General features: G+C 42.0%; 5 protein-coding genes and 1 pseudogene across 9 annotated transcripts; all 6 read right to left on the reverse strand.

The window, feature by feature from the left end:
• Positions 1 to 22,712: 22,712 nt before the first annotated feature.
• Positions 22,713 to 41,971, reverse strand: LOC109890855 (ras-related protein Rap-1A). 2 transcript variants are annotated; one of them, XM_020482927.2, is made up of 8 exons: positions 41,576 to 41,971; positions 34,050 to 34,138; positions 33,639 to 33,707; positions 33,460 to 33,516; positions 32,712 to 32,852; positions 28,276 to 28,419; positions 28,019 to 28,151; positions 22,713 to 23,557 (listed from the first exon to the last, which is right to left on the reverse strand). In XM_020482927.2, the coding sequence occupies exons 2-7, from the start codon at positions 34,104 to 34,106 to the stop codon at positions 28,062 to 28,064; spliced, it is 558 nt and encodes a 185-aa protein (XP_020338516.1). In that variant the 5' UTR covers positions 34,107 to 34,138; positions 41,576 to 41,971; the 3' UTR covers positions 22,713 to 23,557; positions 28,019 to 28,061. The 2 variants fall into 2 exon arrangements, with proteins under 2 accessions (XP_020338516.1, XP_020338518.1); XM_020482929.2 differs by lacking the exon at positions 41,576 to 41,971 and adding an exon at positions 36,200 to 36,324.
• Positions 41,972 to 45,626: 3,655 nt separating this feature from the next.
• Positions 45,627 to 59,281, reverse strand: LOC109890856 (mitochondrial import inner membrane translocase subunit Tim17-A). Its single transcript, XM_020482930.1, has 6 exons — positions 59,130 to 59,281; positions 53,388 to 53,487; positions 51,096 to 51,159; positions 50,858 to 50,986; positions 50,406 to 50,516; positions 45,627 to 46,420 (listed from the first exon to the last, which is right to left on the reverse strand). The coding sequence occupies exons 1-6, from the start codon at positions 59,153 to 59,155 to the stop codon at positions 46,347 to 46,349; spliced, it is 504 nt and encodes a 167-aa protein (XP_020338519.1). The 5' UTR covers positions 59,156 to 59,281; the 3' UTR covers positions 45,627 to 46,346.
• Positions 59,282 to 60,876: 1,595 nt separating this feature from the next.
• On the reverse strand, positions 60,877 to 67,932 carry LOC109890857 (leiomodin-1-like). Its single transcript, XM_020482931.2, has 3 exons — positions 67,408 to 67,932; positions 64,033 to 65,961; positions 60,877 to 62,300 (listed from the first exon to the last, which is right to left on the reverse strand). The coding sequence occupies exons 1-3, from the start codon at positions 67,666 to 67,668 to the stop codon at positions 62,274 to 62,276; spliced, it is 2,217 nt and encodes a 738-aa protein (XP_020338520.1). The 5' UTR covers positions 67,669 to 67,932; the 3' UTR covers positions 60,877 to 62,273.
• A 730-nt stretch (positions 67,933 to 68,662) lies between these two features.
• On the reverse strand, positions 68,663 to 78,993 carry LOC109890858 (protein shisa-4-like). Its single transcript, XM_020482932.2, has 5 exons — positions 78,730 to 78,993; positions 76,529 to 76,706; positions 71,749 to 71,885; positions 71,266 to 71,469; positions 68,663 to 71,094 (listed from the first exon to the last, which is right to left on the reverse strand). The coding sequence occupies exons 1-5, from the start codon at positions 78,803 to 78,805 to the stop codon at positions 71,045 to 71,047; spliced, it is 645 nt and encodes a 214-aa protein (XP_020338521.1). The 5' UTR covers positions 78,806 to 78,993; the 3' UTR covers positions 68,663 to 71,044.
• A 761-nt stretch (positions 78,994 to 79,754) lies between these two features.
• Positions 79,755 to 96,313, reverse strand: LOC109890859 (importin-9). Of its 4 annotated transcripts, none has more exons than XM_031824802.1 (22): positions 95,636 to 96,313; positions 94,143 to 94,204; positions 93,947 to 94,033; positions 93,609 to 93,810; positions 93,211 to 93,506; positions 92,974 to 93,074; positions 92,130 to 92,188; positions 91,811 to 91,962; positions 91,592 to 91,690; positions 91,250 to 91,356; positions 90,784 to 90,923; positions 88,657 to 88,819; positions 87,925 to 88,151; positions 87,624 to 87,772; positions 84,411 to 84,539; positions 84,021 to 84,296; positions 83,636 to 83,832; positions 83,334 to 83,410; positions 82,882 to 83,001; positions 80,974 to 81,075; positions 80,762 to 80,838; positions 79,755 to 80,556 (listed from the first exon to the last, which is right to left on the reverse strand). In XM_031824802.1, exons 1-22 carry the CDS (start codon positions 95,796 to 95,798, stop codon positions 80,446 to 80,448), a joined length of 3,096 nt encoding a protein of 1,031 aa, XP_031680662.1. In that variant the 5' UTR covers positions 95,799 to 96,313; the 3' UTR covers positions 79,755 to 80,445. The 4 variants fall into 4 exon arrangements, with proteins under 4 accessions (XP_031680662.1, XP_031680661.1, XP_020338523.1 ...); XM_031824801.1 differs by having other exon boundaries at positions 83,277 to 83,410; positions 95,636 to 96,310; XM_020482934.2 differs by having other exon boundaries at positions 83,636 to 83,802; positions 95,636 to 96,308.
• Positions 96,314 to 101,876: 5,563 nt separating this feature from the next.
• The window catches only part of LOC109890860 (guanine nucleotide-binding protein G(s) subunit alpha-like), a 47,472-nt pseudogene continuing 5,169 nt past the window's right edge, over positions 101,877 to 144,179 (reverse strand).

Consider the following 144,179-nt stretch of genomic DNA (forward strand, 5'->3'; position numbering starts at 1 on the left):
ACCTTTGGCGGCGATTACAGCTTTGAGTCGTCTTGGGTATGTCTGTATCAGCTTTGCACATCTGGAGTTGGGGATTTTCTCTCATTCTTCCTTGCAGATTTCTCAAGCTCTGTTAAGTTAGATGGGGATTGTGGTGAACAGCAATCTTCAAGTTCTTCCATCGATTTTCAATAGGATTAAAGTCTAGGCTTTGGCTGAGCCACTCAAGGACTTTCACATTCTTGTTCTGGAGCCATTTTAGCATTGCTTTGGCTGTATGCTTGGGTCATTGTCCTGTTGGAATATAAATCTTTGCCCCAGTCTAAGGTCGTTTGCACTCTGAAGCAGGTTCTCATAAATAATAATTGATTGTATTTATATCGCGCTTTTCTACCAACGGAGATACTCAAAGCTCTTTACATAGCAATGGGAAAACTAACCTCATCCTTCACCAATGTGCAGCACCCCTTTTTGTGCCAGAACGCTCACCGCACATCAACTATCAGGTGGAGTGGTGTAGAGTGATATATGCCAATTAGGAATGAGGATAGAGGGATCAATAAACGGAGCCTAATACATCAATGATTTGGCCATATTTGACTCCATTCATTGTTCCCTCTATTCTTACCAGTCTCCCAGTACCTGCTGCTGAAAAGCATCCTCATAGCCACCACCATGTTATATTGGTATGGATGGTGTTAGACGGGTGACGAGCTGTAACTCGAGACATAATTAGTGCTTTGCATTCAGGCCAAAGAGTAAACATTTTGTTTTATCCTTTATTTAACTGGGCAAGTCAGTTAAAAACAAATGCTTATTTACAATGACACCTTAAAGGGTGTCACCCCAAGTGGGTTAACTGCCTTGTTCAGAACTACATTTTTTTTTTTACCTTGTCAGCTCAGGGATTCGATCCAGCAACCTTTCAGTTACTGGCCCAACACTCTAACCACTAGGCTACCTTCTGCAAACAACAGACTAACATAGTAGAGTTATTAGCTCTATTAAGCTACCCAATAGCACAGTTGTTCACAGTCCTGAGGAAATTAATCTAGTCTTTAGGGAGTTTTATGAAACATTGCACAAATCTGAAGGGGATGCCCCTGCTACAATGCATGAGTTTTTGAACAAACTCAATTTACAAACTTTAGCTGATGTGGATAGAGAGCACTTGGAGAAAGAGATTACATCTGAGGAAATCAAGGAATTCATTTTCACCACTGCTGGAGGAAAATCACCAGGGTTGGACGGATTCCCTATTGAATTCTATCGATCCTTTTAACCCAAATTCATTGAACCTCTTTGCAGTATGTTTAATTATGCCATAGTGACAGAAAAGCTCTCAGACACACTTGAACAAGTACTGATCACAGTTTTATTAAAACCTGGGAAAGATCCTCTGCTTTGTGGGTCGTATAGACCAATATCTTTATTGAACACTTCATATAAGATTATTGCAAAACTCATAGCTCTTAGACTAGATAAGGTTCTTCCAGACTTGGTTGATATGGACCAAACAGGCTTGGTAAGAAAACGCTCAGATCCTGACTAATGGAAACGTTTCCTCACAGTTCTCCCTATCACGTGGCACAAGACAGGGTTGTCCCGCTAGTCCTCTCCTTTTTGATTTGGCTATAGAGCCACTAGATCTCATCTCATCCATCCACGGTGTTCGTATAGGAGGGCGTGAACATCTGGTCTCGCTATATGCTGATGACATTTTACTTTACCTCACTAAACCAGAAGTTTCACTCCGAACATTAGTTGACATCCTGAAAGAATATGGGACTTTTTCAGGATATAAAATAAACCTATCGAATAGTATAATTATGCCTTTTAACAGGGCAGCTATGCAGAACCCAATCTTAGACCAGCCGTTTTCTTGGAAACCTCCAAAATTCCATCTGAAATGATTAAGACATATCAACTGAACTTATACTCCTCTTCTCAAAAAGGTTGGGGAAGAATTGGATAGATGGCGGGATTTACCAATTTCTCTTATGGGGCGGATCAAATGTGTAAAGATGAATATATTACCAAAATTCTTGTACCTTTTTCAAACCTTGCCCTTTCCTATTCCCATTTTTGTTCCAAACAACTTAACAGGAAGGTTTCTTAATAAATGTGGAAAGGGAAACCCCCCAGAGTGAAACTTGTAACGTTATGCAAACCATACTCAGAAGGAGGGCTTACTCTATCAGACTTCCAGTTGTATTACTGGGCATCTCAGTTAGAGGCTGTGTGGGTATGACAAGTTCACCCTCTTGGAGACAGATAGAGGAAGAGTGTCTGACCCCTGCTACATTGGCATCTATACCTAAAGCTGTGCTAGGTCTCATAAACAACCCTTTCATTAAAAACACTTTAAATATATGGATTGAAGTCTGTAAACAAACAGAGGGGCTTAGATCTATATATGAACAAACACCTTTCTATAACAACCCCATTTTACCGAAAGCCCTTAGAGATGGTATTACATTTTATTGGTTCAACAATGGAATTAAAACATTTGGTAATCTGTATAGAGAAGGTGAACTAGTATCCTTTCAACAACTGGCATCTCATTTTCAGTTACCTCAAACTAGTTTCTTCAAGTACCTACAGGTTAAGCATTATATCGCCACTCAGCAGGGAGGTAAGACAGGGGAGGGGGGGGTGTTCATGTGTTTGGGAGGGAAGGGTTTTGCACGATGTGCCCACATGTAGCATGGTGTTTTGTGTAGGTGGAAGGAATAACGGGGCATTATCTGTGTAATATTATGCTGATTGTTAGATTGTAAAAAAAAAGAGAGAGTGGTCATTGGATTCTTGGTCACCTCCCTGACCAAGGTGCTTCTTGCCCGGTTGCTCAGTTTGGTCGGACGGCCAGCTCTAGGCAGTCTGGGTAGTTCCATATTTTTTCAATTTCCCAATGATGGAGACCACTGTGCTCCACATCACAATTCTATCTCGGAGATCTACGGACAGTTCATTGGACTTCATGGCATAGTTACTGCTCTAACATGCACTGTCAACTGTGGGACCTTATATAGACAGTTGTGTTTCTTTCTAAATCATGTCCAAACAATTGAATTGGCCAGAGGTGGACTCTACTTAAGTTGTAGTGACATCTCAAAGATTACCAAAATAAATTGGATACACCTGAGCTCAACTTTGTCATAGCAAAGGGATGTGAATACGTACAGTGCCTTGCGAAAGTATTCGGCCCCCTTGAACTTTGCGACCTTTTGCCACATTTCAGGCCTCAAACATAAACATATAAAACTGTATTTTTTTGTGAAGAATCAACAACAAGTGGGACACAATCATGAAGTGGAACGACATTTATTGGATATTTCAAACTTTTTTAACAAATCAAAAACTGAAAAATTGGGCGTGCAAAATTATTCAGCCCCTTTACTTTCAGTGCAGCAAACTCTCTCCAGAAGTTCAGTGAGGATCTCTGAATGATCCAATGTTGACCTAAATGACAAATGATGATAAATACAATCCACCTGTGTGTAATCAAGTCTCCGTATAAATGCACCTGCACTGTGATAGTCTCAGAGGTCCGTTAAAAACGCAGAGAGCATCATGAAGAACAAGGAACACACCAGGCAGGTCCGAGATACTGTTGTGAAGAAGTTTAAAGCCGGATTTGGATACAAAAAGATTTCCCAAGCTTTAAACATCCCAAGGAGCACTGTGCAAGCGATAATATTGAAATGGAAGGAGTATCAGACCACTGCAAATCTACCAAGACTTGGCCGTCCCTCTAAACTTTCAGCTCATACAAGGAGAAGACTGATCAGAGATGCAGCCAAGAGGCCCATGATCACTCTGGATGAACTGCAGAGATCTACAGCTGAGGTGGGAGACTCTGTCCATAGAACAACAATCAGTCGTATATTGCACAAATCTGGCCTTTATGGAAGAGTGGCAAGAAGAAAGCCATTTCTTAAAGATATCCATGAAAAGTGTTGTTTAAAGTTTGCCACAAGCCACCTGGGAGACACACCAAACATGTGGAAGAAGGTGCTCTGGTCAGATGAAACCAAAATTGAACTTTTTGGCAACAATGCAAAACGTTATGTTTGGTGTAAAAGCAACACAGCTATCACCCTGAACACACCATCCCCACTGTCAAACATGGTGGTGGCAGCATCATGGTTTGGGCCTGCTTTTCTTCAGCAGGGACAGGGAAGATGGTTCAAATTGATGGGAAGATGGATGGAGCCAAATCCAGGACCATTCTGGAAGAAAACCTGATGGAGTCTGCAAAAGACCTGAGAGTGGGACGGAGATTTGTCTTCCAACAAGACAATGATCCAAAACATAAAGCAAAATCTACAATGGAATGGTTCAAAAATAAACATATCCAGGTGTTAGAATGGCCAAGTCAAAGTCCAGACCTGAATCCAATCGAGAATCTGTGGAAAGAACTGAAAACTGCTGTTCACAAATGCTCTCCATCCAACCTCACTGAGCTCGAGCTGTTTTGCAAGGAGGAATGGGAAAAAATTTCAGTCTCTCGATGTGCAAAACTGATAGAGACATACCCCAAGCGACTTACAGCTGTAATCGCAGCAAAAGGTGGCGCTACAAAGTATTAACTTAAGGGGGCTGAATAATTTTGCACGCCCAATTTTTCAGTTTTTGATTTGTTAAAAAAGTTTGAAATATCCAATAAATGTCATTCCACTTCATGATTGTGTCCCACTTGTTGTTGATTCTTCACAAAAAAATACAGTTTTATATCTTTATGTTTGAAGCCTGAAATGTGGCAAAAGGTCGCAAAGTTCAAGGGGTCCGAATACTTTGGCAAGGCACTGTATGTACATTAGACATTTCTGTATTTCATTATCAATACAATTTCTAAAAACATTTTTTTACTCAGTCATTATGGGATTTTGTGTGGACACAAAGTGAAAAGGAGGGCGAGAAAAAAAATCTATTTAATGCATTTTGAATTCATGCTGTAACACAACAAAATGTGGAATAAGTCAAGTGGTATGAATACTTTACGAAGGCACTGTAGCTAACAATTGTTTTTGCAAAATTATCATTGATATGAAATCAGTCAAAACACCATAAAACAAGACTTGGTATCAAAATCAAGACAAACTAGCTGAAACGAACCACCTTCAATTCCCCACATGGCAGCTTCTTGTCATTGTTGCTAGTTATCTGACTGTTCAGAATCATAATGCGCAGCTTCCGGCCACATCGATGGGCGTGCATCATTTTTGTGACATTGTCAGCCAATCCGTGTATACACCAGCATACTGGCATTTACTAGAAATAACACCTTCAAGTTGTATATATTTACTATATTTTTATTGCAACCTTGGACAAAGTGCAGAAATCTATTCTTGGCAATACAAATATAGTTCCCCCATGGGCAAAGAAACTCAAGAGTGGTGATGATATTAATTAACAATAATTTTGATCGGAATGTGTACATTTTTCAAACAGATCCGTAAGGTAGATTCTTTTAAATAAACCCATTTGGATCATTAATCTATACGATCCAAATAACGAGGATCCATGCTTCTTTGAAAATATGTATAATAGTTTATCAAGCCTACAAGCAATACAATACTCTATTATTATGGTGGTAGATTATAATATGGTTTTACATACCTCAATGGACCATAAAGGAAATCACACTACAAACTATCATCCTCATGCACATAAGGAAATCACAAATATCATGGATATATTGCAACTAGTGGATATATGGAGGCTTAAATATCCTGACCTAGTGAGATATACATGGTGGAGGCTCAATCAAGCTAGTCGTCTTGACTACTTTCTTATATCATTCTTGCTGGCACCCAAAGTGTTGATAGGGGACAGAATGCGGGCAGACCATCAAATAATTGGCATATATATTGCTCTTCCAGAATTTCCACGTGGCCAAGGATATTGGAAATTTAATCAAAGCCTATTGAATGACAACTTGTTTTTAACCAGGACATAATCATTTTTAACTGATTTTTTCTGACAAAACATACAGCAGATCCCCTTATTGTATGGGACAGTTTTAATGTGCAATTCAATACTCATCTTTAAAACAAAAGCAATTTAGGTCAAAAGAGTTCATGTTAACAAAGGAACTAGAGGGACTAACACTACAGATAGATAGCAATAAAAACTGTACCATAGAGGCAACAGAATATGTTAGAGGAAAAACAAAAAGATATGGAGGAACTTATTCAAGAAAGATCAAGTGTAATATATTATAAAAAAATATAGTGAACTGGATGGAGTATGGAAGAAAATGCAGCAAATAATTTTTTAAGTCTTCAACATAGAAATGCTAGCAAAAATAATTAGCTGACACGTGTTACAAATGACGGAGTCACCCAGTATTCACCAAATAATATTTTGAAAGAGGAAGCAAAGCATATGCTTTCGTTTGTCTCCTCCATCTCCACTAACTGAAGTTAATTGTCAGGATTTTTTTCTATCAATAATGTAAAATTAATAACTGTACAGAAAGACTCATGTGAAGGCCAAATTACAGAGGAGGAACTTCTTGATGCAATTAAAGCCTTTAAGTCCGGGAAAACTCCTGGACTGTACCAGTAGAGAAATACCAAACCTTTTTTGATGTACTCAGAGGACCATTATTAGCATGTTTAACCACTCCTATAACAATGGTAAGATACTCAACAAGAAGGTCTGATTTCATTATTACTGAAACAGGACCCAAGTGTTAAATATAAATATCCGGTCCATTTAAAAAATTGGAGGCCCCTTACACTTCAGTGATGTGATGCAAAAATTCTAGTAAAATGCATAGCGCATAGAATTTAAAAGGTATTGTCAGATATTATTCATCCTAATTACACAGTTTTATTTTTACATCGACTATACATTGGAGATAATATAAGACAAGTACTGGAAACAATAGAACACTATGGTAAATCTGGGAAACCAGGCCTGGTATTCATAGCTGACTTTGGAAAGGCTTTTGATAAGTATGACTGGAATGTATATATAAAGGCCTGGAATATTAACATTTTGGAGAATGTCTTATACAAAGTGTTGAAGTTATGTATAGTAAGTTTAGGTGTAAAATAGTAAATAATGGCTACATCTCAGAAAGTATTAAACTGTCAAGAGGAGTAAAATAAGGTTGTCCACTATCTACATACAGTGGGGCAAAAAAGTATTTAGTCAGCCACCAATTGTGCAAGTTCTCCCACTTAAAAAGATGAGAGAGGCCTGTACTTTTCATTATAGGTACACTTCAACTATGACAGACAAAATGAGAAAAAAAATCCAGAAAATCACATTGAAGGATTTTTAATGAATTTATTTGCAAATTATGGTGGAAAATAAGTATTTGGTAAATAACAAAAGTACTTTGTTATATACCCTTTGTTGGCAATGACAGAGGTCAAACGTTTTCTGTAATTTGACTCTCGTCCGGTAGAACTCACATGTGTAATTATGAGGCGCTTTGACAGGCTGGTCATGACACACATAAACACCATCATCACTACACTGACACTTCAACACAAACCCACATACACACGCACATACATATACCCTTTGCCACACATACATACATTCATCATATGCTGGTGTTTATTTTATTATTTATTTTACTGGTCACTTCACCCTTACCTTTACGTACATATCCACCTCAAATACTTTGTACCCCTGCACAGTGATATGGTACTGGTACTCCATGTATATATCTTTATTCTTGTGTATTTTATTCATCGTGTTACTGTTTATTTTTTATTTTTTTTATCTGCATCGTTGGGAAGGGCTCGTAAGCAAGCATTTCACAGTAAAGTCTACACCCATTTTATTCAGTGCAAATGCACAAATAATATGTTATTTGATTAATTTGAGGTGTCATGTTACCTCAGTGTGTATCAACAATGGTTTCATCTGATTCGAACAACGTGTGAAGCATATCATTGGACAGGAAGGGGTTTGGGGTGAATGTACCATGTCTTGTTGAGCCCCAGAGGAGAGAAGTGCTGGCTTTCTGCAGGAGATGTGTTCGTGTGAGAAGGGTGCTCTCGACTCCTCACCCCACCCCCAACCTAGCTCCTTAAACATCCTCTCTTTTTTTCACTCTCTCGTTCTCCTTCCTTCCATCATTCTATCCCAGCTGCCTTACCATCCATGGCTGGATTAGAGAGGCCACAGTCTTCCTCCTCACAACTGCAGCAGAACCGAACTGTAGCTTCAGTACAGAGGGCGTTGGTCTAACCCCTCCCCCTTTAACCTCAATCCCCCAGATTCCCTCCCTCCTTCCCCTCTATGCTCATGCTGTGTTCCCTTCAGTGGGGAGACCAGAGCAGAGGTAGGGGGCCAAGTGTCTCGCTGTTTGTTTACACAGCTCTAGAAAAGGCCATCAACTTGGACCCTGCGGCTTCCGGGAGTTAAATGAGGGGGGCTGTGTTATGTTGTATTGGAGCGTTGTTGTTTATGAGAGGTGCTTTCATGTGACTTTTTATTTGTGTTGACAAAGCAACCAAAACGAGAGCAGCATGCGGGCAGGGTAGGCAGTCATTAGGGTTAAAATGGATTTTTTTAACAGGGGGGGAATAATGTGGCCAAAGCCCATGCAGTGAGTTGAGCTCAAAGGCTCAGAGGGAGGTTGGTTATCCCTGGGGCGTACGCACTGACTATGAGCTCTGATGGCTGTGCCAGATGACTCAGTCAGCCTCTGCTCCTTCTCAGATACAGCCGAAAACACAACAGTACCAATTGCTTTATGTGTTTCTGACCATCTAGGACAGAAACAGGACACAGTAGAATTGTATTGTGTGATCAAAATAAGGGTTCACCTAATATGATTAAAATACTATACTGAACAAAAATAAACACAACGTGCAACAATTTCAAAGATTTTACTGAGTTACAGTTCATATAAGAAAATCAGGTGGATGGATTATCTTGGCAAAGGAGAAATTCTCACTAACATTGATGTAATCAAATATATTGCCAAGTTTGTGAGACATAAGCTTTTGTGAGTATGAAACATTTCTATATTTTATATAGCTCATAAAACATGGGACCAACACTTTTTTTGTGTGCATTTAAAAAAAAAATGCATTTATCTTTTTGTTCACTGTATATACCAATCCCTCTGTTTTACAAAAAAGCTGTTGTGGAGCGGGTCGAGAGCTTCAAGTTCCTTAGTGTCCACATCACTAAGAACTTAACATGGTCCACACACACCCACACAGTCGTGAAGAGGGCGCGGCAGCACCTCTTCCCCCTCAGGAGGCTGAAAAGATTTGGCACGGGACTCGGATCCTCAAAAAGTTCTACAGCTGCACGATCAAGAGAATCTTGACTGGCTGCATCACCGCTTGGTATCGCAAAGGCACTGCCCTTGACCGCAATGCGCTACAGAGGGTGATGTGGACAGGCCAATACATCACTGGGGCCGAGCTCACTGCCATCCAGGACCTCTATATCTTGCATTTTCAGGGGAAGGCCTGACAAATTGCCAAAGACTCCAGCCACCCAAGCCATAGACTGCTACTGTCCGGCAAATTGTTCCAGAGCATCGGCTTTCGAACCAACAGGGTCCAAGATAGCTTGTACTCCCAACCCATAAGACTGCTAAATAGCCAAACTACTAAATAGTAATAATAGTAATAATAAGTAATAAATAGTAATAATAATAAATATTAATAAATAATTAATGGTACTCAAAATATCTTGAACTAACCCTACGCACATTCACTACCCTATATATACACACATACAGACATACACACACTCACTCACACCCACTACATTGACACTCCCACACACATTCACATGCACACATACATACGCATACCGACACAATACAAATAAACATACATACGCATTACACACACACACATCATATGCTGCTGCTACTCATCCTCCTCAAATACCTTGTACTTCTGCACATTGATCTGGTACTGGTATTCCCTCTGTATAGCTCCATTGTTGTGTATTTTATTGTATGCCTTGTGTTACTGTTTAATTTTTAAACTCTGCATCATTAGGAAGGGCTTGTAAGCAAGCATTTCACGATAAAGTCTACACCAGTTGTATTCGGTGCAGGTTCCCTTCAGAATAACTAGAGGTAGCAGGCAAGGTGATCCCATCTCACCTCCGCTATTTTTATTGTCTATGGAACCCATGGCCCAGAAAATTTGACAATTGAAAGAAATTACACCAATATCTCTCAATTCTACAGATCACGTCATCTCACTATACGCTGACAATATATCTCAATCCCTCCAAAAAGTTTTTAATATCATAGACAAAATCAGCTTATCTCTAGTTATAAAACAAATCAAACCAAAATGGCCCGACTGTCGCTCAAGACCTCGATGGAGGATTTACATCTGTAATTATAGAATCCCGATCGTTTCCCATTTTAAATATTTGGGAATCGATATTTTTTTCTTCCTTACATAAAACCATTGTGAGAAACTTTAACAGAATGCTCAAATTAATTCAATCCAACCTTAGTAGATGGACTAATAAATATCCTAGTTGTTTAACCAGCGGAATATCTATTGTCAAAATGTATATATTGCCACGGCTGAATTTCTGTAGTTCAATGCTTCCCTTTCTCCTCCTTCTGGCTATTGGGATAAAATCCATAGTGCGGTTTTGAAATGCAGCCAACAAGTGCTCAGCATATGTGTGAACTCCTTCAAGACTGCATTCCTCATGAAGCTGGTTGGGAGAATACCAAGAGTGTGCAAAGCTGTCATCAAGGCAAAGGGTGGCTACTTTGAAGAATCTAACATATATTTTGATTTGTTTAACACTTTTTTGGCTGCTACATGATTCCATGTGTTCTTTCATAGTTTTGATGTCTTCACTATTATTCTACAATGTAGACAATAGTAAAAATAAAGAAAAACCCTGGAATGAGTAGGTGTGTCAAAACTTTTGACTGGTACTGTGTGTGTGTATATATATACTCTGCAAGAGAGTATGTGTGTGTATATATATACTCGGATCCTCAAAAAGTTCTACTCCCAACCCATAAGACTGCTAAATAGCCAAACTACTAAATAGTAATAATAGTAATAATAAGTAATAAATAGTAATAATAATAAATATTAATAAATAATTAATGGTACTCAAAATATATACCTATATACCCCTTCTCTTTCATCACATTGTTATTGTTATTAAATTCATTTTCCCACTCATCAATCTACACAAAATACCCCATAATGACAAAGCAAACACAGGTTTAGAAATTTTTGCTAATGTGTTACAAATAAAAAACAAAAACAAAAAGTATTCAGACCCTTTGTTATGACACTCGAAATTTAGCTCAGGTGCATCCTGTTTCCTTTGATCATCCTTTTGATGTTTCTACAACTTGATTGGAGTCCACCTGTTGTAAATTCAATTGATTGGACAGGATTTGGAAAGACAAACACCTGTCTATATAAGGTCCCACAGTTGACAGTGCATGTCAGAGCAAAAACCAAGCCATGAGGTCGAAGGAATTGTCCGTAGAGCAATTGTGTTGAGGCACAGATCTGTGTGGGGGGGGGGGGGGTAGCCAAAAATATTCTGCAGCACTGAAGGTCCCCAAGAACACAGTGGCCTTCATCATTCTTAAATGGAAAAAGTTTGAAACCACCAAGACTCTTCCTAGAGCTGGCCGCCCGGCCAAACTGAGCAATCGGGGGGAGAATGGCGTTGGTCAGAGAGGTGACCAAGGTCCCGATGGTCACTCTGACAGAGCTCTAGAGTTCATCTGTGGGGATGGAAGAACCTTCCAGAAGGACAACCATATCTGCAGCCCTCCATCAATCAGGCCTTTATGGTCGAGTGGCCAGATGGAATCTACCCAATAAAATGCGCATGACAGCCCATAGAGTTTGTCAAAAGGCACCTAAAGGACTCTACCATGAGAAACAAGATTCTCTTGTCTGATGACAAGATTGAACTCTTTGGCCTGAATGCCAAGCGTCACGTCTGGAGGAAACCTGCCACCATCCCCACGGTGAAGCATGGCTGTGGGGATGTTTTTCAATGGCAGTGACTGGAACAATGGTCAGGATCGAGGGAAAGATGAACGGCGCAAAATACATAGAGATCCTTTATGAAAACCTGCTCCAGAGCGCTCAGGACCTCAGACTGGGGCGAAGGTTCACCTTCAAACAGGACAACGACCCTAAGCACACAGCCAAGACAACGTAGTAGTGGCTTTGGGACAAGCCTCTGAAAGTCCTTGAATTGCCCAGCCAGAGCCCGGACTTGAACCCGTTCTAACATCTCCGGAGAGACCTGAAGAGACCTGCAGCAAAGAATGGGAGAAACTCCCCAAATCCAGGTGTGCCTAGCTTGTAGCGTCATACCCAAGAAGATTCAAGGCTGTGATCGCTGCCAAAGGTGCTTCAACAAAGTACTGAGTAAAGGGTCTCAATACTTATGTAAATACTTATGTAAAAAGAAAAAAAGTATTTAGTCAGCCACCAATTGTGCAAGTTCTCCCACTTAAAACGATGAGAGAGGCCTGTAATTTTCATCATAGGTACACTTCAACTATGACAGACCCCCCCCACAAAATAAATCATTTTTGTCTCTGTTTCAATGCACCCCCCTCTCCTCCTTCTATGCCTGACCAGAGAGAAGAGGGTGACAGAGGCAGGGGGGGTGTGTCTGTGGGACAGCGTAGCTGGAGTCCATTCATTATTCCCAGAGACCTGACTGCAACTCGACAGAACAGGAAAACAGATGAGCACAACAGGGAACCAGAGCAGAGACTTCCAAAAGGACTCGGAAAGACTTGAATTTCACGCTTCAAGCTGCATTTCCCTCATTTCAGGAAACGTTCCCCAGCCCCCATCCTGTTTTCCCATTGTCCCCTCCCCTGTCCTAGTCTCAACCCACAAACACAACTCTGCAAAGGGCATGCCTCTCTAGCATAGGCAGACAAACCAATACCAGAGGGATAGGGTTTCCATAGAAAGGAGGGTGGGTGTGAGTATTGAGTTTTATTCTGTGTCTGGTAAGACACCAGTATTTAAGTGCAGCTCTGCAGCAGATATATATATATATATGTAGCCTTTGTTGAGGGTTTAAATCAAGGCTCAAGTCTGCAGCCCTGAGTCAAGTTCTGATCATTTATCACTCCAGTGTTAATCTGTAAAATTGTAATTATTCGCCTACCTCCTCATGCCTTTTGCACACAATGTATATAGACTCCCCTTTTTTTTCTACTGTGTTATTGACTTGTTAATTGTTTACTCCATGTGTAACTCTGTGTTGTCTGTTCACACTGCTATGCTTTATCTTGGCCAGGTCGCAGTTGAAAATGAGAACTTGTTCTCAACTAGCCTACCTGGTTAAATAAAGGTGAAATAAAATAAAAATAAAAAAGTTCAGGGAGAGGGAGGACAGTGAAAGGTAGGAGGGAGAGAGGGAGGTATGGAAAGGAAGGAGGGATAAAGTGGAGGGATAAAGTATAGGGAGAAGGTAGAGAAGGAGCGAGAGAGGGACGAGGGAGAGTAGTAAAGCCAATCTGCACTTCCAACAGCAGAGCGTGTCAATCACTAGAGGACCGTAACACTCCAAAGATCAGCCCAGGGTCAGCTCTCAGCCGTAGGTGGCTGTTAGCTGGTGTAGCTGGTGGCTGTTAGCTGGTGTAGCTGGTGGCTGTTAGCTGGTGTAGCTGGTGGCTGTTGGCTGGTGTAGCTGGTGGCTGTTAGCTGGTGGCTGTTAGCTGGTGTAGCTGGTGGCTGTTGGCTGGTGTAGCTGGTGGCTGTTAGCTGGTGTAGCTGGTGGCTGTTAGCTGATGGCTGTTAGCTGGTGGCTGTTAGCTGGTGGCTGTTAGCTGGTTGGCTGTTAGCTGGTGGCTGTTAGCTGGCAAACAGAGTGAACACCACATCACGTTTCCCTGTGGAACCCAGAGACAATATACCATTTAGTATTTGTAATGTGTCATCGTCGTTGAGCTACTGCCATGATCAGTGATTAAAAGTCTTGGAACGGTCTGTACAGGCTATTGCCTGAGCCATACATCACAGTGGAAAGGACACGGTTAGATTGGCCTCTGAGGGAGGGCAGACATTATTGAGGCAGGCAGGCATTGGGAGCAATTGATATGGCCACCCCCCTCCATCCTCCCCCACGGATAGACAAGGGGAGCAACTATGGGAGGATAAGGTAATCATGGAATGGGTTCACAGCAGATGAAGAGTGCGCCTCTCTTAATGAGGTATTGACATTTAGAGATGAACCAATTAACCAATTAATCACTGCTGACTGCTGTGTTCTATTGCTTTTGCTGATTTCAAAACCCCAAAAAGAGAGAGCTTGAGAGAGAGCTTGAGAGGACGAAAGAGAGAGAGAAAGAACACAAGACAGTGCTGTGTGGAGAAAGAGAAAAAGGGGATCATATATCAAAATTGGAGATGAAAAAAAAAAAAAAGGTCAATGAATGACGCATTCTAATGGCTCTCAGGATAGAAGGGATTCATCAGAATGTAACAGGACCCCCTGCACCCGCATCATCGGACCAGCTGTCTGATGCCTGTCTGGCACATCTGGTCTAAAAACCTCTACTGGGGTGAAATGAGGTAATCAAACACATTACACAGAGGAACTGTAATTACTGTATTTACAGTGATTCCCATGCATGTGAATTAATCAAATCATTCTAACACCTCACAACTAATTAGTACCATTGAGGGCTAAAGGAAACTTTGATTAGTTTAATCTATAATATAGGCTACAGTAGTTGTGTGCGTAACTCAGTGGAGGGTAAACTGACTGGAACAAGAGGTGGCCTTCTAATGAACTACGGTCTCACCCATTTCTGAGGACATCATTGATTTACAATGTACAAACCCCCCCCCCCCCCTTACATCACAGTATGACTTTGTTCCAGGTGGCTGGTTTACAGCAGGGCTGCCTAACCCTCTTCCTGGAGATGGTTTGCCTCTTCGATTTCTCTACGCACTTCGAGTGGAATATCCTGCTTTGCACACATTAGAACAATATCTATGACCACTTTAACATGTGCAAGGTTTCTTTCTATAAAATCCATGTTTGCAACACCATGTACTTGGTTAAACACAGTGCCACGACTTCTAGGCCCATGGGGGGCCTAGTGCAAGGGCACTAGCATGTCATTTGCTATTATCGTGTTTGCAGCAAGCATTTCTTGTGAGTTTCCAGTTTTTAAATCCATCTCTTATAAATCTGAATTCGACATTTGCTCTAGGAAAGTGCCTACAAAAACGTACAATAAATGGCATCTTTTGCTTTACTGTACTCAATCCACACGAACTGGTCATACCACCTTGAAGAGAAGCAGCGTGACTTGCCATTTATCATACTTGAAGGGAACTTTGCTAGCTTTGATTGACAGGCTGGTTCATCAACGCCAGACAAATCTGTCGGTGGACCTACTGCAGGTTCACCCAGCCCGCAGCATCAAGAACGAGAGGAGACGGTGGGGTAGGCAATTTGGCATTGGCGGTTGTGATGGCGATTGCGGTTGTTTCTATCCTATCCTGTCTATCCTTGTTTCTATCCTTCTATCCTGATTGATCCAAATAATTTTCTGGCACACACTCCTTTTCCTCCAGATGTCTTTAAAAAAAAAAATTTTTTACCTAGCGATCTACATTTTGTTTGCCATTGCTAGAACTACTAAATTACTTTATCTGGTGAGTCAATTCGAGTAAGCTAGTGTGGTAGAGCTCGCTAGCTTTATGCGCTACAAAGTTTAGCCACGTGACGTTGTTCAGGTGAAACGTATGATTTTTTAAATTTTATGTAACCAATAGTCGGAAGCCAACTTGATTGTCACGGACTATTCCTTTGTTACATTATATTAAAATGACCTGTCGAAAATAAATCTCACATGTGTTTCTTTTAAAAATGTAATAAAATAAATACAATGTTGGATGTTGGATGTTTTGGGGGGGGGGGGGGGGGGGGGGGGTAGGCCTGAGATCGAACTGGGTAGGCCGTGGCTACGCCGCTGCGCGGAAACAACTTTGGAGACAACCACCACATGTAAAATCCTCAAGTCACTGCGAGAATACTGAGCTCTGTGCTAATTATTGAATGTATTAGAATACGAAAAACAACTTTTTCATATGTTAATATTAGAGAAAGAACCCACTGAAGAATTTAGAACACGAAGAATCATATTTGTCTTGGTAAAATGCATTTTACAACATAAGGAACTGAAATGTCAGCACCAAAGTGTGTTTTCACCCACTCTGGACACCCTAGAGCAGGGGTACTCAACTCTTACCCTATAGGTCCGGAGCCTACTGGTTCTGTCATACCTGATAATTAATAGCACACATCTGGTGTCCCAGGTCTTAACCAGGCCCTGATAAGAGGGGAACAATTAAAAAATGCAGTGGTACTGGCTTCAAGGTACAGAGTTGAGGCCCTATAGGGCCCTACAGTGCATTTTGACCTTGCAGTCATAATACGCAAGCAGAAGAAATGTCTGAAGACATCCCTGTTCAATTACTCCCCACAGTTGATGAGCATCTCTGCTTACAGTGGCAGGAAAGTGAGCGAGAGGTTTCCTAAGGACAACAGTAGGTCATATTGCAGAGATAATGTTCCAGTAAATTTACCCAAAACAATATGCAAAAGTTTAGCAACAGCCATAAGATGGCAGCATAACAATAAAAATATCTACAAAATCCTGGTTCACACCTACCAAGCTATCCAAAACTCTGGACCCAAGTACCTGTCTGACCTCAATCTACCCTCCTGCCCCACATGCACTCTTTGCTTCTCCAGGTCAGTGTCCCTTCAACAGACTATAAACTATGGGTGACGGGGCTTTCAGTTGCACAGCTCTGCGGCTGTGGAACACACTTCCAAACACTATGAGGGCTGCAGTCTGTCCTCATTTAAGGCACAGCTGTAGACCTTGCTGTTCAGAAAAGCTTTCAAGGACAACTGCTATTTATTGCTTTTTTAATAATGAGAAAAGCGCTTTACAACAACACAAAAGAAACCATCTTCTGCCACAATCCTCACTAGGACACGGCGTTGCACGTGTGGATTGAATTTGGAGGACATTTCTGAGAGCAAGACAGCGAGAGCGTATGATGGTGTGTGGGAGACAAAAAGAAAGCCCCCCGTGGCTCACCTAATACTCCACTTCCAACTGTCTTTATCTGCCTACAGTCAGGATCATATTCACCTTCCCTTCGGAAAGTGGCATTAGACACACCGAACATCTCTATCCCTGCCCAGGCTCCCCAAGCCATAGTTCACAGTCACTAATCTGTTAATTGATCTAGCCATGAAAATGGGAGGCATTATTACATATAATCTTATAATGGGCTGGGGAACCTTGAGAGGGGTGCTTAGTAATCACTGTAGATGTTCCTCTTTAAAATTGAGAATTCATCTGGCCAAACTGTTTGGCTGTTGGGCACGGTCTTCACTTATTCCCAGTCAAGGAGGGATTGCCGTGCAAACAGAAAGAGGGGAATACAATACCGTACAGTAGTCTGAGAAAATGTTCAAATGTGCCGTTCTGTAAAACAAGATGCATTTGTTCCTTTTCAACAAAAGGTCACATTTTTAACATACCCTAAGCATCCAGAGAGAAAGGACCGAAGAGCGCTTGCAAATCAGGTTTCACTACTTCACGTGTGCTAGCTAGAGCATACATAATCCATATATATATTTGTGACGCACTTTTAATATACAGTGCATTCAGAAAGTATGCAGACCCCTTGACATGTTCCACATTTTGTTACGTTACAGCGTTATTTTAAAATTGATTAAATAAGTTTCTCATCAATCTACACACAATATCCCATAATGATAAAGCAAAAAAACAGTTCCGAAATTTGTGCAAACTTAATAAAAAACCAGAAATACCTTATTTACGTAAGTATTCAGCCCATTTACTATGAGACTTGAATTGAGCTCATGTGTGTCCTGTTTCCATTGATCATCCTTGAAATGTTTCTACAACTTGGAGTCCACCTGTGGTAAATTCTATTGATTGGACATGATTCGGAAAGGCATACCTGTCTATATAAGGTCCCACAGCCGACAGCGCAGTGCAAAAACCAAGCAATGCGGTCGAAGGAATTGTCCATAGAGCTCCGAGACAGGATTGCGTCGAGGCACAGATCTGGGGAAGGTTACCAAAACATTTATGCAGCATTGAAGGTCCCCAAGAACCCAGTGGCCTCCATCATTCTTAAATGGAAGAAGTTTGGAACCACCAAGACTCTACCTAGAGATGACCACCTGGCCAAACTGAGCAATCGGGGGCAGAAGGGACTTGGTCAGGGAGGTGACCAAGAACCCTGACTAGGAAACAGATACAGCAGACTGGGACGTCAGCAAGCGCTGGGTCTGGCTGATGTCTTTGTTTTTTCATACTTCAAAATACAAGTAAACAAATATTTCTGTATTAATCGCTCTATATGAAGAGCAAAGGATTATCAGGAAGCTGTTTCATACGGCTGAGTTCCACAAAAACACTTGAGCATAGTGTTAGTTTTATGTTGCATTGCTTTACCAACAACCATAGACTGCAGTCCTGTACTTAGACTTGTAAGTCATGTAAACGAGAGTGCAATTTCAAACCATGTGGAATTGGAAATGACTTGCAGTGCAACAGGGAAGATGTGCGTCCCATTCAAAGGAATGTAGTTCATATACAGCGCATTCAGAAAGTGTTCAGACCACTTGACTTTTTCCACATTTTGTTATGTTACAGCCATATTCTAAAATGTATTAAATTGTCCCCCCTCATCAAGCTACACACAATACGCCATAATGACAAAGCAAAAACTGGTGAAAATATTTAGCACAAAAAAATACATACAATACAAAATTAAATATATTGACATAAATATTCGGACCCTGTACTCTGTACCGGAGTGCCAAGTCTAGGTCCAAAAGGCTCCTTAACAGGTTCTACCCCCAAGCTATAAGACTGCTGAACAATTAATCAAATGGCCACCCGGACTATTTACATCGACAACCCCCCCCCCTCACTGTTTATTATCTATGCATAGTCACTTTACCCCAACCTAAATGTACAAACTACCTCAACTAACTTGTACCCCCGAACTGGTACCTCCAGTATATAGCCTTGTTATTGTTATGTCATTTCATGGTGTTACTTTTTAATTTTACTTTCTTACTTTTTAATTACTTCAGTTTATTTAGTAAATATGTTCTTAACTCCATTTATTGAACTGCATTGTTGGTTAAAGGCTTGTATAAGTAAGCATTTCACAGTAAGGTCTACACCTGCTGTATTCGGCACGTGACAAATAACATTTGATTTGGGGAGTTTCTCCCATTCTTCTCTGCAGATCCTCAATCTCTGTCAGGATGAATGGGGAGCGCCGCTGCACAGCTATTGTCAGGTCTCTCCAGAGATGTTCGATCGGGTTCAAGTCTGGGCCCTGGCTGGGCAACTCAAGAACATTCAGAGACTTGTCCCGAAGCCACTCCTGCCTTGTCTTGGGAGTGCTTAGGGCTGTTGTCTTGTTGGAAGGTGAACCTTTGCCCTAGTCTGAGGTCCTTAGCGCTCTGGAGCAGATTTTCATCAAGGATCTCGCTGAACTTAGCTCTGTTCACCTCTCTCTCGATCCTGACCAGTCTCTCAGCCACTGCCACTGAAAAACATCCCCACAGCATGATGCTGCCACCAACATGCTTCACCATAGAGATGGTGCCAGGTTTCCTCCAGATGTGACGCTTGGCATTAAGGCCAAAGAGTTCAATCTTGGTTTTATTAGACCAAAGAATCTTGCTTCTCATGGTCTTAGATTCCTTTAGGTGCCTTTTGGCAAACTCCAAGCTGGCTGTCATGTGCCTTTTACTGAGGAGTGGATTCCGTCTGGCCACTCTACCATAAAGGCCTGATTGGTGGAGTACTGCAGAGATGATTGTCCTTCTGGAAGGTTCTCCCATCTCCCCAGAAGAGCTCTAGAGCTCTGTCAGAGTGACCATCGGGTTCTTGGTCACCTCCCTGACCAACGCCATTCTCCCCCCGATTGCTGTTTGGCTGGGCAGCCAGCTCTAGGAAGAGTCTTGGTGGTTCCAAACTTCTTGCATTTAAGAATGTAGGCCACTGTGTTCTTGGGGGACCTTCAATGCTGCATAAATGCTTTGGTACCCTTCCCCAGATCTGTGCATCGACACAATCCTGTCTTTGAGCTCTACGGACAATTCCTTCGACCTCATGGCTTAATTTTTGCTCTGACATGCACGGTCAACAGTGAGACCTTACATGGACAGGTGTCAGCCTTTCCAAATCATGTCCAATCAATAGAATTTACCACAGGTGGACTCCAATCAAGTTGTAGAAATTTCAAGGATGATCAATGGAAACAGGATGCACCGGAGGCAAATTGAGTCTCAAAGGGTCTGAAGAACTTATGTTCGTAAGGTATTTCTGTTCTGTAATACATATTCACCCATTTAAAAAAACTGGTTTTCACTTTGCCATTATGGTGTGTAGATTGATGAATTTATTTAATCCATTTTAGAATGCTGTAATGTAACAAAATGTGGTAAAAAGGGGTGCGAATCCTTCCCGAATGCACTGTACATGTACGCTCACAATCTGTTTGTTTCATGAATAAATTACACACAAATATCCTCCTTCAGGTCTACTAATCCAGACCCTCTTGGTAAATGGGTGTGAGGGGGATGGTCAGACGGCTATAAACCTTTTACCAGAGACACTGTATATAGATCGGCCTATTAGGCACGGACCTTTTTAAGCTCAGAGTACCCCCTGGTGGCCAACCATGGTAAGTGACAAAGCCATTTACCGTTTGTTTAAGGCACAGGGTTGAACAAGCAGTCAGGATAGCAATTAAAGTGACATTAAGCTACAGTACATGATCAGAAGTATGTGAAAACCTGCTCGATGAACATCTCATTCAAAAATCTAAGGTATTAATTTTTGGAAGTTGGTCACGCCTTTGCTATAACAGCCTCTACCCCTCTGGGTAGCCTTTCCACTAGCTGTTGGAACATTGCGGCAGGGACTTGAACTTCCAAGCTTCCATTCAGCCACAAGAGCATTAGTAAGGTCGGGCACTGACTTTGGGCGATAAGGCCTGGCTCGCAGCATGTGTTCCAATTAATCCCAAAGGTGTTTGATGGGGTTGACATCAAAGCTCCATTCAGGTCAGACAAATTCTTCCACACCGATCTCGACAAACCATTTCGGTATGGACCTCACTTTGTGCACAGGGGCATTGTCATGCTGAAACAGGAAAGGGCCTTCCCCAAACTGCTGTTACAAACTTGTAAACACAGAATCGTGCAGAATGTCATTGTATGAAAGATTTCCCTTCACTGGAACTTAGGGGCCTAGCCCGAACCATGAAAAACAGCCCTAGACTATTACCCCTTCTCCACCAAACATTACACTATGCATTGGGAGAGGTAGCATTCTACTGGTATCCGTCAAACCCAGATTCGTCCATCGGACTGACAGATGGTAAATCGTGATTCCTCACTCGAGAGAACACGTTTTCCCTGCTCCAGAGTCCAATGGCGGCGAGGTTTACACCACTCCAGCCAACGCTTGGTATTGCGCATGGTGATCTTGGATTTCCATGACCGAGCAGCCGCACAGAAGCCTATTTCATGAAGCACCTGATGAACAGTTCTTGTGCTGATGTTGCTTCCATGGGCAGTTTGGAACTCGGTAGTGAGTGCTGCAACCGAGGACAGACAACTTGTACACGCTACGCACATCAGCGGTCCCGTTCTGTGAGCTTGTGGCCTACCACATCATGGATGAGCTGTTGCTGCTCCTAGACATTTCTAACTTCACAATAATAGCACTTACAGTTCACCGGTGCAGCTCTAGCAGGGCAGGAATTTGACAAACTGACTTGTTGGAAAGTATGCATTCTATGACTGTGCCACGTTGAAAGTCACTGAGCTCTTCAGTCAGAGCTCAGTGTTCAAATTCGGCTAATTTGAAGTGCTCTTGCTCAGTTGTGCACCAGAGCCCCTCACTCTTTCTATTCTGGTTAGAGACGGTTTGTGCTGTTCTGTGGAGGGAGTAGTACACAGCGCTGTAAGAGATCTTCAGTTTCTTGGCAATTTCTCACATGGAATAGCCTTAATTTCTCAGAACAAGAATAGACTGACGCGTTTCAGAAGAAAGGTCTTTGTTTCTGGCCATTTTGAGCCTATTTGAACCCACAAATGCTGATGCTCCAGATACTCATCTAGTCTGAAGACCAGTTTTATTGCTTCTTTAAATCAGAACAGTTTTCAGCTGTGCCAACATAACTGCAAAAGGGTTTTCTAATGATCATTTATTTAGCCTTTTAAAATGCTAAACTTGGATTAGCTAACACAACTTGCCATTGGAACACAGGAGTGATGGTTGCTGATAATTGGCCTCTGTATGCCTACGTAGATATTACATTAAAAAAAAATTGCCGTTTCCAGCTACAATAGTCCTTTACAACACTAACAATGTCTACACTGTATTTCTGATCAATTTTACATAATTTAATGGACCAAAAATGTAATTTTCTTTATAAAATAAGGACATTTCTAAGTAACCCCAAACTTTTGAACGGTAGTGTATAGCTTTGTATTAAATTGCCACCGTGCGTCGGTTTCCTCCTACTTGGTGGTGGAACGACATTCCACTGGGTACCCATCCAATTTTAGCTCGGATTATCATAGGGTTAGTTGTACATGATACTGTACGATTATGAAGTCAGACGAGTTAAATCCACAAAATACAATGACCAAAATACTGAAAATGTACTAAAATTTAATCCATAAAAGCTGGAACATCATTTGACAGAAAAACACAAGAAGCATTATTAGAGTTGGTTTAGTATATATTTCAGCTTCAAGAGACAGAAATCAATCCTTATTTCCCCGCATATTTCTTCTATAAAATACCCATTTTTCTGAAGCATTATTATGCAAAAAAATGGCATTTGAATATATTATGGGAACTATGATATCCCAGTGACTGAGTATAAAATTAAGTCACATCAGAGATATTTGCAGAAGAGAAAGTCCATGGATGTAGGGGAAACCAAAATACATATACGGACCTTGATCTACCACCATTGACATGACTGGCATGGAGAAATAGGTGTATGGCTATAAAAAAATTCACACTTGAAAACATTTACACTTAATAACAGATGTGGTCATGCTGTCTGAAGATATTTATAATCATACAACTGAAGTCAACTTCCATGTCTCCAAATACACTATATTGCAAAGATGTAAAATACTGAAGTGAAGTTATCTTTCTTAGTAGGTAATCGCTTTTACACTCTCAAAAGGAGGAGTGGGGCTTTCGGTCGACCGGACCATGGACACGTTCCCATTTCAGAGACTTTCAGAGTTCATGGTGGTTCAGGATGTGGGGAATGAAGATTGTCCTTCAGGGTTCACCGATGTCGGATCAGAGAGGAGTCTGAGTGAGATAGAAACAAGTCGTCTCTCTCATTGTGTCCTGCTTTGATACTAGCGAATCAGCGGTCAGCTGTTTGTGTCCTCACCGTTTATGGCTGATGGGGAGGGGGCGGGGGAATGCTGGCACGGTCCAATCTGGGCAACAGTTCTTCATTACAGCATTCTATAGGTGGAGAGAGGGGAGAGGAAGGGGGGCAAAGATTAACGGAAGGTATAAAACGTGATTTCATTCAAAGGACTGTCCTATAATATATCAATGAACAAGTGCTGCCCTCTGTTGGCCAGTTGGAGTGCATTTTTCTGCCCTCCATCAGTGTGTATATTTGTATTTATTATGGATCCCCATTTGCTGCAGCTACTCTTCCTGGGGTCCAGCAGAATTAAGGCAGTTTATACAATGTTAAAAACATTACAATACATTCACAACACACTGTGCGCCCTCAGGCCCCTACTCCACCAAAAATCTACAGTAGTAAATCAAAGTGCATGTATAGTGGGTATGTTATTGTGTGTGTGTATGCAAATATGTGTTACTTCACAGTCCCCGCTGTTCCATAAGGTGTTTATTATCTGTTTTTTCCCCCTCAAATCTAAATTTTACTGTTTGCGTCAGTTACTTGTTGTGGAATAGAGTTCCATGTAATCATGGCTCTATGTAGTAGTGTGCCTCCCATAGTCTGTTCTGGACTTGGGGACTGATGAGACCCCTTGTGGCATGTCTTGCATTCAACATGTCAATATTGCTCATAAATAAAATGAGTGATGAAGTCACTCTCCTCCACTTTGAGCCAGGAGAGATTGACATGCATATTATTAATATTAGCCCTGTGTGTACATCCAAGGCCCAGCCGCGCTGCCCTGTTGTGGCACCTGACCACACAACTGAACAGTAGTCAAGGTGCAACAAAACCAGGGCCTGTAGGACCTGCCTTGTTGACAGTGTTAAGGCAGAGCATCGCTTTATTATGGACAGACCTCTCCCCATCTTAGCTACTACTGCATCAATATGTTTTGACCATGAAAGTTTACAATCCAGTTAGTAACTGGAATAAGTTTCATAAACACGTCAAGTTCAGCATCTGGTTGCTCCACATTACACCCCAGAGACCAGCAAATATTCTTTACATCATCGACATATGAAATCACTACAAAACTTCTTGTAGGACCTCCTACACACTATATTAGGCCCAGCCTTTGGAACTTTGGTTTTCCAAGATATGGCTACTATATTATGATCACTACACATCCTATGGATTTGGATACTGCTTTTAAGCACATTTCTGCAGCATTTGTAAAGATGTGATCGATACATGTTGATGATTTAATTCCTGTGTAGGCAAGGCAAGCTTGGGAAAGAAGCTTGGCCATGTAATACAGTGAGTAGAGGGGCATGGGGACAACCGCCCTAACCATTCAGAATTGAAGGGACGACAGGTATAGGAAAAGTGGCAGAAGGGCTATGTGGAGTCAGGAGAAGACCTCGCCATATAGAGTACCACAGTAGGAGTCATAATACCCAATAAATGTAGAGATCAAACAGGGAAATAGTTCCAATCATTTCCCCACCATTCATTTTTCCCATAGGGGATTTTAGAAAGCGTTAAAATAAGGGCGGTGTTCCGTGTAGGCTTACCCTGGCGCGATGTTTTGACAGCAGTGTAAATCCCTCTAGGACAATGTAACTTATCAATATATTCCCCTGTATTCACCCACCAAAAATGAAATGCTAATTAGCTGCTAATGCAGCTAACAACTACAAATGCCACGATCTGGACAAGACTGCCGAGTAGAGGCAAAGGTAAGAATCTCTGGAATAAATATCAAAATGTTAGCTAAATGTAGTAATTATTAACTTGGTAAAACTTTAAAATTGACAATTGTGAGCCATCTTGTGCAAGTTTTAAATTGACAGTAACTGTGAGCAAAGGTGTCAGCTACAGATGACGGAGGAGATGCAGGGATTTGTAGCCTTGCATGATGCCTACTTTTATGTTAATAGAATTTTCTAATCTGAGTGTAAATAGAGCTGAATATATTGATAATAAAGTTACCTTGTCCTAGAGAGATTGACATGGTTATCAAAATGTCACGCCAGGGTAAGCCTACACAAAACACAGCCCTAACTTGAAGTGTTTCTAAAATCCACTATGGGAAAAATGAAGGGTGGAAAAACAATTGGAACCATTTCCCTGTTTGACCCCTAGGTTATGACACCTCCGCCTGACCCCACCCCTGCTGTTCCCCCGTCCATCCTAGTCTGGCTGCTCCACTAGTCTAAAACGGTGGGTCTGTAATCCCGTTAGTGACAGCCCAGTGCTCTTGGTGGCGTAGCCGACCGGAGACAGACTGCCTGGGGGCTGCTGGACTTAGGCCCCTCACTGTAGGACTCTATTGAGCAACAGATTAACTACCCTATAAACCTGGTGAAGAATGAGATAGTCTGGTGTAACTGTCCACATGCACATGACTATCAGCTAGGGATGTAACGATTCACTGATATGCATGGGTCCCCGATTCAAATGCGTAAGTAGTGAGTGCGTCGGTCCGCAGACCTCAAACCGATCCAAATGTATGCATGGGTCAGAAATTTCAACGGTTCACTAATATTTCTCAAATTATATTCTTTATACCTTCCGAAAATACCGGATGCATCCACTCCTTTAGTGTCACTGTTCATAATCATTGATCTACATGCCGAACAATCTCAGGCAATATCAGTAGCCTGGAAAAACTGTGCACCGTGACCAGCTTCATGCACTGATCAACACAAGGTAGGCAGCCTGTTCCTGATCTTGCACATCTGCACGGGATGTTCAGCATTCAAATGCAAAAATGGCTTGAGCGAATTTAGGTTGTCACTCAACTAATAAAGCCTATGTCATTTTCTAGGTTATTGTTATCATGCACTGTTATTTTACCAGAATTAAAGTAAGAAATCTGGGACAACGTATCTTGCTATACCTGCTGTACAATAGATTTTTGTTCAGGTTCATCATCAGAAATAGTTTTGGTAGTTTTGTTTTGTTATAAACAATCAGTGTTTGTGGTCATTTTTATATGACAGAAAATAAACTCACTCCGTAAATAGTCCAAACCCATTCAATTTTGAGATGAGGGGGGGGAAAACCAAAGCTATGCTCATATATACACTACATGATCAAAAGTCTTAAATCTCATTCCAAAATCATGGGCATTAATATGGATTTGGTCCCCCCCCTTTGCTGCTATAACAGCCTCCATTCTTCTGGGAAGCCTTTCCACTAGATGTTGGAACATTGCTGCGGGGACTTGCTTCCATTCATCCACAAAAGCATTAGTGAGGTCAGGCACTAATGTTGGGCAATTAGGCCTGGCTCGCAGTCAGCGTTCCAATTCATCCCAAAGGTGTTTGATGGGGTTGAGGTCAGGGCTCTGTGCAGGCCAGTCATGTTCTCCCACATTGATCTCGACAAACCATTTCTCTATGGATCTCGCTTTGTGCACGGGGGCATTGTCATGCTGAAACAGGAAAGGGCCTAACCCCAAACTGTTGCTACTAAGTAGGAAGCACAGCATCAAGAATTGAACTAATGAAACCAAGGGACCTAGCCCAAACCATGAAACAGCCCCAAACCCTTATTCCTCCACCAGACTTTACAGCGGCACTACGCAGCTGGGCAGGTAGCATCTGCTGGCATCCACCAAACCCAGATTTGTCCATCAGACTGCCAGATGGGGAAGCGTGATGCATCAGAACGCATTTCCACTGGTCCTGAATTCGATGGGGGGGGGGGGGGGGGGGGCGAGCTTTACACCACTCCAGCCGACGTTTGGCATTGCGCATGGTGATCTTAGGCTTGTGTGCGGCTGCTCTGCCGAGGACAGGCGCTTTTTTACGTTCTTCAGCACATGACGGTCCCGTTCTGTGAGCTTGTGTAGCCTACCAATTTCTCAGTTGAGCTATTCTACTGCCAATGTTTGTCTATGGAGATCGCATGGCTGTGTGCTCGATTTTATACACAGGTGTAGTTGAAATAGCAGAATCAACTCATTTGATAGTGGTGGTGGGGTGGTAGATGCATCCCTTATGGCTCAGCTCAGGTGCCTACATTTGGCTCAGAGAGGCCCAGCTCATGAGCGCCATCAGCAAAAGATTTGAACTTAAAATGGAAAGTAGTGTTTATGCAACAAATGTTAGTCCATTAAATCATATTGCATTGATTCGTTGCTTAATCAAAACAAATCACACAGAACCGTTTCAAACTTAAAAAGGAATCATTCCTGTATTGTGTCGCCTTAAAAAGGGAAATATGCACATCCCCACTACCAGCAGATGGCACAGTCTACTGTCCAGGGAGCAGTCTACCCTAAGTTAATGACAGTGAGCAGTCAACGTTCCATGAATGCTCTCAGGCCCTATCGATTCCATCAAATGACGAGAAAAATCAACTGACAGAATAGTAGTCGTGGCCATTAAAAAAATAAAAAATAAAGCATGTATTAATAACTATAAATTAAATCCCAAGTTGCAGGGGCATATTGTGAGTTGAGAAGAATGTTGTGCTCCTCGTAGGTCCAGTAATAAAGGTTAAGGTGTACCAGTCAGGTAATTAGAGTCTACCCGTGTCGTTAGTCACCTACTCACCTGGCTCAGAGCTGCTGCAGGGTGGGGTGGAGGGGAGGGGCCTTTAGAGCAAGACACAGTTTGATTTCTTTTTCGCTTTCTTCTTTTCCACAGGCGTTTTCCTATTTATCTGTCTGACCAAGTCATAGAAGATCTGCAAACACAAAACCATTGCTAAGTGCTTTGACACATAAAAAGGCATAGTTAACCATATAAATCCAAACTGTTAAGTGTCATAATTCATATCACTAGTCAGCAGTTTGATTGTCAGTACTCACGTCGAGGACGTTGATCTTTGACTTTGCGGAGGACTCTAAAAAGGCACAGTGGTTCCACTGTCTGGCCAGGTTCTGACCCTGCTCCTTGCCCACCACCCGCTCATCCTCCAGGTCACACTTATTCCCCACCAGGATCATCGGCACCTGGGAGAGAAGAGAACAGGACATGGATGAGGGATAACATCAAAAATGTTAAAACATTTCACCGGGACCAAAGAAAAAAATTATGGTTGAAAAATCTAGTTACACAATTCAATATTAGGAAATCGATACTTTGACTCCATCCGGACACGGATGTGCAGTTCTGCCCCTGGAGAAGGCAGTTAACCCACTGTTCCTAGGCCATCATTGTAAATAAGAATTTGTTCTTATTAACTGACTTGCCTAGTTAAATAAAGGTTAAATAAAAAAATTAAAGTGGGGGCAGCACCAAAACTCCAGTATTTCTCATCCTTTTGCTTGATTAAAAATAGTGAGCCAAACACTATTTCCATGACGGAACAAAACAAATGTTCTCATGCTCCATCTTGTCTCTCTGACGGACATATAGTGAACAATATGTTTGGAACATCAAATCGCAATACATATAGAAGTCAGGTTTACACACACACGTTGGAGTCATTAAAACTTGTTTTTCAACCACTCCACAAATTTCTTGTTAACAAACTATAGCTTTGGCAAGTCGGTTAGGACATCTACTTTGTGCATGACACAAGTAATTTTTCCAACAGTTGTTTACAGACAGATTATTTCACTGTATCACAATTCCGGTGGGTCAGAAGTTTACATACACTAAATTGACTGTGCCTTTAAACAGCTTGGACAACTCCAGAAAATGATGTCATGGCTTTAGAAGCTTCTGATAGGCTAATTGACATAATTTGGGTCAATTGGAGGTGTACCTCTTTGCTTGACATCATGGGAAAATCTAAAGACATCAGCAAAGACCTCAGAATTTTTTTTTTGAAGACCTCCACAAGTCTGGTTCATCCTTGGGAGCAATTTCCAAATGCCTGAAGTTACCACGTTCATCTGTACAAACAATAGTACGCAAGTATAAACACCATGGGACCATGCATCCGTCATACCGCTCAGGAAGGAGACGCCTTCTGTCTCCTAGAGATGAACATACCCTGGTGCGAAATGTGCAAATCAATCCAAAGCACCTGCAAAGGACCTTGTGAAGGTGCTGGAGGAAACAGGTACAAAAGTATCTATATTCACAGTAAAACAAGTCCTATATCAACATAACCTGAAAGGCCGCTCAGCAAGGAAGAAGCCACTGCTCCAAAACCGCCATAAAAAAAGAGCCAGACTACGGTCTGCAACTGCACATGGGGACAAAGATCATACTTTTTGGAGAAATGTCCTCTGGTCTGATGAAACAAAAATAGAACTGTTTGGCCATAATGACCATGGTTATGTTTGGAGGAAAAGGGGGGAGGCTTGCAAGCCGAAGAACACCATCCCAACAGTGAATCACGGGTGTTGCAGCATCATGTTGTGGGGGTGATTTGCTGCAGGAGGGACTGCTGCACTTCACAAAATAGATGCCATCATGAGGGGGGAAAATGTGGGTATATTGAAGCAACATCTCAAGACATCAGTCAGGAAGTTAAAGCTTGGTTGCAAATGGGTCTTCCAAATGGACAATGACCCCAAGCATTCTTACAAAGTTGTGGCAAAATGGCTTAAGGACAACAAAGTCAAGGTATTGGAGTGGCCATCACAAAGCCCTAACCTCAATCCTATAGAACATGTGTGGGCAGAACTGAAAAAGCGTGTGCGAGCAAGGAGGCCTTCAAACCTGACTCAGTTACACAAGCTCTGTCAGGAGGAATGGGCCAACTTACTGTGGGAAGCTTGTGGAAGGGTACCTGAAACATTTGACCCAAGTTAAACAATTTAAAGGCAATGCTACTAAATACTAATTGAGTGTATGTAAACTTCTGACCCACTGGGAATGTAATGAAAGAAATAAAAGCTGAAATAATTATCTACTATTATTCTGACATTTTACATTATTAAACTAAAGTGTTGACCTAACTGACCTAAGACAGGGAATTTTTACTAGGATTAAATGTCAGGAATTGTGAAAAACTGAGTTTAAATGTATTTGGCTAAGGTGTATGTAAACTTCCGACTTCAACTAGAAGTATGGTAATAATATGGTAATAATATCACCGGGACCAAACGTGAGCTACCTGGCAATTCCCATCCCTAATCAATACAAGGTGTATGTGTGTGGGTCTGTCACACCCATCCTGACAGTGTGTTCTGGCTGTTTAGGGAGTTAGTAGAAACAATGGCAGCCCCGCCCACGCAGGATAGAAATCGGCTTCCTGCCTGCTTCCCTCTGTTTGCATTGCATTCCATGCTCCAGCTGCTCCATGGAATGAAACCATGGCAGACTGCGTGTGTGTCCGGGGAGCAGTACATAATACCAAGGTGAGATCAGAGAGAGAATAAAGGATGCTGGGTTGAGTTCCCTAATCTCTCCCTACTTTGATGCCTTACTGAAAAGTCTATAAACAGCAGCTCTGTGTAAAAGTTGCCCAAAAACACAGATCTGGGATCAACTTCTCCTCCGCAGAGCTTAACTTTAACCATTAGGGGGGGCAGATGATGCGGGAAAGTAAAACTGACCTCAGAACAGTGTCTGGGGGCAACTTCACCATATTCGGGGCAAGTGCACTCTCTCACAGGGCTGTAAGGGCAGACGACAGGAAGCAGTTTGGCCTAGCTCCATGGCAGTAGCTCCGTGAAGTGTCAAATCCAAACAAACCCTTAGGACAGGGCCGTTGAACGACGGTTGCCCTAAAGTCAGAGTAGAACCGGAGGTATGCATTTCCAGGCTAGCTAACACGAGATAGGGAAGAAAGTAGCTGTAGAACATCCCCAGTCAGCAACATGGAGGAACGCAGGGAGGGGAAGTTAAGCCTGTGTCCATGAGCCACACCGAGACGTACACATGGCGAAATCACAAGTCAGGCATTAACCTACTACTCCAGCTGAACAGACGAGGACTTAGACAGCAGGAGTCACAAGACCTCTTGTGTAAGCTAGTCGTGTGATGGAAGGGGAAAAAAAAATGTTACATGAGAAAAGCCGATACTAGTCCCATCACTTCATTCACCACCTTATGGGTCTCCTGGTTGCCATTCAAGGAAATGGGCTTTGGTGTCCAGGTTCTCTCTGGTAAAATTGTCTACGGAGTTAAACACTTGCATTTGCACAATCTGAAATGTTACATTGTAACACATTGTAGCTTGAAAGGAATCCTACCAAAAACCCTCAAAGTGTATTATATAGTGGGACTAATATTCTGAGCACCTATTCAGAGCCTTGCCGTGTGGGTTCTGTTTTGTAGCCTGTGTGTTCCGTATGGACATAGTGTCTTTAAAAATCGAGCCTGGCTAGACCATGAGCCCTCTCCGCCGTCTCCACATTCTTCAACACTGTAGTAGTAAATGGTGTGTGGCATTCCCATCAAGCACTTGGAATGGAAATGGCTGAGCAGCACTGGCCTGCCCAAATTCAAGCCATCCCTTCTTTTGGGGGGGGGGAACACACAAAGCATTTCCGTTGGTCATGCATTCCTACAAGGGGCAATGAAAGAAACAGGGCGAAAAGCTTAAATCGTCAGTAGAATGATAGCTACCACAGAGAGCTGCAGTACGGTAGTTGGCAGATATGCACAAGTGTTGAGTCTTGGGAGTATTTCGAGAGAAAACACTGAGCAAAGGGATGGAACGGGCCTTCTTCCCTGTTGACAGCCAGTGATCCTACAATCGATCCCTAACCTCCATCATGCAATGGCTTTCTAATCTGAACTGCCTTAAAAATAAAATTTAAAAAACGGTCTCCCCGGCCCATCCAGTGTTTCTGATGACTAGGGACTTTCGGTAGAAATCATCCCTGTCGGAAATCACCCACCTCGGGCCAGACCACACGGACCACAAGCCAGCTGGGAAACAACGAGTAACCGACAAGTGCCTAATTTTTTTTGCCAGTCATAACAAAGTACAGGGGATTTATTGGCACCCGGAGACATTAGCCCCACCCACACAGAAAGGGAGAGTACAGGAAAGAGAAAGCTTGAGAGGAAAGGGTGTTACACAGATCACCAAAAAAGGGCATCATCCTGCTGAGTGAGTATCTGTTGAGGCCAGGGGACTATGAAGTGTCACTCCGATACTCCAAACACAAGGAGGGAGTGCCAAGAAATGGGACCGTGGTTAATGTGGAGGGGTTGTAATAATATTTCCTTCTCTCATTCTTGCTGCATGAGCTCAGTTGTCATCACACCGCAAAGACTAGCTCATGATCATGGGTAAATGTTATATAGTGCTGTGGCAAATAATGGTTGGTTTTAACTAGGGCCAGGAGTTTTCCCTGATCATGTGGTCTAGTTATAATCCAAGGTAGCTACTCACATCTTCGGTGTCCTTCACTCTCAGGATCTGTTCCCTAAGGTCCTGCAGGTCATTGAACGTGGACTGTGCTGTGATGGAGTACACCAGGGCAAAGCCCTGACCGTTCTTCATGTACAGATCTCTCATTGCAGTGAACTGCTCCTGTAAGACAGGCAGGGGAAAGAAGTATCATGAGTTCTGATGTCATAGTTAATAAGACCTCTATTCCCCTGATCAATTTCATGATCCACCCCCCAAAAGAGTTCTACTTAATACATGCATTATGTTGCTGCTAGACATCACAGCTCAATTGACTTGTCAGTGGAGGCCCAAGGCACTTCAATATTAGCCTTGGAAGCCCAGCAAATAATTTAAAGAGATTCTGGTACTTTTAAATACTTTTTAGCCAGTAGTTCTGAAAGTAGCACTCATGGGCAAAAAGGGTCCCTGAAATTGTCGTACATAGGTGCAGATATTTGCACAACGTCATTGCTTTCACTCCCTCTCTCTGCGGTGCCCATTGAGCCGTTGGAGTCCGCCCTGCAACCTTATTGGATAATGCTGGGCAGGCCTCTTGCTAGCTGTCACTCAAATGTGAGGGGCTAAAGCTCATTGACTGCTCATAGATTATGCATATATGAACTACATGGGGGGGGGGTTAAAAAATATTTTCTTAGTCACCAAAGTACTGGAGCATGTCTTTAAAGAAATATACACTCAGGGTTTAGCCTGGATAACAGAGTTGTGGAGCTGAGCAACATTAACTTACTGTGCCGGCTGTGTCGAGGATTTCAAGCATGCATTGCTGTCCATCTACCTCCACTTGCTGCAGTGGAGAAAAAAAAACAAGAGGGTGAGAAAGAAAGAGCACAACAGGTTGTTGACCCACAGACCAGCTGAAAGCAATCAGCTTATTCCCTGGCAATTCCCCCCTTACGGGACACGTACCTTTCTGTAGGAGTCTTCTATTGTTGGGTCATATTTTTCCACAAAGATTCCCTGTACAAACTGGACTGTCTGTAAGAGAGAACATGGGCCACAAAAACAAGTCAGATCAACAACTCACAACACAGGAATATTCAAGGATGGTGCTGTGGATCTTGAGGCCTGCATTTGCATAACCCTGGCTTGTGCTAGTTGGTACATAAGACAGGCATCTGGACTAAGCCGAGATGGTCACGTGCGGCTCAGCTGGTAGAGCATGGCGCTTGCGACGCCAGGGTTGTCGGTTCAATTCCCACCAGGGGACAGCACGAAAAATTATGAAGATTTATGCAAGCACTACTGTCAGTCACTCTGGATAAGAGCATCTGCTAAATTACAAAAATGTAGATGGCCCACCTCCAGTGAAATACTCACCAGAGCGGATTTGCCCACGCCTCCCGAGCCTAGCACCACTAGCTTGTATTCACGCATGGCAGGATCTCTTCACGGGACAGCCCAACAGTCTGCACAGGCAGGAGAAAAAGAGAGAATTGTAAAAACAGAAATATCAGTTCTCTCCCAATAAGATCGTAGTATGGTTGGGACAAGTCGCGGCATAACAATGGCAACACCCATAAGCAGAGCTCCAGTGGAACAGGTCAGGAGGAGTTTATGACCCCATCCTCTAGCTAACACAAACCAGCTGTGGGTGTGAAGGGAGAAGTTTGGGTTTGGCCGCCTGCTCCTAGGACAACCATCTGGCTGTCATGCATGCAGCACACCATGTCAGACTCAGTCTATGAATACAGAAACTGAAATCCATTGGCATGCAGCACATGGGCTTGCCCAATGGGTCAACCTGTAGGCCCAGCTTTCTGCTGCGGTATACAAAAAAGGGCTAAAGACAGACCATTTAGTCGCATTTAGCGACTGACATGGCTGCGCGAGGGAAATGTTTAATTGGTTGGGTCGGTACGAGTTGCACATTCTACATGGTCAGCTAACTCAGTCACTTTTTTTTTTTTTTGAAGGCTAAACCATTATTTGCTCAAACCGTAAAGTACATTATCCTCATGAAAGTGTCTGCCCGCCCCTGTTTCGCTGGGGCCTGCTGCTTTGTTGAGTGAGCCGCTCTCCTTTGCCGGGGGAGAAAAAAACACAGCTAACACATTGTCACAGTTGAAGAAAGGAGGTTCTCAGCTTTCGGTAAGTATAGTTTAGATTTTTTTTCAACTCTCAATTTTGTGCTCAATAGCAAACATTTTACAACCAAGATATTTGATATGGCTTTGAGATACGTAGTGCGCAAAATAATTAGGCACATTACATAGGCCTCATTGTGTGGTAGTCTACAACTGCAACCTTTTTTGGGACATTACATTTATCAGAACATTCTGGAGCCCTATTAAACAATAAAATATATCAGTATAACAGTTGAATCACAACATGAAAATAAAATAATAAAGCTACCATGTCATCGGCTGGTGCCAACAACTGAAAAACTTTGTGGCACCACTGTCACCGGGGGGGAAAATGTTAGTCTGGGGCCCTGCCATCTTGTTGTTAACGCAAGACAATTAAGAAACAACCACAATGCCGTCCATTTGGGATTTGTGGTGTCCTTCCATTGACAACATGCCCTCTAGGGCTAAATACTCAGGAACACCTCCTACAGAGACCGTTAGCTCCTGACTAAAGTCACAAGAGACAGACAGCCTCATGGGATATGAGACCAATGAATAATTTATGGTGAAGAGACTAATCCTCATCATACAGGAGTTATTTATTTATTTTTAGAAGCAAGGGAAAGTACACACTCCCACTTGTCTATGCACTTTGAGAAGAAAGTCTACCTGTCAGTGGAACTTTTGTTCCACAAGTCATGAGCTGTGAAAACTGTAATCCATGACAAGTGAAAACTGCAAAGGTAGAGGAGGACAGTAAAGTCCAGAGACTTAGGTATTAGTATTATAAGTGTTGATGCATGCTGGTGCGGATTTAATGTCACTGGTAGCGTAATACACTTTTCACTTCAAATGATGTATGAAAAACAACTTTAAAAAGTGTGATGTAAACTACAACTACTTTTGAATTGATGTGACTATCCTGAGAAAGCCTGCTCCAGTAATGATGCATTCTCTGACTGAGCCCCTTACAACTCAGAAACGTTCACAGTGCTCTCTACGGCAGTCCATTAACTGCGTTACGTGCACGGCACGCTTTCAAGCACAAGGCCATGTAAGGAAATTATTTAACTGAACCTCAACCCCCCCCAGTCGTTCCTCAATATCTCTCCCCACAAAACAAATAGCTTAAGTATTTTCCCCCGTAGTAACTAACAAATAAGGAGAGTGAGCCACGCACCACAAACACACTGAAACCATGACATCAGCGCCATATAACTCACTCTCTATGGACAGAGGTATGTTTCCATGTAAGGCTTAAACTGGGAAGAAGAGTTGCTGAGAAAGAGCGAGAGACTTCAGTGTGCTCCCCTCTTAGCCGAGTCACAAATTAGACAAAAATCTAAACACTATATGGATTATGAATGGACACAACAGTTGACATTTAGTAAATATTCATACCTTAGTAGCAGATCAGTGCTCTGACATTTAGCAAGCTTCAGACTTCAGCAGGCTATTTGGAGTATTGTGAGGAGAATTTACTAATCAGTTGACAATGATAGTGAGCAGTCACTGCGCCTGGCCCTGACTCAGCACCACATTTGATAGGCAGGTTCCTATATCTCTCCAGACCAGTGTTGCCAGTGGAAACCACACTCCCATCATGCAAGGCCTCACTTTGCACTTGCATATTAATTATAGAAATTGTCATTATGCTGCCCTCATCCTCTGCTGGCAAAGCAGGCACTGAATACAGTTTGAGTCAACCACTTGTGGTTCAGGATTTAAGAGTGCGCGAAAAGGTGCTTAATGTACTCAAAGTAATACTTTTCAAATTGGTGAGATTATGTTTCATGTCTTCCGTTATTACGCAAACAACTTCACCTCAGAAATCCCCCAACTAAGATATCAGGAAATGACAGGGGGGAAAAACACAAAATCATAAGGTCAGAAGAACAGAATCTAAATTATCCTTTTATGAGCTACAGTTTATTTGCATAATTCCAAACGGGCCCTTCAATTAGATTTTTTATTAAGAAGAGCCCCATTGAAATCCATAAATGAAAATCTGCCATCAGAACATAGAAACATATGTCCTCCATCTAGGCTACTAACTAATGTGGTGACTTTTCTGGCTCATAGCAGGCCTAGAGGTTTTAGGGTTGATGTTGAGGCTAAGGGCCACCTCCACTCTAAACTTTGGGCAAGTAAGTCATTGTATTTAACCAAGGCTGTAGCAACTGGTGGATGTAAACGTCATGACTTGACAGTTGAATCAGAGGCAGCCCAAGCGGGGGGGAAAAAAACGAAGAACTGCTGATACGGATTTGAGAACACCACATGTGGCGTTAAATTAACGGTGAGCTGTGACACCACACATCCGGTTTCCTGGGCTACCAGTAGTACTCATAATCATGAGCCCATTCGTTTCTCACTTTCTCATTCCAATTTAGTCATGTGGATGGTCATTCATTCCAATGCTAAAAATTAGGTGTGGCGTTAATTAGGAAAGTTACGGCATCAGCCCTGTCTTTTGCCTCATCAATTGGAGTAGGCCTATTCTCGAGCGTTGAGTCGACTAGTCAGCAACACTAATCCTACAAAATCCCTAAAATCCACATCTCTCTTCGTTGACTTCCCTTCACACAGTAGTCATTCAAATTATGTTCACAACCACATTGTTTAGGACTGGAAACAAGTCAATTCAAATTTGTGTAGATGTTAATAGAGAAAAAAACAGAAGTGAAATTGGGTTACGGTCTGAGAAGTCAGAACGGAAAGAAACATCAAAATAGCTTTTCACTCTCTGTTCCTGTTCAGGACAAACTGCAATGTTGACTTGGAAACTTCTGAGGAGAGGGAAGTAAGCCGGTTAAGTTAAGTTAAAGCCTAGATCTTATCCTAATGTTTGCAGATTCAGGCCACAGGATGACAGTGATGCATGCTTTATCTCCCAGGGGCAAAAACCTTTTGGTGTATGGTGCATACCAGTATAGTACTGCATACCAGGCCTAGTACTGTAAAAAAATAAAGCATTTAATGGTTCATGTTCAATTTATGTGAAATGTAAGAGAGGCTGGCTTAGTTGAGGGGACTAGTCTGAAAGCTGTCAAACACATGGATGCCTAGCTAGCAACTGAATGTTTGAAATGAGCAACTAATATTTAATCACACATCCAGTCAGTGCTATAATGTTAATTCCTGCCAGTGCCACGCTCCTAACATTAGAGTCTTAAGTGACCATTTCTCCTTTGCCAAGAGAATCCATTGACCTGATGTGTGGCATACCAAAATGCTGATTAAATAGCATGAGCATTACACAGTTGCACCTTGTGCTGAGGGCAATTAAAGGCCACTAACATGTGCAGTGGTCAAACAATGCCACAGCTGTTACGATTTAATTTAATGTTAATGTCTACCATAGTTTTAGAGAATTTGGCAGCAAGTCCAACCGGCCTCACAACCGCAAACCACATATAGCGTTGTGTAGGCTAGCGTTGTAAACGTTGTAACAGAGTGCCTCATGGTGGAGGTGAGGTTATGGTATAAAATAATTCACATCCAATCACATTAACTGTTACTCTCTCTCTGGAATTCCACTAAAGGTCCGTATGTAGTCAAACGTAGCTGCTGCTCATCCGTTCAAATGGTTTTAAAAAAGTAAGGCCCGCATCCATAGACACGCATACCAGCTCTACTGGTAGTACTGCTATGACCAGCAGTGCTACACCTGCACTGTTTCACGACACATCAGTGACATGGCAGGAGATGTTTTGAAACAATTATTGCTTCATATACAAGCCAGTGAATTCTATGCGTTAACAGCCGAATGAGTCAACAGACGTGGCGGGCCTGGCACAGCTCCTGTTATATGTCTGTTAGGTTCATGGGGGGTCAATTAAGGAAGACATCCTCTTCTGCAAACCACTGGAAACCAGGACAGGATATTTTTTAAGTACTGGACAGCTTTGTGATATCAAATGGACTTGTGGTCAAGATGTGTTGGTATCTGTATTTATGGCGCAAAAGCCATGACAGGGAGACATATTGGAATGGTATGCAAGCGGTTGCTCCTGACGCCACTTGGGTACACTAGTAGCGACCATGTAACGCTATTACAACATACAGAATTGCACTGGTTATCTATGGACAAAATATTGACAAGTTTTTAAATTGAGAGACAAGCTTAAAGTTCTTTACCGACCATAATTTTCACTTGTCTGACCGCTGGCATGTTGACGAATTTCTCATGACTGGCCTATTTGGGTGATGTTTTTTCCTCGCCTGAATGATCTGAATCTAGGATTACAGAGACTCTCTGCAACTACATTCAACATGTGGGACAAAATTGAGGCTAAGTTGGGGCTCTTCTCTGTCTGCATTAACAAGGACAACACACAGGTCTTTCCATCATTGTATGATTTTGTGTGTGCAAATGAACTCATGCTTACGGACAATGTCAAATGTGATATAGCGAAGCACCTGAGCAAGCTGGGTGCGCAATTACACAAGTACTTTCCCGGAACGACAACAAAAACAACTGGATTCGTTATCCCTTTCATGCCCTGCCTCCAGTCCACTTAACGATATCTGAACAAGAGAGCCTCATCGAAATTGAAACAAGCAGTTCTGTGAAAATTTTATTTTATTTAATCCACCTCCACTACCAGATTTCTGGATTGGGCTCAGAGTATCCTGCCTTGGCAAATTGCGTGGTTAAGACACGGATGCCCTTTGCAACCACATACCAACGTGAGAGTGGATTCTCGGCCCTCACTAGCATGAAAACTAAATACAGGCACAGACTGTGTGGAAAATGATTTAAGACAGACTCTCTCCAATACAACATTGCAGAGTTATGCACATCCTTTCAAGCACACCCTTCTCATTAACCTGTGGAGTTTGTTATTCAAAAATTGTGAATAATAAGGTTTTATATGTAAGATTACTAAATAAAGAACATGTATTATTATTTGTGCCCTGGTCCTATAAGAGTTCTGTCAGTTCCCACTAGCCAGGTTGTGACAACAACTCATTCATTCTTAAGTATAATAAAAGTGTTGTATAGTGTGTGTGGCAGGCTTACAATGATGGCAAAAAAACAACATTTGAGAGTGTGCTGACCCTGGTGCTAGAGGGGTTAAGCAGCTGCAGGTTGAATGTTGGAAGGGGTACGGGACTATAAAACGTTTAAGAACCACTGCACTAGGCATGCCAGAGGAAGGCCCCAAAAAATAGTTATAGACCCCAGTCACAGCCTGTTCTCTCTGCTACCGCATGGCAAGAAATACCGGAGTGCCAAGTCCAGGTCCAAAAGGCTCGTTAACAGCTTCTACCCACAAGCCATAAGACTGCTGAACAATTAATCAAATGGCCACCCGGACTATTTACATTGACCCCCCTTGTTTTTACACTGCTGCGACACGCTGCTTATTATCTATGCATTGTCCCCTTACCCCGACCTACATGTACAAATGACCTCAACTAACCCATACCCCCGCACATTGACTCGGTATATTGCCTCGTTATTGTTATCAATTTCTCGTGTTACTTTTTACTTGTGTTTATTTAGTTAATATTTTCTTAACTATTTATTGAACTGCATGTTTGGTTAAGGGCTTGTACGTAAGCACTTCACGGTAAGGTCTTACACCTGTTTTATTCCACGCATGTGACAAATAACATTTGATATCCAGCAATTTAGCACAGCCATTTGAAGAGGAGTGGGACAACATTCCACAGGCCACAATCAACAGCCTGATCAACTCTGTGAAGATGTTTCACGCCCCATGAGGCAAACAGTGGTCACACCAGATACTGACAGGTTATCTGTGACCAACAGATGTTTATCTGTACTCCCAGTCATGTGAAATCGATAGATTCATTAGGTCCTAATCTATTTCAATTGACTGATTTCCTTCTGTGAACCGTAACTCAGTAAAATCTTTGAAATTGTAGCATGCTGCGGTCATATTTTTGTTCGGTATTCATCAGAAGAACAGACATCCACCATGTCAACCTAAATATTATTGTGACTGTACTATGATTTGGTAGCCTAGTTGCCAAATGACATGAGTGGCATGTTAGCTAAGGAGACTGGTATCCAGTCCCAGACTAATGATTTGGCGCACTACTGTTAACTAGCTAACGTTACACCTTGCACCCTGTCCAGCTAGCTAACAAACCCCGAGCATACAAACACCGCTAGCTAAATCATCACCGCTAACAACCGACAGCTAGCTCAATTCTCTTGCTAACTATCAGTTGACCCAGGTCAACTAGCTAACAACCGAGCTTGATTAGCTCAACTGAATAACGTTACAGCTAAATAGAGTAACGACTACACTTGTGTAGTAGCACATTCAAGTAGATTTAAAACTAATAAAAAATGCCCATGCCAGTTCACTAGCTAGCTTGTTAGGTACCACGCTAATAGTTAGCAAACTAGCACGCGACTGATTGGTCGACTTCACGAACTAACGTAGCTAGCTAACTGCATGCATTCCTGAGCCTCCACACACAATACAAAACATAAACCAGCATGCACATATTTGGGATAGTTATATTAAAATACATTCTAAGTTTGTTATCTACCCTATCCAACAAAATGTAGACTGTTTTTAGCTAGCTAACGTTACCTGCCCTTCCGCCTGGCCTTGACTTAAAAATGGGAGTGCAGTTTTTAGTGAGTGCAAATTCCTAATCTCAGTTGCTAAATGCAACATATTCACCGTGCCACGCATTCCTCTCTAATTTATCTCAGATTGTTTGGCCAAACATGTGGTGGCTTTTTGACAGCCCTGTTAGCAAAAATAAAGTTAGCCTTTTTACACTCACCGTTTCTCGCTCGCTCCACTCCGCCACGGTCTGTGTCCCCGGCCTCAGTGCGCAGTAGACGTCATTCCAAACTATTTCTCGGTTTTCTTAAAAGGACAATGTCAAATTTTGCACTGGTTCCTTTTGTGGTGGTAGAGGACAATACAACAACAAAAATACATTGGGTAATTCACAGCTCATAATTGCAATGACTTATTTATGGATATATGTTCCATGCAGGATTTATTTTTAATCAACATCATGGCCCTATGACCCCTGACAAACCCAATCAGTTAACTCAGCCAAAGCATTTATGCAAATATGTCAATCTTATTATCAAAATCAGGTAGCCTTGCTAGCGGTTAGAGTGTTGGGTTGCTTTAGTTCGAATCCCGAGCAGACGAGGTGAAACATCTGTCGATATGAACTCGAGCAACCCTTATTGCTCCAGGGTCGCCGTTGGTAATGGCAGACCCTGGCTGTGGTCCCACTCTCCGATATTATCTCAGGGAAAGTTGGGATATGCTAAATATATATTTCCAATTCACATGCATATTAATACACACTTGTGCATGTGTTGAAATGGGACTAATATAAGCACCCAGCAAATGAATATACATGAGGATGTGGCATACAGGAGGTAAAGCATAGGTTTGCAGTGTTGTGTTTTGGCCCCTGTACTCCAGCACTTTGGATTTGAAATGATACAATGGCTATGAGGTTAAAGTGCAGACTGTCAGCTTTAAATTGAGGGTATTTTCATCCATATCGGGTGTACATAGTCCGTGAGAAAGTTACAGACGCACAAATATCCCCAAGACATGCTAACCTCTCACCATTACAATAACAGGGGTGGTTAGCATTTTTGGGGGGATATGATACTTATGCCTCTGTAACTTTCTCACTCATTATTACTACAATTAATTCAGCCTTATCCGTAGTCATAGTAGTATAGTAACAAGTCTTCAAGTCCCAGACAACTTAGTTACTGCAGAAAGAGTTAGAGGCACAACAGCACATTGATGGATGGATGTTCAGATTGCCTAAAGAGAATGAAGATGGTGTGTGACAGCAGTGACAGGCAACTTTTTATCATGCTCCTCTACAAACAGATCATTTTTTTATCCAACTGCATTCCAAATTGCCTGTAGCTGAGGACAGGTGTGCATTACAGGTAAATAAAGAATGAAAAATTCTCACAAGTTATAGGGCAACTCCACCACTTTTCAACCTCATATGCATTTTCAGCACCAAACCAGTGTCTACATATGTGAAAACGGTGCATTTCTACAGAAATATAGTGTTAAAAGGTTCTACCAGACACTGTGATGTCACAGAGAAGCATTTTTTAGGATCTTATATTTTTTATGACAAATCACAGATATGCGCCATTTTCACAGTTTGGTGCTGGAAATAAGGATTATGAGGATGAAAAGTGGTGGTAGCCCATTAACCGCGAACAACTCCTGGTAGTCCATTCCACTGAAAAGAAGCTATAAAATATCTCAAATTCACCATGCAGACTGATGAGAGAAAAATAAACTATGGATCATCAAAGAGAATGGTGCTTTATACATACAGACTTATACACAAAGCCCACAGACCGCAATACCCTGCTACGTGCGGATAGTATGCATCCCCTTCCCCCCAAGAATGGTTGACCATATAGCCAGTTATGCAGGGTTAAACAAATCTGTAGCCACCAATCATATTTTGACAGCAATGCTAAGAAAATGACAGATAAATGAAAATGAGAGGCAAAAAAGGACAAAACTCTTGATGCTGCAATTCTGAAAATATCTCAAAAACCAAGAGAGGAATTGCTCAAAACTAAACCAAAGGATAAAAACATCCAGTGGTGTAAAGTACTTAAGTAAAAATACTTGAAAGTACTACTTAAATATTTTGGGGGGTATCTGAACTTTACTTTTTATATTTTTGGCAACTTTTACTTCACTACATTCTGAAAGAAAATAATGTATTTTTTACTCCATGCTTTTTCCCTGACACCCAAAAGTACTCGTTACATTTTGACAGGAAAATTGTCCAATTCACACTTATCAAGAGAACATCCCTGGCCATCCCTATTGCATCTGATTTGGCACTCACTAAACACAAATGCTTCATTTGTAAATTATGTCTGAGTGTGCCCCTAAGTGTGCCGTCTGGTTTGCTTAATATAAGGAATTTGAAATGATTTATACTTTGACTTTGACATTTGATACTTAAGTAGATTTTAGCAATTCCATTTACTTTTGATATTTAAGTACTTTTAAAAAACAAATACTTTGACTTTTACTCTAGTAATATTTTGCTGGGTGACTTTTACTTGAGTCTTTTTATACTAAGGTATTTTTACTTTTACTAAAGTATACAATTTAGTACTTTAACCAACACTGAAAACAACGCAACAATCTTCTGCACTAATTACACCAAGTGTTCGGAGAAAATGAAAGCAATCCTGAAAAAGCACTGGCGTACTCTGCAATCTGACAGAAAAAAACTGCACACCTCTTCAAGGAACCCTCACTGGTGGTCTATAAGCGTGGTCGCAATATTGGGGATAGCTTGGTGAGGTCTGACATGCCCCCTGAGCCCACTCAGACACTTGACATCCATTCCAAAAGGGAGCTACAAATATGGCTCATGCACAGTGCAATTGCACTACAAAAACATCCTTTTTCAGACATCCACGTACAGGTCGAAAAATCCCTGTTAGGGGTCTCATCTCATGCAAGACAAAGGGAGTAATCTATCTCATCACCTGTTCATGTGGGAAAGCCCACATAGGACAAATTAAAAACAATTAAAACGCATAGCTGAACACCGCAGCTCAATCAGGTGTAAGGACACTGACTATCCAGTAGCAGCTTACTTTGTTGAAGCTAACCATCCTATCTCCTCCCTCAAATATACAGGCATTGAGCATATTACTCTACCAAAGAGAGCAGGTTAACGTCGAGATCCTACTACTAGAGGGAGTCCTACTGGATATCCTGTCTAAAAACATTGACCCCTAGTGGTCTGAATATTGACTTTGATCTCAGGTCCTTCTTATGAACAATTCTTCTTTATTCTCTTTTTTTTAACAAAGTCTTATAAATTAATATATTATTTCTACAGCTTATCAGCATATACCCAATATGTTCCCCCTGTTGATAATGCTTACTATGCATTATGGTTGAACCAAAATATTACATGTAACAAATATTAAATTGGAAACAATTAAATGTATGTCAAATGAAATTAAACAATAATGTATGTTGATGCTAATATTATGTACAATATCTAATTATGTTCCATATGAGAACAATAGCCTAACATACTCTATATGCTGTAAACGATTCTTTTAACAGTTTCACTCAATTCATTCTAATCAACCTAATAATTATGACACACCCTTCACTATTGTCATTGGTTGCACTAAATTGCACTGTTTGTCGACATAACCTGGTTCAAGCATTCATGACATTAACCTGTAGAAGGCACAGTGATGCCGAAACGTTGGTGTTTTACCCAATAAATTACTGGGAGTTTATATATAGAGTGTGCGACTCTATTTTTATAGCTTACAGTTTATTCGCTGTTAGTCAGCACCTCTACACTAAATAATTATCTCTGGGTGTGTGCCACCTCGCTTTTTACTGAAAAGAAAACTGATATGGACAAATCTTTCAGTATATCTTGTGTATACTACCCTCTATTTGTGACACCTTTGGTTTTTCTGGTTTTAGTCCTTGAGACAAGAGCTCTCCAGGCCGAGATGCCAGTAGCTTCTGAATAACGTCAGCCACTCAACACCATAGCAAATGGTGTGAAAAGATGTGAGGTTATATTAATCAAGTGGCATGATTTATGGCAGGGGTGGCTATCCCTCATCCAGGAGATGTACTGGGTGTGCAGGCTTTGCTCCAGCCCTGCTGAAACACAATCCTAAAATATATGTTTAAGAGCACACTCAATAACCATACATCAACAAAGACCATTTCAAATATTTTCAGTGTGAAAAAAGTTTAAGGGGAAATAAAGTAGCACTTTGTGATAATTTGAAAGTTAAACAAAAGCTACAAAATGACATTTTATTTGACAACTTTTATTCTTCTGTCATTCAGACAAGTTGTATCAACCCCTTTCATGAGGACCACTGAGCAATTGGTGAGGTTTGAGGTCATCCTTTGCCAGCAGTAATTTTCTTCTAAACTATAAAGCATTTAATTATCAACTACCCAAAAAATAAATAAGTCATTATAAAACCTAAGATTTCAGGAACAGCATAATGAATATTAGCCTTTTATACCGTTCAATGAAATACCAGCCTAGTTATTTCATTTACAAAACGACAAGCACAGGATACGATGAACAATAAGGCAAATAAGCAATACATGCCAAATACATGCAGGAAAGCCTTTATACACACATGAAAGACATGATACAAGTTTGATAGAATCAATCTTTGACTGCACATTGACAGCCATGGCCCTGAGCTTGACTCAACACCAGCTCTAGTTTATCTGTCACACTTGCAGGGTATACATGCATGTATGATTGCACAAACCCACAAGCTTTTCCCTCGTTCAGATATTTTAACCGATTTAGGGTGAACTAAACACAACTGACAAGGCTGAGGATGGTAAAAAGGCAAATCTGTACATCGGCTCTGGAAAAAAAGTGTGAATTTGCCCTTCAGTTCTCTGACCCAGTCCATAATGTTAGGTGCAATTGTAATTGCGTAAAAATTTCCTCAATTTCCTAATTGTAACTTCAAAAAGGCCTAGAGGGTGAGAGGAACCTCTCACTGGTACTGTCTGTAGTCTCCTCCATAGGAGGGGGCAGGCATGGGGGCTGGCTCCTCAGCAAACTGGGGACCTATAGAAAGGGAAGAGTTGAGAGATGACATCAGAGATAATACATTAATAAGACGCCTTGGCAGTAAGCAGTCATTCGTCCATGTTCAATATAAATAACACTATCCAATTCAAGATGGCGGCAGGGCAGTTTTGCTGGAAGTGTTGTGTCACACTGTTTCTTTCAAGTGTTACAAGCTTTTATTACTTAGCAAAACTATTATAGGCTGCGAGACTTGTCATTAAACAACAGACAAAATCTAAAATCCTACAGGATCAAAGCGTTAAATTGACATCTGCTGGTTTCTACAGGAGATCAAGCAGGTGTGGTGCCCTTCCTGAAAGTCGAGAGAGGATACATCTGTGCTGTGACTGACGGTCCAGACACTTGGATGCTCTTCGATGGTCAGTTTAAAAAAATAAAAAATAAAAATTGAATCTGTGTTTCGCCATTCTACCGGAGTCTTCTGACTCCACTCCTGTCTTGCTGTGCGGTGGAAACTGGAGGTCGGTATCTGCGCTGTGACATAACGTCTAGATGCGCTGGGCTTCCTAGCCCAGGATACCCCTGCTGGGTGGACTAGCCACTGTGCCCGCTCTGCCTCACTGTGCTGTAGCCTACTGCAAGGCGACTGGGTGCATTGACCAGACCCAAACATTGGGCGAAATACATGTCAGTACATTCCTGCAGCGGCTGTTGAACGCGCTGACCGTTTTAAAGGCAAGAACGCTCGGGCACACACTTGCTTTCTAACTCTACTAGACCTGTAGGAAACAGCTTAACATTTTTAGGGAATTTAAGGTTTCAAAAGATTGACTCAGAATATATTTATTTGTGTTTTTGTGAATTGTTGGATTCAGTGGTAAAAAAATACGTATTTTTGTACAAATGGTTTTAATTGCTGCTTTACATGGGTTATGGCTCATTGCAAAGTCTAAATGATCAAAAACAAATCTCCCTAACCCAGAAATACCGCTACACCCTACTTTAAATGATGGTATAGCAGCTGTAGTCTTTCAGAGGGATCACATTGTGTTACCATTTGACTCCTACTGTGACATGCTCAAAACACTCTCATCTACAGGGTTTGGTCTGGCTAAAAACTTTGCTGTATCAGACGACTGTAGATTGGATTGCACGCTCAAGGTCCTAAACGAGATCATAACCGCCATCGATAAAAGACAATACTGTGCAGCCGTATTCATCGACCTGGCCAATACTTTCGACTGTCAATCACCTCATTCTTATCGGCAAACTCTCAACAGCCTTGGTTTCTCAAATGACTGCTTCGCCTGGTTCACCAACTACTTCTCTGATAGAGTTCAGTGTGTCAAATCGGCGGGCCTGTTGTCCGGACCTCTGGCAGTCTCTATGAGGGCGCCATAGGGTTCAATTCTCAGGCTGACTCTTTTCTCTGTATACATCAATGATGTCGCTCTTGCTGCTGGTGATTCTCTGATCCACCTCTACGCAGACGACACCATTCTGTATACCTCTGGCCCCTCTTTGGACACTGTGTTAACAAACCTTCAGAAGAGCTTCAATGCCATACAACTCTCCTTCTGTGGCCTCCAACTGCTCTTAAATGCAAGTAAAACTTAATGCATGCTCTTCAACCGATCGCTGCCCACACCTGCCCGCCCGTCTAGCATCATTACTCTGGACGTGCCCTCTCGGTTCATAGTCAAATAAAATTTTAGGCAGTTCAGTGAGCAGGCATTCCTGCATGAACTTTATGCATGCAACTGGGATATGATTGCACTTATTCCAGATATCGAAGAGGTATTCTCCTATTTTCATTCTATAAACACACCCCTCTCAAAAAGTACCAGGTAAGAGGTAGAGACAATCTTGTTTACAGGTTAATTATCTGATTTGATCCAAAAAACGAAATACACAATGGGCCAAAGCCAGAAAGGGTAATTCCCAGACTGAATGGCAGTTATTCAGGGCACTGAGAAATAAGTGCACCGTGCTAATACGGAAATACAAATCTACCAAGGCAAACCTCAATAATCCGACGAAATTATGGAAAACCATTAAATCCATGAATGCTAACACAAACTCCTCTGGTCTTGCACTGAAATTGACCTCAAATTCATTGGATGTGACTGAGAAGAATAAACTTGACATGTTTAATGAGCATTATGCTAAAGCTGGGCATTTATTTGATAATGAACTCCTTCCTAACATCTCAAATGAGGCGGTGAATGAAACAGCCACATGTTGGCCTATGGTTCATCTATTTCATTTTACTGAGACTGAGCTTTCAGAAGTTGTAAAGGAACTCAAATCTATTAATATTAAGAAAGCAGCTGGCCCGTGTGAATTAAACCCGTATTTTGTCAAAATTGGTGCAGAGATCATTGCTGCCCCTCTCACTCATATTTTAAATATTTTATTGGCGAGTAATACCATTCCAAAAGTCTGGAAAGCAGCCTATGTCACGCCTTTACATAAAGGTGGAGATCCAGTTGGATAACTATCGTCCCATATCTAAACTGTCTGCTTTGGCAAAAGTTTTAGAAAACCTTGTGAACTCACAGTTGAAAGACTTTCTTCACAATTACTCAGTTTTATCTCAATTTCCTTCGCCTCCAACCCGTTTCCATGTGTGGAACGGATGTGGGTGGGGCTAGGTCTACATAAGGGTGCAAATTTTTTTTAAATCACAAAAGCTCTGACAAAGGCCGTGAGGCCGATACGTAAGCTTATTAAAGATCAGTGATACTATCAAGAGCAGTGTGTGGTTTCCTTTTTCATTCATCTTGTTCAACTGTTGCCATGCACCTGCAAAAGGTTTGCTCAGATGTGCGAGTGCCTTTTGAATTTTGAGAGCCAAGCACAGTACAATTACTGCTGTTAGTAAGGTTGTAGGTGATATTCTAGATGCTCAGGACATCACTTTTTATTAACTTATCGAAGGCCTTCGACACTGTTGCCATGCCCAGCTGTTGAAGACTAAAAAAGGTTGGTTTAAGTGTTGATGCAAAGGCAGCTTTTCCAATTGAAACTTGTGCTCAATGAAAGGAAAACAAAGTTTATGGTTTTCTCTTTCCTTAAAGGAAACAGATGGACTCACTTGCAAATTTGAACTATAACAGGCCAGCAAATTGATAGGTTTTCCTCCTATAAGTATCTTGGGATGTGGTTAGATGAAAAGTTGAATTTTAAACAGCACATTGATAACTTGACTACGAAACTGAAGTTGAAATTGAGTTTCTATTTCATGAACAAATCTTGCTTTTCAATGTAAGTCAGAAAATAACTTGTTCAAAGCACTTTAAAAAAAATCAGTGCTTGGTTATGGTGATATTGTCTATATGAAGGCCTCAGCAAGTACCTTAAACTCTGGACAGTTAATCATGGTGCTTTAAGATATATTACAAATGCAAGTTCACTTTACCCATCACTGTGATTTGTATGCTATGGTGCAATGGACCTCTCTCTCCACCAGGAGGCTAAAGCACTCCTACACTTTTGTCAACAAAAAATTGATGGGACAACTCCCATTGTATATCTGTTCCTTACTGACCAGATCAGTCACTCAATATAGTCTTCGTTCACAGTTGCCACTGTCCTTGTATGTTCCTAAGGCTAGAACTGAGATGGGACTTTTTCCCATAATGCCCTGTCATCCTGGAACATGCTTCAGAAGGTTGTAAAGTTAGGGGAGTTAGTGTCCTTGCCTGTTTTTAAGACTCTGATCGACAACACCGTTTGTGATAACTGCAAGTGGTTTCTAATCTTCATTTGTATCTTTAACTTGTGACACTTTGTGTTTTGTGTATACTCTGTAATGTTTTATGGACACGCTGCTATTTCCCTGTTTTGCTTTCTTGCCAGGTCATCCTCACAAAATAGGTTTTTAACCTCAAATGGGTTTTACCTGGTTAAATAAAAGGTTCAATAAATTAAATAAAACAGTTGCACTCCCTATAACCCTTCATTGTAGCCCTGTAAATCAACTACAGAATAAGACAGCATTCCTCAGAGGCACACTGACCAGTTGGGAACTGTGACGAAGCAAATCTAGTGAGCAGGATTCCAGCTCCCTCTATCAATGCCAGTAGTATACCTCCCATTGCAGCAGAGCCTACCATGGCCACTGGTCCATCTGAGGACAAACAATAAAGGAATCAGTACAACATAGACTAGCAATTAGTCTTTACAGTAAATCAACAAAAAAACTACATTTACATTGAACAAACACTGGGTCTACGTGAATGCCCTGAATTTACAAGCCCATGTTGTATGTTAAGCATGCGGAAATACATTAAGTGTGTTCAACAAGGAACCAATGGTGAACTTTGTGCAAAAGTTATTGTAAGATAGCTGTATAATGGCAATTTTGTTTGTATGAGTATGTGTGTGAAAGTGTGACAGAAAAACAGCGCGAGGGCCCCTTCTTCACAGCAATGCCTGTCTTAAAATGTGAATTATTAAACTATCACTCACTTCTTGCTGCAAGGATGGCTCCAGTCATGGCCCCGCTTGTGATGGAGTTCCAGGGGTCCTCTTTCCCCCGTACCTTTACCAACCCACAGTCAATCATGGAGAAGAGGCCTCCCCATACTGCAAAGCTACCTACAATACAACATAACATAATTCACGCGGTTTCAGACAGAGCAAGGAACAATGACTTGCAGTCTGAGAACAAAAGAGACAAATAAGCTTGAACTTGACGTGTACTTACCCCCCAACTGTGGGGCTCTGGTCTTGATGGCTGTCATGCTACCTTTCAATCTGTGGCTCATCCCCTGAGAACAAAAAGAAGATGGCATCAAAACTCCTCATTCTTCACACCTCACTATGCCCAACCCATTCAGCACAGTACAAAATTCAGTCAAACAGTTCTCTAATTGACTTAACTGTTCCTTCATATCCCATAGGCTAGCTAAATATAAAACACAACAATTTCATTTTTTTTACAGAGTTACAGTTCATATAAGGAAACAGTCAATTTAAATAAATTCATTAGGCCCTAATATATGGAGTTCACATGACTGGGAATACAGATATGCATCTGTTGGTCACAGATATCTTAAAAAAGGTATGGGCGTGGGTCAGAAAACTAGTCAGTATCTGGTGTGACCACCATTTGCCTCATGCATGGGCGACATCTCCTTCGCATAGGCCTGTAGAATGTTGTCCCACTCCGCTTCAATGGCTGTGCAATGTTGTTGTATATTGGCAGGAACTGGAACACACTGTCGTACACGTCGATCCAGAGCATCCCAAACAGGCTCAATTTGTGACATTTCTGGTGAGTATACATGCTGTCATGTAAACATCTTCCTAGCGTGAATTAGTTTCCAACCGTTCCGATTGTGACGGCATGCTATGAAATTTCTCCCAGTATGAAAAAGATCCCAGTTCAATAAATGCATGCCATTGCTTTATGTGGATGGCTGAGCACATGCAGATGTTTCCCTCACACCCTCCCTCAAACGCGAAAATCTTGTGTGTGAAGCAAATCCGCGTGCCCACATCTGCCAATCAATGGTGGCCAGGAGTATTGACTTTGACCAATCACAAGCTTGTTGAGGTGTGAGGTCAGCATGTAAATACACGGAATCGCATGTCAAAGTGCTGAGGGTTATGTAAGGAGAGATTTTTTGCCATTGCAAAGACTTGGGCGACTACGTTTTCGATTGACAGTGCATACATTTCTTAGTTAGCTAGCTATGCAAACAAGTTAAGACTGCACACCTCTAAGAACAAGCCAACCAGCTAATTATGCTTGTTACCTAGCCAAATCCAGGGTGAGGGGGTGTGAGAGAAACAGCTCCACAAGCTCAGTAATCCAGTAATCCAGTGAAAATGTTTCCAGTCAATAATTGAACGCGTCTGTACGCGTTCAATTATTGACTGGAAACATTTTCACGCCGTCTAGATTTTTACATGACACAGGCCATGGAATAAATGGGACATTTTCAGCTTCCAGGAATTATGTACAGATCCTTGTGACATGGGGGGGTGGTGGCAGATGAGTGGCACGACAACTGGCCTCGGGATCTCATCACAGTATCTCTGTGCATTCAAATTGCCAACGATAAAAAGCAATTGTGTTCGATGTCCGTAGCTTATGCCTGCCCAACCCATAACCCCACCATGGGGCACTCTGTTCCCAACGTTGACATCAGCAAAACGCTCGCCCACAAAACGCCATCCAAGCTTTCTGCCACCTGCCCGGTACAGTTGAAACCGGGATTCATCTATTAAGAGCACACTTCTACAGCGTCCCAGTGGCCACCGAAGGTGATCATTTACCCACTGAAGTTGGTTATGACACTGAACTGCAATCAGGTCAAGATACTAGTGTGGATGACGAGCACACAGATGAGCTTCCCCGAGATGGTTTCTGACAGTTGGTTCAAGAATTCTTTGATTGTGCAAACCCACAGCAGTTTCATCAGCCGTCCGGGTGGCTGGGACGACAACAAGGTGAAGAAGCCGGATGTAGAGGTCCTGGGCTGTCATGGTTACACGTGGTTGTGAGGCCAGTTGTACGTACTGCCAAATTCTCCAAAACGAAGTTGGAGGCGGCTTGTAGTGGAGAAATGAACATTCAATTCTCTGGCAACAGCTCTGGTGTACATTCCTGCAGTCAACATGCCAATTGCACGCTCCCTTAAAACTTGAGACATCTGTGGCATTGTGTTGTGCGACAAAGCTGCACCTTTTAGAGTGGCCTTTCAATGTCCCCAGCACAAGGTGCACATGCGTAATGATCATGCTGTTTAATCAGTTTGTTGAAATGCCACACCTGTCAGGAGAATGGATTATCTTGGGAAATGCTCACTAACAAGGATGTTAACAAATTTGTGCACAAAATTTGAGAGTAAAGCTTTTTGTGCGTACGGAACATTTCTGGAGTCTTTTGTTTCAGCTCACGAAACATGGGACCAACACTTTATATTGTGTTTATACTTTTGTTCAGTGTCATTTTGCACATGGGGGAATTGATTGGCATGGCTGAACTTACTGCAGGTGAATTTCTAAAGCCCTTGACAGCCTGGAAGATCCCTCCTCCAATGGCCCCCATGGTGAAAGCACCCCCACAGTCGTCCACGATTCTCCACGGACTGAAAAAACACAGTATGGTCAATGAACACACACAGGCAGATAAACACACAGGTCTTTACCAGTTTGCTTCAGGGTCATAGGTGCATTTAAATGCATGATACATAGCTAGCTAGTGTAAAGTAGCCTGAAGGCTTGTGTCAACTGGCTATTAAAAGTGTGTGATTGCCACCTAGTAATGTTAGATAACGATAGGCTAGTGTTGCAATGTACACCGGTACCACAGTAATATCACGGTACCAAAACGTCATGATACTTAAAACAACATTTTAGAATTCCATAGTACCATTTTATATGACACTACCACACTTTTCGGCCCTACCGATCCAAAGATTTAGCTGTCGCCTGTGATAAAAATTTGTTAAGCAACTAGTCTCTTGAATGCATCAGTCCAAAAATGCCCACATCACTTTCAGGCGCAGCTCACGTGTGGCAGCTGTGATCAGCCAGACTCATCCCCTACCAGTCTTCACTCAAAGGTTATCTCTGTCCATTCTTCCTGCGCATCTACAGTGCATTCGGAAATTATTCAGTCCCCTTGACTTTTTCCACATTATTGTTGTTATTCGAAAATGTATACAATTGTTTCTGATCCTCATCAATCTACACACAATACCCCATAATGACAAAGCAAAAAAAAAAAATATTTTAGCAAACTGTAATATCACATTTACATAAGAATTCCAACCTTTTACTCAGAACTTTGTTTATTAATTTTATTTTTTAAGTACCACTTTCCCCCCCCAATTTCGTGGTATCCAGTTGGTAATTACAGTCTTGTCTCATCGCTGCAACTCCCGTACGGACTCGGGAGAGGTGAAGGTCGAGAGCCATGCAACCTCTGAAACACAGCCCAGCCAAGCCGCACTGCTTCTTCACACAATGCGCACTTAACCCGGAAGCCAGTCACACCAATGTGTCAGAGGAAACACTGTACACCTGGCGACCGTGTCAGTGTGCATTGCGCCCAGCTCGCCACAGTTGTTCTTGTCGCGCTCTAGCAACATCCCTGCCAGCCAAACCCTCCCCTAACCCGAACAACGCTGGGACAATTGTGCTCCGCCCCATGGGACCTCCGGTCTCGGGCGGCATCATTGCACTGCTATTTTCAGGTCTCTCCAGAGATGTTAGATCAACTGGGTTCAAGTCCAGGCTCTGGCTGGGCCACTCAAGGACATTCAGAGACTTGTCCCGAAACCACTCAGTTGTCTTGGCTGTGTGCGTAGGGTCGTTGTCCTGTTGGAAGGTGAACAGTCACCACAATCTGAGGTCCTGAGCGCTCTGGAGCAGATTTTCATCAAGGATCTCCCTGTACTTTGCTCAGTTCATCTTTCCCTCGATCCTGACTAGTCTGCCAGTCCCTGAAGCTGAAAAACATCCCCACAGCCTGATGCTGCCACCACCATGCTTCACCATAGGGATGGCGCCAGACGTGACGATTGGCATTCAGGCCAAAGAGTTCAATCTTGGTTTCATCAGACCAGAGAATCTTGTTTCTCATGGTCAGAGTCCTTTAGGTGCCTTTTGGCAAACTCAAAGTGGGCTGTCATGTGCATTTTACTGAGGAGTGGCTTCCATCTGGCCACTAACACAAAGGCCTGATTGGTGGAGTGCTGCAGAGATGGTTGTCCTTCTGGAAGGTTCTCCCATCTCCTCAGAAGAACTCTAGAGCTCTGTCAGAGAGACCATCAGGTTCTTGGTCACCTCCCTGACCAACGCCATTCTCCCCCGATTGCTCAGTTTGGCTGGGCGGACAGCTCTAGGAAGAGTGTTGGTGGTTCAAAACTTCTTCCATTTAAGAATGATGGAGGCCACAGTGTTCTTGGGGACCTTCAGTGCTGCAGAAATGTTTTGGTACTCTTCCCCAGATCTGTACCTCGACACAATCTTCTCGGAGCTCTACGGACAATTCCTTCAACCTCATGGCTTGGTTTTTGCTCTGGCATGCACTGTCAACTGTGGGACCTTAAACAGACTAGAGGTCAACCTATTAAATCGGAATGGCTGATTAATTAGGGCCGATTTCAAGTTTTCATAACAAATGGAAATCGGTATTTTTGGTCACCGATTTGGCCCCCAGATTTTTTTTTACACCTTTACATCTTTATTTAACTAGGCAAGTCAGTTAAGAACACATTCTTATTTTCAATGACGGCCTAGGAATGGTGGGTTAACTGCCTTGTTCAGGGGCAGAACGACAGATTTTTACCTTGTCAGCTTGGGGATTCAATCTTGCAACCTTACAGTTAACTAGGCCAACACTCTACCCACCTGCCTCTCATTGCACCCCACGAGGAGCATGCCTGTTACGTGAATGCAGTAAGCCAAGGTAAGTTGCAAGCTAGCAATAAACTTATCTTGTAAAAAACAATCAATCATAATCACTAGTTAACTACACATGGTTGATGATTTTACTAGTTTATCTAGCGTGTCCTGCGTTGCATATAATCGATGCGGTGCGTATTGTCCTTGCTCCAATGCGTACTGTCCTTGCTCCAATGTGTACCTAACCATAAACATCAATGCCTTTCTTAAAATCAATACACAGAAGTATATATTTTTAAACCTGCATATTTAGCTAAAAGAAATCCAGGTTAGCAGGCAATATTAACCAGGTGAAATTGTGTCACTTCTCTTGCGTTCATTGCACACAGAGTCAGGATATATGCAACAGTTTGGGCTGCCTAATTTGCCAGAATTTTACATAATTATGACATAACATTGAAGGTTGTGCAATGTAACAGGAATATTTAGACTTATGGATGCCACCCGTTAGATAAAATACGAACGGTTCCGTATTTCACTGAAAGAACGTCTTGTTTTCAAGATGATAGTTTCCGGATTTGACCATATTAATGACCTAAGGCTCGTATTTCTGTGTGTTATTATGTTATAATTAAGTCTATGATTTGATAGAGCAGTCTGACTGAGCGATGGTAGGCACCAGCAGGCCCGTAAGCATTCATTCAAACGGCACTTTTGTGCGTTTTGCCAGCAGCTCTTTGCTGTGCTTCAAGCATTGCGCTGTTTATGACTTCAAGCCCATCAACTCCCGAGATCAGGCTGGTGTAACCGATGTGAAATGGCTAGCTAGTTAGCGGGGTGCGCACTAATAGCATTTCAAACGTCACTTGCTCTGAGACTTGGAGTAGTTATTCCCCTTGCTCTGCATGGGTAACGCTGCTTCGAGGGTGGCTGTTGTCGATGTGTTCCTGGTTCATGCCCAGGTAGGGGCGAGGAGAGAGACGGAAGCTATACTGTTACACTGGCAATACTAAAGTGCCAATAAGAACATCCAAAAGTCAAAGGTAATATGAAATCAAATGGTATAGAGAGAAATAGTCCTATAATAACTACAACCTAAAACTTCTTATCTGGGAATATTGAAGACTCATGTTAAAAGGAGCCACCAGCTTTCATATGTTCTCATGTTCTGAGCAAAGAACTTAAGCGTTAGATTTCTTACATGGCACATATTGCACTTTTACTTTCTTCTCCAACACTTTGTTTTTGCATTATTTAAACCAAATTGAACATGTTTCATTATTTATTTGAGACTAAATTGATTTTGTATTATATTAAGTTCAAATAAGTGTTCATTCAGTATAGTTGTAATTGTCATTATTACAAATAATAATAACAAAAAAATAAAAATAAAATAAGTCTGCCGATTAATCGGCATCTGCTTTTTTGGGCCTCCAATAATCGGTATCGGCGTTGAAAAATCATAATCGGTCGACCTCTAATACAGACGGGTGTCTGCCTTTCCAAATCATGTCCAATCAATTGAATTTACCACATGTGGACTCCAATCAAGTTGTAGAAACATCTCAAGGATGAACAATGGAAAAAGGATGCACCTGAGCTCAATTCCAAGTCTCATAGCAAAGAGTCTAAATACTTATGTAAAGGTATTTCTAAAAACATGTTCTTGCTTTATCATTATGGGGTATCGTTTGTAGATTAATTTTTAAGTTGGGAGTAGTGTGTGTATGTTTGTGGGTGAGAGAGTGGTGTGTGTGCTTTTGAGAGAGGGAGACAGAGTGGCTAAATCCCAAATCCCCCTCTGCCCTCACCTCTTTCATTTGCAGAAGTGTCCCAAAGCGGAGGGAATGAAAATTATCGAGGGTGTAGGGGCTAATTAGCCCCTCCGGTAGGCACTTCGACTGAGCCTGCAGCGCTGCCGGCTTCATAGCGAGGTGGAATCCCATAAGACACGGCGTCATTTTTTGGTTTGCACAATTTCACACAAAATAATGGAGTGGCGTGCCTATTTATACAACACGTGCATTTGTTTATGTATGATGTCGAGACTTGACACGTTTAACAAATTAAATGTTTAACGGTTACTGAGGTTTATATTTCGTAAAACGACGTTCATTTGAATTTCTTGCTCTTTTTATTACTGAAATGGAGAATATGAATTGCATCACTCAAGTCCCGAAGTTGATCGGTTTATTGATCTCCTCACCACTCTCTGGAAGTCCCCCACGATTTCGTCAGCAACACGTGACTTCAGACACGTGACCTCCGACCGTGTTGGTAGGGCGAAGGCGGTGGTACCATCAAGTGTGTGAGGGAAAGTGTGTGTGTGTTAACTGAAGAGTAAAGAAGGTTTCATACTGTGTTTTCCTCTTACTGCCACAAGGACATGCATAATTATTTGTATGTATCTTCCTTCCCCAATACATGTCAGACATGCTTTTAAGTTATGTACCCAGTAGGTCCCTCAGTTCCTCTGGCACTGGCGTTTTAACTTTCACAATGCCCAAGAGGCATGGAGGCAGCCTTTAGTTATTATGTCCCCAGCCTCTGGAATAGCCTGACGCAGAACCTGAGGGGGGCTAAAACTGTGGACATATTTAAACGATATCTTAAAACATATTTTTAGCTTTGCTTTTCCTTAGGGTGCTTTTAGTTATTTCTTGTAGTAAATATTTCTGCTTTTATTTTACTTGTTTTTTTTCTTCCTGTAAAGCACATTGCGTTGCGTTCCATGTCTGAAATATGCCCCCTTCCCAATTGTATCGCGATACTTGGCCTGGTATCGTGACAACACTAGTAGAAAAGTTGTGCTAGTAGGTTAGTCACCTAGCTAACTTGCTACTGTAGAATCTTGAAAGGTAGCTAGTAACACAGCACATTATCTGAGCAACTTTAGCCCTTGCAATTGCTAGCATATCACATTAGCGAGTGGACTAACGGTTATCATTAACTTCTGATAATTACTTCATATATATGCTTTCGTATGAGGGAGCATGCCGTCGTGTCGTTACATCATACATTGTAAATTGATTGAGCTAGCAGCAGGGCTAACTACATGGGAATTAGCTAGTTATTAAGCAAATGTGGGAATTATTCATATTAATTTGTGGTAAATGATGTGTATCACACAATGTACACGTGAAATTACAGCTAAACGTTTGACATATCAAACTGCAGCGTCTGAACGCTCAACAAGGTCACTGAAGTGGGCTAGCAACTCAGCTAGCTAGCATCTTCGGAGTCGGACGGTTTAGGGGTTTAAAATATTCGTTTGGTTAAAATATATATTTCATGTATATTTTAACAGATTATATGACTGTGCTGTTACGACACAATCAACACTGTGTTGCAATTTAGTTCACTAGATGCTTTCACTCACCATGGCTCCCGTGCGTATTCCTCCATTTTGTTCTTTCACTGTTCCCTTCTGACGTAAATGCCGCGTTCAAAACAACTGGGAACTCGATCATCTCTGACTTCAGTGCATTCAATGCCACATTCAAAACAACTTGGAACTGGGAAATCTCCGACTTCAGTGCGTTCAGGACTGGGAATTTCAAATCAAAAGCTCGGGCCTCTTTCTAGAGCTCTGACTTTCCAACCTGAGATCACTGACGTCATTATTTGACCTCGTTTTTTTTAGAGAGTTCCCAGTTATCTTGAAAGCACCAAACAACCGAAGGAAGATGAGATGTTTTATTTTTTAAATGTTTAAATGTAACCTTTATTTAACTAGGCAAGTGGGTTAACTGCCTTGTTCAGAGGCAGAATGACACATTTTTACCTTGTCATGGTATTTATATTTAAAAAAAGGAACTATTAACTAATTCTTTACATATATGACGATAATGCACAAAATCATCTGCATTGCTCTTCTCCTCATGAACCATACGTCAGCTTCACTCCAGATTTTGTATTTATACTGGATTGCACATAAAGGAAGATATTTCTTACATTATAGAGTGCTTGCTTCGTTATTCAGTTGATCTTGTGTCCTTTCTGTCATCCTGTGAACCCCATTCATTGCTGCTCACAGCTATATTTTTTATTTCTATTGTTTTATCTTCACGGATAACTTGTCACTAAAATAGAAATAAGCCAAGAAAAAACTTGGGGCCCTATGGCCAGAAAACAACTTGTGTCCCTTTTAGATTTGAATTGATATTCTAGTTTTCCAGCCAGTTCTCTAAGTACTTTTTGGTTAAATGCTCTCCAAAAACCAAACTCTTTCTTTATTCTCTCATTTAAATGATTCAGGCCAGAGCTTTTCCTAACCACGTGATCTTACCAGAAACAATTATCAGACTACAGGCCTGATTTTCTCCACCTCTCTGGTCATATGGTTAGGAAAAGCTCTTATGAAGTGTAATTACAAAAGGCAATAATTTCTTAGGAGATTCAGGAATAGCCCACTGTTTGCATTTAATCCCCCCCCCCTCTCTCCTCCATTCCCTCTCCCCATCAGACCAGTGTTCATGGGGAGAGCCAGACAGACCGCTGGCCCACCTCCCATTATTAAGAACAAGTAAGGAATGAATCACTGTACAAGTCTTCATTGAGAAATGACCAAATATAGGCATTTCGTGGATGCCGAGGCAGTCAAGATGTAAACTGGCCTGTCGCTATCCCTCTCAACCCCCAGTGTCAGATGTCAAAACATGATAACACATATTCACTACTAGAAGTAGACAGTTAAGTTCCCTCTCTTTTGTCAGTTGTGTGAAGGACATGATCTTGTAGGTGTGAATCTGTTGGAAACAGTGTATACTCTCTCTCACTAAAGGTCACATTCCATTTAGTGTTGTCAGCCAGACGTGTGCAGAAATGGAAATCAGATTGAAATACACACACACACAACAGTGCATTAGATCATTAGCTTTGCTAAGGTAACTTCATTGCTCTGTGTGTGTGCACACAAACCTTTCATTATAATCTATTTGACATCTTATACTTGGCGTGGCACACAGAATTGTCCATTTGGTCACAAAATGTCCTCTCACATCAGTTTCAATATCTTTGCAGGTTACAGGGCTCAACTGAGACAACATATCTTATATAGATATTGGAAATCATTTCTGATTCCGTCAACCAACCAATCAATAGACAGACTGACATAGACAACTTAATATTTCTCAAGCAGTATAAATTGTATTATTAAGATATATTACATTGAAAACCGGGGAAATGTCCACCTGAAAGGAAAATATTGTATGTACAGGTTAAACATTCAAACAAAATACAGTAAATGTATCAGTTGCCTACTGTACTGTATTAGACTACCATCAAATAATGGACAGATGTGTCTCCATCCTGTATGTTAATTTTGTTTGAAGATGTACTTGATTGTGAAGTTATTATAATAAAGTGTATTATATTACACTTTTAATTGCAAACATACCAGTACATTTTTTATAGGCTCTGTAACATATTAATGAAGTCCAAAATGAAACAGAAACCACATTATGCATACAATAGTCAATAGTCACTTTTAGAGTGGCAAACCGCTCTGTACAATATCATCACACTGAAAGAGACATTCATTTTGCTCTGCCATGGTAATAAAATAAACTGTTTTAAAATCTTTAGTCGTAAGACTTGACTTGTAGTAAGACATCTAGCCTGGAATATGTTTGCATTGTTGTCGCTGTAAATAGTATTCTGTGATTTGTTTTCTTTGCTTTTGACATTCTCATTTCTTTCTATGTTAGAATCATTATTTTGAGCAAAATGTATGAAAATGTATTTATAAATAACATTGTTATTACTAAACGCTGTTGTATAACTTTGTTAGTACTTAAAGGTTGACCATACTTAAATCCCCTCAAAACTTTACTTCCTTCCTGAGTCTTTCTAAGAAGACTGGGATTCTAGGTTGCTTTTTATGTGTAAAACTTTGCCTGAGATGTCAGTCTTGAGATTTGGCAATGACACACATTACAAACCACCCTTTCTCCCCCTGTGAATTGCTGAAATCGAACCCCATTTGAATTCCCTGATAATATGCCATGGAGAATCAGCAGTTTGGGCAAAATTCCAAGTGATTCCCTCCACAAACAAATAAAATGTCAAATTACCATCCAATATTTCAATGAATGTTAAAGTAGTTTTGTATATATATTTTTTTTATAGAATTTTACACGCCCCCACATCTTACATATCATATGCTTTTGTCACCGTATGAACTGCTTCATAATCTAGTGCAAATGACAGGCAAAGCATCGACACAGACAAAGGCAGACAACTAGGACCCCAGGGCACGTCCTGCTGCAAAACTCTGCCCTCTTCTCCCTCCACGGGGTCCCTGCGGTCCAGTGTTAAGTTTGAGGAGAGAACTCGTGGCACAGTGAAGGCTGTACATCCAATAGAAATCTCCATTTTCACTCTCTGCTTGCCTGCCTTAACCATCCCGCAGCACAGTGGTAAGACGGGGTGTCAGTCTGTGCGTGGGATGTGTTGGAGTTTCAATCCCCCGTGAGATCTGTGTCCTTCCTCTTCCTTGGCTTTCACTCTCCATTCCAGGGGATTACTGCAACAGTTTTGGTACCGCAACCTGTAGGAAGAGAGGGGAGAGTGTATGGATACTGTATGCATATACAGTGCCTTCAGAAAGTATTCGTACTCCTTGATTTATTCCACATTTTGTTGTGTTACAGCCAGAATTCAAAATGGATTAAACATATTTCTTTCTCACCCATCTACACACAATATCCCATACTGACAAAGGGAAAACATGTTTTCAGATATTTTAGCACATTTATTGAAAATGGAAGTAATGTACATAAGTATTTACACCCCTGAGTCAATTGTTTGTAGAAGCACCTTTGGCGGCGATTACACCAGTGAGTCTTTTTTCGGTAAGTCTAAGAGCTTTGCACACCTGGATTGTACAATATTTGACATTTATTATTTTAAAAATTCTTCAAGCTCTGTCAAATTGTTTGTTGATCATTAATTGACAGCCATTGTCAAGTCTTGCCATAGATTTTCAAAGCAAATTTAAGTCAAAACTGTAACTAGACCACTCAAGAACATTCAATGTCGTCTTGGTAAGCAACGCCAGTGTAGCTTTGGCCTTGTGTTTTAGGTTATTGTTCTGCTGAAGTATGTATTATTCTCCCAGTGTCTGTTGGAAAGCAGACTGAACCAGGATTTTCTCTAAGATTTTGCATGTGCTTATAGCTGTATTCTGTTTATTTTTCCCCCACAACTCCCAAGTCCTTGCCGATGGTAAGCATACCCATAACATGATGCAGCCACCACCATGCTTGACAATATTAAGAGTCGTACTCAGTGATGTGTTGTGTTGGATTCGCCCCAAACATAACACGTTGTAATCAGGACAAAAATGTATCTTCTTTGCCATATTTTTTGCAGAATTACTTAAGTGCTTTGTTGCAAACAGGATGCATGTTTTGGAATATTTTTATCCTGTACAGGCTTCCTTCTTTTCACTCTGTCATTTAGGTTAGTATTGTGGAGTAACTACATTGTTGTTGATCCATCCTCAGTTTTCTCATTACACAACCATTCAACTCTGTAACTGTTTTAAAATCACCATTGGCCTCATGGTGAAATCCTTGAGCAGTTATCTTCCTAAACGGCAACTGAGTCGGGAAGGATGCCTGTATATTTGTAGTGACTGAATGTATTGATGCCCCATCCAAATCCTAATTAATAACTTTGCTCAAAGAGATATTCAGCATCTGCTTTAGAATTATTTACACATCTACCAATCAGCGCCCTTATTCGTGAGGCATTGAAAAAAACTCCCTAGTCTTTGTGGTTGAATCTGTGCTTGAACATCACTACTCGATTGAGGGATCTTACAGATAATTGTATGTGTGGGATACAGAGATGGGGTAGTTATTCAAAAATCATGTTAAACACTATTATTGAACACGGAATGAGTCCATGCAACTTATTATGCGATTTGTTAAGCACATCTTTACTCCTAAATGTATTTAGGCATGCCATAACAGAGGGGTTGAACACTTATTGACTCAAGACATTTCAGCTTTACATTTTTTATTCATTTCTAAAACATTTCTACAAACAAAATTCCACTTTGACATTATGGGGTATTGTGTGTAGATCAGTGACACAAAATCTAAATGTAATCCATTTTAAATTCAGGCTGTAACACAACAAAATGTGGAAAAAGTCAAGGTTGTGTGAATACTTTCTGAAGTTACGTATAAATGTGTTACAATCTGTGACTGAGCATCCCTGCCAACCCTAACTCTTTCAATGTCTATCAGCAATGGATCTTTGCCCCATCTTACCTTCTTCAGTTTCTTCATATTGGTATTCCTAATGGAGTCCAGGAGTTGGTCCCTAGAGTTCGTACCACCGGCTTTGTTGGCCTTATCATCCATCTTCCTCTGTGATGCGGGCGTCAGGGAGTTTCGCAGGGAGTCTATGTCCAGCATGGGGGGCGGAGGTGGGGGTGGGCCCCCAGGAGGAGGAGGTGGAGGAGGGCCCCCTCCTGGTCCTCTTTTTTGAGTCAACTTTGGGGAGGGCATTGGTGAGGGGTGTGGGGAGGGTTTAGGGGAAGCCTTGGGGGAAACCCTGAGGAATCCCCCAGCAGTCTTGGGCACCTCCAGCATCCCTTTCTTCTCACCGTTGGCCTGGGCCAGCTTCTGCTCCTGTAGGCGCCGCTGTCGCTGCTTGTCCATGTTGCGGCTCAGGATGTTGGTCATGGTCATGCGTGGGCCGGCCAGCTCAAAGCCGTAGCCCAGCTTCAGGAGGGTGGTGTTGTCTTTCAGTATCTTGGTCATCTCCATCTCTGTCTTGCCTCCGCAGATGTGTCTCTGGTTGTGGAAGCGCAGCTCGGTGAGTGTAGTGTTTTTCTGCAAGGCCTGGATCAGGGCCATTATACCCTTGGGGGTGAGAAGGTTGGAATCCAGGTTGATGCTTGTGATAGACGTATTGGTGCGTAAGGTGCCCGCAATGGCGTAGGCCACGTGGTCATCAGCACGGCAGTTGGCCAGGGCAAAAGTCTTAATGTGGGTGTTTTTATTCAAGGCCTCTGCAAACTGGATGAGTGTTTTAGCTTTGATGACCTCCGAGTTGTTCACGTTGAGCTCTGTCATGGTGGGGTCGTTGCTGCAAACTTGCTCGATGAGGTCACTGAACATGCTGGAGTCCTCGTCTTCTTCCTCCTCTACTTTGGTCTTGCTCGGTGTGCTCTTGTTCGTCACACAGTTCCCACGCTGTTCCTCAATCTTGCTGGATTTTAGTCCTTCGTTTGCATCTTTTCCCCTTTTCTCCTCGGTTTCCCTTTTCTCTTCTCTTTCCTTGTCTCTAATACTCCTCCTGTCTTTCTCTTTTATACTTTCCTTGCGCTTTAACCCCACATCTTTCTTATTCTCCTTACTGTCTTCTTTCGCTTTCTCCTTAGGATCTTCCTTCTCCTCTTGCTTCTCACTTCCGCTCTCCTTCTCGGCTGGCGACTGTTGTATCTCAAGTTTCGAGTCAGACTTGTCCTTCCCTGGCTTGTCCTTCTCTTCCACTCTGTTTTTTTTATCTTCTGTTTGACTCGCTGCAACCCGACTTTGCTTCTCCACAAACTTTGACACAAGTCCCCTTGTCTTGTTCTCATCTCTTTTTTTCATATCCTCTTTTCTTTCTTTCCCCTTGATCGCCTCGTTTTCTTTCTTCTCTTGTAACTTGGAGATCATTTCCTTTGTCTTATTACTGGTGCTCAACCTCTTGTCTCTTTTCTCCATAAGCTTGTTGTCCTCGTTCCTCTCCCTTTCCTTGGCATCCCCTTTCTCTAAACTGTCTCGACTCTCCTGTCTCCCGAATCTGTCTCTAGACGTTTCTTTAACATCACTGTCCCTCTTCTCCCCTCTCCTGTATTTTTCTCGAGTTGTATCCTTTACATCGCTGTCGTGACTTTCCTCTCTCCTGGATCTGTCTCCAGTTGTGTCGTTCACTTCAGCGTCCTTCCTCTCTTCTCTCCTGAATCTTTCTCTAGAGGTCTCTTTCACTTCTTTGTCTTTGCTCTCCTCTGTCCTATATCTATTGGACAGGCTGACCCTGTCCTCTTTAGTGCGGTCTGGTCTTTTGTCATTTCTCTCCTCCATCTTGTTCACTCGTTCTGTTGTGATACTTGATTGCCTTCTGATCCCCCTTCCTTCTTTCCCCTCCTGACTCAGGCCCATCTTCCTCAGGTACTCTTGTTTCCGGCTCTCCTTCTTGGGTTCCCCCTGCAGGAGAAGAAACATGACATAGGGACGTTTCCACATGAAGTGAATCGGAAAAGCATACACTTACATGACTTTCAATAATCTACACAAGAATCTAATCGTTTTCTACTGTCAAATCCAATTAGAGTGATGTGTTCTCAGTCGTAATGTGCCTTGCCTGTTATGGTCATCACTGCATGACCACCAACAGCCCTATCAACATGACTAATCATACGCCTGTCCACCAGCTACAAATCAGTTTGTGTCCATGATGACCTAACCCTGCCATTGCTGTTTCTAACGATTTACACAAAAACATGCATTAGTTCATTCATGTTCTCGAGAAATATCAGGTATTCAAACAAGTCTTTGTTTGTGCTCAACTTGTCTATGTGTGAAGCGTAACTTGTTGGCATGGAGAGCACAGTACGACATAAGCCATGACATAAGACCACAGCGTGTAATGTAAACTTGACGTTAGACACCGCGTGTTTACAGTGTGCACGGGGGGAGTCTGTTAGTAGTGCAGAAATGCATTTGCGGAGCAGCTACTCTGAGTGTGTGAGTTGTGAGCCTTGCTCCATCTGTTTGGTTTGCTCGAGGCTGCAGCCCTGGCAGATGTTTCCTTAAAAGGCATTGAGCAGCACAGGAGCAATCAACCAAGGAATTCCATCATGCCGGGATTAAGGAGCTCCACAGGGCCCCGGATCCATCATTTGAAGTGCTCTTCTCTATACACGTCCAACAGTTATCCCCTGGCTCTGTTTTTCCCTACCCGGCGGGGGCCTGCGTCAAAAAAGCTGTCCACTAAAAACAAACTCAAACTCATCGTTGACCTATAAACTACAAAGCGATATCAAAATCAGGCGACACTATGCACAAGATTTGATGGCTGCATCTTTAAGCATTTTCTCTGTTTACCAAAGGGGACTTGTGTGAAGAATGTGAAAGGTATACATGAGTGTTTTCTTTCCTGCCATAGGAACAAACAGCAGCGGAGCACCGTTTATGAACTGCTGGAACATCCAGTTGGCAGGGGAATATTTCAGAAGTATCATTAAAATACCCGCTTAAGGAACAGGAACGTAAAGGAACTATCTTTCAGACATTTTTGAATTGTAATTTGTTTATCTGGTTTCCAACAGCCAGTCCTATTGAACAGAATGAGGCTTGTTACCGTATAAGAGTAAATAAGTGAAACGGGTGGAGCGGATGTCTGTCTGAGAGGATGTGATTAACTTCCACCACTATCAGTTTTGTCAGTATCCCTGAAATGAAACATAACCGTAGCAAAAGAGGCAGGTAAGGGATCAACCGGGTAGAAAAACTTAGGATAAACAATTAAGGTGACAGATTGTGTCAGTAAAACATCTCAAAAGGTGGACTTCAGGCCAACTCTGTCTCACACATAATAAACATGAACTGTGGGGGAGTTCCACTGTATGACTCAACGTTTAGTAATCATACCTCAATAGACTGTTCCTTTTGGCTGAGCTTCCCTGGACACTCCCGGCTGTCCAGCTTAGCATCCCGGTCCCGGACAGTGTTAGTGGCAGGCTGCTCTATGGCTCTTTCTTCATTGGGATCCAGGTTGGGGGCCACCAATACCTCCTTCTCCAGCTCCTCAATCTGCTCAGGGGACAGGTTGGACAAAAGGACATCCAGGTCAGGGTCCTCGCTCACCTGCCGCCCTGTCCGCGTCAGTCCCCTCACCTTCCTCCTGGACATGGTCGCCTCTGGCTGGAGAAGAAAACACCCTCACAGCAGAACAGATGAAAAGAGTTCGTAGCCTACAAGCTGTACGGTGTCTCCTTTAGAAAAGTGTGCTTTCCTAGTGTAGGAGCCTGCAGAATCTCCCCATGGGCCGAAGGTGGTGTCCGTCTCACTGAGAAGCCACCAGAGGCCTCAATCCTGGTGCTAAGAGGGAGGACTTGAGACTGGGCTTGCAGTCAGGGTACCAGTATGGAGTGTGTTAGTCTATCATGAAAGTTGGTCTGAAAGGCTGGGACATTCTTTGAAATCCTTTGAAACTGCATGTCCATATTTAGTGCAGGGTACATAGTCCTTTAAAGGCAATGGGAAGGGCTGAGTTTATGAGAAATGCCAAAGCATGGTATAACACAGCGCTACTTCCTCTTTCATGATTACAGCATTAGTTCCAAGAGGGTTTGGTGTTCAATGAACACAGACAATTATATATTTTTTTAAACAATGAAAGTTGAATTTGTCATCTTTGAAGAGGTGTCTATTCTATTGAGGTGTTTTATGACATAGTTGAATGAGCTAATAACTAATAACAAGCTAATGACTACAAAATATGTGAGAAAATTGTTGCAACAAAGTGCAACGTCGTGTTCATAGGACATAGTTCACAAATATATTTTTTTATGTAAAACAGATTTTTCACTTGGCTGCAAAGTATCAATTTTAAGGACATCTAGTGGTCAAAATGCTGTAGTAAAATTGCATTACTGTCATAGCCTCCGCAATTTGATTCATTCAGTTATAAATTGACTGGGTTTGAAAGCCAATACTTACTTTTCTGCCGTCAGAATTCAGAATCCACCTCTAAGAGGGCGTCATCACCCAAACTTCTCCTAATAAACTAAAGTTCCACACACTCACAGTAATGATATCATTGATTTCAAGGCGACACATCAAAAGGGTTGTTGGTTTGTTAAATATTTGAAAGCGCACCATGCAATACACGACAGTAGTCTGCTGGATTTTACATTTCAAAGTTATAATTTATGTTATTCGAAAGAAAAAAAACATAGCACTTATTGTATTACAATGTCTTACCATCCCATTAAACAACAGGCAACCAACAAGTAAGAGCTGGGAACTGTTCTACTAGTAACAGATGTGATTTACACTCTGGTAAAATGTACACAAAAAAATAAATTGCATTCAAAATTTAGAACCTTTTTTTCAAAAAGTTGATTCAAAAAATGGATTCAATTTCTTTGTTAGGAAAAGTATGTGAACCTCTAGATTAATCATCTGCATTAAGTGTATTAAAGTAGTCAAAAGTATAGTATTTGGTCCCCCTATTCCTAGCATGTAATGACTACATCAAGCTTGTGACTCTACAAAAACTCTGGATGCATTTGCAGTTTGTTTTTGTCGGGTTTTGGATGCTGTTCTTCCCAATAGTAACCGAATGGGGGATGATGACTGGAGTAATTGTATTTTTAATTGAGTAGATAAGACGTTTGTAACCTTCTCACTTAACATCATTCATGATCTATTCCTGATTATCCATCATGGCGGTAGCGTCCACATTAATGTGGAAACGTTCAAAAACATGCTCTATTCTTACCTAAAAATAAAAGTGACTCCAAAAAGACAAGCCGTCACGTTTCTGTTGGGCAAAACATAAACCAAAACACTTTCAAAACAAACTGCAAATGCATCCCAGGAGTTTATAAAGTTACAAACTTGATGTAGTCACTGCATGCTAGGAATATGGGACCGAATACTACACTTTTGACTACTTTAATACACTTAATTCAGATGATTAATCGAAGAGGTTCACATACTTTTTCCAACGAAGAAATGTAATGTTGGATCAATTTTCTCAATAAAGAAATGAAATGGTACAATTGATTTTGTGTTATTTGTTTAAAATCAGGGTCAACTTGATCTATTAGTAAGACTCACACTCTAGGTCAAATGTATGCAGAAATTCTAAACAGTTCAAAAATTCTCAACCCACAACACGTACACTTTACATGTTGACAATAAACATTACAGTAATCCAATTCAAATAATAAAATATCAATAGGGTTTATGAATAAGAGTATGTCACTGTTTTACATTGACACGTTTAAACACGGGCTGGCCAAGAAGAATCTGTATATCTATTGCACGATTGCTTCATCATTCCTCTCTGAACAAATATGCTAAAACTCTCAAAATGATTCCATAGAAAAATCTGTTAAGAATCTCAGGGTGGGTAAAATAGAATGTCACCTGATCCGACACATTTGACCTGGGACGAGCCCTTCAGTGGTTACTAATAGTAAACTGTACAACATGCTCAACACGTCAGGCTCTACTGTACAGTTCCAACATCCTACAAGGGGCACAACAATGGCTCAGAGAAAAAGATCATAGCCAAAAATAAGACAGAGTGAGGAAATGCTCGGAAGCATTTCATGGTCAAACATTTCTAAAAAAAAGTTGTGTCTGTTACAACAATAATAAGACATGTTCAAATATTGTCGACAAAATATGTCTTGAAACAGTTCCTTGAATTCACGATGACACGAGGCTCAGATGTGTTATTTAAGTTAAATATTGGCTGGATATATTACTGAAAATTAACATTCACATAGATTCCACTAATAAATAAACGTATTTCTGACAACTTGAATACCATGAAAAATTGGTATGTAGCAGAATATGTACTGTCTAACTGACGTTCTAATATACATAAAGTAAATGTTAATCTATTACAGAAGACAAGCTGAGCATGAGTTAACAAAGAAATCCCCACAGAGAGCTGACTAAAAGGGGTCCGACAGAGCGAGAGGAGCCGTCAACTCTTCTGAGCATTCTGACTTTAATACAACAGATAAGAGTCAACCAGCTCTCATGCACACCCTGTTATCTGCAGGTATGACCCTCGCTCTGTCCACTACCGGATTAAAGCCAAGCAAACATGTGAGAAACAGGCGTTCACCATTCCTCAAGTCAAATGTCTTAAGCAGAGAATTCATGTCAAACAAAGCATGTGACCTTGAAAAACGCCATCTTGGGTTACGCTAATTGCGAGGGATAGATGTCAGAGTAAGTGCACGGATGAAGGATGCAGGTGGGTTAACCTCACTTTGGAATGGTGTGACATTTTCCACATTAGACTGTCAGTAGGAATCAAGTTCAGTGCCAGGACAGACAGGAGAACCCCCAACTCAGCATATGCTCCTGTTCTTTTAAAGGACATAGAAAATAAAGGACAATAAAGTGCCTCTGGTTATCTTTCACGAGGCAACCGCTAGGAGAGCCGGAGCCATGGTTGCCTTCTTGTGGTCGCCTTCTCTTCTTGACGCAGTGCTTAGTTTGTTTCTCCTCTCCATGTACAGTACTTGCTTTCATCCCATCAGTGACCGGGGTGGGGAGTGTACTGTGGCGGGGAGTAAGGAGGGGGTGCTGCAACACACAACAGTAAAAGCTTCAACTGTGACATAGAATACAATTATCTGTCTTTTTCCAAAAATGTGCTTCAGGATTGTGTTTACTCTTCAGACACTGATATGGCATTCGTCTACAAATCACATCACTCAGTAGTGATCATAAAGGTGTTTCAGGTTGTCCTCTTACCTCCCTGAGGGTAGCCAGGGTCTGCCATGGGGTACGGGGGGAACGGCCCGGGTTGCATCATGGGGTATGGCTGAGGCATGCCAGAATACTGAGGTGCCATTGGGTAACCAGGGTGCTGATAATCAGGATGTCCCATCACCAGCGGCTTGCCGTAAGCGTCATACATGGGCTCCACAGGGTAGCTGGCCATTGGGATGTGCTGGGCTGAGGTTGAAGCATATCATTGAGTCAATATAGGAATACGGTATACTGTGATGATCGCACTAATTCAATGAACCCCCCCACCCCAATTTTCGCCTTGTATAAGTCCCAAATTCTTTTGACATTATAACTCCGTCTGACATAATAACATTCAAAAGCAGGCAGACTTCAAACCCTTTCCAACTGCAATTCCAAATGACAATTTTGCAAAAAACATCACATTGTATACACACATCATCTGTCATATTAACACATTCTGTTAGCAATTATCCATCATGCTACCGTCATAGGGAGTCCTGCCACGCTGCTGTCGTTGCTGGTAAAGGTAACAGCAGGAACACATGAAGCAGCACACCATGGTAGCAATGATAGCCACGAAGAGCAGGATGGACGAAGCAATACCAGCGATGGTGGTAGGGCTAGGAGAGGAAAGGAGGGGAAACCACCTCAGACTCTTTCTAAAAGCTTCCACCGAGTAATATCAACACATTATCTACTTCATTCTAACATTAAATGCAAAAGTATCAATACAGCAATTACCAACTGTTTCATCCACAGAGTTACCCTGTGACCCCATAGTTCCAAGGTTCATAAACTGCTATCCAGTCCCATCTCTGCCTCAGCTCAGCTATTCACAAAGCGTCTCATAGTATAGGGGTGCTGTCCTAGGATCAGTTTGACCTTTTAGATCATAATGAATACGACGACATGGTCAGAGGTGACTGATCCTATATCAGCACTCTTAAACTGAGAAGCGTTATGAATTGTATTTGTCACATGATTCGTAAAAAACAGGTGTAGGCTAACAGTGAAATGCTTACATAAGGTCCCGTTCCAACAATGGAGAAAGAAAATAGAGAAATAATAGAAAAGTAATAACAGGTAATAATACAATTAATAAATACACAATCTGTAATGATAACTTGTTACGGTGTACCAGTACCGAGATGATGTGCAGGGGTATGAGGTAATTGAGGTAGATATGTACAGTTGAAGTCGGGAGTTTACATACACCTTAGCCAAATACATTTAAACTCAGTTTTTCACAATTCCTGACATTTAATCCTAGTAAAAATTCCCTGTCTTAGGTCAGTCAGGATCACCACTTTATTTTAAGAATGTGAAATGTCAGAATAATAGAAGAGAATGATTTATTTTAGCTTTTATTTCTTTCATCACATTCCCAGTGGGTCAGAAGTTTACATACACTCAATTAGTATTTGGTACCATTGCCTTTAAATTGTTTAGCTTGGGTCAAACGTTTCAGGTAGCCTTCCACAAGCTTCCCACAATAAGTTAGGTGAATTTTGGCCCATTCCTTCTGACAGAGCTTGTGTAACTGAGTCAGGTTTGTAGGCCTCCTTGCTCGCACACACTTTTTCAGTTCTGCCCACACATGTTCTATAGGATTGAGGTCATGGCTTTGTGATGGCCACGCCAATACCTTGATGTTGTTGTCCTTAAACCATTTTGCCACAACTTTGGAAGTATGCTTGGGATCATTGTCCATTTGGAAGGCCCATTTGCGACCAAGCCTTAACTTCCTGATTGATGTCTTGAGATGTTGCTTCAATATATCCACATAATCTTCCTTCTTCATGATGCCGTCTATTTTGTGAAGTGCACCAGTCCCTCCTGCAGCAAAGCACCCCAACAACATGATTCTGCCACCCCCGTGATTCACGGTTGGGATGGTGTTCTTCGGCTTGCAAGCTTCCCCCTTTTTCCTCCAAACATAACGATGATCATTATGGCCAAACAGTTCTATTTTTGTTTCATCAGACCATTTCTCCAAAAAGTATGATCTTTGTCCCCATGTGCAGTTGCAAACCGTAGTCTGGCTTTTTTATGGCGGTTTGGAGCAGTGGCTTCTTCCTTGCTGAGCGGCCTTTCAGGTTGTCGATATAGGACTCGTTTTACTGTGGATATAGATACTTTTGTAGCCGTTTCCTCCAGCATCTTCACAAGGTCCTTTGCTGTTGTTCTGGGATTGATTTGCACTTTTCACACCAAAGTACGTTCATCTCTAGGAGACAGAACGTGTCTCCTTCCTGAGCGATATGGTGGCTGCGTGGTCCCATGGTGTTTATACTTGCATACTATTGTTTGTACAGATGAACGTGGTACCTTCAGGTGTTTGGAAACTGCTCCCTTGTGGAGGTCTACACTTTTTTTCTGAGGTCTTGGGCTGATTTCTTTAGATTTTCCCATGATGTCAAGCAAAGATGCACTGAGTTTGAAGGTAGTCCTTGAAATACATCCACAGGTACACCTCCAATTGAACCAAATGATGTAAATTAGCCTATCAAAAGCTTCTAAATCCATGACGTCATTTTCTGGAATTTTCCAAACTGTTTTAAGGCACAGTCAACTTAGTGTATGTAAACTTCTGACCCACTGGAATTGTGATACAGTGAATTATAAATTAAATAATCTGTCTGTAAACAATTGTTGGAAAAATGACTTGTGTCATGCACAAAGTAGATGTCCTCACCGACTTGCCAAAATTATAGTTTGTTAACAAGAAATTTGTGGAGTGGTTGAAAAACGAGTTTTAATGACTCCAACCTAAGTGTTGGACTTCCGACTTCAACTGTACATATAACTAGGAATAGAGTGACTAGGTAACAGGGTAGATAATAAACCGTAGCAGCAGCATATGTGATGAGTCAAAAATGTTAGTGCAACAAGGGTCAATGCAAATAGTAAAATAGTTAACCAATGGATGCTGGATGTTAATTTCTCTACCATAAGCCGACATTGTTTTACTAAATTTGGCAGTACGTCCAACCGGTCTCACAACAGCACACCGCATGTATGGCATCATGTGGGCGAGCGGTTTGCTGATGTCATCGTTGTGAACAGAGTGCCCCATTGTGGCGGTGGGGTTATGGTATGGGCAGGCATAAGCTACGGACAATGAACACAATTGCATTTTATCAATGGCAATTTGAATACCTTGACAAGATCCTGATGCCCATTGTTGTGCCATTCATCCACCACCTCATGCTTTAGCATGATAATGCACGGCCCCATGTCACAAGGATATGTACATAATTCCTGGAAGCTAGTTATTCCATGGCCTGCATACTCACTAGACATGTCACCCATTGAGCATGTTTGGGATGCTCTGGATAGACATGTACGACAGCGTGTTCCAGTTCCCGAGAATATCAAACAACTTAGCACAGCCAATGAAGAGGAGTGGGACAACATTCCACAGGCCACAACCAACAGCCAGATCAACTCTATGCGAAGGAGATGTGTCGCGCCGCATGAGGCAAATGGTGGTCACACCAGATACTGACTGGTTTTCTGATCCATGCCTTGTCTATCTGTATCTGTGACCAACAGATGCATATCCTTATTCCCAGTCATGCGAAAACCATAGAATAGGGCCTCATGATTTTTTTTCAAATGACTGAATTTCTTATATGAACTGTAACTTAGCAAAATCGTAGAAATTGTTGCATGTTGCGTTTATATTTATGTTCAGTATAGTAGTAGGTGCAGAGGACTCTTCTGCTTCACCTTAACGGTGTTTTCAAACTGGGTCATGCTCATTAGGACAAACAGAAAGCAAAAACAATTAGTCAAAGACAAGTTAAAGAACTCCCGAGTGGCACAGTGGTCTAAGGCACTGCATCACAATTGCTAGCTGTGCCACTAGAGATCCTGGTTCGAGTCCGGGCTCGCCTCTCCCGAGTCTGTACGGGAGTTGCTGTGATGAGACAAGACTGTAACTACCATTTGGATATCACGAAAAAGGGGTAAAAGTTTTTTTAAAGTACCCCCGTTTCACTCCAAGGTGAAATAAATGTTAAAAATCACATCTTCTCCCTACTGGAAACCACCCTGATCTCCAGTTGGGTGTTACTGCACCCAGTGTGCTCAGTGGTGTTAAGTGATGATGAAAGCTTTTTATGGTGTGAAAAAAATCTGTAGTGTTGTGTCCTCTCAGATGCAAGGTCACTTACCTCAACATTATACCAATCTCCGAGAGGGAATACAGAGTGACCACTAAACTGTATTGATACATGCCCAGCTAGCACACTGGATCGAGCTTCAGACTCAGCCGACGTCATGTGGCCCGAGCCTGGGCCACCTTCGGCAGTATTACTTATGGCTAGGATGCGGGGATTGAGCTCGGGCCGATTCCGGTGTGAGTTATCTGGCCCAAATGTATTACTTGAGGCTCGGGGCGACTCTCTGTCGGATAATTACATGGGTTGCTTTATCTAATTAACATTTCATAATTTCACAATGCTCATTGTTTCTGTGATCAGAAAATACAATTAACATTTTAAAGACATTCTTTAAGAGTCCTGTGTAGTATTGTAGTATTTTGATACTTTGTGCAAGGCAATTGATAAGCATTAAAAACTTTGTGGATGGAACCTCCCGAGTGGCGCAGCGGTCTAAGACACTGCATCGCAGTACAAAACTGCGTTTCTACAGATGCTCGTTTGAGGTCCGTGCCGGCTGCGCCCGGGAGACCCATGAGGCGACGCACAATTGGCCCAGCGTTGTCCGAGTTAGTGGAGGGTTTGGCCAGCCGGGATGTCCTTGTCCAATCACGCTGTAGAGACTCCTGTGGCGAGCTAGGCGCATGCACGCTGACACGGTCACCAGGTGTATGGTGTTTCCTCCGGCACAAAATGGTTTTTTTTGTGGATGGGTTTATTTTTATGTATAAAATGTTTAGTAGTAATATTTAAAATTACTAAAATCGGGTAATTTTATATACATTTATTTAAATTTGCATCTGGACACTTCTGGGGGGATTCTGGTAAGATGCTGGCAAAGTCAGCTGAATTCTGTTAGACAGAAACGATGTACTTGGGCCGATTCTGGGCAGTCGTTCATTTTGACTCCAGGCCCGAGACCAACACACGATTCAGGGCCGATTCAATCAGTTCCGGCCCCCCGGAAGAGGGCCGCTTCTGGGCGGTTTCTCAGAGAGAAATATAGTGCTGAGGGTAGCAATGTAATCAATTAGCAAAATATGACCCATGTGTACTCTGACATTTAGTGAGCCAGTCACACAAACACACACACATACCTGAACTGGAAGAGCACGCAACGCTTCTGCTCCCTCTCCGTGATCCTCTTGAGGCCGTCCAGGCAACAGTAGCGCTTGTGGCAATTCCCACAACAGAAGGTCATCAAGGGACAGGGGATACCGTTGTGCCATGTACCATTCTTATCCACGTACCACAAGCAGTCATCAGTGGCACCCACTGCAGATACCGACAAGGAGAAACAGACAGAGCCAGACAAGACAGATTCAGAAGGGTGGACTGACGGAGGCAAAAGAAAGCTGATTACACTTGAGACTACTCAGTGGACTTAAAATATTTAGTAAGACACCAAACAGCCCATCGGCTCCATCTCAACACATAATTACTCTGTAATTACACTTGGAGGTTGAAGAATGACACAGTAAAAATGTTTAGTGGTTATGTGCGTTAGGCTGTCCTGTAGGCCCCGATGCTATACATAGGTCAGGTGCATTCAACTCTGACCCTACGAGATACGGAGCCTGCTGGGTTTCTGTTCTACCTGATAATTAATTGCACACACCTGGTGTACCAGGTCTAAATCAGTCCCTGATTGGAGGGGAACAAATAAAAAAATGCAGTGGAACTGGCTTCAAGGTCCAGAGTTGAGTTTGAGGGTAGAACAGAAACCGAGCAGGCTCCGGATATCGTAGGGTCAGAGTTGAATGCACATGACGGACATATAGCGTCAGGCCCTACAGGACAGCCTAATGCATGTAACCACTGAACATTTTTACTGTGTCATTCTTCAACCTCCAAGTGTAATTACACAGTAATTATGTGTTGAGATGTAGCCAATGGGCTATTTGGTGTCTCACTAAATATATTAAGTCCACTGAGTAGTCTCAAGTGTAATCAGCCAGGTCACAGTTGTAAATGAGAACTTGTTCTCAACTGGCCTACCTGGTTAAATAAAGGTGAAATAAAAATAAATAAAAGGGTTATAGGTAATTATGCCACTTGCATAGGTGCCCCACTACCTCCCAACCCATACTAAGGAGTTCCTGCTTCATTAATGTAATTTCCTTCTGGTCTAAGGTACTACAGATTAATCAACTAGGGGTGTGTTGGTTCGCGAACTAACAGCTCTTTTTTGAACGTCGGGAACCGAATAGCATCGGTGAAAGAGCCGTTCGTTTGGCTCCCTCATTTTACATAGTTACTACTGCTTTGAGCTCAAAACAACGATTACCTGTAGATAAATTACAATGATCTAAAGAGGGTGAGTCCTCACTACAGAAACTGTAAATAGTGGGGAGAGCGAATCATTCTGGTACACGCTCATTTTTGCAGATCCTTAAAAATTTAAAATAAATTATCCAGGTGATCTAATCATTTCTCAGGACAAAAATAATACGTGAACGTGCATTTCACGATCTGACATAATGGTAGCCTACTTTTGGGGCTTTACTTTAGAGAGCTGCAATTTTTTTCTTTGGTCCTAGATCGATTTTGAACGAAAAGCCCTTCGGGAGCCAAATGAGACGGCTCTTTTACATGAAAGGAGCCAAATAGGCCGGCTCACCGAAAATACTCGGAATGCCCATTACTAGAACCAACTACAAAGGAATCTGAGCCCATGTCATATGAAAGTATGTTCATTTCAATTAGGTCAGTCCCCATTTAGTGCAATATACTGTAAATATAATTAAATGAATAATGTAACAGTCGATGGATTGATCAATTGATTTCGTGTATCTAATCAAATTCAAATTTGATGTTCCCCTGATCACTTCTGACAATTATTCATTGCTTTGACATCACTGGGTTCGAATACGGGTTATACTATTTTGTGATTAATAAACATTATGTATACTTAATGAACGGCACATCTATTCGAGATAAAATGACCAAATATAGGCCAGAATAACAGTTGTCTATGTAGGCGTGAGACTATTTGGCTATCGTGCGTTTCGCATTTCATTCGAGACAAGCACTGGAAATTCTTGAATAAATAAAAACACAAAACATACATTAAGGTCTATAATAAATATAGGTGACACATCCGAAAAAAATGCATCATGTCTGGACACCCCTTAGTACGTCGAGGCATTATCTGGATACATTAGCCCCATGTCTCTAGTGGATTCGTCTACCGCTACAATTTATGGATACATTCTTGCAACACGTGTAAACTGTATCCAGAAATGTAGCGTAGTGCCGCGGCCTGTTCGAAAAACCAACCACCATCGTCAAGACTTACCCTGCCAGGAGGAGAGGAGGACGGTCATCACTGGCAGAGCCATAGCGATAAGGGACATTTTGCCTACTGTGAACATACTGTCCAAAATGATGAAAAAGTCGATTTTTGAGCAAAACCACTGGCAGCTTTAACAGCTATTTTGCTCCATACGCCGCAGCAAATGATAATCTCTCTATAATCATGCTCTAGTTGTGGAATTGCATGACAGACGGGAGGGAATGAGGTTAGTGATCAACAAGATCTGGGTAGAATGACACATCGCCCGTGACGCTGTTCACCCAGGGGTCAGATGAGACCAATGAGATTCCTTAGCGCCTCCCCGGCCTCCTGGTGGAAATAATGCACTGCACATAATTCCAACTGGCATTTTTAGAAGATAGCATTCTGTTCACAGCACACAGGATGAGAACCCTCGTTGGCTTCAGTGACAGCTAAGCTGACGATTACTCATTTGAATACAGCATACCACCAAAAAGTAAGTTATCCTAGGCCAGTAGTTTGCAGAACAAAATCAGTATTTCCAGTACAATGGTTGTTTTATATCCAATCCTCAAAATTTTGTTCTTCCAATTCTTTCAGGTGTTGCATATTTCTATTATTGATGCAAATTATTAATAAATGCAATCACAAAAGAACACCAAAAATAGTAATAACTGTCCTGCATTTTCCATTCTCTTTCACAAAAGCCCCCCATTTACAAGCAGGGTCAACTAAGAACTAACAATTATATTTATAATTGTGTATGGCAACTTTCCATTCATTGTAAATCACATTTCAGAAGAGGCATTCACCGAGTGACTGCCAACACTTATGAAAGCACAATTCTGTGGAAGAAACATGCCAAATGCTTCTGGTAAGAGATTACAATGAATTGTCAAAAACTTCAAGACCCTAAGTGAAAGGTCAAACAAACTAGCAACTTGAAATGACAACTTTGACAAACATTTGGATTTTGTAACATACAGACTATGTACTCACATTTTCACTACCTGGGAAAGTGACCAAATAACAATGGAAACTTAAAATGCTGTCCTGTTGGGACTTTTATTTAGACTTTCATTCCAACTCCAGTGGGTACAATGAAATTACATGGCTTTGAGTCACCATGGGAACAGTGTGAATCCCTCATACCCACCCAGACCCTAGTTGGGACCGGAAGACCTCAAGGTTTTCATCCCAATCAGAAGTCAATAAGGCCGCCAATGTTCATTTTGTCTTTCCGTCATGATTAAGTCTCTTTTGCCTCTTGGAAGGTTACATAATATATTTGTTTACAGACACACAAAAATAAGTGGGTTGAGTTACAAATGGGACACAGTAAAGACAGTTCATATATCATAGTTGCCCTGCCTGCTTCTCCCGTTGTAAAACATCAACCCCTCTCAAATCCCAACAAGTCCAATAGGGCAGAGGAGCGAGGAGACACTAAGGAGGTCACTCCACAACTGTCTCCCAGTCCTCTCTCGGAACAAACCTGGTTGTCCCTCACTCCCCTAAATCTAACCTCAACCTTCACAAATCTGCAGTCTTTTCCTGGCCATCCTTTCAGTCAGAAGACTCTCATGGGTAAGTGCAAGTCTGTCCGTTCATGTTCCTCTGTTGGAGATGGAGGTAAAGCATCAACAACCACCTGGCCAATCAGAGCCTTTCCCCCACTCAGGGGTTGGTAATTGGCTGGTGAGCGAGAGGGATTGGACAAGAGAGTTATGGTAGGGTTTAGATGCTGATAGACTGCAGGACTCTCCTCTCAGCATCGTTGAGGTGGCCAGAGAACATGCTGTAGCACGGAGAGTGGGCAAACTGGGTCAGGAAATCTGTCAGGTAGGCCTAAAAAACACAAAGCACAAGAACGTTTATTTAAAAAGTGAAGTTAAGACATTAAAATACAACCCCAAAACATCAGAGACCATTGAAATCTGTTCAATTTAACTTGATCAATCTCCTCAAGGACAAATAAAAAAAGCACAACCACATTTGCCCTAACTAGTCATGTTTGTGAGATCTAAATTTAAAATGAGCAGATTAGCATTACCTGGAGGTCTATCTGATATATGGGGTCCTTCAAGGCATCTGGATCCTCCTCATCATCCTCCTCATAGTAGTTTTCATCTGGGGGGGGGGGGGGGGGGGGGGGGCAAAAAAACTGTTTGATACCTGTGAAACATGGCAGATAGAGCTACAAAACATCTGCCTGCCTAGTGCACTGATTGAGTAGACATCTGGAAGAGTCAGAGAGAAGTTCACCATATTTGTTGGAAGCGATGAGGTCAGAGAGAAGCTGCCCGGCCAGCCCTTCATCCTCCTCATCCTCTTCTTCCTCCTCCTCCTCCCACATTCCTACTGAATCTGCAGTAACAAAAAAACACTTTGGGATCAGATACAAATGGGGCCCAATTGATTTCATAATACTAAAAAACACATACAGTTATCAGAGACCACATTTTCAACAGACAACACCAAGGTCATACGATTAAGAGACAGGAGGGTATTTTCCGGACAAATAAAGACATGAGTCTGACACAGCTTTCAAAACTGCTTTCAACTCTAGGTAAGGGAATAAATACACTGAACAAAAATATATTTAAAAAAACACAACATGCAACAATTTCAAAGATTTTACTGAGTTACAGTTCATAAGGAAATCAGTCAAATTAAATAAATTCATTAGGCCCTAATCTATGGAATTCCCATGACTGGGAATACAGATATTAATGCTGGTCATAGATAGGTAGGGGCGTGGATCAGAAAACCAGTCAGTATCTGGTGTGACCACCATTTGCCTCATGCAGCGCAACACATCTCCTTCGCATAGAGTTGATCAGGCTGTTGGTTGTGGCCTGTGGAATGTTGTCCCACTCCTCTTCAATGGCTGTGCGAAGTTCCTGGATATTGGCGGGAACTGGAACACGCTGTCATACACGTTGATCCAGCGTATGCTAAACATGCTCAACATGTCTGGTGAGTATGCAGGCCGTGGAATAAGTGGGACATTTTTTGCTTTCAGGAATTGTGTACAGATCCTTGCGCCATGGGGCCGTGCATTATCATGCTGAAACATGAGGTGATGGCGGCGGATGAATGGCACGACAATGGGCCTCGGGATCTCTTCACGGTATCTCTGTGCATTCAAATTGCCATCGATAAAATGCTATTGTGATCGTTGTCCGTAGCTTATGCCTGCCCATACCATAACCCCACAGCCACCATGGGGCACTCTGTTCCCAACATTGACATCAGCAAACAGCTTGTCCACACGACGCCATACGTACCGGGCAGATGACGTCTGTCATCTGCCAGGTACATTTGAAAACGGGATTAATCAGTGAAGTGCGCACTTCTCCAGCGTGCCAGTGGCCATCGAAGGTGAGCATTTCACCACTTAAGTCGGTTACGACGCCAAACTGCAGTCAGGTCAAGACACCGGTGAGGACGACGAGCACGCAGATGAGCTTCCCTGACACTGTTTCTGACAGTTTGCACAGAAATTCTTCAGTTGTGTTAAACCCACAGTTTCATCAGCTGTCGGGGAAGCTGGTCTCAGACGATCCCGCAAGTGAAGAAGCCGGATGTAGCGATCCTGGGCTGGCGTGGTTTAAACGTGGTCTTCGGTTGTGAGGCTAGTTGGACGTACTGGCAAATTCTCCAAAACAACATTGGAGGCATCTTAAGGTAGAGAAATTAACATTGAAATCTCTGGGGGACATTCCTGCAGTCAGCATGCCAATTGCACGCTCCCTCAAAACCTGAGAGATCTGTGGCATTGTGATTAAACGGCACATTTTAGAGTGACCCTTTATTTCCCCCAGCACGAGGTGCACCTGCGTAATGAGCATGCCGTAAAAAAAAAAAAAATCTGCTTCTTGATGTGCCACAACAGTCAGGTGGATGGATTATCTTGGCAAATGAGAAATGCTCCCTAACAGGGATGTAAATACATTTGTGCACAGCATTTGAGAGAAATACGCTTTTTGTGCATATGGAACATTTCTGGGATCTTTAATTTCAGCTCATGAAACAAGGTACCAACACTTTATATGTTGCGTTTATATTTTTGTTCAGTGTATATCATTTTGTAAATTTGTCTGAACTATCCCCTCAATGCCAAAGAGAGAAATTGACATGCGCGGCTGTTACATAGCTACAACGCATCACCTGGACTCCAGTCTGCTGCGGCAGCTCTGATTGCGTTGGCCTCCACCACTGATGACAGCTCATTGACAATCAACTTAAAGACCTTCACTAGCAACGGAACGTTGGTCCACTTCTCTGGATCTGGAGAAAGTGAGACCGAGACCTTATAGCAACACGAAGATGTGCATACCATCAACGTGTAGACCACCAACAAAAACATTAACAATGAAGCAAATACATTCCTTATCATACACTAGGCCAGAGAATGGTGTGCTTATATGGAGCATTCATTCATATAGGCAATGTCATTTTCTTGGGCAAATGTATAGAATTTTTGTTGTCGTTGATTCTCTTATATTTGACTAAATGCTTAGATAAACAGCTGATGACAAAGAGGAGATCTGTATTGGTCTTACTCCTGGAAGATTTGGAGCGTGTGCGGATGCCCTCGTCAGGGCCCAAGAGCTCCTCACCCTTTACGACGATGTCCTGGAGACGCTTGTCGTTTGTGTTGAGGCCGTGCTGCAGAAGCTTACACAGGGCTACCGTACTAAAACAGGGACAACACAGGAGAAGGGGAAACAAACGTCATAATCAAACAAAATAATGAATAGATTCTTAGCGTTTAACAGTTCAAATCCCTAGTAATAAAAGGTGGAAAGGAGAGTACAGAGAGGAACACACATTTGCTTCAACAGGTGGACAACAGTCATATTCTACTTTTTCATCCATCTTGGGGAGAGTGGATGCTCCAGGGCCAACCCTAAGCCCTCACCTGACTTTGCCCTCATACTGTCCATAGAAGAGGTGCTGTCGGCTCATCCACTCGGCCATGACAAACTCCAGGGCCGGTTTCCCCGTGGGGCCCGGCAGACTGCACAGGAACTCCAACAAAGGCTCCAGCTGAGAGTGGACCAGGTGGGCAAACACCATGATCAGAGACTGGGGAGAGGAGTCCAATGTTAGCAGAGTCTATATGGGTGGCAAAAGAGCAATCACTGAATAACCATGATGCAAGGCGCTATACAACAGATAAAAATCAATTGAATGCTGGAAGCTTGACATTTTGACACCTCAACATCCCAGAACCCACTGAATTCCACCGATGGATTTAGAGGGGTCAGTTCCAGAGAGTGACAGACGGAGAGGTTTCGTTCTACCTGCATGACACTGAGTGTCTCGGCCTGCTGCATCTTGCTGAGGATGGCTCTGAGGATCTGGTCCAGCTGCTCTCCCAGCTCGGTGCTGGCGCGGGCGATCAGCGTAGACACCAGGCGGCCCACGAAGGCGGCAGTGAACTCTGATGTCCTAGGGTCAAGTAGCTGGCTGACCACCTGCATCACGTACCACAGACCACTGTGGCCCTCCATGTCCCTCCATTGGCCCACCTGCTCCAGGGCCACCGACACGTACGCCCGCAGACACTCGCCACCGTTCTGAAAAGGATGGGGTTTGAGTTAATTTCCATGAATTGATATATACATTTTTTTTTAAATGTATACAAAATAGAGTTGGGATTAACATATTTGGGCCCTTCTCAGTCTGTGTACCTGCATGGTGGTGTTGTCATCTGTGCGGAGGGTACACTGGGCCACCACAGGGAAGGCCTGGCAGACCAGCATCTCAGAGAGCGGGGGTTTGGTGTATCTGACCACTGTGGTCAAGATGTCTATGGCTGTCTGTCAGGGAGGTTGGGGGGGGGGGGGGGGGGGGGGGGGGGCGTGGGCACAGGAGACAACTGTCAAAATATGACTGACTGGGACCCTAAAAGTTGACAGTCAATAATAGGGATGTAACCATTCACGATAAATCAGACCCCAATTCAAAAGGTTTAAAGATACAAGTGTATTGGTCCATTGCCTGGCTACCCAGACTCCTTGCTCCGGCCAAACGCTACGCCATGCCACAGACATTAGTATACTCTCTGCAATGAGTATGAATCGGAGTACCACCCCGATCAGTCACTCAATGCAAACACATTCCGGCCGGGCCGTCTGATTCGTCCAGAAACCGATGGGTTGGGCCAGAGTCCGAACATACATAGGTAAAGCGGCGGTTAGAAAATGTGATTATCTGATTGGTTTAGAGAATATCCAATCGCTGAGGACTTTGTCTTGTACAACGTCCCTTGTCACCACAAACGACTTCAATGGTTGTAGTCTCAGACTATTTATGTAGCGAACGACATGCTAAATTGTGTGAGTCGTCAAGCTAAGTTGGTCCGGGGACAACAAACTGATCCAAATGTAGCATACTTCGGTCAGAAAATCAATTTTAAAATAAATAAATAAATAAAAAATAAATAATTTTTAATTAAATAAAATGTATTAAAAAAATTCGCCGGAACACCACTATTTTTTTTATTTTTACATTCTTTCTACCTTCTGAAAATACCTTCAGTTTCGAACTACATGTAACTGTGTTGATAGTCATTGATCTACAAGTCATTTTGGATGCCGAACAACCCCAGGTAATATCAGCAGCCTAGTCACACTGCGCAATCTGTCCAGCTTCGTGCACTGATCAACGCAAGGTAGGCGGCCTGTTCCTGGTCTTGCACATCTGCGCGGCACCTTCAGCAATCAAATCCTAAAACGGCTTGCACGATACTAGGAATTATTATTTGAGTGACAACCGGTGTCATTTTCTAGGTTATTGTTATCTATGTTGAAAATTGTGTTTTACCGGAATAAAAGTAAGCTACCTGAGACAACGCATCTGGCTATACCTGCTGAACAGGACTTACAATATATTTTACTTTAAATTGTTCAGGAGTTTTGCTTTAAACTTGTTTAAATGGTTCCGTTTTGCTTTAAAACAATCAATGTATATGGTCCTGCACTCTGCGGTCCAACTCATCCCAAACCATCTCATTTGGATGACTGTGGCGGCCAGGTCATCTGATGAAGCACTCCATCACTCTCCTTCTTAGTCAAATAGCCTTTGCACAGCCTGGAGGTGTGTTGGGTCATTGTCCTGTTGAAAAACAAATGATAGTCCCACTAAGCGCAAACCAGATGGGATGGTGTATCGCTGCAGAATGCTGGTTAAGTGTGCCTTGAATTGGAAATAAATCACTGACAGTGTCACCAGCAAAGCACCATCACATCTATTCCCCCATTGCTTGACGGTGGGAACTACACATGCGGAGATCATCCATTCACATACTCTGCGTCTCACAAAGACACAGCGGTTGGAAACAAATCTACAATTTGGACTCATCAGACCAAAAGGACAGATTTCCACCGGTCTAATGTCCATTGCTTGTGTTTGTTGGCCCAAGCAAGTCCCTTCCTCTTATTGGTGTCCTTTAGTAGTGGTTTCTTTGCAGCAATTCGACCATGAAGACCTGATTCACTCAGTCTCCTCTGAACAGTTGATGTTGAGATGTGTCTGTTACTTGAACTCTGTGAAGCATTTATTTGGGCTGCAATTTCTGGAGGCTCCTAACTCTAATGAATTTATCATCTGCAGCAGAGGTAACTCCGGGTCTTCCTTTCCTGTGGCGGTCCTCATGAGAGCCAGATTCATGATAGCGCTTGATGGTTTTTGCAACTGCAATTGAAGAAACTTTCAAAATTCTTGAAATACTCCAGATTGACTGACCTTCATGTCTTAATGTAATGGACTGTCATTTCTCTTTGCTTATTTGAGCTGTTCTTACCATAATATAGACTTTGGTATTTTACCAAATAGGGCTATCTTCTGTATATACCACCCCTATCTTGTCAAAACACAACTGACTGGCACAAATGCATTAAGAAGGAAAGAAATTCCACAAATTAACTTAACAAGTCACACCTTTTAATTGAAATGCATTCCAGGTAGCTACCTTATGAAGCTGGTTGAGAGAATGCCAAGAGTGTGCAAAGCTGTCGTCAAGGCAAAGGGTGGCTACTTTGAAGAATCTAAAAATACATGTTGATTTATATAACACTTATTATTTGGGTTACAACATGATTCCATGTCTGTTATTTCATAGTTTTGATGTCTTAGCTATTGTTCTACACTGTAGAAATAAATTAGAACCCTTGAATGAGTAGGTGTCCAAACATTTGACTGGTACGTACACATACCTCGTCCTAATATTTATATATTTCTTAATTCCATTCCTTCACTCAGATGTGTGTGTATTGTTTGATATTACTGCACTGTTGGAGCTAGGAACAAGCATTCCACTACACACGCAGTAACATCCGCTAAATAGGTGTATGCAACCAATCAAATTTGATTTTGGATTGAATATAAGTTTCAAATGGAAGGCAAACAGATCGTCGTCGGTAGCACCATAGACTCCACTGATCAGCCAGAACAAGCTCAATAACTCAATACGTGGACACACTCCTACTGAATATGCAGTCACCTGGATAGTGAGTAGGCTTATACAATCTTAAACTTGACCCTGTTCATCAAATGCAACTTTTACCATTATGTTATGCAGTTAGATTTTTTTAATTTATTACCAAAGTCATATATATTGTTTGATTTAAAAATGTATGCATACATGGCCATCTCTGGGAAATGTTACACAAAATGTCACATTTGATAATATTGAATATCAGCCATCGGCCCTAGAAAATCCATATCGGTTGGTGCCAAGCAGAGATGCAGTGGGCCCCATTTTAACAGTCTTTGGTATGACTTAGCCAGGGATCGAACTCCCCACCTTCCAATCTCAGAGCGGACACTCAACACAAGGCTACTGAGTTGGTCTTGACGCATAATGCTGATGTAAAGTAAGGACTTCCACACAGTGGACTTACTGCACACAGGCCAAAGGGGATGTTGTCAGGGGGGGCCTGCATAATGCTGATCAGGGTGGGGATGAGGCGCATCTGCATGGGTCCCTGGCAAGCCTCGATTTGGGCCAGCTCCTTAAAGATGTCCTGGGCCAGAGACCCCACCACTGAGTCTAGGGAGAGGACAGGAGAGTTAGATATGGTGGCACAAGTTTTCATTTGAAAGGTTGGGATAGATGTAAGCCATACGGTAATACCTCAAAATCAGTCTATCGGACTCAATTAGGAACTAAATGAGTGCCAACTGCCATGGTTAGTTACCTACCGTTACTATACTTGAGGAAGATGGCAATGGTGAGGGGGCAGATCTTGTTCTCTGCGCTGGTGGTGAAGGCTGGGTCCACGGTGGAGACGATACACAGGGTCTCCATGACCAGGGTGAGAACCTCAGAGCTGAACTGGGCTGCCAGCTGCACCAGCCCGTCCAGAACAGCAGGCAGGAACGGCTGCAGCACGTGGGTACTCTTTGACAGCTTCAGCTGGTCACAGTACCTGAGAAGAGCACACGTACGCACACATTTACCACCTGCATACATACACACTTACTGTGATGGTGTTGTTGTTTTTGTTGTAAGGCTAGTTGGATGACAAACTCGAGAGGCATGTATCCATCCATCTATGCCATCACTGCTTTTACTTGATCTAGCTTATTGTTATTATGACTGGAGGGAAAGACGCTCTAGCTGCTCTGTACAGCATGTGTGAACTACAGAAGTTGAAGCTTTCTTAAACTCCACTCAAAAACAAAACTGTTGGTATCCCCCCCCCCCCCATTAGTCCACTGTTGATACAGTCACTGGCCACATCATGACGCAAGTGACACTACTTCTCGAATGTCCAATATCTTGAAAACTTCAATGCTGACATGGAAAACATTTTGGGAATGTATCAATTGTGGAATGATTTTTTTTAATAAAAAAAAAATATATATATATATATATATATTTTTTTTTGCGTTTTTGGTGGATTTTCCCTTTAAGGTGTTGATCTCACTCACCCCCAGATGGCGCTTACAGCTGAGATGCGGACCGAGGGGGGTTGGCTGTCGTGCAGGCCGCTGACGGTGGCTTGGAGGAACTGCTGGATGAGCTCAGGGGTCATGGCTGCTGTGAAGCGGCTGGCTGCCCAAAGGGCACGGCCCAGCAGGAACGGAGAGGCCGCTGAGGGGGGAACGAGTTAAGGGACAGGGGGTTATTATGTAGGTAGCTACATTTCAATTTTAGTCATTTAGCTCTTATCCAGAGCGACTTAGAGTTAACTAAGCCATACGGTAATACCTAGCTTAACTGTAAGTCGCACATACTATACCGTGAGCCACGTTCAAAACTCAAGAGTCCACGGCTGCAATGTATGCAGGTTATAGTTTCTCCACTTCATTGATATCTTTAAAAAAATGTTTACCCCGTTTTCTCCCCAATTTCGTGGTATCCAATTGTTTAGTAGCTACTATCTTGTCTCATCGCTACAACTCCCGTACGGGCTCGGGAGAGACGAAGGTTGAAAGTCATGCGTCCTCCGATACACAACCCAACCAAGCCGCACTGCTTCTTAACACAGCACGCATCCAACCTGGAAGCCAGCCGCACCAATGTGTCGGAGAAAACACTGTGCACCTGGCAACCTTGGTTAGCGCGCACTGGTGGTGCTGGTGCACGATGAGACAAGGACATCCCTACCGGCCAAGCCCTCCCTAACCAGATGACGCTAGGCCAATTGTGCATCGCCCCACGGACCCCCCTGGTCGCAGCCGGTTACGACAGAGCCTGGGCGCGAACCCAGAGTCTGGTGTCACAGCTGGCGCTGCAGTACAGCACCCTTAATCACTGCGCCACCCGGGAGGCTCTCCACTTCATTGATATCTTGACCACTGTCAGACAATAACATACAGTGCCTTCCCGAAAGTACTCAGACCCCTTGACTTTTTCCACAATGTTACATTACAGCCTTGTACTAAAGATTATAGATTTTGTTTTAAATCCTCAGCCATCTACACACAGTACCCCATAATGACAAAGCAAAAACAATTTATAAGAAAAAACAGAAATACCTTATTTACATAAGTATTCAGACCCTTTGCTATGAGACTCGAAATTCACCTCAGGTGCGTCCTGTTTCCTTTGACTATCCTTGAGATATTTCTATAACTTGATTGGAGTCCACCTGTGGTAAATTCAATTGATTGGACATGATTTGGAAAGGCACACACCTGTCTGCATAAGGTCCAACAGTTGACAGTGCATGTCAGAGCAGAAACCAAGCCATCAAGTCAAAGGAATTGTCTGTAGAGACAGGATTGTGTTGAGGCAAAGATCTGCAGCATTGAAGGTCCACAAGAACACAGTGGCCTCAATCATTCTTAAATGGAAGAAGTTTGGAACCACCTAAACTGAGCAAACAGGGGAGAAGGGCCTTGGTCCGGGAGGTGACCAAGAACCCGATGCTCACTCTGACAGAGCTTTAGAGTTCCTTTGTGGAGATGGGAGAACCTTCCAGAAGATCGAGGTAAAGATGAACGAAGCAAAGTACAGAGCGATCCTTGGTGAAAACCTGCTCCAGAGCGCTCAGGGCCTCAGACAGAGCCAAAGGTTCACCTTCCAACAGGACAACGACCCTAAACACACAGTCAAGACAATGCAGGAGTGGCTTCGGGACAAGTCCAGACAGAGCCTGGACTTGAACCCGATCGAACATCTCTGGAGAGACCTGAAAATAGCTGTGCAGCATCGCTCCCCATCCAACCTGACAGAGCTTGAGAAGAATTGGAGAAACTCCCCAAATACAGGTGTGCCAATCTTGTAGCGTCATACCAAAGACTCGATGCTGTAATCGCTGCCAAAGGTGCTTCAAAGTACTGAGTAAAGGGTCTGATTACCTATGTAAAATGATATAAGTAGTGATATAAGTTATTTATTTTTAATAAATTAGCAAAAATTGATAACCTGTTTTTGCTTTGTCATTATGGGGTATTGTATGTAGATTAATGAGGGAAAAAAACATCAATTTTAGAATCAGGCTGTAACCTAACAAAATGTTGAAAAAGTAAAAGGGCCTGAATACTTCCCGAAGGCACTGTAACCAAACACTGCTGCCCAGGAGCTGAGCAAGAGATCCCAGACGGACTAACCTGCGAGGTTGAGGTCAGCCAGGATGACGTTAGCCAGGAAGCCGTGCATATCAAATTGAATCCGGCCGTTCTTCACGTTCTCTGTGATGATGGTCTTCACTGAGCCCAGAGCTAACAAACACGCCTCATGGACCTTCCACCTGCAGGACGGGATAACACAGGGGTGAGGAGAGAGCAGACCTCGAGTCTGACTGAATGGTGATTGTTTAGCTATGGGGTGCATCTCAATAGTCAAGTGGTCTCCTCCTTGTCTCCTTTTCCTCAGTCTGCACGGACATAAAACATTTTTTTTACCTGGACAGATGAAAGCAAATTCCTGAAAGGCATCCATTCTGATTGCACCTAGCCTGTGTTTTCAGGTCAGTGCATAGGACAAACAGGAGACAAGAAGAGGAAGCCACTAATGACTTCTGAGAGACAACCGCTGTCTATTGTCATGCAGCCGGTGTGTATGTGTGGTCCTTGCCAGTGTTCGTTGCCACTGTTCTTGGCCTGCTCCGCTTCCTGCAGGTGTCTTGTCGCTGCCGCCGCCAACGCTGCCGCACTCTCGTTCTGGAACTCTGTCGCCACAGCCTGTTGGAAGAGGAGGACAGTTGAATTGAGGGGGGAAAAAAAGTTTTTATTGTGACGTCTCCAAAAAGGTCACATCGACCAGAACCTACACATGGAATGGTAGCAGTCTGCATGTGGGGGTATTATTTTATGAGGGGTTAAAACTTAGAGCCACAGAAAGGAGTGCATCATATGGGGAAATAAGGTATCATTTCAGATTTGCCCAAACTATTAGTGTCCCACGTGAAGTTCTCACCAGCAGCAGGTCCTGTGCTGAGATCCTGACGGAGTAGGAGAAGGTATCGTCATCCTCGTCCTCTACAAACTGCTGGGGGTTGGCCGTCCACACATTGATCTACAGAGAAATTACTACGAATGAAGAACACATACACGATACCAAATGATGTCTTTTTTTTTTGTTGACAAAAACTGATTATCTTAAAAATGTCACACACACGGGTGAAGTTGTTTGTACCTGATCCTCAGTGATCTGCATGTAGACAATGATGTAGTAGATCAGTTCAGGCAGAGCCCTCTTCACTGTGCTCTTGAACTTGCTGTTCTCCAGCAGCGTGTGGATGAACTCAAAGACACTAAACACCAGGTTCTCAAAGCCCAGAACCTCACCTGGGAGAAAAACGCACACAGATAAATAACTCGAATCTCAACCAAGACGACTCATATCGAGATCAGCCCGTGTCACGTAGGTTGATTTCATTTATTCGACAATTGGAGAGAAAACAAAAGTACATATACAGCCAGTAAAGATGTGAATGGGATAAGGACGTACTCACCGTCAGAGTCAATGGGGTCGTCTACTTCCTCTGTGTAGTTGACTTCTGTTCTGACATAAGTGCACACACGGTTAAGGAAACCCCCATTCTCAGGACATCGACCATTCTCTACAGCTAGGTGGGCTCGCTAGCTCCCATTTAAAAAAAAAAAATTTTTAAAGGTAGAGTGGAGATAATAGCTCATTATGGACAGATGTGAACCAAAAGGGAATGAAGACAACGAGCTACAATAAGATGAAAGTAGAGGTCGACCAATTAATCGGAATGGCCGACTTCAAGTTTTCATAACAATCGGAAATTGGTATTTTTGGACACCGTTTTTTTTTTTACACCGTTATTTAATATTTATTTAACTAGGCAAGTCAGTTAAGAACACATTCTTATTTTCAATGACGGCCTAGGAATGGTGAGTTAACTGCCTCATTCAGGGGCACAACGATAGATTTTCACCTTGTCAGCTCAGGGGATCCAATCTTACAGGTAACTAGTCCAAGGCAATAACGACCTGCCTCTCATTGCACACCACAAGGAGACTGCCTGTTAGGCGAATGCAGTAAGCCAAGGTAAGTTGCTGGTAAAACTGTGCTAACTTAAACCAAATTGAACATGTTTCATTATTTATTTGAGGCTAAATTGAATTTATTGATGTATTATATGAAGTTAAAATAAGTGTTCATTCAGTATTGTTGTAATTGTCATTATTACAAATTAAAAATAAAATGTTTAAAAAAATCGTCCGATCTGCTTTTTTGGTCCTCCAATAATCGGTATCGGCGTTGAAAAATCATAATCGGTCGACCTCTAGATGAAAGAGCAGAGGACATAGTTGCATTGTGAAGGATATACAGCAGCGCTCTCTGTCAGGGTGTTCCAGACGATGGGCAGGATCTGCTGCATGGACAAAACCATGGGTTTGGGGAAGTTCTTCACTAGAGCAGTCACAGCCTGGGGACGAGGTAAAAAGGTGGAGAGGAGGATGGATCAGGACAACTGATAAGATTTGGCCTCCGGATCCCAAAACTACAACATCTGGCTGTATAGGTCCATGGGAGTATAAATCCTTCTGTGGTCATCTTCTCACCTTGAGGACCTCCATCTTGAGGCCGCTGTCTGAGGAGGGTCCATCAGGCATCTGCAGGGCCTGAATGAATGCCTCAGTGAACTGCTGCACTACGGGGAAGATCAGGGCCTTGGCCGCACCCTTCTCCAGCTCCTCTATTGCACAGATAAGGTAGGCACAGGTGGTGAAGATCTCCACGGCTCTGGAGCGGGTACGGATGCTGTAGATCTCCATCATGGTGAAGATCTTGTACATCTCAGGCAGAATTACTGGGGCCACCAGAGGCATCTGAGTATCTGTCACCTCACGGGTAAACTCTTTGAGAAAAGGCCAGAGGGATGAAGTGAATACACGGAGCAAATAGAAACGGAGCACAAAAAGAGAGGTCAATTTGGAATTGGGGATGCGTGTGTCCTTACCTGTGAGGACCCTCATGGCCCCGTGCACTGCGCTGACTTCGCCACTGACCAACAAGTCCATGAGAAGGGTGAAGAGCTGAGGCCAGGCTTCGGGCCAGTCCCAGTGGGCGATGGCCGACACAGCATAGGCCACGCTGGACCGCACCTTACTGATGGCCTCCCTGAGACCCCCAGGCAAAAGCTCCCTGATGGCTGCCTTGGCCTGGGGAGAGCGAGAGGGTAATTTAGGCATCATTGGCTGTTTATTAAATCCTCCTCACTGTTTTGAAATAGCTAGCCATTGACAATGATCCATTTCAACTAGGCTAGTTGAAATAATGACATGTCGCTTTGCTTACCCGGTCTGTGGTCTCTGGGGGCCTGAACTTCTCAGACATGGAACACCAGTGAGTCTCCACATACTGCTTCAGGATGACTGAGGCCAACTGAACACATACAGTATAATGAATTAATTGAATGATAGATATAGCAGTGTGAAAGAGATGCTGAGAAGTAGTCATACACCATATAACTAAAAATGTTCTGCTAACTAACCTGACGAATGGCCAGAGCTCCCTGAGGATCCACAGTTAGCTCTGAAAGGTGGACTCCAAACTCTACAACACAAATTGAGCAACATCAACACAGTGGACAGATCATCAGGCATACAGACACTCTTGGAAGCACACTAGCCATGTCATAGGGGGGGGGGGACATGTATGCATGGATGGAACGGGAAGGGACAAAATGTCAATATGATTTGACTCATGACCGACTCATCGACAATTCTAAGCACCTTTGAACATTTACAACAAGCACTGGAGAACTCTTCCAAAGGGTTTTATGCTCGTCAGTCAGACTCATCCCCTCTTCCCTGCAACGACCCATCACTCTGTCCCCAGCTTTAACTGAGTGACATCAAGGTCCAGGAGACAATGTTCCATACATAGAGCAGCTCCCACAGAAAGAGGCCTGCTGGGCCCATTCTTGCTGCTGTGACACTGCAGTGGATCCTGACAGACAGCCTGCACAATCAGCCTTTTTAGCCATGTCAGAGAGGAACGCCACAGACAAAGGCACTGTACACACTGTCCCTATATTCACCCCCACCCTATTTTGGATTAATTGGCAAACTGGTTTAGGGTAGCTACTGTACTTTATTATATAGCTAAATAAGAATATGGTAGCTAGTCATTCAACACGCATAGGATGGGGGGGGGGGGGGGGGGGGGGGGTATTAAAACATGAAAAAAGCATAGTTGTCAAAACGACTGATGCCGTCAGTTTTCAAAGGCCGGAGTCCGCAAGGCATCATATTCTCGGGAAACTTTCCAGATCGAATGGTTGCAAAAGCGACCCTAAAACGATTTCAAAGCCTTGATAATCGATTCATCCTATCACCGGTGACCCTTCTAGAATTCTAAGTGGCAAGCAGGGCTCTGAGTTCGAAATAAGATCTTACGAATGAAAATTACTAGCTAGCTATCAAGTCTTACCAGCTGCTTATAGTCAGTTCCACCTAGCTAACTATTAGTTGCACGTATTAGTTAACTTGCCATTTTAATTGGAGGCAGTTTAAATAGATTATCCCTGGTTGAATTGATCCGCCATCATGTGTGTGGATGCTAGTTACAACAACAGAGTGGAATCAAATTGCTGCTAAATTAGCTAGCAATCAAGAATGCTGGAGGCAGACACACACTCTCTCTCTCTCTCTCTCTCTCTCTCTCTCTCTCACACACACACACACACACACACACACACAGAGAGAGAGCTAACTAACTTGTTAGCCGCTAACTTAGGTAGCTAGTTGGGAATAGGCTAACTACACTAATTTGCGCCACTTGCTAGCCATTTGGAGAGAATCGAACATCTTATATTGTTTTATCAGAACAAGCCATCATGACAGTAATGTTTTGTCTGCTGTACAGTAGCTAGCATTTATCTTTCAATACAGACCCATCATATGCATGGAATTTATCGATCATGTCATTTCACTCTCTTGACATCAGCTGGTCTAGCAATACTAGAGTCCATGCTTAACTTACCCTCTGTCACTTCCAACACTTTTATTTGCTCCTCAGCGGCTGCTCGCACTTCTTGAACCGGGGACAGGATAGCCGTTAACGTATCAATCAGGGCTTCTTTAAGTCCTTGTTGAACCAGTCCGGCAGAGGCCGACCGAGGACCCGCCGCACTCATGCCTGCCATGTTTTCACCCGCAAAGCCTGGAAGCCTGGGCAGCCCACTACAGCCGTCGTCACTAGTTAACACAGCTACCAAGGCAAAAAACCCGCATATTTCTACAATTTATTTTCTTACAATCAGATTTTTTTTAAAAACATAACCACACTGCCATATAACTACATTAACACCCCCAAAGGCGTTTTTTTTTTACGATATAGGCAATTTTGACTTTGTGATTGTGGCTGTGTCTATTGGAAACACGCTAGTCTTAATTTAAATGTAGGGGTAGCAATGCGGTTAGGGTGAAGGTTAGGTTTAAAATCAGATTTTAATTAGATACATTTTAGAAAGGGGCGGTGTTTAGTCATAATTATGACATAGTGGCTGTGTTAACTAGTGACGACCAGTCGAGGGACCAGTGGGCGGGACTTCGAAATAACTTTTTTTTCTTCCAAGATGATGCTTGGGCTTGTGATTAGCTCCATCTTTTGGCTAGGATGTGAGACAACCAGTAAAAAGTCAATCGGGTGTCCTCTGCCTTCAAAATAATTGTTGTTCCGAGGATCTTTGGTTTTAACTTGAGAAAGTCAACGTTAGGCAAAATAGCCAGACTGAGTATAATGAAGATTGTTGTATAATGATGACCCTATAGTGACTATTGTGATTGTGCCATATGTTTAGCTTTCACTCAATTAAACTGGCTTCTTTACACATCACATGGGATGAATGTAAATCGTTTTAAATCCTTCATCTACTTCATCTTAACAGAGGTGAATGTATTGTGTTGGATACCTGCCTAGTGCCTACTGGGCATTTGCTATGAGCGCTCCAATGTTTTGAAATCAGTACAGATGAAGAAAAGGTGATCAGGGAATGAAAGTCGCTTTAGTTGCACTCTTGTCCTCATAATACAATAATAATCAGCTGATCAAATATCTGTTTCGTTCTTTGTTCAAGTAATTGCCAGACGAGCAACAAGACTAGTTTCATCCTCCACACTTACGTTTTAAAGTTATAATAGTTCAGGCTACTGAAGAAGAGACCCGTTCCTAAATGTTGCATCTTATGTGCCTGTGGCAACATGCAACAGAGACTGTTATCTACCATGAAGGCCATTTTGAAGGTTTGCTGATCTTGTTTGTCAAGCTGACAGTTGACTGGACAAACATATTATAACTGCCTCACAGCATTGATGATCATCTATACACCATCAATTCAGGACACCATAGAGCTATAGAGAGCCTTTGTCTTTGAGACTCTGTCCAAAAACAACCCCTCACCCCTCTAGTCTTGCAGTTATGAAATGAGTGGATAGACGTAAGCGACATAACCCGGAAGCTCCCCTAGACCAATCGGAAGACTAGTTGAGAATCACAGTATAATAACCTAGTTTTACACCTATCCAGTCCCTTCAGATCTGCAAACCCCAAAGAGGTTAAGGACCTGGGGTTGTTTTTGGAAGAAGCCATTCTATAGCCGACCACTGGTTATAGTCAACATCTTTATATTGTCCTTTCATTTTTCATTCACCTAACACCAGCACATATGGTAAGTGAATTTACAGCTTCGATGGGGTGAACTCATTATCTACCCCGCAAACCCTCCCATCCCATTTACTCAGACAGTGTAACACTCTGCTTTTACAGCTGTAATTGAAGTCTTTGTACAAAATGTACAGGAAGTACTAGACACATGGAAAAGCAACATACATTGAAAACACTCCATGTAAAAATAGAAAAAGCCAGGTGGTTTTTGGTGCTAAAATTACACTCACTTGCTGCTGCAGTGAGTTAGGCTAGGAAAACAGAGGAGACATCAAGGTAAACATACTAAATGAACGTAATAGCTGAAACCTGGTTTCCCACCACTGTCACAGTGCCACTATTTGAAAAGGGCAAGGCTATGCCTCAAGAGTGGGGCTTGGTGTACTCATGTCCAAATCTGGCAAAAGTTGACAAATAAATACATAAATACTGCTATGTGCTAGTAACAGACAGAGCCGTGACCGAGTATAGTCATATGGCTGAAGGTGTCCCGGCCGTTGGGGTACTGTAACTTTCCTTAATACAGAGAGGGTCATTGTGGTTGTGATCTGGTAGTAGGGCAAGGCTGCGGCCATAAAGGAGGCTCAGTTTGAAGAATGTGGAGATGACGGAAAATAGCAGCTTACAAAAAGAAATGGGACTGAGCCTCTGCACAAAATCTTTTTCTTCATTGTTTTAAGCAAAGAGTTTGGTTTATGTAGAAACAAGCAATGTTTTGCATTTGGATATTTGCCTCTCCATTTAAAAAAAAAGAAGAGTTAAAGCTTTAAAAAATAAATAAAAAGATTCCCCCTCTGACAATGTAGGCTGATGTCGGTGACGAACAGCAAAGACAGCCTGGGGAGAGCTCACAACGGAGATACTATAGACAACATATACACGGAGTGTACAAAACATTAGGAACACCTGCTCTTTCCATGACAGACTGACCAGTTGAATCCAGGTGAAAGCTTATGATCCTTTATTGATGTGACTTGTTAAATCCACATCAATCATTGTAGATGAAGGGGAGGAGACAGGTGAAAGAGAGATTTTTAAGAACTGCAATGCTGCTGGGTTTTTCACACTCAACAGTTTCCCATGTGTATAACAATGGGCCACCACCCAAAGGACATCCAGCCAATTTCGACACAACTGTGTGAAGCATTGGAGTCAACATGGGCCAGCATCCCTGTGGAATGCCTTCTACACCTTGTAGAGTCTATGCCCCTACAAATTGAGGTTGTTTTGAATGTTTGAATGTGTTCTTAATGTTTTGTACACTCAGTGTACATAAAATATACAATCTGAAATATATTTTATATATATTAAATTGTGGTAAAGTTCAATATTTTACAACATTAGGGTGGCATGTCTGCTTATTGTTCTTCTTTAAATCCTATTTTATATAAACCAGAGGAAAGTAAAGAAAAACAAATTAATAAACAAACAAACAAATGTGGGAAAATGGAAACTAAGCAACAGACGGCAGCCTCGTCCCCTGACCCCACCCCTACCCAGGGTGCACCATCACAGGGGGCGGCTGAGGCCTGCCTAGCTGTACAGCGCAGTGAAACATACCTTACATCTTAGCTCATTTTACACGTAGTCGTGATCAAGGCACAGGGATCTTCTACAAGTTATTTTTTTTCAATAAAGTTGTACAAAATAATACATTTTTCAGTCTGTACAAGAATAATAGTCCAGCAGTAAAATAAAGACAGACATACTGAAAGCTCGGAGGCTGGGAGAGAGGAGAGGTGGCGGGGGAAAAGACAGGGATGTGAAGGCGTACAGTAAGTGATGAGGGCCGGACTCTGTGTGTGTCATGTCTATCTTTTGCTTCCTCAACTTTTTCTTTCTGTTTTTTCTTTGCTGTTATTTTATCCTTATTAAATAAAACCGCTCCTATAATCCCCACATGTTGAAAATAGTTCATGTTCAAGGTGCTGGACTTGGGTAGCAGCAGGAAGGTAGGGAGAAGGGAAGGGGTGATTTGGGAGGTAGGAAACAGGAGAATCAGGGTTAAATGGTGCACAAAGGCAGATCGCACACATAGTGTACACCAACACACAATATGGGGGACCAATGAACTTAAAAGTTGACTTGTGTTTTTACAGGAATATATATATATATATGTGTGTGTATAAGTATACATATATGTATACACACACACACGTATGTATGTGTATATGTATACATATGTGTGTGTGTATATACATACATGTGTGTATGTATACATATATGTATACTTATACACACACATATATATATATATATATATATATTTTATTTTTATTTTTTTATACAGTGGGGCAAAAAAGTATTTAGTCAGCCACAAATTGTGCAAGTTCTCCCACTTAAAAAGATGAGAGGCCTGTAATTTTAATCATAGGTACACTTCAACTATGACAGACAAAATGAGAAAAAAAATCCAGAAAATAACATTGTAGGATTTTGAATGAATTTATTTGCAAATTATGGTGGACAATAAGTATTTGGTCACCTACAAACAAGCAAGATTTCTGGCTCTCACAGACCTGTAACTTCTTCTTTAAGAGGCTCCTCTGTCCTCCACTCGTTACCTGTATTAATGGCACCTGTTTGAACTTGTTATCAGTATAAAAGACACTTGTCCACAACCTCAAACAGTCACACTCCAAACTCCACTATGGCCAAGACCAAAGAGCTGTCAAAGGACACCAGAAACAAAATTGTAGACCTGCACCAGGCTGGGAAGACTGAATATGCAATATGTAAGCAGCTTGGTTTGAAGAAATCAACTGTGGGAGCAATTATTAGGAAATGGAAGACATACAAGACCACTGATAATCTCCCTCGATCTGGGGCTCCACGCAAGATCTCACCCTGTGGGGTCAAAATGATCACAAGAACAGTGAGCAAAAATCCCAGAACCACACGGGGGGACCTAGTGAATGACCTGCAGAGAGCTGGGACCAAAGTAACAAAGCCTACCATCAGTAACACTGAAACTCAAATCCTGCAGTGCCAGACATGTCCCCCTGCTTAAGCCAGTACATGTCCAGGCCCGTCTGAAGTTTGCTAGAGAGCATTTGGATGATCCAGAAGAAGATTGGGAGAATGTCATATGGTCAGATGAAACCAAAATAGAACTTTTTGGTAAAAACTCAACTCATCGTGTTTGGAGGACAAAGAATGCTGAGTTGCATCCAAAGAACACCATACCTACTGTGAAGCATGGGGGTGGAAACATCATGCTTTAGGGCTGTTTTTCTGCAAAGGGACCAGGACGACTGATCCGTGTAAAGGAAAGAATGAATGGGGCCATGTATCGTGAGATTTTGAGTGAAAACCTCCTTCCATCAGTAAGGGCATTGAAGATGAAAAGTTGTGGCTGGGTCTTTCAGCATGACAATGATCCCAAACACACCGCCCGGGCAACGAAGGAGTGGCTTCGTAAGAAGCATTTCAAGGTCCTGGAGTGGCCTAGCCAGTCTCCAGATCTCAACCCCATAGAAAATCTTTGGAGGGAGTTAAAAGTCCGTGTTGCCCAGCAACAGCCCCAAAACATCACTGCTCTAGAGGCGATCTGTATGGAGGAAAGGGCCAAAATACCAGCAACAGTGTGTGAAAACCTTGTGAAGACTGACAGAAAACGTTTGACCTCTGTCATTGCTAACAAAGAGTATATAACAAAGTATTGAGATACATTTTATTGACCAAATACTTATTTTCCCCCATAATTTGCAAATAAATTCATAAAAAATCCTACAATGTGATTTTCTGGATTGTCTGTCATAGTTGAAGTGTACCTATGATAAAAATTACAGGCCTCTCTCATCTTTTTAAGTGGGAGAACTTGCACAATTGGTGGCTGACTAAATACTTTTTTGCCCCACTGTGTGTGTGTGTGTGTGTGTGTGTGTGTGTGTGTGTGTGTGTGTGTGTGTGTGTGTGTGTGTGTGTGTGTGTGTGTGTGTATATATATATATATATATATATATACACATATACATACATACATACATACACAGTACCAGTCAAAAGTTTGGACACAACTACTCATTCAAGGGTTTGCTTTATTTTTACTATTTGGACTATGGAATCATGTAGCAACCAAAAAACTGTTAATCAAATCAAAGTATTTTATATATGAGATTCTTCAAAGTAGCCACCCTTTGCGTTGATGACAGCTTTGCACACTTTTGGCATTCTCTCAACCAGCTTCATGAGGTAGTCACCTGGAAAGCATTTCAATTAACAGGTGTGCCATGTTAAAAGTTAATTTGTGGAATTTCTTTCCTTCCTAATGCGTTTGAGCCAATCAGTTGTGTTGTAACAAGGTCGGGGAGGTATACAGAATATAGCCATGTTTGGTAAAAGTCCAAGTCCATATTATGGCAAGAACAGCTCAAATAAGCGAAGAGAAATGACAGTCCATCATTACTTTAAGAGATGATTATCAGTCAATACAGAACATTTCAAGAACTTTGAAAGTTTCTTCAAGTGCAGTCGCAAAACCATCAAGCTCTATGATGAAACTGGCTCTCATGAGGACCGCCACAGGAAAGGAAGCCCCAGAGTTACCTCTGCTGCAGAGGATAAGTTCATTTGATTTAACTGCACCTCAGATTGCAGCCCAAATAAATGCTTCAGAGAGTTCAAGTAAAGACACATCACAACATCAACTGTTCTGAGGAGCCTGTGTGAATCAGGCGTTCATAGTGGAATTGCTGCAAAGAAACCACTACTAAAGGACACCAATAAGAAGAGACTTGCTTGGGCCAAGAAACATGAGCAATGGACATTAGACCAGTGGACATCTGTCCTTTGGTCTAATGAGTCCAAATGAGAGATTTTTGGTTCCAAACATCGCATCTTTGCGAGACACAGAATAGGTGAATGGATGATCTCTGCATGTGTGGTTCCCACCGTGAAGCATGGAGGAGGTGTGATGGAGCTTTGCTGGTGACACTGATTTATTTAGAATTCAAGTCACACTTAACCAGCATGGCTACCACAGCATTCTGCAGCGATACGCCATCCCATCTGGTTTGCGCTTAGTGGAACTATCATTTGTTTTTCAACAGGACAATGACCCAAAAACACATCTTCAGACTGTGTATGGACTATTTGACCAAGAAGGAGAGTGATGGAGTGCTGCATCAGATGACCTGGCCTCCACAGTCACCTGACCTCAACCCAATTGAGATGGTTTGAGATGAGTTAGACCGCAGAGTGAAGGAAAAGAAGCCAACAAGTGCTCAGCATATGTGAGAACTCCTTCAAGACTGTTGGAAAAGCATTCCATGTGAAGCTGGTTGAGAGAATGCTAAGAGTGTGCAAAGCTGTCATCAAGGCAAAGGGTGGCTACTTTGAAGAATCTCAAATATAAAATATATTTTGATTTGTTTAACACTTTTTTGGTTACTACATGATTCCAGATGTGTTACTTCATAGTTGTGATGTCTTCACTATTATTCTACCCTTAAACCCTTGAATGAGCAGGTGTATCCAAATGTTTGACTTGTACACACATATACATACATATATATATATATATATATATATATATATATACACAGAAATATCTATCTATATATATATAGAAATATCTATATATATATATATATATTTTAGCTTGGATGTTTTTGCACTGCATCAAGTTCACTGTTTGCATGAATTAATGCATTGTATGTTTTTGCCTTTCCTCCTCATTGATTCCAGAAACAAAAGTCACGTGACAGTCTTGTGTCCAAGTCACACTCATGTTTCCATCCAATCCCCAGGCAGAGTATGCTCACAACCCGCCTCTTCATTCGTTACTTTCCTCCATCCTTTCAATTTGTCCATCGTTTCCTTCCCAGGGTCCTGCTTCGGCACGTATGCATATACTGGATCTCTCGAGAACTGTGACGTCGCCAGAGTAACTCAGGCACGGCACTTTAGCTTTTCAAGGCTGAAAACAGTGGGACAAGGTGAAAGCGTGTGTCTGTGTGTGTTCTTGTCTCAGTGTGTGCCAGGGATATTTCCAAGTAGAAGAACGAATGGGAGACACTGAAAATTAGAGAGGGTTTCCGCACGTGTGAGTGTGAGCGCACGTGGTGTGTATGTTTGAGAGAGATCGAGAACGGGCCACGGATTGCAGTCCTGAGCACAGGTTCAAAGTGCAGTGAAGAGTTCCGCAGTTCTGGCTTGTTACTGGTACGGCACTGTGTTTAGGAGTCTGTTGTCACTTTCTTTATTTGAAACACAGTGTCCCAAGGAGAAGGTGTTTGTTTGTCAGAATGGAAGGAGAGGGTTTGTTGAGTGACGAGGGGACTAACTGGACAAGGATAAGCAGAACACCGGCAGTACACCGGGAGTCTCTCCTCCGACTCCCATCACAAGAGCTCGTATTGTCGTAAGTGCATCCTCTGAATGATGTCTCGGCAGTCGTTGAAGACGCGCCGGATGTTTTCAGTGTCCACTGCGCAGGTGAAATGGGGATAACAATAGTGCCTTCCGTCTCCACTGGCTGTGCTGATCCTCTGAAAAGGCCACAAAGAAGAGAAGGGATTCATAACCACATAGGGCTGTGTGTATATTGGTACACACAGTCTCAGACAAAAAAAGGTCAACAAAAAGGTGAATGGACATTAAAGGCATGTACCAGAAACTCATCACGTATGAAGTACTTTGCCCTTGTGACACGAGGATCCTCCCCTGGCTCTGGTGTTGCTGGTTGAGAAGGACAAATAGACCAAATCATTGATATAATCGTCATGTCTGATCACTGTATACTAAACATTTTCATTTCGATCAGTAACATAATCCATGCCAACAAGATTCCTTCTTCACCAGAGAAGTGTTGTGCCCATCACGTCGCAAAAAAGTTCCAAAGGATTCCAAGCAATATTATTACAATTGTTACGTTTACAGACTAACAAAAACAAAAAATAACTTGATCTTGACAGCCTTGAATAGTTCCAGTAGAGAGTTGATCAAGAACATTACTGTATTTGCCTTACCATCATCTGGCGTAGTGTAGCGTGCAAACTCTGGGAAATACTCTTCAATTTTAGATTTCCCTGCCAACACCTTCTCTGCTAACAGGTCCTGTTTGTTCAGGAAGAGGATGACAGAAATGGTCCGTAGCCACCTGAGGAGAGAAACAACAACAAAGTGAGTTCAGGTAGACGTATTCAAGTCAATGACTCATCCATTTACACAAGCCCACCATGGTTCTACAAATCATAGACCTAGGCCAGAAATGACATTTAATTGTAGCGCATTGCATGTTAGATGAGCACAAAAGGAGAGGGAAAAAAAGTATATATCGGCAACTGCTGTGACTGGGATTAACACAACGATACAGTATGTCAAGAGCAGGAATGGGTTTGTGATGGGGAAGAGAGGGGGAGAGGCCTAAAAGGGGGAGAGGCCTGAAAGGGGGAGAGAGCCTGTCTTGCCTGTTGTTCCAGATGTTCTTGAAGAGGTTGAGGGCCTCCTGCAATCGGTTGGTCTGATTGTCTTCCCGGATCACCATATTGTAGCTGCTGCTGGCCACCACGAATATAATGGCCGTCACATCTGGAGGGACAGACAAGGAGAGAGAATCACCACTGGGTTAGACATGATACAGGAGATGTTCATGGATGTGAAGGTGGCTGCAACCCCATGCCATTTGCTACACACTTATTGGTGGGAAGAAATACAACAGTATTGGGTAGTACGGAGGCCTTACCATTAAAACACTGAATCCACTTTCGGCGTTCGTCCCTCTGACCTCCAACATCAAACATACTGAGAGAGGAGAAAAGACAGAGTTACTTACTGCCCGATAGATCAACTGATAACAAGTAACACACAGGGATCAACAGTTTACTGACGTTAATCTTGCATTTAAAATAAAAATGGCCGACACATCAAACTCACTGAAAATTGACTTTGTCCACTTGGAATCTTGTCTCGAAGATCCCTGAAGTCAGTACTCTGCATCTCAACAAGTCCTGATCAGTGGGAGTGTAGTCACTCTGCTTCACAATTTCAATCTTGTCTAAAAAGCTGTAAAAGGCAGAAGCAGAATAGATTACACACTTGACAGCTAAGGACAGAGTATAATGTGCAGAAAAATGAGCAGAAATGACTCATTTGCACGACATAACAATATAGCTCTTTCCTGAGCTACAGATGACCAAACTCCACACAGTACCCCAAATGACCAAGCATCAAAAATGGTCAAACCAGAACTGTTGTATAATACAAAAACGCGTGTTATGGCTGTATTTGAGACATTACATTCCTGTTATCTGTCTGTGAACTGAGTTCAGCCAGCTGCAGGGGAGACATGTAGGGGCAACAACAACCACACAATGTTTCACCATACATTTTTTTCTTTCCACCTTTATTGAACCAGGTCGGCCAGTTGAGAACAAGTTCTCATTTACGACCTGGCCAAGATTTTTTTGAAAGCAGTGCGACAAAAACAACAACAGAGTTGCACGTGGGATAAACAAACGTACAGTCAATAACACAATAGAAAAATCGATGTACAGTGTGTGCAAATGTAGAAGAGTAAGGAGTTAAGGCAATAAAAAGGCCTGTCAAACTGACCAGACCATACACATTCTCAAGATGACATTGGTGGGCATTCCACCTCTGGTAAATTCCATACCAGACAGACTAAGACTAGGCGAGGGAGGTCACAGTCCCCAACCAGTAAAGCAAAAAGATGGAGAACACTTCCACAAACGACCAGCAGAGGGAGTGTCAATTTTTCCTCCACATCAAGATCACAGTGGCTTGCAGTGTGAGTCACCAGCCGTTTGCTCTGTCAGACACTGTAGTCAATGGAGCTGCTGTAGTAGTAATAGTGAGGGGGAGGGGAAGACTTCAAATGTTAGATGCACACAGTTCAACCATGAAACATGTTTATGTTGAATTTAGAGAGCTAATGGTCTATAGACGACTGACTGATGTGACTTGTCGTCAGCCAGCAAAGGCAAATCGGATCCACCCCTCCATCCTAAGAGGAAGAGGCCCTCCCTTTTTTCTACATGTGGACCCTTGGTGTGGACTGTCGTCATTGGTCCAGTCAATTGGGCAGAGGGTCTTGCTAGAATTGTGTGACATGCCTAACCTCACACCATGGACATATGCTTTACATCAGAGCGGCCTTGTGTGTTGTGTCGTCCCAATCAAATGCAATGAATGCTGTGTGAAATAAATGGAAAACAGCTCATTTCCACAGTGAAGTGCAGTGATTCAGGGCATTATTGAAGATCTCCAGGGAGACTTGCTTTTTGGAATAGGGAGGCCTGGTAACCCGCCTCACGTCCAGTACCCCACCATGGAGGATCAGTGTTCTGCCTGCCTGCCTCTCAGGCCAGAGGTACGTAAACCCTCCCCCCTCCCCTGAGATATCCAGGAATGTGACACACTAGGGTGAAATATGACAAGAGGGTTGCAGGTCACACACAGAGAGAGAGAGAGGAAGGAGGAGGTTGTGCAGACAGACAGACACACACACACACACACACACGCTCACACAGACACACACATCCCCACACGCATGCAGAACCAGCAAGCTACCACCTCCCTTTTGGGACTGAGTGGTGAGGCTGGTCTCATACCACAACTGCTCTGATGTGTCCACAGATCCAGTCCAAATACACATCTCAATTATAGAATTTCTCCGTATTAATAGAGCTAGTCCAATAATAACCCTCCCCAGTAGTCAGACTGAATAATAGCATTGCCCCAGTAACAGTTCAGCCCACACTGCTACATGTAGATACACTAACCTGGTGTAGTTATATTGGTGGCAGACGGACATTTGTCTTGAATATTATTTGTATATTTTCTATAACTAGTTTGGTGATCTCAAACGTATTTCAAAGATATCGTCTTTATACAGTGCATTCGGAAAGTATTCAGACCCCTCAACTTTTTCCACAGTTTGTTAGGTTACAGCCTTATTCTAAAAATGATGAAATAGTTATTTTTTTACTCAATCAAGCTACACACAACACCCCATAATGAGAAAGCAAACTCAACCATTTTTTCCCAAATGTATTTAAAAAAACTTATATCACATCTACATAAGTATTTGGACCATTTTCTCAGTACTTTGTTGAAGCACTTTTGGCAGCGATTACAGCATTGCGTCTTCTTGGGTATGACGCTACAAGCTTGGCACACCTGTATTTGGGGAGTTTATCCTATGCTTCTCTGCAGATCATCTCAAGCTCTGTCAGGTTGGATGGGGAACATCCCTGCACAGCTATTTTCAGGTCTCTCCAGAGATGTTCGATCGGGTTCAAGTCCGGGCTCTGGCTGGGCCACTCAAGAACATTCAGAGACTTGTCCCAAAGCCACTCCTGCATTATCTTGGCTGTGTGCTTTGTTGTCCTGTTGGAAGGTGAACCTTTGCCCGAGTCTGAGGTCCTGAGTGCTCTGCAGCAGGTTTTCATCAAGGATCTCTCTGTACTTTGCTCCATTCATCTTTGTCGTCTCGATCCTGACTAGTCTCCCAGTCCCTGCCGCTGAAAAACATCCCCACAGCATGATGCTGCCACCACCATGCTTCACCGTAGGGATGGTGCCAGGTTTCCTCCAGACGTGACGCTTGGCATTCAGGACAAAGATTTCAATCACCAGACCAGAGAATCTTGTTTCTCATGGTCTGAGAGTCTTTAGGTGCCTTTTGGCAAATTCCAAGTGGGCTGTCATGTACATTTTACTGAAGAGTGGCTGCCTCCTGGCCACTCTACAATAACAGGCCTGATTGGTAGAGTACTGCAGAGATGGTTGCCCTTCTGGGAGGCTCTCCCATCTCCACAGAGGAAGTCTGGAGCTCTGTCAGAGTGACCATCGGGTTCTTGGTCACCTCCCTGACCAAGGCCCTTCTCCCCCCGATTGCTCAGTTCCGGCTGGGCGGCCAGCTCTAGGAAGTCTTGGTGGTTCCAAATTTCTTCCATTTAAGAATGATGTAGGCCACTGTGTTCTTGGGGATCTTCAAATCTGCAGACATTTTTTGGTACCTTCCCCAGATTTGTGCCTTTGACACAATCCTGTCTCGGAGCTCTACGGGCAATTCCTTCGACATCATGGCTTGGTTTTTGCTCTGATATGCACTGTCACCTGTGGTACCTTTATATAGACAAGTGTGTGCCTTTCCAAATCATGTTCAATCAATTTACCACAGGTGGACTCCAATCAAGTTGAAGAAACATCAAGGATGATCAATGGAAACAGGATGCACCTTAGTTAAATTTTGAATCTCATAGCAAATTTAAAAAAACTTATGTCAACCTCTTTTTTCACTTTGTCATTATGGGGTATTGTGTGTATATTGCAATGAAAAAATGTATATTTAATCAAATTTAGAATAAGGCCTAAGAACATTTGGGAATAGTCAATGGGTCTGAAGGCACGATAGATAGATAGATAGATAGATAGATAGATAGATAGATAGATAGATTAGATAGATAGATAGATAGATAGATAGATAGATAGATAGATAGATAGATAGATAGATAGATAGATAGATAGATAGATAGATAGATAGATAGATAGATAGATAGATAGATAGATAGATAGATAGATAGATAGATAGATAGATAGATAGATAGATAGATAGATAGATAGATAGATAGATAGATAGATAGATAGATAGATAGATAGATAGATAGATAGATAGATAGATAGATAGATAGATAGATAGATAGATAGATAGATAGATAGATAGATAGATAGATAGATAGATAGATAGATAGATAGATAGATAGATAGATAGAGATAGATAGATAGATAGATAGATAGATAGATAGATAGATAGATAGATAGATAGATAGATAGATAGATAGATAGATAGATAGATAGATAGATAGATAGATAGATAGATAGATAGATAGATAGATAGATAGATAGATAGATAGATAGATAGATAGATAGATAGATAGATAGATAGATAGATAGATAGATAGATAGATAGATAGATAGATAGATAGATAGATAGATAGATAGATAGATAGATAGATAGATAGATAGATAGATAGATAGATAGATAGATAGATAGATAGATAGATAGATAGATAGATAGATAGATAGATAGATAGATAGATAGATAGATAGATAGATAGATAGATAGATAGATAGATAGATAGATAGATAGATAGATAGATAGATAGATAGATAGATAGATAGATAGATAGATAGATAGATAGATAGATAGATAGATAGATAGATAGATAGATAGATAGATAGATAGATAGATAGATAGATAGATAGATAGATAGATAGATAGATAGATAGATAGATAGATAGATAGATAGATAGATAGATAGATAGATAGATAGATAGATAGATAGATAGATAGATAGATAGATAGATAGATAGATAGATAGATAGATAGATAGATAGATAGATAGATAGATAGATAGATAGATAGATAGATAGATAGATACAACTTGGACACACCTACTCATTCAAAGGTTTTTCATATAAAGGACAATATCCAAACGTAAAAGTTTATTATTCTTATTATTAATATCATGAATTTGGTATCCTACTTATAGGGCTAATGGTAACTACTTCTAAACTTCAAAAGATCCAATCAACCATGGACGAATGATGGTATACCTAGCTTCACATTGAAATGACGGTGTCCTTTGGGGATGTCAATGTTATTTAGGTAGTCTACATAAATGAGTACGGAAGCTGATCAATGTCTAAATGTATTGACATGATAGCTCAGCTGAATCGAACGCAGCTTGTTTCCAAAGCTAAGCAGGGTACATTAGCAACAGTCACAGAAATTGTTAAAATCTTTTAAAAACAATTCTTATAAATGCAACAGTTGGTCAATGGATGGAATTTTTATAATACAACAGATATTGACTGAATAATAGCCCATAAAACAGTTTACTGGCACAGACAAAACATTTGGGGGATTTGGGTGGGAATTCAGGTATTCAATTTATTGTAAAATGTCACTTTTTTCTTTCTTAGATTGCACTCAAATATATATATTTTCTTACTATATCAGGTATTCGCTTTAATAATTCGCATAAATACAATGGGTGTATTTGCATATGAATAGATTAACATAAAGGGGAGGACCAGAGCTGCAGCCACCAAACACCTGCTCTGTCTAACCTACCAGCACTCACGTGCTCTGTCTACCCTACCAGCACAGCACTCACCTGCTCTGTCTACCCTACCAGCACTCACCTGCTCTGTCTACCCTACCAGCACAGCACTTACCTGCTCTGTCTACCCTACCAGCACTCACCTGCTCTGTCTACCCTACCAGCACAGCACTTACCTGCTCTGTCTACCCTACCAGCACTCACCTGCTCTGTCTACCCTACCAGCACAGCACTCACCTGCTCTGTCTACCCTACCAGCACAGCACTCACCTGCTCTGTCTACCCTACCAGCACTCACCTGCTCTGTCTACCCTACCAGCACTCACCTGCTATGTCTACCCTACCAGCACTCACCTGCTCTGTCTACCCTACCAGCACTCACCTGCTCTGTCTACCCTACCAGCACTCACCTGCTCTGTCTACCCTACCAGTACTCACCTGCTCCGTCTACCCTACCAGCACTCACCTGTTCTGTCTACCCTACCAGCACTCACCTTCTCTGTCTACCCTACCAGCACTCACCTGGGATGTCTAGACTGTCTCATTAATCACAGTTTTTGTCATGTTCTCTTACATAAGTGTGTCAATAGCAGGATACAAAATTCAACACACTTGGCTCTAAATTACACCTATCTAAACATACTGTACATTGTTTGCGAGATCAGACATAATACCACTATAATTCAAGTGTTCATTTTCGTAAGTTGCTTTCATTTCAATGCATCTCATTTGTAAACATTTCAACTGTATTAAATTATTACTTTTTCAATTCACCCCCCAAAAACAAAACATCAAAATAAAGTTATTTTTCTTGTCTTTTTTGTGAAGCAAGTGTCAAGACGGTGTGTTAAAACCCAGACTAAGCTTTAGCGTTCTTATAGATTCAACAGAAATCCAATGTCTCCCATTGAGCCCATTTCAGCCATTACCGGGATATGTTTGACAGGTCATTACAAACATGTTTGCAGTCTTAACGTTAACGGGAGAAAACAACAGGCACAAGCAAGAGTATGAAAGAGTCGCAGGAGTAAAAAGAAAGCAATCAAGCCAGTGATATTGAAGTGACAGGTGGATTTTGCACCCCTCAAACACAGGAAATAGATGGATGGAAAAGACAGATCCTCAGGTGGGCGGGGCATGCGTGTTGCTAGGGTACATAGAGGTAGGCATCTAGATGGTAGACTTGTTCTCACTGAAGTACATACCCCTCATTAAACAGTAGGAGTCACTGTTCAGGCAGGAATTGTTGGACTGCGGCTTCACATTATATTTCAACGTACCTCTCAAGATGGCATGACGTTGAAACAAAGACGTGGATTCAAAACAACCATTTTACGATCAACACTGAAACAATGTCAAATCAAATATGAAATTCTACTGAACTTCAACCTCCCAATAGATGAATATAGGATGAAAACTATTTGCTAGGTTTCTACATGGAATTTCATGTTAAAATTATATTGGATGTAACAACCTGTTAGTCAGGTTAAGTTGAAGTTTTTCCCTACAGATGTTAGATATTAACTACACCTAAACTGTAGCCTATCAAAACGAATTGCACATAATAGGCCTATAATATCAGATGTCAAAACAAGACGAAATTGAGAGTAGTGAGGTTGCTTACGGAATGGAACGCAATGGCATGTGAAAGCCCATGATTTTTAGATCTACAGTATATATTATCAAAAAAAGAGGACATCTGATGGTTTCTGGCAAACCTAAGGTTACAAATGAACTGTAAATTGAGTTCAATTATGGACTGTGGTTGTCTAATGGTTAGGGTCATTGCCTTCAGCGCGCACATATAGGCCTTCAGTATCGGCCTGGGTTCGATTCCATCCCATTCCCTTCTGGGACAAATAAGGCAATCCCCCAACCCAATTACTTGATTTCATCACACATTACAAATATGGACAATCCGGGGATATTTTACCCCCCAATCTTTATAAGGAATGATCATACCAGACACTATTTGTACTTCTACCCCTTTTTTTCTCCCCAATTTCGTATTATCCAACTGGTCTTGTCCCATCGCTGCAACTGCCCTACGGACTCGGGAGAGGCGAAGGTCGAGAACCATGCGTCCTCTGAAACACAACCCTGCCAAGCCGCACTGCTTCTTGACACACTGCTCGCTTAACCAGGAAGCCAGTCGCACCAATGTGTCGGAGGAAATACCGTCCGGCTGGCGACAGAAGTCAGCTTGCAGTTGTCCGGCCCACCACGAGGAGTCACTAGAGTGAGGTGGGACAAGGAAATCCCGACCAGGCAAACCCTCCTCTAACCCAGACGACGCTGGGCCAATTGTGCGCCGCCTTACGGGTCTCCCAGTCACGACCAGCTGTGACACAGTCTGGGATCGAACCCGGGTCTGTAGTGATGATGCAGTGCCTTTGACCGCTGCGCCACTCGGGAGGCCCAGACACTTGTCTTTTAAAGACAGTTGTAATTAATGGATAACAAATAGGAAACAAATCAAATAATAACAACAGTAGGCTACACCAACATTAGTTTCCATTCATACAAAGTGTTGAGTAAATTGCCACAGCAGATTTTTTTTCTGTTCAAAAAGGACTAAGTTGTTCCGATGATAATATCAACAAGAGGGCAAACATATCTTGAAAGACTTTGGTTGCAAGCAGGACTAAGGTAACACCGACATCATCTTTTAGGGAGTGGCAAATGAGGTGACCAATAATGGTTGCAATTGAGATAAGCTGTGTGGGTGAATTTAGCGCGTATTGATGGTTTAAGACAACAGCTGGTGATAATCTAGCGCCATAGATGGAGGCCCCTTGTTATTGGATTACATTCCAATAGGCTACATTCTGTAGGCTACCCGTTAGCCTACATTTGTCACATACTAAAAGATGCGAAAACCAATAATAGGCTACTGTTTGTGTTTCCCTGGCTGAGTTGATGAGCTGATTTCAGCCATCAGTTAATTGACAGCTGATTGAACAGCTGATTTCACCATCCCCTCTCCTGCAATTTGCGCTAACCCTGTCTCTTTAATCATGCGACAATGATTTAGTCATTATCATTCAAGAATCTGGCACTTTTCTGCACCCATGTGTTACTGTTAAAAATCCTCCCACTGCTAAATGGCATATTATTAAGCATAGATCATTATACTGTATTATCATTATATTATACAAGCCCATTATTATTTCTTAGAGGTACTTTAAGGAGTGAGGCAGTCCCAATTTTGGAGCTTTTATTGAAGAGATCAAACAGTGGGGGAGGGGGGTGTCAAAGGGCAGTGCGCCGGATTTGATCCCATGTCGACTCTGGCATATTTGTGCCGGGTCAGCAGCTATAACCGCACAGGCACTGACACCACCAATAATGTATTCTGCCTATTGCTTGTTTTGAACATATGACAAAACAATTGATAAATATATCTACCCCCTACAGATGTATCACTTTATTATAATCCACATAAGAATTCACACGAGTGGACTCCCGACTGGACAGTGGTCTAAGGCACTGCATCGCAGTGCTAGCTGTGTCACTAGAGATTTTGGGTTCGAGTGCAGCTGGCCATGACCGGGAGGCCCAATGGGCGGCGCAAAATTGTCCCAGCGTGGTCCGGGTTAGAAGAGGGTTTGGCCGGCAGGGATGTCCTTGTCTCATCGCGCACTAGCGACTCCTGTGGCTGGCCGGGCGCAGTGCACGCTGACACGGTTACCAGGTGTACGGTGTTTCCTCCGACACATTGGTGTGCCTGGCTTCCGGGTTAAGTGGGCATTGTGTCAAGAAGCAGTGCGGCTTGGTAGGTTGCGTTTCAGAGGACGCACGGCTCTCAACCTTCGCCTCTCCCGAGTCCATACGGGAGTTGCAGCAAAGAGACAAGACTGTAACTACCAATTGGATACATAGAAAAAGGGGGTAAAATGTAATTCCCACGAGACGTGATGTCACGATGCACGTAGTCTTACATGAACTGACGACACGTGGACATGAGGGGTATCCTACGATTGAAGAGTTAGCAAGGTAAATTTGGTCAACTCAGAGTTCAACTCAGGATAACCGGTACCACGAAAGTGTCTCACCTTTTAGCCAGGTTCATTTCTATGGCAAAGAATCCTTCAGAACTAACCTGCACCTGGGAAGGCTAACTCGCGCCTACATCCACTCACCCTGAACGAAATGACTGAGCTTCAAGTTGAGGATCAATGAAATGAGATTCCCTCCCTCTTGAAAAGATTGCCTTATTTGAGGAAGAAGGCTGATTAAATATACGATTAATCATTTTCTTGTGTTAAAAATAGGTTACAATATATCACTTTACACATTTATTAATGAGCGAATGCATTTTAAACTTCACACACAGTAACACTTCTGTATGACTTCTGTATGAATTATTGATAGGAGTGGGGGAAAAAAGGTGCTTGTGGTTGTGCTTGTCGATAAGCACACCAAAGACGATATTAACGGTAAGTAACAAAATAAAGAGGGCACTTCCAAGAGCCTATTTCACACCATAGCCTGTTGAATTTGCAAGATAACTTTTCTTTCATTTTGACCGTCTCAGTGATGGACGAGCAATATCCACCGTCCTATTACATACGAAGCCTGAGCTGGGATGTGACGCTAACTGAAGCTGGTTAGATCTAGCTTGCATCGTAGGATAACACCCCAGTCCAAAAATAGCCCGCATAGCCCGTAATCACAACGAGACCGATGGAACAGATCAGAACGTTTAGCTTTTTTTAAATGTTGATCAACTACTATTTCTTCACATTATAAGCGCAGCAATGCGCACATGGTAATACACGCAAATATTCCAAAATGGACGTAGAGGGAAAACACTGGTCTAATGCGCACAACACATGCCAGCAGTTTCATATGACAGATGGAAATACACATCTGTTAAAAATTCAGATGTAATGTTTGCGTTTTGTGTGTGTGTGTGTGTAGAGACGGTGAAAAAGACAGAGCTAAACAGACGGTGAAAAAGACAGAGCTAAACATTTCGTTACGTTTTGCTCCAGGTTGGCTCAGATTTCCTACGAATTTCCTAAGAATGCACCGGAAGCCTTTAGATCGGGCTAAAAACACGTAGTGTTCATCAGGCTTCAAAGTTTGGCTGTGATTGGTTACACTGCCTACTATGCCAATTTCTCTGTATATAATGGGTTTTCACTTTTAAACTAGCAGAGATCCCTCTGGAACTTTGATATGCTCTCTGCGCATGACACGTTTCAATCTGGCTCTTGGAATTATTTGGGTTGTCAATTCATTTTGGCCTGCATCCAAACCGCCCACGACGTGCTGCACTACAAGTCACAGCAAGCACTTCCAACATGCTGCATGCCACTAAACGCCGAATTGAATATGTTATCAAATCCTTTGAAAATATTTGTTTGGTTTGTTAGACCTACAGAAGTCCTACAAATTCTAAAACAAATAGCTAAAATATCAGATGTAGCCTAGTGGTTAGAGAGTTGGACTAGGAACCGGAAGGTTGCGAGTTCAAACCCCCGAGCTGACAAGGTACAAATCTGTCGTTCCCCTGAACAGGCAGTTAACCCACTGTTCCCAGGCTGTCATTGAAAATAAGAATGTGTTCTTAACTGACTTGCCTGGTTAAATACAGGTAAAAAATAAAATAAAAAATTGCCACATGTTAGCTTACTAGATATTGCAAACCAAGGGCTTTAGAGACTTGGTTTATAGTTTAGACTAGGTTTGTGATTGTCTGTTACAAATCAGTCTGACAGTACTTCAGGTACTTGTGGTATGAAGTGACAAAGGTATTGAGAGGTCTAGAAGATCATCAGACAATCATGTTGGATGATATGTGCAGACAAAAACCATCATCATTGATGGTGTTCAATTTCAATTTGTAGGAATAAAACAGATACCGCTCTGTTTATTACAACCAGATCTAGCGGCAACCAGAGCAACACCTAGTAATGCGCATTTTCAACGTCTGAAAAATATGTATTTTCGATGTCCGGAAAATACGTATTTTTAGCTTTCATTCAGCACCTAAAATGCACCTGACGTCAACGTCTGGAAAAGTCTTTTCAACATAATTTAGCTTACTGGGTACGCTACAGTACACATCCAGAAGTCGCTCTAACACAGAATAGAGAGGGGGAGAAAAGAGAGAGAAGGCTGTGTCTGACATTACAGAGCTGCTCCAAAAATAGCTCCCTGGCGCCCTGGCCTCCAGCTTGGTTGTCATGGTGATAGAACCACCAGCGCTATAAATAGACTATCAGCTCCAAATCTTCTGTGACTGGAGTGGGGCCAGAGAGAGGGAGAGACAGACATAGAAAGAAAAGAGGAGGAGGAGGAGAGAGAGAGAGAGAAAGAAATGCAGGGAGAGAAGAGGGGGAGGGAAAGGTGGAGAGAGGCCAGCAAAGGGAGGGGGCGAGCCCTCCCCAAAAAGGGCTGTGAAGAACAGAATGCTGGAAGGAAAGGGGCAACACAGGCTCTAAACAGGAGAGCATTCCAGAAATCACAACAGACTGAGATCTCAACAATTTAGCTACCTACGCAGACTAGGAAAGTTGTGAGACGCACTACAGTGTTACAGCCATACAGCTGGAACCAACAACTGTTTACCTATTCTCACGCTGGAAATGCAGTCAGCTTGATAAATAACTTAAGGATGATTTGATATATGCTTTGTGCAGTGTGTGAACCCACATGAACACACAAAATCAGGGCTTTCAGTTTGAAAAGCGTTCTCTCTCTCTCTCTCTCTCTCTCTCTCTCTCTCTCTCTCTCTCTCTCTCTCTCTCTCTCTCTCTCTCTCTCTCTCTCTCTCTCTCTCTCTCTCTCTCTCTTCTCTCTCTCTCCTCTCTCTCTTCTCTCTCTCTCTCTCTCTCTCTCTCTCTCTCTCTCTCTCTCTCTCTCTCTCTCTCTCTCTCTCTCTCTCTCTCTCTCTCTCTCTCTCTCTCTCTCTCTCTCTCTCTCTCTCTCCTCTCTCTCTCTCTCTCTCTCTCTCTCTCTCTCTGCAAGACACTACTACAAACTGGAGACGGAGAGAATGGGAGAGAAGAGTTTACCAAGAGAAGTGTTTAGAGGAGTAAAGATAGTGTGGCTTTGAGGGAAAGCTACGCCACATTATAGTAGCGTCAAAAGTGGAGAGCATTGACAGGACCAGACTTGAATGGTCTATAGCTCAGCTGATACATACCACAGCGGCTAGGCTGCCCCACACAGCTCCATTTCCTCAGCATTTCCACAGAAAGCTCTCCACAGCAGCCTGAGGGGAACAGCTCAACAACCTCTCTCTGCGGCATTGCAACTTCACCTCCCAGTCTCGTTCACCCAATTATCTAGCGAGTTTAGGGGCAAACCGTATCAGGATAGCAGAGCTACAAGATGAGGCCTAGTTTATCAAGTTTGGTATGGAATACAGAATTAAAAGACAAGACTGCAAAACTTTTTATATATATATTTTTTATATTGACTTATTTCAAACACCCTTTTTTTGTGACATTCATGTAGGACTGAGATTTATGCAGGTTTACCATGCTCTCAGTAGGTCTAAACCACAGAGCAAAATTGCTTGACATTTTACTTTGGGTCTCTGCTTGGTTTCCTATCTGTATTACCATATCGTCTTCATGTTGGAACTTTTCAAGGCATTCCCCAAATTGACCCCAATTCATAACGGGATCCGGTAAAAGTTCCCCTCTCAAGAATCTGCGACGTAGCATGTTTTATCACTATTGTTGATGGAATTCAAATGTGGTGCTCAGTTACAGGAATACACTATGACCCCATTTTGACAACACAAATAAGGAACACTTGTAACAGCCATTTCAATACTTCTAGACATGTGACTGACATAAGAGGAGGGTGATCATATATGTGGTATAAAATGAAATGATGCAGATACATGTGGCACGCGATGCAAACCCATGGGTGTTGTGAAATAAATACTGAGCTGAGTATATTTCAGAGTATTTCAGTGTTTTTGGACAATCAAAATGTTGCACTGTAAACTAAGAACAATTCATTTTCTGGCATTGCTAAAATGATTAAGATACAAAACATCCGGAATTAAAAACAACACAGACAACCACATATATTACAGAAAGAGCCAAGAAGACATCAAAACCTAGCAATCTGACGATAACAGAAAATAAGGTATTCCATGCGCCTGCCTCCATCTGACTGAGGCCGCATTGCCATTTCAACATCCTCAGCCGAGTTCTTATCACACCCACAGAGAGCGGGGAACACTACAGAGGGAGGGCCTTGACATTCCCTCACCAACTCGGACAGAGATTTTCATTTCATGCCAACACCTTCATCAATGATGCTAAAGTTGTCTCTCTTTCCCCAACACACGCACACACGCTCATTCTTTCTCCTTCTGCAGCTAGCTTGAGTTAAAAATAGCTCTCCCTCTCTCGGCTGCTCCGTTTACATAAGCATACAGTGGGGGGAGGGGAGCACTTCCGGTCTGGCCACCCAGCCCAGCATCTGATCCACAACACAGGCCAGGCTGCTAAGCTTCTGGGAGTGGGAGACTGGAGGAGAGTGCTGACATACCTACCCCGCAATTCAGGAAAGACCTCTCTCTGTACGTCTCCATTTAGCCTGCACGAAACTGTCTGTCTGCCTGCCTGTCTTTGACGGTCCAGGAGCGGGTCCCATCCCGGTGCACAGAATAACAAACCAGAATTAGGGCTGGGCGATATGACCTAAAAATCATATCTCGATTTTTTCAAACTTACGGGCGATTCACGATATACGGTGCCTTTGGAAAGTATTCAGACCCTTGACGCTTTCTACATTTTGTTACGTTACAGCCTTGTTCTAAAATTGATTAAATAAAACAATTTCCTCATCAATCTACACACAATACCCCATAATGACAAAGCGAAAATAGGTTAAGAAAAATGTCTTAAATTAAAAACAGAAATACCTTATTTACATAACTATTCAGACCCTTTGCTATGAGACTAGAAATTTAGCTCAGGCACACACCTGTCTATATAAGGTCCCACAGTTGACAGTGTATGTCAGAGCAAAAACCAAGCCACGAGGTCAAAGGAATTGTCTGTAGAGCTCCGAGACAGGATTGTGTCGAGGCACAGATCTGGCGAAGGGTACCAAAAATGTTCTGCAACATTGAAGGTCCCCAAGATCACACAATGATCTGGCTTTCAAGACCGTCTAAGAAAATAAAAAATGGTGTTACAAATGTAACCAGAACTGTGCCACAACGCACATCCACTAATAATGACTAACTTCTGGTAGCAGACATTATAGAACATTAACACAGGTCTCATAAACAATCTCTCAAGCACGAGCCCAAGGCTAGAGTGTAGCCAGGCTAATATTTTCTATTGAAAGTCTAGTCAACTTGGAGCTAGTTGCTGGTTGACGAGGTAGAACAGTCAAACCGTTAATTAAGAATGCCCCCTCTCGACTGTCTCCAACTGATGGAACAACACGGCCTGTTCACTTTGTTTCGATGTTGAAATCAAGTGGCCTACCTGGACAAGATGATGCTTATTTCTCAGAATGAGAACAAGTTGCCAACTCCTGATATAAATACCTATTTTTATGCTATTTGTGCATTTATAAAACACAGACTCGACAGGTAGCACATAACAGTATGTGGCTACAACGCTGCTAGCAGTACCTGGTACTGCAATGCTGCGTGCGGCAGAAACTGCGCTTTTCCACATTTTGGGAGTTGAGACATAAAACGGGTATCGTTACAAAAGGTTAAGTTCTCCTCCATTAATGAAATAATGTCTCAATGTGTTTCGTGTCGATATGACCGATTTAAGTTGGACCAAACCTCAAATGCAAGTCGCGAGTTGAAACGGCTTGCTGTCAGAGAGGAAGAAGTGATATTCTGTCTCTTTGTTGTTGTGAGTGGCAGGGTGGAGGGGCTTGGGGTCTGTGTGCGAGTGGGAAGTTGCACAGGTGCACATAGCACAGAAGAAGCGAAGGAGACGAGACCAAAAAAGACAAAACACTAATCAAATTTGGGGAAAAGTAAAAGCTTGATCCTTGCGATACAAGCATTTGGAACATTGTGCTGAAACATACATTAGAACGACTCAAATGAATTCGATATATTACCCGGCCCGAACCAGCATCACATCTTGCTGCAAAGCACCAAGAGCATCTGCCTTCCAAGAACTCTGGGTTCATGTGACCAGTGCATGACTTACAACAGAGGCAGGCCCGACGGAGATCAAAGGACGGATAAGAAAGAATTCCAGAAATGACAAGCTAGGAGCCGAGGAGGAAGGAAAGGGGAAACTCTACTGTAAAAAGCTCTCCCAACACAGCAGCAATGAACCTGTACTGTAAGTGTGCAAATCAACAGCTACACCTATAAATTCCATACTGTAAGACACAATCTCAACAACAGCCATACTGTGCATTGGGGTTGCTATTGTCAGCTGGACAAATACAATAAGTTTGCAAATGGGAAAAAAAACATGGAGAAAAAAAAACATGCATACTAAAACAGTACTCAAGTTCGAGTCTTGAATTGATGATATGAATTCTGAGTAAGCGTTGAAGAATGTGTTACACAGCACGTTACACAGAGGGACAACGACTGGGTACTTACTACTGTGCACAGTCGATCAGCTGGTACTCATTGGATCTCTCGAAGCAGGCCTTCACCCCCTCGTCTTGCCATAGGTTCTTTGCATGCTCATAGAACTCCTGCAGAACAACACAACACAGAGAACTGGATCAGGACAGTCCATGGCTAGAGAAGAGAACCGGTTGCTCAGATTAGAGAAGTCCTTTTTAGCTTTTTAGCTCGCATATTCATTGCATTCAGGCATTCAATAGCCAAAATGTACACCTAGGCCCTGCCCCCTAGGCACTCATTGAGATCTGAAATTGTTATTGTTGAGCAATACGGTGAACATTTCACCTAGCCTATCAGAAGAAAAGATTTGTCAATGATTTCTAAAATCTAACCTATCCAGGCTTTTGCTCTAGTCCCATTATAGCACGCCTCGCTAGCTAATCCTGAGGACGAGATCATTAGTGTGAACATATGTGTTTAACTTAGACTGAAACAAAATCATACAGGAGCTGCCCAGGAGGGTTGGCCATCCCTGGGCTAGCATGGAGGCTAGGAGTCGATTTGGAATTAAACTTTATTTCAACCAATCAGAACGCTTTTTTTTTTAGTCTGTAAAATAACATATTTGGGCCAGGCATTGCATGTGTATTCCTTTTAGTGGTCTCATTGAACCTACAGCTGTACCCATCCCTTCGGGAAGATGCTGCCATGTTGACATTGGTGAGTGGAGGACAGAGTGGGCGCAGGACACGAGACCAAACATTCTTCAAATCAAGAAGCCTACACAGGAACAATGAGGGACAGCAACACGATAACAAACATAACTTTCCCTTCTCAACTGATAAGGATTCTCAACTCGTCTTCCTCATAAGGTTCTACAGCTGCACCATCAAGAGCATCCTGACAGGTTGCATCACTGCCTGGTATGGCAACTGCTCGGCCTCCGACTGCAAGGCACTACAGAGGGTAGTTGGGCCCAGTAAATCACTGGGCCCAAGCTTCCTGCCTTCTAGGACCTCTATACCAGGCGGTGTCAGAGGAAGGCCCTAAAAATTGTTAAGGACTCCAGCCACCCTAGTCATAGACTGTTTTCTCTGCTACCGCACGGCAAGCGGTGCCGGAGCACCAAGTCTTCTAAACAGCTTCTACCCCCAAGCCATAAGACTCCTGAACACCTAATCAAATGGCTACTCAGACTATTTACATTTGCCCCCCCCCCCCCCCCTTTACACCGCTTCTACTCTCTGTTGTTATCACCTATGCATAGTCACTTTAATAACTCTACCTACATGTACATATTACCTCAACTAACCGGTGCCCTGCACATTGACTCTGTACCGGTACCCCCATGTATATAGTCTCGCTATTGTTATTTTACTGCTGCTATTTATTTCTTATTCTTATCCATATTTTTTTTAACTGCATTGTTGGTTAAGGGCTCGTAAGTAAGCATGTCACTGTAAGCTCTACACCTGTTGTATTCGGCACATGTGACTAATACAATTTGATTTGATTTGACAATAGTAAGACAAAGGCCTACATGACAATTGATATAACTACCAACATGCAAACAAAACAGAAATGTTACTATCTGTCAGTCTCACTCTGAACACACTGCAATCCTGACATTCAGTTTTGTGGTAAATCAACGAGCATTTGAATGCTAGTGATTCAGTAGCAGGGCCAGGTGTTTCACCTAACCACATTGCCTAACCAGGTAGGCTAAAACTCCTGTCCCTATTCACAACGTATCCCATCAACTACACAGCTGAGGACAGACAGACAGCGAGGAGAGGAGACATCTGAGGAAAATTAACATAGAGGTTCAGCAAATTCACTGAGACACAGGCAGAATTTTACTGAGATGCAAGGCCGTTACATAGAATAAGCCAAACTCTTTAAGGGTTGGGGGCTGTACAATGGTAAGGAAAACACCGGATAAAGTATATTCAGGACATCAGCGAAGCTCAGCAGCCCTCTCCTTCTCTACAGGGTTTCCTCCCCCCGTCAGTCTCCCTGTTCCCTGTCAGAAGCCCAAGCAGAGCGGAGCGGCAGGCAGAGCGAACCAGTCAGACTGGTTCCTGGTAGGCCCTAGCCTAGGGCCAGGAGATGGGAGGGAGGGGGAGAGGGAGGGAGGAGGCAGAGGCCTATCAGATAGTCCTTCTCTGCCCAAAACACACACAAACCCACATTAATGTAATGCATTAGACGCTTCAGAGTAGTCAATAGCCACAGACATTCCAATCCCCCATATTGACATAGATTCCCTTGGCACAGCAACAGACCATATAAAATATCTCCAAATCTATAGAAAGCATCAGGGCAAACTCTAACCTAATGTTGTAACTAGGGCTGTGATGGTCATGGAATTCTGGATGATGGTAATTGGCCAACCGAATGACCGCGGTCTCTGTCATAACCCTTCTCCTTTCCTCCACTCCTGACTATGTGCTGCCGTAGAAATCAATGATGGCATTCAAGTCGATGATGGCCTAATGGGGTGGATTGGCGGCCATTGCGAATGTAGGCTAACCGTAGGAAGTAAAAGCAGGAAGTAAAAGCAGGAATGGCACGCACCAATATCTGCTGTGATTTGTTGATTCAACTCAGCGGACATTACAAAAACGACATTGCGTGGCATGAGCCACATCAGTCGACATCATTTGAATGAACATTCTATATTACCGTGGGAAATGATTGCATCACCGTACCAGGCAGCCATTGCGAGTGTACCCATAGATGCGTTAAAGGAGTTTAAACCAGATTGGCGCACCTTCAACAAATCTGATCCAACAAAGTGGATATTCGTCAAATCCGTCAAGATTTTGTTTTATTGTAACAGGCCAACAATGTCCTTACTTAAGTCCGATTTTTATATATTTGGCCGTTTTCGCTGCATAACATGTAGTAGTCGTCCCTTTTCAGGTTTTGAAGAAGTGACTGCTAAACGCTAACTCTCGTTCGTATACGCTGGCTGACGTTTTTTTTTTTTACTGTAAAACAGATGATTGGTAACGATGACATGAACATCTGCTTGTGTTGGGGTTGACATCCGTACAAGCATTGTACACATATAAACAACAGCCTAAATGTAGACTTATTTTTGCTGGGGGGGGGGGGGGCAATGAGGAGAGTCATTATCTTTCCCCCACGGCCGTACCCCACGTGTTTCCACTGCAATTTCATTGTTTTGGTCGAGTTCGATTGACCTCTTTACCGCTTCTATGAGTTTAACATTAAAAAAAAGTTTAGCTTTCAAATTGCCAGGGTTAGAGGTTCTAAGCCCATTATATTCATTGTTTGCTTTAACACCTTGCTTATTTCAGCAAGAGGCAACAAAGTTTCATCACGTTGTTAGAGTCCATGTTATCGCGGAAACTGCCTCAACCGCATGAATGCCCGGCCATCCCATCTTCAGTCAGCTGTTGTCTCCTCCAAAAATAATATATATATCATCGGGGCATGGACTCTCCTGCGTTCCACGGGGATATTGGCCCATGTTGACTCAAATGCTTCCCATAGTTGTGTCAAATTGTCTGGATGTCCTTTGGGTGGTGAACAATTCTTGATACACACGGGACAAAGTTGAGCGTTAACAACCCAGCAGCGTTGCAGTTCTTGACACACTCAAACCGCTGTGTCTGGCACCTATTAACATACCACATTCAAAGGCACTTACATATTTTATCTTGCCCATTCACCCTCTGAATGGCACACATTCCATTTCTCAATTGTCTCAAGGCTTAAAAATCCTTCTTTAACCTGTTTCCTCCCCTTCATCTACACTGATTAAGTGGATTTAACAAGTGACATCCATAAGGAATCATAGCTTTCACTTGGTCAGTCTATGTCATGGAAAGAGCAGCTGTTCCTAATGTTTTGTACACTGAGTATATATATTTTTTTTTAAACAGTTATGACAGTTATTTTACTTCATTCATAACCATTTGTGCCTGCCCTAGTTATATCTTCTGATTCAGAATAGAAAACGTTATTACATATTGGTCATACATCACTTTAGAAATTACATTTCATCTGGATTGGAATTTCTGGCTTACTTGCATTGAATATCTTTACATGCCTTGCTTGCCTGGCTGTCTGCCTGTCTGCCTGCCTACCCTGCCTGTCTGCCTGCCTACCCTGCCGGTCTGCACGCATGTCTACCCTGGGAACATACAGTTTGGAGTGAATCCCTGAGGGTCCTGGTGTTTCAGAGGGGTACTCCCATCAGACCCATTTAGTGTTGTTAAACACAATCAGTGTTAACAGGCACCGGCCATGCATCTCTCAGGTGAGAGCCTCATTCAATTGTGAGCATCCCAAGGGGAGTACACCTGCTAATTACTGAACCACAAAACAGACAGACAGACAGACAGACACCATACTGTCGTAGCTACCATGACTGATGTGATGTTCCACTAGGAAGTTATTGGCCCAAGTTTCAAGTTTTATAAATAACATGTACGGAATACGCATGGCATACATCGTCCAACGACATGCTTACTTGCAGGTTCCTTCTCAACAATGCAACAACAATAAGAAATAACAAAATATAAGAATAGGAACATGAAGCAAATGGCTCAGTAGAATATAATAAACATTTTATTCTAAGTGTAACACAGGAAGACACAATTTATAATCCAGTATTTTCACATATTTACCCATTCCTCCATTCACTGACTGGGCCTAATCCATCCTGCCTCATCTTAAGAGTTCTTCCTTTTGAAATTCAAAAAACGTAGACCTATATCAAGTTAGCAGCCAGTTTGACTAATATTCATAGTTTCAACAGTTTGAAAACTTTGAGATGGAGATGATCCTTTGGGACATGAACTCTGATTAAGACAACAGTATCCAATTAGTTCAAACCAGACTGTTTTAGCCCACTGAGCTAAAGACACAAATCTACAGGTTCCAGTCAAAGCTACTCATCAATTGAGTGTGGTCCATTGGACCACCTCTTTTACGGCAGTCTCCAGAAGGTGGCTACCTGACGTGCACCGTCAGAGAAAAACCCTGAAACATGCCCACATGACAGGGATAGTGTGCGATTTTCTTTTATTCTAAAAGTACTTACCGATGTAAACTCAAAATCCTTCTGATTTACTAGGTTCAGGATGTATTCGATTCGGAACTGGTGTGCTGGGTTGGCTAACCGGACTGGGGGTGTGAGTGTATTCATGGCTGTCACTATAGTCTGAAATGAAGGAAAAATAGAAAAAATTGTTTAAACAATACTGAGAAAAACTTAAATATTCTTTTCAAAATCGATACATCAAAACATTTGAAAAAATTTCAAATATTGGGCTACTAGTACTGACTACTCATATAAGAGGGAGGAAAACAGCAGAAAACAGTACCAATTACTTACCTCAATAGCTTCCTTTATATTATTTTTTATGTCTTGAATTTTCTGTTTTTTCTCCCTGAGAAGCATGAAAATTAGGAAGTCAGTGACCAAATATAACCAAAATCAACATAAAGGTGTAGTAACACCCTGAAAAGTAGAATGGCAGATTGGCAATCTTTACTCATGGCTGAAGTCTGCAAACCCCCCCCCCCCCCCCCCCCCCCCCCCCCCCAAAAAAAAGGGCCCAACCACACAAATTTCATATCCATCAAAAATTGAGCCAATGGTTTTGCTATGGGGCTCATGTGTTGATGGATGACGGAGAGACAACGTAATTTGGATAGACGGACAGACACATAGCGCATTCTTCATGCATTTCATCAGTCTCTGTGTAGCTGGGTTGAAGGAATTTAGGAGTTGCCGTGAGCAAGTAAGATCAGTGTACTGTATGACTGAGAGGAGACTCCACCACATTCCTCATGCGAAGACCCCGAAAACAACCGTTAAAAAATAAATAACTGCCATACCAATCTCTTCTCACCTCTGCCATATCGCTCTTCTCCTCTATCTGCTCCTCCATTCTTATCCCCTCTCCCTATTATTCTGTCACTCCCCACCTCCATCTCCTTCCGTCCTCCTCATCCTGCTCTCCAGGACCTAGCACTGACTGGCAGTACCCGTCCCCCTTTCAGTAGGTAGGAAAAACATTCTGGTCTGAAGGGCAAAGCAGAGGCAACAACCCTGAACCGAAGCAAGTATTTATCAATCGGCTACACCGGGGTGTACGGCTGTGGAACACTAAACACACAACATCTGTCCTGAATTGACCATCAAGACAATCTGTATAAATGTCCCTGCTATAGACTGACTGATCTGTGTGTGCACAAGTGATTGTCTGCAAGTGTGCCGGTGTGTAATGTTTACCTACTAAGGTATATGTTTTGAAATTGTGCTTTGTATTAGGTGATCTGTATTATATGACATGCATTTAATGTGTGAGCAGTGGTGTGTGTACGTACATACACGAGACAAATTTCTCCTTTGGACAATGAAGTTGATCTGATCTTATTTAGCCATATGTGGAAGCCAATAGGGCTGTGAATTCCCAGGGACCTCACGATACGATGTTAATCACTATTCTTAGGTGCCGATGCGATGTATCGCGGTTCTATATGTGTTGCGATTAGACACTGTGATTGTATTGCGATTCGATCTTCCAAACATATTGCTTATCATATGCCTGCTGCAGCGGGACAAGAGAGAGCCATGAGAGCCATGAGAACCATGAGAGCCATGAGAACCATGAGAAGTTTTGATCTGTCATGGAAATAAAAGTGCTGGGGGAAAAATATGGCTACCTATTTAAAAAGAAGATGAGAACAAGCTATGAAGGACAAATACTGGAGTTTTGGTGCAGGTACAGGTAACTTGCGAAAATAATACTACGATAGTCAAAACGATACGACATATTGTCAAAAATATTAATACTTTTTTCCATCATCAGTAAGAGCCCAGGCCTTTTGACTTATGTGTTTCCTCTGGAGAAAAAAATTGTAGCACTAGGGGAAGAAATAGAAAATGTAGTAGAAAGGACTGAGAAACTCACTTCTGGTGACTTTAAAAAAAAGGACATTCTACTCCAAAATTAATTCAAATAAAAATGATGCTGACGCCATCTAAAATATAATTTCCACCTCCAGAAATGAGCCCAATAACATACGGGTAAAATGATTCTAACATATTGGACCATGCATATTGACTATGTATGGTCCATATTATCAGGTATGCTATTAGCAATAAGCATTATCAACTAGGGTTGGGCAATATTAGGATAGTATTGGATATCGATGATGATTGACAGCCATCGTCGATGGTGACGACATTGTGATGTGACAGACGATGTACAGCCTACAGTGCCTTCAGAAAGTATTCATATACCTTGACTTATTCCACATTTTGCTGTATTACAGCCTGAATTCAAAATGGATTAAATCGATACACCAATACCCCATAAGGACAAAGTGAAAACATGTTTTTAGAAAATAACATACAGAAATATTATTTACATAAGTATTCACACCCCTGTGTCAATACATGTTAGAATCACCTTTGGAAGTGATTACGGCCCTGAGTCTTTCTGGGTAGGTCTCTAAGAGCTTTGTACACCTGGATTGAACATTATTATTTTTTTAATTCTTCAAGCTCTGTCAAGTTGGTTGTTGACCATTGCTACACAGCCATTTTCAACTCTTGCCATTTCAAGTCTTGCCATAGATTTTCAAGCCAATTTAAGTCAAAATTATAACCAGGCCACATTCAATGTCATCTTGGTAAGCACATATTTGGTTATTTTCCTGCTGAAAGGTGAACTTGTCTCCCAGTGCCTGTTGCACACTGCTTTTCCTCTAAGATTATGCTTAGCTCTATTCCATTTATCTTTATCCTAAAAAAAATCCCTAGTCCTTGCCAATGACAACATACCCATAACATGATGCAGCCACCACCATGCTTGAAAATATGAAGACTGGTACACAGTGATGTATTATGTTGGATTTACCCAAAACATACAGTTAATTTCTTTGCCATATTTTTTGCAGTATTACTAAAGTGCCTTGTTGCAATAAGGATGCATGTTTTGGAATATTTGTATTCTGTACAGGCTTCCTTCTTTTCACTGTCATTTAGGTTATTATTGTGGAGTAATTACAATGTTGATCCATCCTCAGTTTTCTCCTATCACAGCCATTAAACTCTGTAACTGTTTTAAATTCACCATTGGCCTTATGGTGAAATCCCTGAGTGGTTTTCTTCCTCTCTGGCAACTGAGTTAGGAAGGCCCCCTGTGTCTTTGTAGTGACTGGGTGTATTGATACACCATCCAAAGTGTAATTAATAACTTTACCATGCTCAAAGGGATAATCAGTGTCTGTTTTTTTAAAAACTTTTCTTTTAACTACCAATAGGTGCCCTTCTTTGCAAGGCATTAGAAAACCTCCCTGGTCTTTGTGGTTGAATCTGTGTCTGAAATTCACTGCTCGACTGAGGGACCTTACAGATACAGTAATTGTATGGGTGTTGTACAGAGATGAGGTAGTCATTCAAAATCCATGCAACTTATTATGTGACTTGTTAAGCACATTTTTACTCCTGCACCTATTAATAAGGCTTGGATAACAACGCGGTTGAATATTGACTCAAGACATTTCAAGTTGACATTTTTTATAAAATTTGCAAAAATGTCTAAAAACATCATTCCATTTAGACATGATGGGGTATTGTATGTAGGCCAGTGACATTAAAATCGCAATTTAATCCATTTTCAATTCAGGTTGTAACACAACAAAATAGTGGAAAAAGTCAAGTGGTGTTAATACTTTCTGAAGGCACTGTTTTTCAACTTGACTGGCACCACACGCATTAAACCGCTGACCAGGCAGCCCACAGCAGGGCCTATTCCTTTGCTATAGCCTGCATAACCTAGTTCAATAAATACGTTATAAACAATAAACAGAATGCAAGAGAACAATGTGGACAGAGCTAAGATATTCACCAAAGTGGCGCAAAAATGTCCTGTCAGATAATATTGGTTTTCCCTCTCTCTCAATGCCGGACGATTTGGGCCATATAGCCGAAGCCTATTTCTTTTCTTTTTTTTTACAGCGGTCACTCCGTTGTGTAATTATTTTAAAAGACTAATTTTGTATTTTCTCTCCATTTGATAAGAATATGACTTAAGTTTTTAAACATGCTGGCTTTCTCCCGCCGCTTCTCGCTGTGCTACTTCATGATCAAACAATGGATTCATCTAACGGAGTTCTCCGAAAGTTAAGTTGTTTTTGAATAACCTAAAAACATGATAGGCCAAAGGTAATAAATGAGAGAAGTAGAACAAAGAATAGCAAGATAGAAAAATCAAACGAGTCGTTTGAACAAGCCTTACAGTTGAGCTTTAGGTCTATTATAAAAGGAAGGATGCATGTGTCCCTCCTCCTTGCTGTTGAGAACCAAACGGACAAAAGCCAAATCCTACTCATTAAAATAGCCTATCAAAAGCATTAAGACAAGTTAAAGTTATGAATAGTATTTTCCAAATAGGCTACTCTAATAAAAAGTGTGTAATTGGAACAATTTTGAAAGTCAGAGTCTATAGTCAAGTCTCTATCACAGCAAAGCTTATGAGAAAAACGATGTGTAGAGTAGCCCTATTTCCATAGCCTATTATTAGCAATGTATAGAAGCCTAGGCTTAATAAGAATCATTGAATAATTATCCAGTTCTGGGGACAGCAGAGTAGCCTGCTCTGCAGCCGGGTCCTGAATGATTTTACAACCCATCACACGACGCACAGCCCAACGAGGCCTTCTTTCGCGTAGGCACACACAGATACCCAATCGGCTACTAAAAAAAAGGAAAGCGAAAGGGGGATACCTACTCAGTTGTACAACTGAATGCATTCAACTGAAATGTGTCTTTCGCATTTAACCCAACCCCTCTGAATCAGAGAAGTGCTGAGGGCTGCCTTAATCGACATCAGGAATAGGCTACTAAAAAAGATTTGATTCCAAAATAGAATGATTCCTCTCGTCCTCTCGTCCCACTAGCTCATGCTAGTGGTCCTTTTTAGCTGTCTTTATTTTAATTGTATTTTTTGGGGAGGGGGGGGGGGCAATAGGGTGCGATACCATTGTATATCACAATGTTTTATAGGTACTTAATCACGATAGGACAAAGGTTGACATCGCCCAACCCTAAGCCCAACTGATAGCAGTATAGTGGCTATAAATAAATAGGCTGGAACATTGGGTTGCTTATCTGCATTTACCTTATTGAGCTAATCATTAGCTAGATACCAAATGTGATCTTTTAACTAGTTAGCATTATATTGATGAATTTTATGTCCTAAAAAAAACTTACAGTGAATATAATATTAGGGTAACTTGGGACAAAACACCACCTGGGGTTACACTACATGTCTCCTGCCTGTATTTCTCACCAAAACCACCTTATGTCACCATTTTTTTCCTTTTTTCACGGTCCATATTTTTGGGAGTGGCGGCAATGATTTTGCCGTGGCCCAGCGCCACAGATAAATGACTGCAGCAGAAACACTGTTGATTATTGTAGTTCTGGAATGATCAGAGTCATTTTGTACATGAGCAGTGAGAATCCACAAAAATGAAGCCTGCATGAACTCATATTGTTGGGGGAAACAAAAGCCTGAGGCAAATGACAGTTTTTCTTAGTTTTTCAGTGCGTAAAGTTCAGTTTTTCTTAAGGTTCTACAGTATTGATGTTGGCGTACTATAGCACATGCTATAGTGACTATGAAAAGAAATGAGAGAAACCAAAAACTTCAGAATTTGCTATAAAAGACACAATAGCACGAACAGAGGAGGAGTAAGCTGTGCATGTGATTTCAAACTACTCAAAAACAACTTCAAGGACCTGTTGTACTTTTGGAGCTTACCAACCACTTGTTGTTTAAAAACGGTTTATAAAATCGGCCATTCTTAGACCAATAAACGTTGTAAATATGATCAATTAACTCGAGCAGAGTTTCACCTACAGGCATAACTAACACCTAGTCTCTCTGGTGACAAACATTCATATAGTTCCTGGGATGGGACGCAATTGTGGGTTTGGGTTATCTTTGTATGTATTTCTTTGATTGCTTTTGTACCTGTAAACCCCAAAATAAAAAGTTTGTCAAAAAACTAAATGCAATTGTTGCCCGGAGCGAATAATCAACCTGAGAATCCTAGGACATTGGTTACCAGTTTAGAGTTCAAACCTGTGTAATATAAATGGAGTAAGACCCCTATGGCTTTCAAGTGGCTCCGACTAAATAATATGTGCTTGACACGGTTCTGCAAAGATTTATGAAATTGGGAAAAACAATACTTACTCTGCATTGAAGCCATTCACATGCAATATTCGCATCTGTTTGACTATCGTGCTCTTCCCAGATTCACCAGCACCTGCAAACAGAGAAAAGAGGAAGATGTAGGTTTAAAAAACACCTCACTTGACAGTGGTCTCTTTAGAGCAATATCAATTCTATTGAGGTCAATTATAGGCATGTAAATCACACATCACTTCAGTCTCCAACCATGTTACAACCTACAACTAAGGGTCCAGAGTTGTTCCTGGCCAGACCACATGGTCAGGAGAAACTCCTGGCCCTAGTGATGACTGTCCACTAACCACGGGGCATGGAATGCTGGGAATATTCGGGAACAGTCATACAGTCGCCACCCATAATGGAACAGAGAGAACAAACGCTGCTCCTTTGTGCTAACAACATGCTACTTGCTAAATGAAAGGTAAACAGACCACATCCTAACTTGGGCCTGAGCCCCTTTTTACAGATTTGTTTGGTCTTATTTTTTGGGTCCCTATTACTGTGCAGCAAAGAAAAGTGTATTTGAATAAGTATGCAGCTTTGAAATTGTATTTTTGTTTCATACGGTGAACATTGTTTTGTTGAGTTCATGTATCCAAAAGTTAATTATTGCAGTGCATGAATAATGTTGTTTTTGATAGTTAAAAAAAAAATGTTGTTCCTAGTCATTGTCACTTCAGACAGGAATCAAGGTTTACATTGTTATTGGGCCTAATAAGGTCGTAGAACACGATTCCATTTTTTTATGTATGCCAATGATGACGAGGGCTCTGCCAAATCAACCCAATTAAAGAAAAACGGTTAGTTTGGAGGTCATATTTTGGTATTACATGATTGATCAAGTTTTCTAGAGTTATAAGTCAAGAAAACACTCATCATCTGTCTATGTGAAAGAACACAGCATTGTAGCTGTCACTTCCAGACATTATAACCCACACAATACAGTTATACTGAACTTGTGTAATAAGAACAAACTACATTACTATACAATTATAAAGCAATTACTATGCACTGTAACATGATAATACAATGTGTTACTTGAGTTATTACAGTGTTTTTACATTTGACATGTTTTTACATGGGTAGGAGCAACTTGATGCAATGCGTCACCCTAGGCCTTGTCAACTAAGTCAGTGCTGGTATTCGCAACAATTACGATTAAAAGCAATTCAAGGAGAACGTAGTGTATGATGATGAAAACGGCACACTCCTGAGGCCTATTATTTTGTAGGTTAATCTCTTCAGAAATCAGTCCTAGAGACACACATTGCTAGGCCTACACCACAAGCAATAATTCCCCTAGTCGGGTAGAATCGTATGCAACAATTTTGCTCTGGAAAAATAAACACTGTTGCAAATAGGGGTGCAATGGTGTTGTTGGCTTTTCGTGTCCAGCTGTGCAGAGTGCTTAAAATGACACAAGTGTTGACAGTGGTAGGCCTTTTACAAGAACAAACTCCTATCGAAAATGTCAGCACAACCAAAGGAAAAACCCACTCCAATAAAACAAATGTAATGGTCTTTGTGCAATGGCCTACCTAGGAGGAATATAGGCCTACATAATATAAAATAAAATGTAAATGGTCATTTACAATGTTAGACGTTTGCCACCCTCAAATGCCACAATAACAAAGGATGGAAACAATTGATCAATAACTTGAACATGTCAGAAACATACCTAATAGTAGTAGCCGGTGAGTTGCTCGGTATATCTGTTTGTCTTTTTGAAGCTGTTTCTCGATCTTTTTGTTTGCTTCCCTCTGTGCTTTCTCCTCATTATGTTGGTCTTCGGTCTTACTATTGCCCAAACAACCCATCTTCCCAAAAACCCAGCAAAAAGGTTCGGGGGAGGGGGGGAGGGGGGGGGGGGGATTAATATAATAGAAAAATTCTAGATTCCTAAATTGGCCCTGGAGAAGAGCACCTTGCTCAAAATGGGTGACATTTATATTGCCAGTTGCAGAATAAAACCACTGTAACCTGTAGACGATCAAGGCCTCCACAGACGTAGCCTATATCACATATTATTGTTAATTATCTATCGGCTACAATAGATCATTCAGGGAGAACGGAGTAGTGGTGCTAATGAAGATACCCAGACCGCCCTCTCAGACGGTTGATCCCTATAAGGTTTTCACTGTCAATCCACAATGAATACATCAATATTAATTTCAATGTGAATATGATTCTTCAGCGTTACAATGTACATAAATGGTCTCTCGAGTCGGGATTCCCACGACGTCTTGCAGTGGAGCTGAAATCCACACTGAATCCTAGCAAATGTCTCCTCTTGAACCCATCATCGGTTTCACTGGTAGAATTCTGACTACTGACATTCAAAACATTTGCTGTTCCATCAAAGCGTATTTCCCTTTTTATTTTGCAATCCGTCCTCAACCCCAGCGAGACGGGTCGAGCAGATAGGGTGATAAAAAAAAAGACTAAATTAATATTTCCACAAAAATGACGGCATGTGGATCACTACGCCGACCGTTCCTTCTTCATCCAAATGTCTTTTAAATCCAGGACAAAACGTAACCGTGTCAACTATATCCTGTTTTAGTCAATGATATTAATTTATTTTCCCTCCTCGTCACAGATGTTGGTTGCTTTTGGGGTTTGTCCAGATCAAAAGGGCCTTTCTCTCGGTCTTTTTCTTTGCCGCTGTAAATTGTATTTCTCCTCACATCGGTAAGCTTTTCTGGGCAAACAATGACTCCAACAGGGCTTCTTTTATGCAATAAATACAATTTTCCAGAGTCAGGTATATTTATGAAAATCCTCCGTTATGTTCCCGTTTCTCGCGGGTAGAGCATGCTGTCAGTCTAAGCTTTATATCCCTTTTGAATTCGTATGGTAGATGGGCTGGCTGGCCATATGTGTATAATATGAACATACTGCAATATATAGCCTAATCATTTATAGAACGGTGACAGTTCTTTCTTTTTTTTGAATGTAAAGTCCAGATCTGCTCTTGAATAAATGTGAATAGATTCGTTTCTTTTAAGTATTTTGTAGTATTATTATATATTTTTTTTAACATTTTCTCTGAGAATTGTACATTGAGATATATCGCGTTGGAGAGATGGGGTGGGGCAAGCAGCTCTCACTGAACCCTGGGAACGACCAGAGTGTAATCACATGATTGCCCAAAACGTCATGAAGTTGCGATTCCCGAAGAGAAAAAGGCGCCCTCTGAAGAAATGATCATCCATACCCTGGTTCTAATGTCTATGGACCATACGGAGTAAGTTAGAATACTGTAGCACAACAGATACATTGTAATCGTTATAAAAATTGATACAATGTATAAATACTTCCTAGATCTTTCTATTCACTCTAGACTTATTTTTTATTTATTTAACCAGGTAGGCTAGTTGAGAACAAGTTCTCATTTGCAACTGCGACCTGGCCAAGATAAAGCATAGCAGTGTGAACAGACAACACAGAGTTACACATGGAGTAAACAATTAACAAGTCAATAACACAGTAGGAAAAAAAGGGGAGTCTATATACATTGTGTGCAAAAGGCATGAGGAGGTAGGCGAATAATTACAATTTTGCAGATTAACACTGGAGTGATAAATGATCAGATGGACATGTACAGGTAGAGATATTGGTGTGCAAAAGAGCAGAAAAGTAAATAAATAAAAACAGTATGGGGATGAGGTAGGTGAAAATGGGTGTGCTATTTACCAATAGACTATGTACAGCTGCAGTGATCGGTTAGCTGCTCAGATAGCAGATGTTTGAAGTTGGTGAGGGAGATAAAAGTTATTCCCTCTCTAAAAATCTGAATATTTTGGTGGCTATGGAATTATGATAGATCTATCATAAAAATAATTAGAAAATACAAAACGGATTTGTAAAGAGTTAGTTTAACTATTCACTTAAAGAGTGGTTTAAACATCTGTAATAAACAGTTATAAAACTGGTTGAAACATCTCACTACTCTGCAAGCACCAAATACATGCACAATCTCAACCAATGTGTTACAAATGTTTATTCAATTATTATAAACCATCTTTAAATTAATAATAACCTACTTATAAACCCCTTTATGAATAATGAATGTATATCTTGATATAAATTAATTTATGGATTAATATGTAGATGAGTGATAAACACAAATTAAACACATTTGCATTTCTAGACAGATTTAGGCTTACTAATTTATTGCTTCACTGGGTTTTGCAATTTTCCCAATATGTGAAATATTATCAGCCCGGCCATCATACATACCAGTCTTCCATAATGTGCTTGCAAAAATGTGGATTTCCTACTGCATTTAACAACAGATGTATCTACACTTGACCACAGCACAGACTGTATGAGTAGGCCTATGTGGTGTAAAGATGGGGTCTGTTTCTGAATCACAATATAAAGTCTATGCAAGTCCTCTAACATGAAGGCCTAACCTAACAATTACTTGGTCTTTGGTGAATTGATTTATGCCCAATTATCATTTGTGTAACGTATTGTCATGTGTGTTGTCAACAATGATGACAGACTAATATTAGAGCTCAAATTCTTCCGGGAGTGTTTTTGACATACTTATTTTTTTAAACTGGGCACTCCTTCTGCTAATATGGTCAGATGACTATCCCACTGTTTTGAGGGTAAATTAAAACATATAGGCCAATATATTTCCTTTAAAACCTCTCAAGGATCCAACCCTTTTTTAAATTTGCGCCTAAAATGACATCCTCAAATCTAACTGCCTATAGCTCAGGACCTGAAAGGAAACACTTTGAAGTTGGTGGACATGTGAAATTAATGTTGGATAATATAACACATTAGATCTGGTAAAAATAATACCATCATCTTTGAAATGCAAGAGAAAGGCCATAATGTATTTTTCCAGCCCAGGCGCAATTTAGATTTTGGCCACTAGATGGGAGCAGTGTATGTGCAAAGTTTTAAACTGATCCATTGCATATCTGTTCAAAATGTTGTATCTTGACTGCCCAAATGTGCCTAATTGGTGTGTTAATACATTTTTAAGTTCATAATTGTGCACTCTCCTCAAACAATAGCATGGTATTATTTCACTGTAATAGCTACTGTAAATTGGACAGTGCAGTTAGATTGTTGTCAATCTAAGCTTTCTGCCCATATCAAATATGTGGGGAAACAATCCCGTAGAGGTTAGCCGTGTCATCATATAGACTGGTATATTTCCTTCAACCATCCCATCCTCATCTCTATTTCAAAGGGCTGGCCCTAGCTTTTTAGGGGCCCTTAAGCAAGATTTGGTTTGGGGCCCCCCCACCTCGCGGGTAAAACATTTTAGTGGTCGCTCTCTTGACAGTGGAAAAATAAAAAATGCAGTTTCAAAGTTAATTTACTGGAATTTGATGCATTTTGCTATTATGGGGCAAAGAGAAGATGTGCTGGTTTTAAAGCACATTTTCTACAATTCTACACATTTTGCGGCCGGGGGCCCTAAGCGACTGCTTATGTCGCTTATGCCCTGCTATTTCACGAAGGTGAAATTTGGGAAATATTGTTACACAAGCTAGGTTTCCATCCAATTGGCGACAAATTTTCATGCACATTTTTTCTAATCCACATAAAGAAAATATGCAAATGACTGCAGCCAAAATGTACTTTTTTGCTTAAGTTTTCATCTACTGAATAAAAAATTGAGAGTTCAAACTGTTTCCATCACATTTTCAACTCTACCAATAGTTTTGTCACAAAAACTGTTTTGTTAAATAGCAAATGTGCCTACTCTGGTCTTGGAACATGCACTCTAGCCAACAGCTCACAGATACAGTGCAGGTAGGCTAGTCTACATGATGAGATTATTATACATAGGAGCGAGAATATTTTTATTTGTCAAACGGCAGTCAAGCATCGATCATCATGTCACCAGAATAAGAACCTTAATATTTATTGGAAAGGAGAATCAAGCACATCACTGTGCACTTTCATCACCCTGTGAAGTTTATCGTAACTTATTTCATCTTTACACTAACAAATTGCTGTAAATTCACAGCAATACATTTACAGTAAGCTATTGTAACTCTATGCATCATGGGGTCTCAATGGCAAATTGCAAAATTTGTACAGCTGTATATTTACAGCAGCATACTGTGAATTATGGTGCATTGTGGGGAAATGTGGGCAGAGAAAGAATCTCTGTCTCATTAACATATTTAGAGGTATGCCTTGTAAGAGGCTATATTCGTTGCACCCATCAGTGAGAATTCCCGTGCTGTTTGTAATTCCTGTGTGCCTTCCTTGTTCCCCCTGTTCCTCTAATGGAATTTCTATAATAAGGAGCAATTTGTGTATTGTGTACAAATGATTTGTGTTCAGGGTGATAGTTTGGTGCCAGATACCTGCCAAAAGGGCGTTTTAGAGGGTTTTTCTATATTTTACTATTTTCTACATTGCATAATAATAGTGAAGGTATCAAAAGATTAAATAACACATAGGGAATAATGTAGTAACCAAAAAAGTAGCCACCCTTTGCCTTGATGAGAGCTTTGCACACTCTTGGCATTCTCTCAAACAGCTTTACCTGGAATGCTTTTCCAACAGTCTTTAAATCAAATCAAATGTATTGCTCACATACACATTTTTAGCAGATGTTATTGCGGGTATAGCGAAATGCTTGTGTTCCTAGCTCCAACAGTGCAGTAGTATCTAACGATTCACAAAAATACACAAATCTAAAAGTAAAGAATGGAATTAAGAAATATATAAATATTAGGATGATCAGTGGCATTGACTAAATACAGTATAATTAAATACAGTATATACACATGAGATCAGTAAAGCAGTATGTAAACATTATTAAAGTGGACAGTGATTCCATGTCTATGTATATAGGGCAGCAGCCTCTAAGGTGATGGGTTGAGTCACCAGGTGGTAGCCGGCTAGTGATGGCTATTTAACAGTCTGATGTCCTTAAGATAGAAGCTGTTTTTCAGTCTCTCTGTCCCAGCTATGATGCACCTGTACTGACCTCCCCTTCAAATCAAATCAAATTTTATTTGTCACATACACATGGTTAGCAGATGTTAATGCGAGTGTAGCGAAATGCTTGTGCTTCTAGTTCCGACAATGCAGTAATAACCAACAAGTAATCTAGCTAACAATTCCAAAACTACTACCTTATAGACACAAGTGTAAGGGGATAAAGAATATGTACATAAAGATATATGAATGAGTGATGGTACAGAGCGGCATAGGCAAGATACAGTAGATGGTATTGAGTACAGTATATACATATGAGATGAGTATGTAAACAAAGTGGCATAGTTAAAGTGGCTAGTGATACATGTATTACATAAAGATGCAGTAGATGATATAGAGTACAGTATATACGTATACATATGAGATGGATAATGTAGGGTATGTAAACATTATATTAGGTAGCATTGTTTAAAGTGGCTAGTGATATATTTACATCATTTCCCATCAATTCCCATTATTAAAGTGGCTGGAGTTGAGTCAGTGTGTTGGCAGCAGCCACTCAATGTTAGTGGTGGCTGTTTAACAGTCTGATGGCCTTGAGATAGAAGCTGTTTTTCAGTCTCTCGGTCCCAGCTTTGATGCACCTGTACTGACCTCGCCTTCTGGATGATAGCGGGGTGAACAGGCCGTTGCTCGGGTGGTTGATGTCCTTGATTATCTTTTTGGCTGTCCTGTGACATCAGGTGCTGTAGGTGCCCTGGAGGGCAGGCGGTGTGCCCCCGGTAATGCGTTGGGCAGACCTTATCACCCTCTGGAGAGCCCTGCGGTTGCGGGTGGTGCAGTTGCCGTACCAGCCTGTGATAACGCCCATTAGAATGCTCTCAATTGTGAATCTGTAAAAGTTTCTGAGGGTATTAGGGGCCAAGCCAAATTTCTTCAGTCTCCTGAGGTGGAAGAGGCGTTGTTGCTCCTTCTTCACCACACTGTCTGTGTGGGTGGACCAATTCAGATTGTCAGTGATGTGTACGCCGAGGAACTTGAAGCTTTCCACCTCCTCCACTGTGGTCCTGTCAATGTGGATAGGGGCGTGCTCCCTCTGCTGTTTCCTGAAGTTCACAATCATCTCCTTTGTTTTGTTGACGTTGAGAGAGAGGTTATTTTCCTGGCACCACTCCACCAGAGCCCTCACCTCCTCCCTGTAGGCTGTCTCGTCATTGTTGGTAATCAGGCCTACTACAGGTGCTTCTACACCTGCATTGCTTGCTGTTTGGGGTGAGTGCTACGGGGCGATAGTGAGTGCTACGGGGCGATAGTCATTTAGTTCAGTTACCTTTGTTTCTTGGGTAAAGGAACAATGGTGGACATCTTGAAGCAAGTGGGGACTGCAGAATGGGATAGGGAGAGATTTAGTATGTCCGTAAACACTCCAGCCAGCTGGTCTGCGAATGTTTGGAGGACGCGGCTAGGGATGCCGTCTGGGCCGTCAGCCTTGTGTCAGCCACAGAGAACGAGAGCCCACAGTCCTTGAGAGTGGGCCACATTGGTGGCACTGTGTTATCCTCAAAGCGGGCAAAGAAGGTGTTTAGCTTGTCTGGGAGCAAGACATCGGTGTCTGCGATGTGGCTGGTTTTCCCTTTGTAATCTGATTGTCTGTAGACCCTGCCACATACATCTCACATCTGAGCTGTTGAATTGTGACTCCACTTTGTCTCTGTACTGACGTTTTGCCTATTTGTATGGTTAAATGTGGTGGTTCACACATTCAGTTTTACACAAATGCTGCCATCTATCCACGGTTCATGGTTTGGGTAGGTTTTAAAAGTCACTGTGGGAACATCATCCCCAAAACACTTCCTGATGAACTCAGTCACAGTTTTTCTGTGTAAGCGTCAATGTTCTTCTCAGAGGCTACCTGGATCATGTCCCAGTTCGCGTGATTAAAAACAATCTTCAAGCATGGATCCCGATTGGTCAGAGCTGCGTTGAATAGACCTTAGCACTCCACCTCCTGTTGGAGTCTTCTGCTTATAGGAAGGGAGGAGAAAAATGGAGCCATGATCTGATTTCCCGAAGGGATGGCGGGGGAGGGCTTTGTAGGCATTTCGAAAAGGTGAAAAGCAATGATGTAGTGTTTTTCCTAATCTTGTGTTTTCCCTAAATTACAGTCAATGTGTTGATATAACTTCGGTAGCGTATTCCTCAAATTTGCTTTGTTAAAATCCCCAGCTACAATAAATGCGGCTTCAGGATGTGGTTTCCAGTTTGCATAAAGTCCAGTGTAATTCCTTGAGGGCTGTCATTGGCTTGAGTGGGTATATACACGGCTGTGACTATGACCGAAGATAATTCTCTTGGGAGCGAATACCGTCGGCATTTGATTATGAGGTATTCTTGGTTGGATGAACAAAAGGAGTTGAGTTTCTGTATGCTATTACAATCACATCATGAGTAGTTAATCATGAAGGAGTTCCCACATATGCTGAGCACTTGTTGGCTGCTTTTCCTTCACTCTGCAGTCCAACTGATTCCAAACCATCTCAATTGGGTTGAAGTCGGGTGCTTGTGGAGGCCATGTCATCTGATGCAGCACTCCATCACTCTCCTTCTTGGTAAATAGCCCTTACACAGCCTGGAGGTGTGTTGTGTCATTTTCCTGTTGAACAACAAATGATAGCGCAAACCAGATGGGATGGCGTATCGCTGCAGAATGCTGTGGTAGCCATGCTGGTTAAGTGTGTCTTGAATTCTAAATAAATCACTGACAGTGTCACCAGCAAAGCACCCCCACACCTCCTCCATGCCTGACGGTGGGAACCTCACATGCAGAGATCATCTGTTCACCTACTCTGCATCTCACAAAGACAGCGGTTGGAACCAAAAATCTCAAATTTGGACTCATCAGACCAAAGGACAGATTTCCACCGGTCTAATGTCAATTGCTCGTGTTTCTTGGCCCAAGCAAGTCTCTTCTTATTATTGGTGTCCTTTAGTAGTGGTTTCTTTGCAGCAATTCAACCACGAAGGCCTGATTCACGCAGTCTCCTCTGAACAGTTGATGTTGATGTGTCTGTTACTTGAACTCTGTGAAGCATTTATTTGGGCTGCATTTTCTGAGGTGCAGTTATTCTAATAAACTTATCCTCTGCAGCAGAGGGAACTCTGGGTCTTTCTTTCCTGTGGCAGTCCTCATGAGAGCCATGATGCTTGATGGTTTTTGCGACTGCACTTGAAGAAACGTACAAAGTTCTTAACATTTTCCAGATTGACTGGCCTTCATATCTTAAAGTAACGGTGGACTGTCATTTCTCTTTGCTTATTAGAGCTGTTCTTGCCATAATATGGACGTGGTCTTTCGCCAAATAGGGCTATCTTCTGCATACCAACCATACCTTGTCACAACACAACTGATTGGCTCAAACACATTAAGGAAATAAATTCCACAAATAAACTTAACAAAGCACACCTGTTAATTGAAATGCATTCCAGGTGACTATCTCATGAAGCTGGTTGAGAGAATGCCAAGGTTGTGCAAAGCTGTCATCAATATTGATTTGTTTAACACTTTTTTGGTTACTAAATTATTCCGTATGTGTTATTTCATAGTTTTGATGTCTTTACTATTATTCTACAATGTAGAAAATTGTTTAAAAAAATATAATAAAATAAAAAGTAAAAACCTGGAATGAGTAGGTGTCCAAACTTTTGACTGGTACTGTACATATCATTAGGATCGTAAGAAAATCCATGCGTAAATTATTAGGATCGTAAGAAAAGCCATGAGTGAAACATAAAACGTAAACGTTAAATAGATCTGTAAACTATGTTAGGACTATGAATTAACATTTACACGTTAAATTCTTACTTACAGTCTCCCTTTACTCAGTTACAGATCTTTTTTTATGCATCCATGCATTTGTCAGTAATGTGGCATCTGCAAAGGACATGAACAAAACGTAGCTAGTCGAAGTTAGCTAGTCAATCAAGAAACTCTAGCCCAGACATTAGAATTGCTTTGCAGCTTCCGGTTTAATGTCCAAAGTAAAAGTCTAGAGCTTGTTTTAGAAGTGCATTCAATAATGACGTTATACCAGTAGATGACAGTGTAGGCTTGGGCTTTCAGCAAATGACGTGTGAGAATGATAAAGACACACAATAGCCTTGTTTAGAATAACCACCTGAGCTGCAAAATAGACAGTAAATAGGATGTAGGCTAGGCCTATTCCGCTATCTAAATACACCATGCTGTTGTGTGTTATTTCATGGCCATATAATTGCAGAATTTATTTTATAGCTGCGTGGGGCTATTGTGGTGATCATGTAACCTAATGAATCACACTTTTTTCCAGTATTTGGGAGCACGGGACTGTAGGCCTTATATTAGGCATTTTGACTGTTGTATTAGTGAATTCCACTCTGTATGTGGGCTTGTTATTGCCATTTGCATTGCATAACCCCATCACGCAGAGGCTATAACCATATCAATAAATGAGACAAAACAAAATATTGATTTAAGTCTTGGCTATAACCTGTCCAGAGCGAAATTGCCAACGGGTCCCAAATGGTCAAGACTATCTATAGCCTATTCTTATTGCCAGATCTGTTTTCCCTATCAGCCACTGCACGTGCTTAAACTATTTTGTTTAAAATATAAATTTAGAGGGATGTGAGCTAGGGTCTCTTTTTAAGGGGAGCCCTATAATGAAAACAAATAGAGTTCTAAAATGATTCCACAAGACACCAGTACCCAAAATGATAGCCTACAAGTTGAAGGCCTATTTTTTTGTTTGTTGGATAGGCCAAAATTAAAACATTGAATTATTAAAGTGATAGTCCAAAGACCTTTGGAGAATTTAGATAATTTTGAATACACACATGGATTTCAATGAACAAATGGATACGACTGTTCTATTCTCTTTGATTTAGTTCCTATTGCAACTCAGACAAATGACTGAATGGATGACATACTGACTGACTGAACTGAATGAAGGATGAATTAAATGTTCAAATATGTTGGAATGACGGGTTGCATGCATCACGCATGCTCTTCA

This window comes from Oncorhynchus kisutch, linkage group LG5 (genome assembly GCF_002021735.2).
Source record: "Oncorhynchus kisutch isolate 150728-3 linkage group LG5, Okis_V2, whole genome shotgun sequence".
NCBI lineage: Eukaryota > Metazoa > Chordata > Actinopteri > Salmoniformes > Salmonidae > Oncorhynchus > Oncorhynchus kisutch.

Excerpts from the sequence above, each read along its gene's own strand:
- LOC109890855 (XM_020482927.2), bottom strand. The coding sequence starts at position 34,106 with ATGCGTGAATACAAGCTAGTGGTGCTAGGCTCGGGAGGCGTGGGCAAA. Across the intron at positions 33,708-34,049 it reads GCGTGGGCAAATCCGCTCTG|ACAGTCCAGTTTGTACAGGG; the intron begins GTGAGTATTTCA and ends TCTCTCTTACAG. Across the intron at positions 33,517-33,638 it reads TAGAAGACTCCTACAGAAAG|CAAGTGGAGGTAGATGGACA; the intron begins GTACGTGTCCCG and ends TCTCCACTGCAG.
- LOC109890856 (XM_020482930.1), bottom strand. The coding sequence starts at position 59,155 with ATGGAGGAATACGCACGGGAGCCATG. Across the intron at positions 53,488-59,129 it reads GAATACGCACGGGAGCCATG|TCCGTGGAGAATCGTGGACG; the intron begins GTGAGTGAAAGC and ends GTGTTTTTTCAG. Across the intron at positions 50,987-51,095 it reads CAGAGCCCCACAGTTGGGGG|GTAGCTTTGCAGTATGGGGA; the intron begins GTAAGTACACGT and ends GTTGTATTGTAG.
- LOC109890857 (XM_020482931.2), bottom strand. The coding sequence starts at position 67,668 with ATGTCCAGGAGGAAGGTGAGGGGACTGACGCGGACAGGGCGGCAGGTG. Across the intron at positions 65,962-67,407 it reads AAAAGGAACAGTCTATTGAG|GGGGAACCCAAGAAGGAGAG; the intron begins GTATGATTACTA and ends CTTCTCCTGCAG. Across the intron at positions 62,301-64,032 it reads ATATGAAGAAACTGAAGAAG|GTTGCGGTACCAAAACTGTT; the intron begins GTAAGATGGGGC and ends CTCTTCCTACAG.
- LOC109890858 (XM_020482932.2), bottom strand. The coding sequence starts at position 78,805 with ATGTTCACAGTAGGCAAAATGTCCCTTATCGCTATGGCTCTGCCAGTG. Across the intron at positions 71,886-76,528 it reads TGCGTGCTCTTCCAGTTCAG|CCCTACCACCATCGCTGGTA; the intron begins GTATGTGTGTGT and ends TTCCTCTCCTAG. Across the intron at positions 71,095-71,265 it reads CCCTGGCTACCCTCAGGGAG|CACCCCCTCCTTACTCCCCG; the intron begins GTAAGAGGACAA and ends TGTGTGTTGCAG.
- LOC109890859 (XM_031824801.1), bottom strand. The coding sequence starts at position 95,798 with ATGGCAGGCATGAGTGCGGCGGGTCCTCGGTCGGCCTCTGCCGGACTG. Across the intron at positions 87,773-87,924 it reads CTTCCTCAAGTATAGTAACG|ACTCAGTGGTGGGGTCTCTG; the intron begins GTAGGTAACTAA and ends TCCTCTCCCTAG. Across the intron at positions 84,297-84,410 it reads ATGACAACACCACCATGCAG|AACGGTGGCGAGTGTCTGCG; the intron begins GTACACAGACTG and ends CATCCTTTTCAG.